This window comes from Eumetopias jubatus, unplaced genomic scaffold, assembly GCF_037043125.1.
Source record: "Eumetopias jubatus isolate StellerSeaLion01/CBP00866 unplaced genomic scaffold, mEumJub1_p1.0 scaffold_16, whole genome shotgun sequence".
NCBI lineage: Eukaryota > Metazoa > Chordata > Mammalia > Carnivora > Otariidae > Eumetopias > Eumetopias jubatus.
The window spans coordinates 16635678-16772015 of record NW_028274822.1 but is presented as its reverse complement, the minus strand read 5'-3'; the positions used below and the strand labels follow the sequence as shown (position 1 = coordinate 16772015).

The 136338-nt window shown below is 46.0% G+C and overlaps 4 protein-coding genes, 1 non-coding gene and 1 pseudogene across 7 annotated transcripts; 2 read left to right on the top strand and 4 right to left on the bottom strand.

Moving 5' to 3' along the window:
• The first annotated feature begins 25433 nt into the window (after positions 1 to 25433).
• GRP (gastrin releasing peptide) lies at positions 25434 to 37271 on the top strand. 2 transcript variants are annotated; one of them, XM_028102854.1, is made up of 3 exons: positions 25434 to 25572; positions 30701 to 30900; positions 37076 to 37271. In XM_028102854.1, exons 1-3 carry the CDS (start codon positions 25434 to 25436, stop codon positions 37130 to 37132), a joined length of 396 nt encoding a protein of 131 aa, XP_027958655.1. In that variant the 3' UTR covers positions 37133 to 37271. The 2 variants fall into 2 exon arrangements, with proteins under 2 accessions (XP_027958655.1, XP_027958654.1); XM_028102853.1 differs by having other exon boundaries at positions 30701 to 30922; positions 37079 to 37271.
• An 11174-nt stretch (positions 37272 to 48445) lies between these two features.
• LOC114208845 (small ribosomal subunit protein uS13 pseudogene) lies at positions 48446 to 48959 on the bottom strand (annotated as a pseudogene).
• A 5482-nt stretch (positions 48960 to 54441) lies between these two features.
• Positions 54442 to 54633, top strand: LOC114208953 (U2 spliceosomal RNA). Its single transcript, XR_003609198.2, has one exon. It is a non-coding gene; the product is annotated as a U2 spliceosomal RNA (small nuclear RNA).
• Positions 54634 to 62082: 7449 nt separating this feature from the next.
• Positions 62083 to 66406, bottom strand: RAX (retina and anterior neural fold homeobox). Of its 2 annotated transcripts, none has more exons than XM_088019588.1 (3): positions 66112 to 66406; positions 65560 to 65810; positions 62083 to 62580 (listed from the first exon to the last, which is right to left on the bottom strand). In XM_088019588.1, the coding sequence occupies exons 1-3, from the start codon at positions 66404 to 66406 to the stop codon at positions 62083 to 62085; spliced, it is 1044 nt and encodes a 347-aa protein (XP_087875714.1). The 2 variants fall into 2 exon arrangements, with proteins under 2 accessions (XP_087875714.1, XP_027958673.1); XM_028102872.1 differs by having other exon boundaries at positions 66118 to 66406.
• Positions 66407 to 82625: 16219 nt separating this feature from the next.
• CPLX4 (complexin 4) lies at positions 82626 to 103859 on the bottom strand. Its single transcript, XM_028102864.1, has 3 exons — positions 103693 to 103859; positions 97265 to 97352; positions 82626 to 82853 (listed from the first exon to the last, which is right to left on the bottom strand). Exons 1-3 carry the CDS (start codon positions 103857 to 103859, stop codon positions 82626 to 82628), a joined length of 483 nt encoding a protein of 160 aa, XP_027958665.1.
• A 3143-nt stretch (positions 103860 to 107002) lies between these two features.
• On the bottom strand, positions 107003 to 134696 carry LMAN1 (lectin, mannose binding 1). Its single transcript, XM_028103013.2, has 13 exons — positions 134430 to 134696; positions 130751 to 130905; positions 130562 to 130669; positions 129363 to 129424; positions 127363 to 127462; positions 124377 to 124500; positions 122156 to 122214; positions 121603 to 121735; positions 119772 to 119965; positions 119583 to 119653; positions 115286 to 115439; positions 110857 to 110978; positions 107003 to 110291 (listed from the first exon to the last, which is right to left on the bottom strand). The coding sequence occupies exons 1-13, from the start codon at positions 134665 to 134667 to the stop codon at positions 110255 to 110257; spliced, it is 1557 nt and encodes a 518-aa protein (XP_027958814.1). The 5' UTR covers positions 134668 to 134696; the 3' UTR covers positions 107003 to 110254.
• Positions 134697 to 136338: the final 1642 nt, after the last annotated feature.

The window sequence follows — 136338 nt, the reverse complement described above, 5'->3', positions numbered from 1 at the left end:
CCTGGGGTTGGACTCACACAGTATGTGTAGCCTTTTCGGGTTGCTTTCTTTCACTTAATTATTTGCTTTTAAGTTTCTTCCATATCTTTTTTTTTAATTTTATTTTATTATGTTAATCACCATACATTACATCATTAGTTTTTGATGTAGTGTTCCGTGATTCATTGTTTGCGTCTTTTTATGTCTCGATGGCTCATTTATTTTTATCACAGAATAATATGATTTCACTGTATGGATGTGCTGCAGTATATTTATCCCTTCATCTACCAAAGAATATCTTGGTTGCCTCCAGGTTTGGCAATAAGCAAAGTCGTTATAAACATTCATATACAGCTTTGGTGTGGACATAAGTTTTCAGGTCTGGGTAAATACCAAGGAGCATACTGGATCTTACATAAGAGTATGTTTAGTTTTGTAAGAAACTACCGAACTGTCTTGCCAAGTAGCTGTACCACTTTGCATTCTCGCCAGTGATGTCTGAAAGTTCCCATTGTTCCACATCCTTGCCAGAATTTCGTATTTCAGTGTTCCAGATTTGGGCCATTCTAATGGATGTGTAGTCAGTATCTCATGTTGCTTTACTTTGCATTTCCCCAATGACATATGACATGAAACACCTTTCATATGCTTATTTCCCATCTGTATATCTCCTGTGGTAAGGAATCTGTTAAGGTCTTTGGTCCATTTTTAAATCAGGCTGTTTCTTCATTGTTGAATTTTGAGAGTTCTTTGTATCTTTTGGGTAATAGTCCTTTACCACATGTGCCTTTTGCAAATATTTTCTCCCAGTCTGTGGCTTGTCTTCTCTTGCTATTGTCTTTTGCTGAGCAGAAGTGTTTATTTTCATGAAGTCCAGCTTGTCAAGTATGTGTTTCATGGATGATGGCTTTGGTGTTATATCTAAAAAGACATTGCCATACCCAAAATCAGCTAGATATTTCTCCTTTTATCCTCTAGGTATCTGACAGTTTTGTATTTTACATTTAGGTCTATGACCCGTTTTGAGTTGATTTTTATAGAGGGTGTAAGGTCTGTGTCTAGATTCATTGTTTTGCATGTGGATGTGCAGTTATCCTAGCACCATTTGTTTTGAAAGACTGTCTTCGCTCCATTGTATTGCTTTTGCTCCTTTGTCAAAGATCAGTTGACTGTATTTATGTGGGTCTATTTCTGGGCTCTCTACTCTGTTCCATTGATCCATGTGTCCATTCTTTCACTGATACCACACTAATTACTCTAGCTTTATAGTTAAGTCTTGAAGTCAGACAATATCAGCCCTCCAACTTTGTTCTTCTCCTTCAGCACTGAGTGGCTCTTCTGGGTCTTTTTTGCCTCTGCATGTAAAGTTTAGAATCAGTTTGTCAATGTCCAGACTGCAGGATTTTTACTAGGTATTCATATTTGGAAAAAACACACAGTCCCCCACTGCTTTATTCCTTTGTACGTTTCATTCCTCAAACCCAACTATGAAGAAGAATTCCTGCCTTCTTTAAAATCTCAAGTTGATGTTTATCTACTTCCCTGATTCGTGCACTGGTATAGAAATAGCTGAGCCTCTTCTTCCCCTGAGATTCACTGGGAGCTTCCTTGGTTATTTTTCTGTTTTGCTGCAACATGTCTGATATCCTCCACAGATCTGTTTGTCTGCTGTGGCTGCGTATATATCTCCCTCCCTCTTGGTTATCGATTTCAAGAGCTCTTGATTAGATCAGTGGATTTAAAGGCAGATTGGGTCTGGCTTCTCACTAAGGAAAAAACGCATCATAACAGAATCAGGCTGCCGTTTAGAGCTCCTACCTGGTAGCTCTGGGAGCATTCGACGGGAGCTCAGCAGTGGATGAGAGACCCAAACGGAGCCTGGTGATTCACTCTCAGAGTTAACAAATCATCCTTAAGATGGGGTAATGTAATCCCTGTGAGTGCAAAGCTATGCTTCATGGTCCCACTTCATGCATTGTACCTAGGCCAGATGCCTTTTCAAGTCAACATGGGAACCAAAAATGGAAAATAGCAGTAAAAGATAATTTTTCACATTTTTATGCTTACAATGTTATATTTTCTACTTTCCAATTTTTTTTTTTTTGAGAGAGAGAAAGAAGGGGGAGGAGTAAAGGGAGAAGGGGAGACGTAAAGGGAGAGGGGGAGGGGTAAAGGGAGAGGGGGAGGGAGAATCTTAAATGGGTTCCATGCTTGGCGCAGAGCCCGATGCAGAGCTCGATCTCACCACCCTGAGATCATGACCTGAACTGAAAGCAAGAGTTGGACGTGTAACTGACTGAGCCACCCAGGTGCCCCTCTACTTTCCAATTTTTAATAGAAAGTGAATGAGCCACTGTGAAACATTTTAAAGCGGAGCAAAGACCCATAAAAGAGCTTCCTTACACGTATGTAGAAAGTTGGTGTTTTCCAAGCGTTTGCTTGTCGCTTGCCCTCTGGCCCTTTGGGAGTGAGGTTGGGTGCTACCTTAAAGGTCACCGTGAGTAGTCTTGGCTACTCAAGAACTAAGTGGAATAAATATTCCCATGGAAAATATTCTCCTCTGTGGTTTCGAATTTTATTTTCAAAGAATCTCTTGAATCGATTGCTTCATAGAAGCCCGGTCTGACCATATTCTTCCCATGAGAAAGGTCTCTCTCAGACATTTCTAGACTTCCTCCCAGACTGAGATCCTAGAGGTGGAAAATTTAGACAAGAGGGCCCTCTACGTCCAGAGAGTGAATACAAATGGGGTCATTGCAGATGCCTTGGTAGGTGAGGGAGAAACACGGGGGGTGCCGATTTCCTGGGCCTATGGAATCACATTTGCTTTGATTAAACAACAGGGGTTATTGGGTGCCTGGGTGGCTCAGTTGGTTAAGCGACTGCCTTCGGCTCAGGTCATGATCCTGGAGTCCTGGGATCGGGTCCCACATCGGGCTTCCTGCTCAGCAGGGAGTCTGCTTCTCCCTCTGACCCTCATGTTCTCTATATATATCTCATTCTCTCTCTCAAATAAATAAATAAAATCTTAAAAAAAAACAAACAGGGGTTGTTATGAGGTGCCCTGCACCTAGCTCCTGCCCACAACTTCTCCCTCAGTGGGTGCAGACCCACCCTCTCCACACACACCCCACGTGCGCTTCAAGTGGTTTTTGATGGATTGGCCAGTTTAAAGTTGTGGTCCAAATTGGTAAAATAAATAAACAAACAAACAAATAAATAAATAAATTTGTATCGTTCCAGCAACTCATAGGAACTTGCAAACTGAGAATCCCAATGGGGACTCTGACAGGTAAGATGTAAAATGGAGATTAAGGGGTTTAAGAGGAAATTTGAAAAACAAACAGTCTCAGATAAAAAGATAGGTACGAAACTGCCCAGTAGTGGGGCTCCAGACAGCACCTGTAATTCTTCCCAGCTCCAGACTGGACCTCGCCCAGGGACACAGCATGGAGAGAGCCGGACTGTCCGCCCGCCCCTCCTCCGGGATCTGATGGCTTTTCCCGTCAGAAGTGACTCTCACTTGCAACTTGCAGCCCAGCCTCATGCTGCTCGGTCCTGAGTCTTAGAGCCCCCATTGCTCTGTGGAGACCCCCCTCCGTCTTTTACCATTTCTTGCCAAATGAGAGGGGAGTTAGGGAGAGGAGGGAAGAGCCCAGTGGTAGGAAGGGAGCAGCTGGGGTAGGCCTAGGGCTTTTCTAACTTAAGTTTCTATATTTCATGTTCGAAGTTTCTCATCATCAGTGGTTTCCAGGCCTGGCCACCCATGAGAATCTCCTGGGCACTTGGAGCAATCCAAGTTTCAGGGCCCCACCCACACGTTTGAAAAGGGCTCTTTGCAGCTGGGGACCAGATGTGGCCTTCTGTGGCCCGTCCAGGCGACCGTCACAGGCGGCCAGGGTTGCTGTTCGTGGGCTTGCGAGCAGCTTTCTCACCTCTGTGCGGGACGAGTGTGTCCAGTAAGCGGGTCAGAAATTCCTCTTTCAGAGGATATTTCCAGGGCAAGAGAGCCATGCATCCCCAACCCCCTCAATTCGCCAGAATTTCTGGAACCTGATCTACCCACCTGGCCTTTACTTTGAGGCAAATGCCTCTCCCGGAGGGTGCTTCTTCACTCGCCTCCTCCTCAGGCCCTATAGCAAGTCCCTGTCTTCCCACAGCAGTACAGTATCTAAGGGGGGAGGGGTGTATGAAGAAGTTGGGGAGGGAAGGGAAGTCAGCACTTTGCTCCCCACCCATATAGGTGTCCCCAAGTCAGCGCTTTCAAACCTTGACTGTGCATAGGAATCGCCTGGGGGGTCTTGTCAGAATGTGGATTCTGACTCAGGAGGCCGGGGGTGGGGCCTGAGAGTCTGCATTCCCTATAAACTTCCAGGAGCTGCTGGGGGTGCCCATCAGGGGGCCCACTTGGGAGAGCAAGGCCGTAGGATGCCACTTCCCTCCACCCCTTCCTTGGAAATTTTTCGGGTTAAATTTGGACCCACTGTGTTGTGTGGCTTCATAGGTGAGGGTAGCGGGCTGGAGGGGGACCTGGGATCCTTACCTGGGTAGAGTAGGAGGTGACTGTCCTGATTTGACTCAGACAAGGTCGCAGGTTCGATGTAACACTGAGACAAGAGCCCTGGTGAGAAGGGGGGTCTTCTCCTCGCCAGCCAGCTGAGCAGGGAGACTTACCCACAGAGAACCAACCATGACCTCCAGGCAGCAAGGGAGGATAGTCCCTCTCCTGTCCGCGCCCTCTGTGACTGCCCGTGTAAGGCTCCCTCCCATCTGTGCTCACGTTCCTGCTTGTACTGTGATCACCTGCTGTCACCTGTCCTTCCCCCAAGTGCCTGTTCCTGTCCTGCTTCCTTAGTGCTCCAGGAGAGATCATAAGAAGCAACACACGTAAAAGTCTTGAGCTGAGAGTGGGTGCTCAATAAATACATCTGTTGAGTGAATGTGAGTAAAATAATTTGCTTGAATATTCCACTCCGTATCTCTGCAGCATCAGCATCAGGACACAGAGGCACCAGTGAACAGGAAATATTAAGTGGGGCCCCCTGTTGCGCACACGGTAGCTACCACTCAGGGGGCTTCTTTGATGTCATTTCTTCTCCAAACACTGGCTTTCTTAGCTGTGAGCTCTCAGTCTCCAAGGTAAGCCTGTCCCCGGCAGAGGAACGAGGTAGGGCCTCAGCCACCCTCTGAGGAAGGCTGAGCCTATTTGCATCTCTAATCACAAGGAAATAACTACTGACAGCCGCAACTAAAGGAGAAATATTAAGAATGACACTGAATTTCCTGTATTGGGAGAAAAAAATGGAACGTTAATAAAAAGTACTAGAGGCCAGAGCATAGCAGTAAGTTGCAGATTATGAAACCATATTTGAAGGCTGCTTGAAACTCAATTCCCTTGGAATTTGTAAAAGTGCGTTAGGCTTCAACTGGCTGTTTCAGAATTCTTTGATTATGATAGGTCAGCATATTATATATATATATGGTAGGGGGCTTGCACTGCAGTCAGATATGCTGTAGAATGTTAGTTCTCTCTGGTCTCCACTCAAAGCTGGCAGCCTAACTGGAGACTCTCTGGGTTGGTCAAAGCAGCACACTCACACGTGGTATATGTTGCTTCTGAAATCCCAAAAGGCCAAATATTGCACCTCCTTTTTCCTAGTAGATGGTGCAAGGTGCAGGGATTTATCTTTCACCTTAGGGGGAAAAGCTTGACGTGTCCCAGACCACTGAACCCCCAGAATCATCAATTAAGTGGTGGACGCCTGAATTATGTGAGATTTATTCTCAGCCTCTAAAGTGCACATGCCTTTAGTAAGGGCATCTAGAGTAACTTCCTATTTCTTACTCATCAGATTCAATCAGTATGTCCGTGTGGCACACCAGTGTGACATTGTGTGGACGGCCCAGCTCTGTCTGGACCATATTATGGCAGAGGGCAGGAGAACTGACAAAGGCCTGAGGCGAGAACATCAGGGTGTACCGTTGGCTCTGCCAGGAAGCAGCAAATTGCTTTTTGGTAGTTGGTCCTTGCACATTGAGATGGAGAAAAAGGCATTTTCTAGGTCAACAGATGTGTACCAAGTGTCAGGGCTCCTGTTGATTTGTTCAAGTAAAGGTACTACATCTGGGCTAGGGGCTATAATTGGAATCACCACCTGCTCAAACTTACAAGAGTCTGTAGACGTTCTCCAAGACATTCTCCAACTTCCACACAGGCCAAACAAATGAATTAAATGGTGATGAATATCACCACCCTCATATCTTTTAATCTTTTGGTGATGGCCTCGATCTCTACACTTCCCCTATCTTGGTAGGGAGGGGACATTTAATAGGCTTCCATTTAGCCCTTCCTACCCCAATGACCCTTACTCTACAGGTCAGAGAGAATTTGGAGAGTCTGAAGGGGCCAAGTACATCTGTTCCGAATATACATCTAGGAACTGGGAAGTAACCACTGGATGGTCTGTGGATCAATTAATCCCACTGTGGCTCAAACATGGGCTAAGACTCAATCATTCACTTGACCACTAGAAGCCCTCACCTTGATGTTCGAGAACAGTCCATTTAAGTCCCTAGGAATTAAAGTCAATTCAGAGCCAGTGCCTAGTAAGTCCCCAAAGGTCTAGATATTTCCATTTCCCCAATGCACCATTCTCTCTAGTAAATGGTTTCAGGGCCTTTTGGAGAAAGCTTTGAGGAAGATTTAGAACACGTACATCAGTTCTTTGTGTGTTTATAATATGTATTTTATGTACATTTTATACATATGTACTTCCTCAAGAAGACCCAGGTTCCCCGCAGTTAAGGACCTTGGGTCTGGTAGTTGATTTATATCTGGAGATTCAGTGAGTGGTTCTGACAGTGACACAGGTTTTGGGCTATCAGACCTAGAGTTTTCCTTGTCACGTTAAACCAGCAATACTCTAGTAAGCTATCTATTGTCTTCCTAGGGACACCAAGATCAATTCACCACCACTAAAGATCTTTGAAGCTCCAGGCATTCTTATTACTGGTATGTTCATGCTGCCCTTTTCAGGAGATATGCCCACTTTGACTTTGGTAGTTGAACACCCACTTTGACTTTGGTAGTTGAACGCAGCCATTTGTTTGCTGCTCCTCTAGGGTTCCCGTATCCCCCATTGAAATGGTGGAGCCCATCTCAGTGGTGTTTTCCAGTACTGTCATACCTATTCCACAAGGAGAGCAACCACACACTTTTCATGGGTTCAGGTTCTCCCCTCATTTATGTATTTCTCAGTGCTTCAGTTGAGAGGGTCTTCTGGCCCTTCTTGGGGAAAGTCGTTGGGGGAGAGTGTGGGAGGGGTGCAGATTTCACATGACAAACCCAGTCCCACATTCCTATTTAACCACACTGCAGCAGAACTAATCCCATCAAAAGCTGGGGTCCGTGTTTCCTCCCTTGAATCTGGCTGGGAACATGGAGCTACCCTGGCCAATGGAGCATAATGGAAATAAGTTATGAGACTTTAAGGCTAAGTAAAGAAGGAATATGATCTCTCCCCCACCTCCTTCTCTCTCTCATCACTTGCTCTGGGGAAGCCAGTTCCCGTGCCATAAGGATACTCATTTAGCCCTGTGAAGAGGTCCTATAAGGAGGAACTGAAGCTTTCTGCCAATAGCTAACAATGTTCTAATTCTGGGAAGGAGCCACCTGGGAAGTGGTTCCTCTAGCCTCATTCCAGCCTTCAGATGATCGCCGCCCCAGCCAACATCTGATTACAACGGTAAGAGAGCCCAAACCAGAACGGCCCTGTCAAGCCACTCTTGAATTCCCAACCCATGGAATTTATTTCAAGACAATAAATGATTATTGTCATTTTAAGCCACTATGTTTTAGGGCAATTTCTTACACAGAAATGGGTAACTAATACATATGCATTGCTGATGGATACATACATATGTAATAAAAACAGAGAATGACATGCATGGCTGTGGTTGCTATTTCAGGAGAGTTGTTACTTCTGGGGATAGAAAAAGGAGATGGGACTGGAGAGGAGTGCAAAGTAAGCTTCAGAAGTATCGGTGATATTTTAGTTTTTAAGAAAAGATCTAAAGCAAATATGGCACACGTTAAGATATGTTAAATCTGCCTGATGTATACATAAAGTATATTTTATATTATTCTGTACTTTTCTATATGCTTAAAAAATGTAAATTAAAATACTGAGGGTGAGGGGGTAAAATATACTTTTGCCTAGATCACGATTTGCCAAGGTTGATTGTACTCCAAATTCTTAATGGCAGAGTCTGGTTTTGGCCATTGGTTCTTTACTTGATCTGTCTGGTCTTGAGATTTTCATCAGAGACGCCAAGACTGCTATGCTTGCCATGGAGAATGTGGCAAGAAGAATGTCCCCAAATTACTCTGGCAAGCCTCTTCTAAGTAGAGCCGAGGGAGTTTATTTTCTAAAACTACATGTACACAGAGGTAGCTGTTCATAACCCTCTAAGGGATTGCTTTTATAGGTTTTGTCTCTGTGAGTGGGAACATATATGAGGGAATTAAAGGAACATAGCGTTATGGATCATAGAGTTTTAAGGTAGAAAGGGAACTCGCGTTCACCCTGTCTGCCGTGGCAGGGAGGTCTTTTACAATGTCCCTGACAGCTAGTGAATCAAGCCCTACTTCTATACCTAATGGTGACGGATATTCATTCCTTCCTGGAGCAGTGTGTTCTGTGGAACAGCACGGAAAGTGCTCAATTCCTATTGAACAGAAGCCCCCATGACTCTCATGCACTGCTTTTAGCTTCTAGAGCAACACATAGAAAGTTTACTCCCTTCCACATGACCACCCTTCGAGTGTTTGAAAACAACAATCTGGTCCCTCTTCAGACTTCCCGCCTCCTGGTAATGCATCCTCAATTCCTTCAGAAAGTGAGGAATCTAGCAATTCTTGAATATCTGTTTCTATGCCAAGTGGTTTATATCCAGGGTTTTATATCATCTTCAAACTCCCTGTGATTCTCCACATCACAGATAGGGAAACTGAGGCTCAGGGAACTGAAGTAACTTAGCCTACAATCACAAGGCTCATAAAGCTGCAGAGCTAGTCAGTCTGACTAAGCACACTTTTTGTGAGACGTGGGGTCCTCAGAGGACACTGCAGCCCTCCCTGCTTCTCCTGCTCTAACACACAGCTCCTGAGATGCGATGCTGAGAACCGGACATGACATAATGAGCCCATAGCCTCTTTGTAATATTTTGGCTTATTTGATCCTCTCTCCAACGCTGTGAATATGTGAGAAAGGCATCAGAACTCATGTCCTGCAGATCAGGATACAGGGTCAGCAAGATGGGTGGTGCAAAGAAATCAACCAACCCTTGAATAGGAGAATTGAGGTGCAAACCCAAATCTTCACATTCAATGTCAGTTCTTTCGGTTGTGCCCAGATGCCTCTCCATGATCCAGAATCCCATCAGCATTAAGAAGAGGTCCCACCCTGGGATGCCTGGGTGGCTCAGTCGGTTGGGCATCTGCCATCAGCTCAGGTTGTGATCCCGGGGTCCTGAGATCGAGCCCCGCATTGGACTCCTTGCTTAGTGGGGAGCCTGCTTCTCCCTCTGCCCCTCCTCCGCGTGTGCTCTTTCTCTCTGACAAATAAATAAAGCCTTTAAAAAAAAAAAAAGAACATGTTCCACCCTAATTAATCTGGACTTAAGTATCGTAATTGTTAATATATAGCCCCAAATGGCCTTAGCTTCTTTAGCAGCCACATGACACTATTCTGTAGTGTCCGAGATGGGTTCTGTTAGTGGGTGGCCCCCCAAATCTCTTTGTTTTACAGATACACCTGTGACGTCATAGTCTCTCTGCACAATTGAGTTTACATTGCTCCTTGTCAACCTTCCTCTTCCTTCCATCCCACCGAACCCAGTCCCAAGCTCTAGCCTTGGAGGGTGTTTTGAACTCCCACCGTGTCATCCATGTAGTAGCGACTCTTGTTAGCACCAGGTGACAAGCCCCTTGACAAGTACCTGTTTGCTCTCATCATGGAGTTCTTGACGCCAGTGGGGAAAACACAAGGCTAAGGGCAGAGCCTGAGGATGCGGGTTCCCAGCACAGTGCCCCAGGGAAAGATGATGGTGGAGGAGGGAAGTCAATGTGGGTTCAGATGCCTCCCCGCACCATGACTGGGACAGCATGAGCACCAGCCCCCTGGGGACATAGTCCCTCTATACAGTGGGCGGGCAGGGGAGGGGTAGAGAAATTGATGGGTTTGGGAGGAATGAGACACACATGGAGACCCTCCCCACATCCTCCTAACAGGAAACCATTCTAATTTATGACAGACCTGCTCGACACCCCAGTGAAGGTTATTCAATGCCATTGCCTTCCCCCACCTTTGCCTCATTGGTGGGATTCCAGTTTGGAAAAACCCCATCGCAGCTGCCTGCCTCTGGAGCTTCCCCTCAACTGCAGGAGACCCCCTCGCACCCACAGCTTGCCTCGCTCTAACCGCTTAGCACACCCTCCTTTTCCGGTACCGTTTCTCCCAAACAGATGGTGTTCATAGACAAGAAAGACATGAAAGTTATTGAGCTGCAAGGCTGGTAATCAACACCCCAAAACCCGCCCTCTATTGATGCCAGTGAGAGGAGGGGTTCTTCCAGACTCAGCCACTGAAGGAGCTGAGAGAGACCCCCCACCCCCACCACCACCGCATCCCCTGCCTGGCCTGGGCTGTGTCCAGGGACAGGCTGACAATCTATTGTGCGTCACTGACTAGGGGACATAAATGGATGTGTTCCCTGCGGCTTTTTCTTCTTCGGACTTCAGGGCTGTGTGTGTGCAGGTTTTATAGTCGTGCACAGAGACCTGCTTCTCCCCTACCTCCCCCGAGCTGTGGTCCATCCCACTGCTAGGAGGTATTTACTGAGCTCCCCTCGATCCCGGAACTCTCTGCATGTGGCTGTGGGGGCCCCAGAGAAATGCCGGGGCTCTTGGACTGACGAGCGGGTGATGCTGCCAGGGCGGCCTGCCCTTTGAGAAACGTCCTGGGAGAAGGTAGAAGTAAGATAGGAGGCAGAGGGGGGGTGGGGCGGGCAGTGAGTTTGTGTTTGAGTCGTGGGAACAACAGGAACGATCTGTAAATGTGGAATCACACGCCCATGCACGTGCAAGTGTACATTTGGCTGCCAGGAATCTGAGGTGCAATGGGGGGAGGCTTGGGGTCAAGATGAGGGAGGTGCCTGATTTCTGAACCAGCTTCTTGGGGAGCTGGGATGGAGGGGTGTGGCCATGAGGAGGGAGAGTGGGGGGCATGGAGGACCCCCTGGGTGCTGAAAGAGATCATGGAAAAGGCCACAGGTTCTCCCCATAATCCCAGGACAAGGGGTTCCTAGTCACAGACAGGCTTCCTAGTGGGTCAGGGGCCTATCTGTCGGTAAGAGGGCCGGGCAATGCATGGGATTTTGAAGCAGCCCCCAAAGCTCAGCCAGTAACAGTTTCAGAAACAAACCTCTCTATGGCCCCCTTTTCTTCCCCATGGAAGGTAATGTCTCTTTTGGTCAATGCCTAAAATGTCTGTAGCAAAGATAAATACTTTTTGTACTAGAATTTGGGGGTAAGGCCTAAAATGCAGCAGGTGCTACTGACAGAGACAACCCCACGTGGAGTTTAGAAGGACAGGCTGTGGATTCCACCGAGGCCTGGGATTCCTCCCAGCTCTGCCATTTGCTTCTTAGGCGATTTCTATCACTCTCTGGGCCTCATCTTCTTCGTCTGCAAACTGGGGTCTACAACTGACACTTTCCTTACAGTATTCTTGTAGGGATTAAAGGAGCCAATGCATTTTTTGTGCAGTCATATTTGTCAACCACCAACAAATAGCAACTGTTATGAGCCTACCCATGCAGTCGAGTGGAAAAGGTTCACTGATCAGCGCATAAGTGATAGGGTCTCTCTTTATATAAGGGGACAAGCAAAGAGAACTCAGAGGTTGCTGAGGGACTTAAAGAGGAAGAATGGGGAAATTAGCAAAGACCACCAAGCCAGGCAACTGAAGGCAGGGGGAGGCGCAGGTCCCCCACCCTGCCCAGAGGCACTTCGGGTTCCCTTGAGCACACTTAGTGAGGAATTACTATCCTGTTGTCAGTTCCTGAAGCAGGTGGCTTGGCGTCCGATCATTTCTGTGGATATTTTGCTTGGGTAGAGGAAACTCATTCCCAGGGCAAGTGCTAATTAAATAGGTTGAGACTTGGTCTCTGCCCTCAAGCCATACAGTCTGAGTGGGGAGATCAAGTACCTGGCAGGCTGAACTGGGAAGGGGTGGTGCACTCGCTGTGTATTGAAAGCAGCACCCCCCCCCCCCAGGGGGCTGGGACAGCCAGCAACCACCAGACGGAGTGGCATTTCCCACCGAGCCTTGAAGAGTAGGGTCAGTGTAACCAGAGCAAATGGAAAGGGCATCCCTGCTGGGCAGGACAGCAAAACTGACAAAGTGGGGAGACTTTCTCCCCAGGCGGTACTAGGGACAGTGGGTCCCAGCTGAACCTGGGTAAGGTTCTGACAAGGTGCAGCTCAACCAGAGTCAGGCTCTGGGGCTGAGGGAGACACATTGATCTCCTGAAAGGTGAGGAAAGGAATTGAGAGACCCGAAGGGCAGGATGATCAAGACACGGTTCCCCAGGCCTGCAATACCACCTCGGAAACCGCAAGGACAGACGAGACGAGCAGGACGTGCTTGGGGAGCAGGCAGGCTGTGGCAGGGGTCTTGTCGGGGAAAGTTGGCCCTGGAGCCAGGGAAGGTTACGTTGGAGAAAGGCCAAGTGGAGTGGGAGGTTTGTTGAGGGCTCTTTAATAACAAATCCTATTGCTAATAAAAAATATGATTTAATCAACTCCCCATAAAGATTACAAACTTCCAGGAAATCAGACAGTAAGTGTACCCATGGGGGGGGGGGGGAAGAAAAGACTTTGAGCTGGTGTGTTGTCTGACTCTGTTTTCTAGCTATTTCCCTCCCTTGCATCAAGCATGTGTAGACAACTGCATCCATTAGTGAATATTCAGTTCATATTAGCCCTGGCCTTTAAAAGTAATTGTAGCCTCGATGCTCTAAGTTGAATAATGACAAATAAGTGGCAGTTTTTATTTTTGGTTTTTGTCATTTCCATTCGAACTTCTTGAATGGCAGAGCAATGAAATTGCCAGCCTGAAACCCATTAATGTCTTCCTATCACCAGGGTCATTCCTGGATCATTTTGCCCGAGGCTGGAAACAACAGTAAAGCACCTTCCTTCTAACTTGCGGTTGGGCTGGGGGGGGATATGCTTTGGTATTCATACTCCTAAGTCAATTAAAATTGGTTTATCTGGCTTCTTTAGACTATAGGAAAGTTAAAAGGTCATGATTTTTCTTGGCTCCAATTAAAGAATTTCCCCATGACCAACTCTACTGTTAATTCAACCTGTTTTTTTAGGAGATTTAAAGCCTCCAACGAGAAATAAAAAGTCAGCCCCAAGGAGACTTAGAGTCTGAGCTGTGATTAAATTTACGCCTCGATTCAAAAATTACAGAAGGTAACCGGGAGCCCCTCCAGCCAAGCTGAAGCCAGGTTTATAACCCCCACTCCATTCATCAGGATTAACAGTTAATTTTAATTCAAACTCTGTGCAAGTGGGCTTCCAGAGAGCCTCCCCCAGCACCCTGGAGCCAGCACACTGATTTCCTGGCAGTCAGCTGTTTTACCCGAGAAGTTCCTAAATGGTGACAGGCCAAATATTTCAGGCAGAAATGACACAAGTGAAGGTCCCAGGCATATAGCACTATTTACAGGTGTCCTCTGGGAATTTAGAAGTAACCAGAAAATTCCAAATGTGCACATATTCAGATAGGGTAATTCCATTCTCAGGACGCTACCGTGCAGAAATATTCATACATGCGTATGAAGATTGTGCACCAGGATGTTTATCACAGGAAAGCCAGGCCCATTGAAAAGCACAGAATTCTCAGCCCAAATGACTCTGTCCAGCCCCCCACACTACGAGGCTTGACCAAACTCTAGCATGGTTTCTATCAGCCCAAAACCGTGTTCCTAGGATGACCCTCGCCTTCTGAAAATGCCTATCCAAGAAAGCTCAACACTGTCAGAAGAATTTACTGTTGTTCCATCTAACACCCCAACTATGGGTCCCAGATATCTCTTTTCTCTAAAGCAGTTACTTTAGAAAAATTGCAATTATAAATCCTTTCTCTGCCCCTTTGAGACAGAAATCTTCTACCACCCAGAAATGTTTCCTCAAGGATCTGGGAGCCACCTCTATGGAATGCAGACACCTAGGGTGATGGCTCCCTGGCTCCCAGTCTGGTGGAAAAGTAGGAGCCCCACTTTGGTGGGTGCCTTGTTCCAATTCGCAAACTATCTCCTGTCCTAAAGATTATGAGAAGCCTGTTTCTCCTCTGGATAAGCACTGAATAGCAAACACAGATGGCCTAATCACACTGACCCCCGCCCCCAACATGTCCTGTAGTAGTTTTCCTTAAGCACAACCCAGTGTTTAAAATTTCTCCACCCACTTGATGCGGGTAGCACTGCCCCCCAGCCCACCTCTGAGTTGTGACAGCCACAAAAGTCTCTAGGCGTTGCCAAATATCCTGGGGCAGGGGCCAGGGAAGGTGGGGATGCGGGTGGGGGGCAAAATTGGCCCAGGTCAGGAACCACTGGATTAGAAGGTAATGTAATGACTGGCTACTTAACAAGGTAAGAAGGGGTAATTAAACTCTAGTGCTTCTGTTTAGGAAGCGGGGGACACTTCAGGCTTTTGGGGGAGCCTCAAAGCCATTGCACATGCTGTGAAGAGAACAGGAATCTTGGGATCTGGTATGGTTCCAAACTCCAGAAGCAGAGGAATGTTCATCAACACGATGACTCAGGAAATGAATGTTCTCATGCTCTGCCCACCATTCCAGGTAAGAATTTAAGAAATTTAATAAGAAAATTGATCTGTCCGCACATGGTGAAAGAGAATCTAATGAGCAACAAGCCAGGCAGATTCAAAAGCCTCAAATTCTTCTCTCTAATACTGTCACAGCCATTTTTGAACATAATTATGGACTTGAAACCTCGCAGGAGAATTCAGTGGAAATCATTTAAATATTTATTTGATGTGAAACCTCTGACCCAGGCAATTCATAGAGCAATTAAAGGAGGAGGGCCTGGAAGATTTGACGGAACATAGTTTTGAGTTTTGCTGACAAATGGTCAGTACCAGTAATAATTAGTGGCATCTTAAATTAGATCTAAACATGAATAAGGATCAAGGATCCCATAGGCCTCAGTACAGGAAACTGTATTATCCAATATACAGTGCTCATTAACAACCCGGAGGGGAAAGTAAATCTGACTTTAGAGTTAGATTAAATTTGCAGATAATGCAAAATGCATGACAAATGGCAAATGCAGAAGATAAATTAAAGTCAAAATTACCAAAGGACTGGACATTTGAGAACCCTGGTCAGAGCTAAATAAGGTGGCATTGAATGAGAAAAGGGAAAGCATTTCACTGTTGGGTTTGATTACATTTGACGGTCTGAGTAAACAACAGGAACCGGGGAGAAGTAAGGGGTTGCTGGAGAAGCTGAAGAAAACTTGACCTTCCTCCAACATACCTTGGAAGGTTGGCTTAATAACTTAGCATATTGTGTTTTAAGGAGATTTATTTTGCAGCAGGGGAAGTGGGAAGTGGCAGACCCGCTGTCCCTGCAATCCTAGTTCAGGGGTACAGAGTTTTGCTAAAGGCAAACGGAACTCTGGTGGAGGGCAGACCCTCATCTGGCTACATGGTGATTCGGTGCTTTCAAGCCATCATCCTGTCTCCATCATCATCACCAGCACCACCAACAACACCTATTGAGCTCCTACAGTTAGCCCAGACTCTGTTAGAAGAACTTATTTAGCTTCAAAAAAAAAAGCTATGACAAAAGCTGGTGAACATCTATTGTTACTTGAACACATGCTTTAACACGCTTATACTGAAGAAAAGAGCACTCAACAGAATATATACCAGGAAGCTAAAGATTGGCATAGTGGAAAAGATTTCTCTTTTCCTGATAACAAGGAATAATATAAAAAGCGCTTTAAAATGTTTATAGAGGACACTTATTGTGATGAGCACTGAGAAATGTATGGAATTGTTGACTCATTATATTGTACACCTACAGCACTGCATGTTAATTCTACTTCAGTAAAGAAAAATAAAATACTTAAGTCATTTGTTTAGGGTTTTTTTTTTTTTTTTAATCCTCACAACAATCGTTACGAGTGAGGAAACTGAGATGCAGTTTAAATGTTTTGGCCAAGGTCACACAGTAAGTGGTGGGGGAGGGATTTGCAACCCGTATTCCTTGGGGAAAAAACTGCAGCCAGAAGAAATCAGTGAGAAAACCTAGAAGATTCCCAGCAAACTCGAGAAAAGATTTTGATTCTATTTGTAGGCAAAGTCTATTTGTTGGCGCTAGTCAAAGAAACACAACATTTGCCTTCCACGCGCTCCTACCTCCTTTTTCAGAATCTGCCTGTATTGCTGACCGATTTATTGGTCTGTAGGAAAAACCTGATTCATAGTAGCTTAAACAAATAGGGGTTTATTTGTCACATGTAACAAGAAAACAGAGGTGGACAGATGCTAGAGGGATGACTTCTCATATTGGCAATGTCAGGGCTGATGTCTCTGTGTATTTCTGAGCGTTTCTGTCATGGCTGCAAGATGGCTGCTAGAGCTGGGTGGAATGTCTATGTTCAAGGCAGGAAGTCCTGCCCCGAGGAGACTAGGGGTATAGGAAACAGGACAATATGATTGAGTTAAAGCAGCCATGGGAGGCCGAGCCCTGGAGGTAGCAAGAAAGAAAGGAGAAATGGCCGTTGGAAGTGACTTAGTGTATCTACAACATCCTTCTCTCTTCCCTTCAACCAAGCAGCTGGGTTCCTACAGTGCCTTGGTCTGAGTAGCCGACATACTCTAGCTAAAGTGTGAGTCACCAGGGAGCTAAGATGGGCCTGTTCACAACAGTTCACAGTAGTTCATTTTCAATAGGGTGTCTTCAAAGGAACTTAAATCACAAATTTGTAGAAAAGGATTCTGGAAAGCCATACCTTTGCAGGGGCAAACATTGATGGGGGAGTTTAAATGTTCACTGGGGTGAAGCTCAGGCAGGCATTTATTTCTGGGCAGTAAATAGAATCAGAGGCATTCCAAACATGGAGTTATAACTTGATGGATCACTCAAACAGGAAGGATTGGCTTTTGTATCAGGAGATGATTCTGGGCAGTTTTTTAGAGTGTTAAACACATAGTTACCATATGATCAAGCAACTCCACTCCCAGGTACTTACCCCAGAGAAATGAAGACATATGTTACACAAAGATATAAATGTTCATGGCAGCCTCATTTATTATAGCCAAAAACAAAGCACAAAGCAAAACAAAACAACGCCCTCATCCCCCAATTAGAAACAGACCAAATGTCTGTCAACTGGTGAATACGGAAACAAATTGAAACACAGTCATAAGATAGAAGACTATTTATCAAAAGAAAGGAACAAACATTCTGATACATGCAACAGTGTGTTTGACTCTCCAAAGCATTACTGTAAATGAAAGACACCCCAACACAAAAGACTACAGACTGTCGAATGTCATTTGTATGAAATTCCAGAAAAGACAAATGATCTGTAGTAACAGAAAGCGTATCAGTGATTTACTGAAGCTGGCGGGGGGTACGCTTGGGGGTGATGGGAAAGTTAGTGATTAGGGTGGTTGTACACAACAGTGTATCCTCAAAACAGGTGCCTTGTAATATGTCAATGATAAGTCAATAAAGTTGGTTTGTATTTTGAAAAATCCTATCCATGTCTCCATTTTCATGGTTTCTTTTTCTTTTTGTTTCCTTTGTTTCTAGCCAAGTTCCTTTGGAAATTTCCAACTTTGGTTGGACTCCAAGAAAAGCGGTATTTACCTGATGCCTACAAGAAATGCAGAGTGCCTTCGAGATTACTGTGGCATTCATGACAGTTGCCCAAATTTGACAACAGAGAGAGATAGTGTGATGGTTAATTTTATGTGTCAACTTGGCTGGGCCTCAATACCTAGATATTTGGTAAAACATTATTCTAGATGTTTCTGTGAAAGTACTTTTTAGATAAGATTAAGATTTAAATCAGTAGACTTGGGGGAAAACAGATTGCCCTCCATAATATGGATGGGTCTTACCCAACCAGTTGAAGGCCTTATAGAAAAAAACTGACTTATCCCCAAGCAAGAAGGAATTCTGTCTGCAGTCTGCATTTGGATTCTGCAACTCAGCCCTGTCTCCAGCCTGCTGGCCTAGCCCATCAGATTTTGGACTTGGAAGCCTCCGCTATTGCTTGAGTTAATTCTTAAAAATCTCTCGATAGGTAGATGGATAGATAGATTGATCGATCGATCAATCTGTATGTATTCATACATACACACATCCCGGTGGTTCGTCTCTTTGGAGAACCATGACTGATGCAGACAGGTAGAAATGAGATTGGGTAAAGCTCTAGGCCCTTAGTATACAAGTTGCTGCACCAGGGCCGGCAATGAAGAGCTGTGATTAACAGGGGGGGCCTGCCCCATAGCTCCAAGAAAGGGAAAAATAAAATCATGTACTTGCTAATAAGGGTGAGATGAGATATCGATACAAAGCAATTCTCGCTTTATCATAAATACTATGACTATGAGAGGGTCACATAGTTAAACCTCCTGACTTATGGAGCACTACTCTTTTCACTGCCTCTGGATACCTATGGAAGTGTCCCCTCCTTTGTCTTAGATGACAGCCAAAGTGACCCCACTTTGAACCTTAAGAGGATGAACACTAGTTTGAACTTGAATTAGAATTCCGATTTTGGTGGAAAGGATCGTCACATTATTATATCAGGTGCTACGATCGATCATTTTAAGCAGCTTCCACCTAATTCATTCGAGCTGACGTTATTCTCCTCATCACTGTGGCCAGGAGGTTTCAAGAAATGCCACGCATGCCGCAGGACACTACTCTACTGCGGGATCCACCCCGTCCCCAGCACTCCCAAGAGGCTGTGCTGGGAGGCTCCATGTGTGCACTTGACCCATCAGGCACCCTTGTTCCCATCATAATGTGATATATTGGTCTGAATACCTGGGTGCCACAGTGCTAGGCGCCAACCAGAAGGAGCATAAGAGAGATGAATAGGTGTACCTTGATTTGATAAACCAAAGCAGATTAAACTAATAGCATTTCAGAGACTTTCCTGAATAATATTTTCCTTAGGAATGCACTACTAAACTCATTGCAAATTTGCCTGGCTAGAGTTGAGAGGCCATGGCCCGGAGAAGCCCACTGGTGGAGGGGGTTGATGATTTGGAGATAACCATGCTTCACATTGGTGCGGTCGGCTTCTCACGAATGTGAAAGCACTTCTAGAAAGTGCTTTCACATTCGTGGCCTTTTTTATTGTTGTCCTTACAAATATCCCAGGAGAGAGGCAGGATGCGGAGCACAGCCTCTGTGGATAGGTCCTTAGAAGAAAGAGCCAGAGTTGCTCAGAACGAGAACTTTCCCACGCTGCACCATCACCCACTCTCCTCTGGCCCTCCTACAGCTCAGGGCTCAACTCTCTGCAGTCTGAGGGGTGGGGACAATACCTGAAGCCTCCTAGCCTTCCAGCCAGGGTTGACCCGAAACAGGCAGCAGCTCATACAGTGGCTTTCATTCCTTAGGAGGCCAAGTGAGACAAGCATGTATCTGTGGAAAGTTCTAGAAAATAGTGCCTCTTGCCCACCACATCCCTTGACCCATGCTCAGCTCCCTCTGGGGAGGATCCAAGCAAGGGATTCCTTTGTGGACACCCTCAGCACCACCTCTGTCTCTCACTTTCTTAAGCTTAGAGGGGACATAGTCACACTGGAGGGTGTCCAGATCAGTCAGGATTGGGAGAGGAGGAGCAATCATTACATTTGAGGAAGTGCTGATGGCACAGGGAAAATCTAATGTAGAGAAGAATTAGTGTCTTAGGAAAGATATAGGGTTTGTAAGCACTTGAGGGACTGGACAGGGCAGAATAAGACCACCTGATGGGGGATGCTAGAAATGCTCACTACGAGGAAGAGTTTTCCAATGTCAGCATTCTCTAAAGAGGAGAACAGATGAGTTCCCCCACACTGGGGTGTTCAAGTTGGAGCACAAGGAGCACCGGGTGGGAAAGTAGTTAAGGAGGAGGAGCAGTTAGGATGGACCAGAGCTTCTCAGGTGGGGTGATTAGCCCCGACCAAGAGGGTATTTGCAGTGTCTGCAGACATTTTGGTTGTCACACTGAGGGGGTGCTACTAACATCTAACAGGTAGAGGCCAGGGCTCCTGCTAAATATATCTTACAATGCCCAGGGCAGCCCCCACAACAAAGAGTTATCTGACCCCAAATTTGAACAGTGCTGAGGCTGAGAAGCCCTGGAGTAAATAAACTATAGGTCTGGAATCTCTCCAGTCACTCAGAAGACCATGGAAGTAATCAGTGAAGTGCCAGGAATATTCGGATTTTGAGGAGGATCCCACAGTAAGATGTTCAAGTAGACAGATCTCGGAAATACATTTTCAGTTTCAGACATTGTGGGCTATATTTTGGGACTCTGGCCCTTCCTGCTGTAGCCAAAACTATGAGCCTCTCCGGAAAGCAAATTGATACATTCCCACCACGTCTGCCCACTTCCACGAGCGAGTAGGAAGGCGATGTGCCAACACCTAGAGGCACGGTGGGATGGGGAGTGGGCAACAGCTGCAAACAAGCAAGCAGGGAGGTCTGCAGTGAGATTTCGCCCAAAGGCCTCTAAAAATTATCCCCAATACCCATTCTAAAATTATTTTTAGTATACTTTTTATGCCTTCTGGGAGATGAAATTTATCAAACCCCAGAAAAATCCTGGAGCTACACAGAAGTCCAGTTTTACCAGACTTACCACACTTTGAGCTTGGGAATCAGATGGATCTGAGGTGGACTCTTGGCTCTGCCCAAGAGTATTGGACAAGTCATTTATTTCTTCTGGGCCTCAGTGTCCACATTTATAAAATGGGATAAATAACATCCATGTCCTCGGACAGCTGGGAACATCACAAGAGTGAATGTACAGACGACAAGGCACGATGCCTGGTACATAATAGCTGCTCACTAAGTTAGCTCCTCAAGGGGAGCTAAATAGCCTGGGGCATTGGGTGGGCACGGAACCAGGAAATTATGCTATCTTGAAGCTCACGATGTAAGATAAGAATTAGCTTGCCCTGGGGCGCCCGGGTGGCTCAGTCGGTTGGGTGTCTGCCTTCGGCTCAGGTCATGATCCTGGGGTCCTAGGATCCAGCCCCACATTGGGCTCCCTGCTCAGCGGGGAGTCCGCTTCTCCCCCTCACCCCCCCTCACCACAGCCTGGGTGCACTCTCTCTCCCTCTCAAATAAATAAATAGAATCTTTAAAAAAAAATTAGCTTGCCCTAATTGTATTTCTCCATCATTAATTAAAATAAATAAGCCACTGCCAGTCGATAAATACAACATGACCTTATTTAATCCTCTTGACACCAACTCAATTTGTAGATGAAAAGATGAGGATGCGGATGCTAAGGGCCTGGCCTAGGGTCACATAGTTGCTCCTGCGTGGCAGAGGCCACATTAGAGCCCACACACAGGCCGCATACCACTGCCCTGTTCCCAGCCGTTTTCCTTCTCAGTCTTCTTTTGCTCTGTCCTTGGCCTGGAAATCTCGGGGCACCTCACTGCAGCAGGACCCGCCCTCGAAGCCTTCACAGACACCGATGTGTAAATGACCAGTTACAGCCAGCATAGCCCCTCAACCTTAAGCAGAGACTCCCTGCCTGGACAATGATGGGCAATGATAGAGATGGGCCCTGTTCCTATATTTCAAGAAGTTGCCTTAAAAAATGTACATTTACAGGCGCCTGGGTGGCTCAGTTGGTTGAGCGACTGCCTTCGGCTCAAGTCATGATCCTGGAGTCCTGGGATCGAGTCCCGCGTCGGGCTCCCTGCTGAGCAGGGAGTCTGCTTCTTCCTCTGACCCTCCCCCTTCTCATGTGCTCTCTCTCTCTCTCAAATAAATAAATAAAAATCTTTGAAAAAAATATACATTTACACTTGATGAAGCTGAAAAGAGATTAACTATAAAAGTCAATGTTCCACTGATTTAAGCTGGAATTACATTGATCCTCTGTGGTAATACTACTTATTTCAACATGATTAGAAATTCTGATGGACAGTTCCTTAGGTCTTTGATGAGTGGAAATGGGAAATCTAAGCAATATGGTCTGTTTTGCAATAAAAAGCCCATCAAAACCTGAGTTCTATGGGAGAAATTAATTTTAAAAATGTCCGTAGCAATGAAATGTCTGGGAGTCACTGAGCTAAAAGGAAAAGCACAAATCATGGAATATCAGGCACAAGGCAATGTGTACCTGAGGATCTGGGGAGAAGGGTCGTGGTGTATGAGACACCAGGTGCCCATCTGCTCATGCCTTCTTTTCAGGGAACACTGCCGTGGAGTGGACACTGCTCCTAACCCGTGTGTTCCTAACCCCTGACAAGTGTTAACTGGACATAGTAAGATGTTCTCGATGGAGGAAGCAGTTCATTGATTTACATTTTGGTACAAGCTCCTTCTCTTCTTGTAGAACAGCCCTTTGAGGAGAGGCACACTAGGGAATGGTAGAGGCACCAGATGGAATAAACCTGGGTTCCTGCATATCCATGTGGAACACAGCTACTTTCCAACTGGGACCATCCGCCCTGGACGGTAATGAGAAAGAGAAAAAGACCTGTCTTTTGAATGTGGCGTCGCAGTGTGAGATTTCTTTCTCATAGCAGTTTAGCTTTCCCCTAACAAAGTCAGTGGGGTTAATCATCTCTACCTGGCAGGGCTGTGGTGAAGATTTTAAAAGGCATAGAAGAGGGACGCCTGGGTGGCTCACTTGGTTAAGTGTCTGCCTTCAGCTCAGGTCATGATCGTGGGGTCCTGGGATCAATCCCTGCTCAGTGGGGAGTCTCCTTCTCCCTCTGCCTGCCCCTCCCCCTGCTTGTGCTCTCTCTCGCTCTCTCTCTGTCTGACAAGTAAATTTTAAAAATCTTTAAGAGTAAATAAAAAATAAAAGACATAGAAGAGGTTACCCAGCTAGGATCTGTTCGGGCTCATTTGTATTGAATGGCTGAATCAAACATGCTATGGTTTCTTTCTCTAGCTGGTAACAATCCATTGTCTTTCCTGGTTCGGGGGTTGGACTCAGGCTCCTATATCTGCAGGACGATGCATCCGTTCCATCCAGGGAGTCTCTTCTTTGTGCCTAGGACTGGGCTAGGCACTGTGGATGCAGCCTTGAGCAAGGGGTGCCAGAGCAAGTCACATGTCCAAGCCCAAGACTGGGTGCAGACAGCCTGTGTCCTGGGATGCTCCGAGGAAGACCAGGAGTGGATGGAGGGACCCAGGTATTTCCTGGCCTGCAAGAGCCCCAAGACACAGCGGTTTGCCTGAATTAGCAAAGAGTTGCATTTTCCGCACAATTGTTCCTACACTTCAATGTACTTACAGTGGTTTTTCCATGGTCTCAGAGGGGCAAAGCAGCATTTAAAGATCCTAAAATTATCTTGATTAAACAAAGGGAAGGAACATTTTCTGACAACTTAATCTGGAAAGATAAAGTCTGAATGCTCCTCCAAAGACCCAAGGTTGTAGAAGGCATTTAGACCTGACCATTTCTCAGGTTAGGTGTTCATGTATCAGACACATATTAAACACTACTGTGATCCAGGTTCTCTGCAGGAACACGGGGGGACAAGACCAACAGAAGTTCATAGCCAAGTGGGAGGTAGTAAATCTATGAATGATCACCTGACAGTGGAACGTCCGCTTACTGATGGGATGGATGCAGACAGAAGCTGGGAACCCAGGACAGATGGAGTCCAGGCCAAGTGTGGACTTTTCCTCCTGATTGTCATTTGGGTCATGCCTTCAGGACAGTAGTACTGCATTTCTGTGACTAATAACGTGATCTTGAAATTAGCTTTTTTTGGGTGCCTTATAGCCAGATACATGGATGGAAATGCTCTTCCAAGCCCAAGCACAGTCAGTCATGCAATGTGCCCATGTAATAATCTCAGAATGGCACAAATACAGTGAATCACCAGATATGCGCAAAAAAATGTAGGATTTCAACTTCTACAGTATCAACACCAGAGCTGACAAGGAACACCAGGGATCCACCAGGGACCCACCAGCAAGACAAGTCACCAGCACTGGTGAGGAATCACCGTGCAGGAGCACACAAACATGCCCCCGGTGCTGCCAGCCTAGACGTGGGCAACAGCATCCTCCAGCTTCGGTTTATTGCTGCTTTGCTATGGTGTTCATCCCCTTTGTATCCATGGCATCAGGAACCTCGGGAGTTGGGCCCTTGATCGTTCTTCACATCTGAGAACAGAAGGAGCAGAGGGAAGTTAAGCAACTCCAGAGAGTTGTGTGAGTTAATAGTTTAGGGACAGTCTGAGCTTTCTGGTAGAGGCAGCCTAGAGAAATCGGCATCAAAGCAGCTTCTTCATGGAAGCAATATGCTTATGAAAGGGGCCAGGTGTATAATAAAGTTATTGTTAGCTCTGTTCACATAACATATCCTTCCTGCTGCGACCTGCATCTCCTCATACAAGTGGGCAAGGGCATCTCTGAAATGCCCTTTCAGAGGTGGGATGTGGGTATTACTGGTGGTGGTGGTGAGAAGGGGCTCTGCAAGAGGGAGGCAAGGGTCTGGGCTCTGTGGACTGGGACCTCGAGGAGGGAATGTGGTTCACGGAGGGGGCAAAGGTGTGAGAATCCAAAGTCCCTCGCTATCCTGGTTCCAACCCCCTCCAGGAAAGCCCCGCCTGGAAGCGTCCTTCCTTTGTGCGCCCCCCTCGCCCCCCCGCCCCCCCCCGCCGCCGTTCCACCCCTGGAATCCGGCCGCGGGGTCTCGGCTCCCCCTTGCAGGATCCGAAGACAGCTCACCCAGCAGAACCCCGGGGTGAAATCGTGTTGGGGCGGAGGCGTCGAGGATGGGCAGAATTAATCCAACGTGGGCGGGCCGGGCGGACAGGATTACGGGGGCAGGTCAAGAGGGGCAGTGTGCGCAGCCTCCCCCCCCTTCGGCCGGAAGATGGATGATTTTCGGGGACTGCTATCCCAACGCCCCATCTCGCTGCAGGGAGACGTCAGAGCGCTCGGGGCCGCGGGAGAAGAGCCCCCCGCCTCCCCCCCCCCCGCCCGGGCTGCCGTATAAAGTCGGGGCCCCGTGGCGGCGGCGGCGGCGGCGGCGGCGCTCTCCGAGTCCGGGTCCTCGCGCCACCGCTCCGTGGGGAGAGCGCACCCCGCCGGCCTCACCGCGCGCTCCAAGGGCTTCCCGCCGGGACCATGCGCGGCCGCGAGCTCCCTCTCGTCCTGCTGGCGCTGGTCCTCTGGCAGGCGCCCCGGGGGCCGGCCGCCCCGGTGTCGGCGGGCTCAGGGACCGTGCTGGACAAGATGTACCCGCGCGGCAACCACTGGGCTGTGGGTGAGTGTCCCGCGCGCTCCAGTCCTCGGCGGGACCCCAGCCGTCTGCCGCGACCTTTCCACTCCGCTCGCACCGGGCTCCACGCCACACCCCGCCCCACCCCCCTTGCCCGTCCTGGGAAGCCGTCGGTCCCCGAGCAGCCTCGGGCTGCGCCGCTGGTCCTTTCCCGCTCCCCTCCCTCTTCCCGCGGGCGCCCGGGCCGGCTCCCCCGACAAGCCAACCTGCCCCCTCACCTACCCCACACCTCCTTTTATCCGCCTGTTGGTAGCCTTGTCTCGCACGGTTCTGTCCTTGAACGACGTGGGGAGCCGGGTCCCCGAGCGCGTCCCGGAGCCCCGGGATTCCGACCGCCGGGAGCCGGACGCGGGCTGCGCCCCGGGCGCCGCGCAAAGCCACAGGTGTGGGAGCCGGTCCTGGGGGTCCCGGGCTGCTCAGCGAGCGCGCCCGGCATGCCGCCCCCTTGTCTGTGGCTCTCCTGAGCTCCCTCGGTCCTTCCGCCACTGCGGCGATTTCCTCTCCGCCGCCTTCCCTCTCCCCGGCCCTCCCTCCTGCCCTCTCGCAGGCTCCGGGCGCCCGCTCCCCACGCCGATCCCGGCCTCTCCGTCCCCGAGCCCCCGCTGTCCTCCGGCTCTCTAGATCTGCGGCCTCCCCTAGCTCCTTCCCCCTTCCCTCTGTCCACACGTCCTGGCCTCCATGCCCCGGGCTGGGAGGCGCGCCGGCCGGGCCCCGGAACCCCAGCGGCGGTGGGGAGGGCGCCCTCCGGGGGGCGGGCAGCCGGGCGCGACCCCACGGCTTTCCGGCAACTGGCCGGAGGGTAGCGGCCCCGCCACCCCGCGCCCACCCAGCGTCGCTCCGGGGCTCTCCCCCGCGCCCGGCATAGCCTCTGTCTGGCCGATGCAAAGCTTCCAGCTTCCTCCGAAGCCTCCCCAGGTAGCCGGCTACCACGGCCCCAACTCTTCCCCAGAAGCTGGTCGATCCCACAGAGATTTAAGGGGTGGTGGTGCGGGTGGTGCTGGTGCGGGTGGTGTGCGTTCCACTATTTCCTTAGCCATGTACTCGTAGTCGGGGAGGATGTGTTGGAAAAAGATGCTAATCCCAACACCAGCCCAGTCACAGATGGTGTGAGGATCGGGACGCATTTATGGGAAGAGGTGAGGCTGACCGGTCACGTCCTCAGCTCCTCTGTGTTGCGTATCCTCTGTCAGAGAAATCCAGAACTCGGGGTTGCCACCAGGGTAGTCTTCATTGCCGAGTTCCTGAGGTCCCAGGGATGAAGGTATTTGCGATCTCTGAGGGGACACCCGGAACACATAGAGGAGAGGTTGGGATGGGTGAAGATGAAAAACCCCACCCTCAAAGAGAGAAGGGTATTTAGAAGGTATTCCAAAGCCGAACCTAGAATTCATGCTTTAAAAGGATTTCTGGGAATTTAGACCTAGTGGCCATTGTCCCGTCCGGCCACCAGCCAGTGGGCTGGAAAGGTAGAATGAAAGTCCCAGATTTCCAACCTCTTTTCGCTCATTCATATTTTTGGACTAAAAGGCTTATTATGAGGCAACCTGTACAGGCCAAAAGCAGGACAAGAGAGTCATCTGGGCCCCTGGAATCATGTTGTTTCTGAAGCAAGCCCACGCTGATTGCTATAGTTCCCCAGTGCGCCTGTCCCCCGGGTGCTTAGGAGGTCTGGCATTGAAACACCCTGCATGGGGGGCACTCGGGCATTCCTAATCCAAGAGCACGCTAACCAGTGGCACCCCCCCCCCAATTTTCTTATTTTCCTATGTGTTCTTGGAAGCACTCTTTTCCCTTTTCCTCTCTTGGCCAGCTTTGCAGAGTTGATGGAGAGAACAAGAGACAGAGGGAGGTGAAGTAGGAAATCACAGTTGGGTCTAAAATAACATGTGATTGAGAAAAAGTTTGCTTTGGAGAAATGTGCTCTCTGGGAATCTGAGCACTCATAAGCAGGAACAATGTTGTTAGATTTTAAATTTAGCTTTCCACTCTCCTAAGGAAATGCCTGTCCTCCTCAATCACTGAAGACGTGCAGTTTAGTTTTAATTATATCAAACTAAAGCTACATATTGCTGTCCATGAGGAAGCTGTCAGCACAAATTTGCAGGTTTGTTAAGGGAATTGCTTCTTGCAGCTGAGAGAAGCATGGTGCAGCAATGGAAAGCAAGTTAACAGATGGAAAACTTAAATTCTTATCTGGCTTGATGTTTCTGGAAATGTTTTGTTTGTGCAAAATATAGGTATGAGAATACAGGTCGTGCTAACTCTCCGCTCTGCTCCCATGAAATGCTCCCGGTCGTGGCTCTCACACTGACGTCACGAATGTCCTGGAAGGTTGAATTCTGAGACACCACTGTTCAGCGGCAGAATGGCTCTCTGTGGGAGTGTTGCCCCAGAAACTGTGAAATGTAGTTTAAGGATCACTCCAGAAAAACTAGCTCTCAGAAGTGCTCAACACTCTGTGTCTTAATGGAGATTTTCCTAAGTTGGGGTGATCTTCAAATTTTGAGTTAAGAAAATTCATTTATGTTTCAAGCCTGCTGTGGTAGTGGTATTTTTACGTGATTAAAAGGGACAAAAGCTTTTATTTATTTATTTATTTATTTATTTATTTATTTATTTTACTTCGGGGCAAGGTTTTATTTTTTTCAAGGGTCTGCCTTTTGTCTAGGCTGAGATCTCTATTACTATGATACGGAGACATAACAAGTGACGGGAGAAGTGGAAGTGGGCGGAGCATCCGTGTCGCCATGGAGACGATCATTTGGTTGGTAGTATAGCCCTCTCCAAAGTGAAATAGGACCCAGGCAGTGGGTTCCCTGGGATGTTAGAGACGGTGCACTTCCTTCCCTTAATGACCAGTCTCTGGATCTGGGGGTGGGAGTCTGAACACCACCCACCCACCAAATATGCAGATCTATACGCTGTCACGAGGAACTATATTAAATCAATCACAGAATGGTGGATTACTTTTATCTCCCCGTTTTACAAAAGTCCACCAAATTATTCAGGCATGATAAAAATGGAGTTCTTGTTTGTAAAAACAGCTCCATTGCCCCTCTGCTTCGTTGGCCATAGCACCTTCTTCATTTCTAGCATCCTAACTAGACGAGAGCAGAGAGGGGGGATAAGAGTGACCAAGGTCATTAATGGAGCATCAGGTTCTAATCCTGCTTTCCCATCATCATGATTCAATTTCCTCCATACAAATAAAGCCAAATGCTTCATTGCTTCCTGGGAAGCTGTGCCCCATAATCACTGTTATGACTAAAAGCCAGGTGATTTCATGGATATCCGGGTACCAACCCGACCAAGCAGATAATGGAGGAGCCAATCCTTCAAGATTCCAATCCTTCAGGTGGGACCGTGTCCTCAGTCAGGTCTTGAAATTGTGTGAGGTGTCATGTCATAAATGACAGGTGCTCACACTGCAATGCAGTAAGACCTCACTTTAAGGTGCCCCAATACTCACAGAATTAATTTTTCTGAGTCACATAATGAATCATGATACACTGATACATGATCCCTATTCCTTTTGATAACGTTAGAAAGCGCTTTGTAGACATTACCCTTATTTCCGGACCCCAGAGTGATTTCTACCTGCCTTATATTTTTAGGGAGTTCAAAGACACTTCCAAGCAGTATAATATAGTAGAGTCTTGTCTGTGAGCTGATTTTAATCCTAGAATCTTTGCTTATACGTGGGTTACCTTTGGCAAGTCGCATTTGCATCGAACCTATTGTGGAATAGATCAAATGAAATGTCCCGTAAAGACACGCCAACAATAAAGTCAGGGGGAGGGCTTCTCTGTTGGTGGATGGAGCTCTTGCCATTTTAAGTGGCTGAGGTCTGTTGAACCTTATTCCCATGAAGTTTGCCTTAAATACATCTAATGCCAGACAACATTGGAGCCACAGAGAGTTTTCCTTGTGAGCTTTAAATCAAAAGCATCATAGCTTTGGGGCGCCTGGGTGGCTCAGTCGGTTAAGCGTCTGCCTTCCGCTCAGGCCATTGTCCCAGGGTCCTGGGTTCAAGCCCCGCATCAGGCTCCTTGCTCTGCGGGAAGCCTGCTTCTCCTACCCGCCGCTCCCCCTGCTTATGCGCGCTCTCTCTCTGTGTCTCAAATAAATAAATCTTTTTTTTTTAAGCACCATAGTTTTACTAGTATTAGGATTTTAAAAGTACTATAAAATCCAATTGCAGGGAGATGGGAAAAAAAGCACTGAAGAAAGTAAGTAAGATAATGTGGGTATTCTTAGCAAGGGGCTAAGGTGTTAAGAATGCAGACCTTGAACTCCCTACCCACTTCTGACACCGTGGCTATCCCCACTTGCATACATGAATTTCTGCATTTTTAGTGGCCTGGCCTCCCACACAGCAACTTTTCTTCATTTATATGGCAAGTGCACATCGCTGGAGCCACGGGTAGGCTTTCACTGACCGTTTCAGACATCTAGGAGAAAATTCTGCATTTCTGTGACTGAGAATCGTTGCTCAGAACTTGTTTTCACCTTGTTTTTCATTACATACTCAACAAATGAATTTCTAGGTGACAATTCCTAGATTCAGTCTCAGCAAAAATTCTAAGAAAGTTTAAATGAAAAATTCCATTGGTACATGTGTATTAGAGCCCAGAGGAAACCAACGTCCTTTTTAATCACACGAAGAAAAGCACCAAGACTCTTTCTTTTCGGCAGCAATTTAGAAGCAACTCAGGAAGACGTTTAACCTCCATCATTCAGCTGGGAGTAGAATTGGTGGCAACATTGTAGATATGGAAGGTTCCTTAGGTTTCATCTAGTCCGACCTGTTCAGTGTAGAGTTGAGGAAATTGAGGACTGGGGATGCTCAACACTTGGCAGAGGTCACCTAGCTGGTTAGTGGAGGTGCTGGGACCAAACCCAGGGGTCCTGAGCTGTGGTTGTAGGTTGTGTTCAGCTGGTTGCACATTCTGAACAGGCAGTCATTTATGAACTAACGTCTGATACGAAAATGCTGTTTATTCTGCACTTCGGAGGAAGCAGGGCAAACTTAATTGGTGTCCTTTGCAATTTCTTGTTTTTTCCTTCCCCTGGGTTTATTGGTGGTAGTCTGTTTTTGGTTTTGTTTTCACAGGGCACTTAATGGGGAAAAAGAGCACAGGAGAGTCCCCATATGTTTATGAGGGAGCAAGCCTGATGCAGCAGCTGCAAGAGTACATGCGGTGGGAAGAAGCTGCAAGGAATTTGCTAAGTCTCCTAGAAGCAAAGGGGACCAGAAGCCATCAGTCACCTCCCCCATCTGCTTGGGATTACCAGGATGACAGCAACTTTAAAATCCTAGGTTCAAAACCTAAAGGTATAACGTACCAGGTGGGAGAGGGCGAGGGGGTGGGGTGGGGTGGGGGGTGGAGGTGTTTGGGGAGAGTTGGAAGGAGGTTAGGTTTGAGCAGAGAAGAATAAAATTGTTTACGGTGCAAGCCTTCAGAACCACTTAATTAAGCTGACACCAATACATGCTGAGAAATGAGTAGACACTTCCCGTAATTTTCTTTCGACATAATAGATGATTTTTCCTCTTAACAAATCGAAGGGGTATTGGTTCCAAACTCCAGTTTAGGAGTATAATCAGTAGTCATGCTGATTAGTGATTGTGCATTGATGGGATTTTTTTTAATCCAACAGGCCCTCCCAGAATATTTTGAAAGGGAGGCCAAAGATTATTTGAGTCAATCCCTATGTTTATTTGTTTTAATTTTTATTTAAATTTTAGTTAGTTAACACACAGTGCCATATTGCTTTCAGGAGTAGAACTCAGTAATTCATCACTTACATACAACACCAGCACTCACAACAAATGCCCTCCTTAATCCCCATCCCCCGTCTAGCCCCTCCCCCACCCATCTCCCTCCAGCAACCCTCAGTTTGTTCTCTATCATTAAGAGTCTCTTATGGTTTGTTTTCTCTCTTTTTTCCTCCCTTCCCATGTGTTTATCTGTTTTGTTTCTTAAATTCCACATATATGTGAAATCATATGGTATTTGTCTTTCTCTGACTGATTTATTTCACTTAGCATAATACACTCTAGCTCCATCCACGTTGTTGGAAATGGCAAAACTTCATTCTTTTTGATGGCTGAGTAATATCCCACTGTATATATACACCACATCTTCTTTATCCATTCATCAGCTGATGGACATTTGGGCTCTTTCCATAGTTGGCCATTGTTGATAATGTTGCTGTAAACATCGTGGTGCATGTGTCCCTTGAAATCTATATTTTTGTATCCTTTGAGTAAATACCTAGAACTGCAATTGCTGGATTGTAGGGTAGCTCTATTTCTAACTTTTTGAGGAATCTCCATACAGTTTTCTGGAGTGGTTGCACCAGTTCGCATTCCCACCAACAGGGCAAGAGGGTTCCCCTTTCTCCATATCCTTACAATACCTGTTGTTTCTTGTGTTGTTAATTTTAGCCATTCTGACAGGTGTGAAGTGATATCTCATCGTGGTTTTGATTTGTGTTTCCCTGATGATGAGTGATGTTGAGCATCTTTTCATGTGTCTGTCAGCCATCTGGATGTCTTCTTTGGAAAAGTATCTATTCATGTCTTCTGCCCATTTCTTAACTGGATTATTTGTTTTTGGTTGTTGAGTTTGATAAATTCTTTAGAGATTTTGGATACTAGCCCTTTATCAGATATGCCATTTGCAAATATCTTCTCCCATTCGTAGCCTGACTTTCAGTTGTGTTGATTGTTTCCTTCACTGTGCAGAAGCTTTTTATCTGGATGAAGTCCCAATAGTTCATTTAATGCTTTTGTTTCCCTTGCCTCCGGCAACATGCTCTACATTTGTTTTTGATAAGAATTAGTGGAAGGGATTGTTCACATATGCTTTTAGAAGAGAGGACTCTGAGGACACCTGGATGGCTCAGTTGGTTAAGTGTCTGCCTTCGGCTCAGGTCATGATCCCAGGGTCCTGGGAGCAGGCTTCCTGCTCAGCTGGGAGCCTGCTTGTCCTTCTCCCTCTGCTGCTCCCCCTGCTCGTGCTCGCTCTCTCTGTCAAATAAATAAATAAAATATTTTAAAAAAGAGAGAGATAGCACTCTGGTTTGCTACCTTTTATGCAAAAGAGCACTTCTTTATATTTCTTCTGAGATTACCTAGTTTGGGTCTCACACTAGTATTTTGAAACTTGGTGAACATATCTAATCAACCGATTTGTCCTGTATATGGTCTTGTAGAAGAGAGGGAGAAAGAATTATACCAAACTGGCACTGCTTAGATAAAAAGACAGTAAATGGGATGAAAGAGAGAATAAAATTTATAGGAGGAAAGCAAGGCCACTGAAAATGAAGTGATTCTCATTAACCTTTAAGAAGTTTCCATGAAATTTGTATAAAAAGCAAAAATAATAGTCACAACTCTAGTAATACTAAGGATAGCTACTTCTGTTGAGTGATTACCGTAATCCAAGTCCTGGGCAAAGCAGTTTGCCTCCACTCTGTTCATGCTCACAGCGGTCTTCGGAGGAAGATTCAAGAACATTGTATTCCTCTCTCTCACATAGCTTTTCACTGGTGAGAGCAAGGGCAGGAGCCCACGCGGGCTCCGTGGACATGTGAAGTGTCTGCTGGGCAACGGTGGGTCCTCATGGATCTTAAATATGAAGGATGCAGGATCCAGTAGTGGCCTTGCTTCTCACTGTTTCTGACAATAATACTGTGTTTCACTCGCAGAGCTTGAGGAACTGCCCCCTTCACTCCTTCATGGTGATTAACTCTTTGATTGATGGCCCCTTTGTAGAGGTTCAGGGCTGGCTTTCCCAAGCCTCAGCCGGCTTCTCTGGAGGGAGGCTCTATGTTTCACTGCGCTTTGGTCTATTGTGGATTCTCGATGCTAAACACAAACGGAAAGTTCATTTGTTGCATTAAGCACCTAGGGAGAAAATCTCTAGTAGCCTTTATTCAGAAAGAAAATCTGGATTAAACCCACCGATACAGAAATAAGTAGCAACTTTGTACAAAGCTCCGAGTGATTCTCTTGCCCCCACCTGTATTATTGGGGTCAGCTCCCTTCTTTGTGGGTGGGTTACAGGGCTCTGAGGGCTCCGGGAATTTGGGATGGACTTCTCAGCCCCTGGCTGAGGTCTTTTCTTTGTCAGGTGACTTGATGGACTTCCTAGGGGTAGATGTCCAAGAGCAGCACCTTCTTTGTCTGAGGAATAACGATGATCACCAGCACAAAACCCCCAAAACCAATTTTACAAACACTGAAATGGACTTACACTCCCAGCTCGTTTCCTTTTTGAGTGAAACCCCAATATCCACTTTGAGTTGCTTTATTCTCTCAACTCTGGCTCTGCATAACTTTGGAATGTTTTTGTTTTTTGTTTTTTTTAATTCAGCTCCTGCGGCGCCTGGGTGGCTCAGTTGGTTAAGCGGCTGACTCTTGATTTTGGCTCAGGTCATGATCTCAGGGTCCTGGGATCGAGCTCCCCATCGAGCTCCCCATCGGGCTCTGTGCTCAGTGGGGATTATGCTTGAGATTCTCGCTCCCTCTCTCAAATAAATAAATAAATAAATAACTTTTACTCTTTATTTATTTATTTGAAAGAGAGTGAGCGAGAGAGCAGGATTCTGGGATCATGACCCGAGCTGAAGGCAGACGCTTAACCGACTGAGCCACCCAGGTGCCCCTAAATCTTGTTAAAAAAAATAAAAATTCAGCTCCTTCCTTAAAAATCAAAGTTTTCCTGTCATATTCAGAAGAATATTCTGTAAGCTGCGAAGCCCATCATGAAATAGCTCCAAAAAGATCTCTGAGTGGTTTAGTGTGGGGTGGACTGAGTGGACCGTCACAGAGAGTGTTTCAAGGGGACAATATTTATCAGTATTCATGTGACACAGGAGAAACTAAGTCATCTTTTTATAATCAGGCCTCAATTTTCTACTATTTTTGTATGTTTTGTTTTTCTTCTTTTTGTAAGTTTAGGAGGCCCATCCCATTTCATTCCACCTTTTTTTTTAGACTTTATTTATTTGAGAGAGTTCGCATAAGGGGGGGAAGGGCAGAGCAAGACTGGGAAGGAGCCTCCCCGCTGAGCACAGAGCCTGTTGTGGGGCTCAATCCCACGACGACCCCGAGATCATGACTGGAGCCAAAACCAAGAGTTGGACGCCCAACTGACTGAGTCACCCAGGCGCCCTGCATTTTGTTCCACCTTAAGTTGAATAATGAACTATTATACACATTGGTACCATTCTTTTGGATATATTTCTCAGTGATATGAAAAAAATTCAACAGTTAGTGTAGTTGTTGCATAGACCAAAAGAGTTTATCACTCTTCCTGCTTTGGAAATTCCGTCTTAGTGAAAGAATGTTGATATGCAAATTGAAAACATCTTACAATTCTTACTCACAAGAGGGAGTACCAAGAGAATGGTTCTATTAGAAATCCATATATTGCTCAGCGTTAGAAAGAAGTTTAATAACTTAGCCGAGCATTGCCAGAAGTAGCAGAAGGAATTTTCAAAGGCTGAAGGACTTTTCTTAACATTAAAAACTATCCACATATGCTCTCCTCTCCCATTTTAGTAATAAAACATGAAGTTCTGTTGCCAAATCTTCCAGAGCTGTAGTCAGAAACTCTGAGCATCTTCCTATGTTTTGGTGGCAGAGATATTTACTTAATTCAGAAAAGACTTGTATAAATGTGCACTGAATCTAGACTACTATATCGTGGCAAACGAGCTCTGGAACATTATTAACAATTATGGCCAATCATTTTCAAGGTTAACCTTCATCTTTTAACTGTACCCTTATCACAAAAAATTAATGGAACTTTTACCCAATGGTCTCTATCAAGTCAGCCCCGTGGCCTAATCCGTAATTCTAGATGTGGCTGTGGATTGTCTTGAGTTTCAATGAAGGTTGAAGTGGGCCTTCGGGTTCCTTTTGTAATTTGGACCTAGACCATGGTTCTTTACAGCCTTTGTTTTTTACTTATTTGGTGGACAGGAAGAAAGGGGCCCAGGGAGTGCACTGGAGAGGCTGTTATGGAAAGGAAGTAAATGTATGAGTTTGCCCTCACTTTTAAGGGATGGCTCCCACTGTCCCATCAAATCAGCACAGAGAATAGAAAGGTTTTATTTCTTAATATGTGAAACGCTCCAAAGGAAGTTCCAAGTATAGGAAAAGCAGCAACATGTACTTGAGAATAACTAAAAATTCCCTGATTACCTTGACAGTTGCTATGAAGGAGCAGAGTGAGGTCACCCCCACCTCAAATATAGCCCTGCCCTCCTGCCTCTGGTCCTTGATCTTCCTAGGTTACCAACTCCTCTTGTCATGGTAGCTTCACCTCCATTCCCTTGAGCCAAACAGCTCAGATTCAATATTTTGAGCCAATGTGGGGGCTTCATGGATCCTCACCCACCTCCTCTGCCGGCCCCTTTTATAACCAGTGGCTCATATTGCAAGATGGATGGAAGCATCTTCAGGCAGGCTGGTGACCCTTAATAGTGCAGCCCTGGGCACATGGAGAAAAGCAAAACTAATTGGTCTGTGTGGGAATTGAACCCCGGACCCTGGCCTCGTTAGCACCTGGTCAAAATAGTTGAGCCACAGAGCAGGTAATAACTGGCCTGAGACTATCAGTAGTTCCTTTATTAGAAACAAATGGCAGGTCTGGCCGCTGGGGAACCTGAACGGCCTGAGAATCTTGGAAGGCGTAATAAGCTCGAGTCTGGTTGAAGGGCGTTTTCTCATCTCAGCATATAAAGGGTGCTGTATGGGAACAAAGACGTATTTTAACATTACAACTACTCATTCTTTCTTCAGTCTGAATTTGAACAGAAACCACAATGAGCAAACCACAATAAATTTAGAATTGGCAGAAATCCAAATTAGCTCCTGTTCCCAAGTTGCACAGCACCACCCCTTGCAGTCATGGCTTCGTAATGTGCCGTCATGTGTTTCATAAACTGGCTTTGATTTGTGCAATGAGGCATTGCCAAAGTAAGCAAAGTAAGAATTAAGATTCCATATTCGCTAATAGTCCTCCTACCCCGCTGACACTTTAGTAACAAATTCCTGGCGATGATACATTTAATTTCCAACTTTGGTCAAAATAGACCTGAATAGTCATATCAGGATACAAGGTAGGCTAATAGAACAGAAAGAGGCAAACATATAGTGGCTCCGGAAAGAGGAAGTCAGTTTCTCTCTCTCTCTCTCTCTCTCTCTCTCTCTCTCTATCTCTCTCTCTCGGGGACAGCTGTGGTTCTCCGGCATGGACATGCTCAGAATCTCCTGGAGGATTTCTGAAAGCCCAGATCGCTGGGCTCCACCCCCAGAGTTTCCAATTCACTAGGTCTGCGGTAGACCTAGGAATTTGGTTTTCTAACAAGCTCCCAAGTGATGCTGATGGTTTGTTGGGAATGTATTTGCCTCTAGCAGTAGACCTCAGAATCGCTAACTATGTTTGCTTCTGTCTTTTTAATATCTTTTAAGTTGGTGGACTCTCTGCTCCAGGTTCTCAACGAGAGGGAAGGAACCCCCAGCTGAACTAACCAGGACAACAGGCCTCTCTCAACGAAACAAAGCAAAACCCTTAAGAGACTATGTTCTACCGGCATCAATTCTACTGGATCATCAACAAGATTTCCTTCGTGCAAAACACTTAACTATTCTTGTATCTTTCAACCTTAACTAAATTCATGATTTTCAAGCAGCATCTTCTGTTTTGAATTTGTTTGCTGTGAATAACTGTCCATAAGGAGTCTTCCAATTAATGCTCTTTACATCTAAGCTATTTGTCAATTACATTCTAGTCCCCACCCTGTTACCATTCACAATAAAAAAACTTAAGCACATTGTCCAAAGGGCAGGTAGTTCTCTTATTTCAATTCCAAGTGAAAGGATGTGGCAGAGATTAACAAACAGCTTGATAATGAGCTTGTGTGCTCACTGGTGAAGGCAGACTGGCTTTTTAAGTCTCCCTCCTGAAGGCCACTTACTGAATCCTCATAGTGACTTACAACTTTCTAGAGGCTTCAACTAGAAGCTCATATTCCCTTATCCTTACCATTGCATGGGCCAGGCTGAAGGTAGAGGCTTAATCTTCACTTAATAATTCCCATTTCTTTAGCCCTTACCATAGGTATTTTGCTAATGTTATCAATAACAGTTTTATAAGCTGAGAATGAGTCTTCTCACTTAATAGATGAGGAAACAGCATTAGAGAGGTCAAGTGACTTGGCCAAGGTCATATAGTAGATGGAACTGGGATTCAGACATCCAACGTCATGAGATGTTCTGTAGCATTTAACGTTGTCCATATTACCTTGTTTTTAACCTCCCTTTCAGTATATTTAAGCCTAGCAAGTAGTGCTCTTTCTTCAAAATCTCATTGCCAATCTGGGAGGAAAGTGGCCCCCACAGGCAGATTTAGTCAGCTCCACAACAAAAGGAGAAACTGAATTCGAGAGATTCCCTTCCATTTCCAGAGAACGTGGCCTGGTGGTTGGTATCACTCACCGGTTCCAAATTTATCATGACATTCACACATGAACAGATTTTAAAGCTTCTTGCCATATGTTTAGATTTCCTTCATTTGGGGAAATCACATTTGAAACAGTAAAGAGATTTATCTTGCTCTTGTTTTGATTGTCAAAGAACCACGAAGATGTGATGTTTTCTTTCTAATTTCTTTTAAAACCGCGTCGACTCACAGCTTACACAGAGCCAGCCCTGGGGAGAGACACGAAATGTGTCGTCAGTGTCCTACCACCGTCTTCTTCCTGGGGCCCTCCTGGTATCTTTCCCAAGAACTTGATCCTGAGCTGTGTCAGCTGAAGTCATCCAGGCAGCTAAGGATCAAGGGGTAAGCCCTATCACCAGGGTTCGCCCTTCGGAAGGGACACTCGTGAAGATGAAAACAGTCTTCCCGACCCAGGGGAAACTTTCTCAAATGGTGTCACTTCAGGCAGGGAGAGAAAGGCAATACTCTTAGAACCACCCCGCTTAGACTGTCACTTCTTTGCTTATTGCTTATGTCATAAGAGTAGATGTGATCCTGTGTTTTCGCTGCAATTATTTTTCCTCTGTGTGTTCTGAGAGACAAGAACAGCTCCCTCAAGTCTCCTGAGCTTGTCAGGGCTCCTCTGTACCAAGGACAAGTCAGCATTAGAATCCGTTTATTGAAGAGATACACTGTTCCCTGCTTCTATAGAAGAGCTTTCTCGAATCCTCCTTTGCAAGTGCAGGCTTATCGCATATCAAAGTGTGTGCCGCTTGGGTAGGGCAATTTTTAGCTGCAAAGAACAGCATCCTCCTTGGCTGGTTTTAGTAGGAAAGGAAACTTTATGAGGAGATGGTAGGCAGGGAAGGCCAGAGAAACGGGCTCGAGGCACACTAGCACGTTCAGTGATCAAAGCCACGCCCCTGATCAGGTTGATGAGGTGGTGAGCGCAGGCCCTGCTATCCCTAAAGCATTCCGCAGAACTGCCAGAATGAACTTGGCACTCTCATCTCCTGCTTGTGCTACCACGTGTGCTTGCAGTGGTATGTCCCTCCTCCCCAAAGCTTCTTCAGCCTTGGCTTACTTCCAAATCAGAGTTTTGAATGTCTGTGTCTGATTGGTGGAACCTAGATCACATGTCTGCATCCAGCCTCAAGGGAAATTGGGAAACGTAGTTTTAAGGATTCTATTTTTGGGCCTACGGGACTTAAACTGTGGGACCTTATTTAAAAAAAAAAAGGAGGGCGTCTGGGTGGCTCAGTTGGTTAAGCGACTGCCTTCGGCTCAGGTCATGATCCTGGAGTCCTGGGATCAAGTCCTGCATCGGGCTCCCTGCTCAGCGGGGAGTCTGCTTCTCCCTCTGACCCTCTTCCCTCTCGTGCTCTCGATCTCTCATTCTCTCTCTCTCTCAAATAAATAAATAAAATCTTAAAAAAAAAAGGAGCTGGTGTTCAAATAATATGGTCAGAGACGGATAACATGTCCCCTACTCTTTTTTTCTCAAAAAAAAAAAAAAAAAAGAATTTCCTCTTTGATCTCTACCCATTCCTCTTCTAGAGGATACTCAACATCCAGCCAGGGATTCTGGGAAAGCAGGAGCCTGGTGGCTGTTTTCCACAGCACGCAGGCCAGATGTGTGTGCACAGAGCAAGAAGAGAGATTGCTTTTAAGAGGTGACAGTATTCAGAAGTCCTTGCAGCAAAGCAGGATAACCAGTAGGAAGAATCCAGAAGGGAAGAAAGCAATAATCTTCAAATTTGTTCTTTTAAAAACAGTCTCTCTCTCTCTTTTTTCTTTTTTTAAGTGCTACAGGGTGGATTGCTCAGGGTAATTTGGCAATCTGTGCTTATGATCAGAGGTTCAGTAACACACGAAGCAGGCATTTCAAGCAGAGCAGTACAATTTCTCTAGCCCCACAATGCCCACCTTTCAGTTCCTACTGGGGACATTTGATCATCACAAAGCATTTTAACCCAGCTCAGATGGGAAGGGAGTAATCCAAGTAAATTGTGGGATTTACATTATTCATTTCCTCAGCCACAGGCTGCTTCAATCAAACACCGTGAAATAGCTCTTCCAGGGAAACCCTCAATGATGAACTATTACCATTTCCAAAGCAGCAAGACCGTAGCCATCATGTGCACTGAAAGGCCTCCTAGCTTCGCCTCTTGGGGCTCTGTGTTTTCCAATTAATCACTTCCTTAATTAGACCCAGATGAAACACAGAAACATCTCTCTCTTTCCCCTCTGGTTTTCCTTCCGTTCTCCCCGGCCCACAGAAGTTATAGAACTTAACACCTGACTGACCACAGAGGTGGCTTTAACCATGGCTGGACTGAGAGTCTCCAAGGAGAGAATGAGAATGTTCTTGGTCCTTCCACTCGGCCGCTGTAATCATGCCCCGCTCGTGCCCCACTTCTTCACCAGAGAAGATTCTGGTGGCTCTCCCCTAGCTCTGTCTCCAGAGCCCCCCCCCCCCCGGGGGTGACCTCTCCTCTCTGGAGAAGGCTGGGCTCTCCTTCCTTGGAGGAACAGGTGCCACGCTTCCACACTTTGGCCGATGCCGTGATGTGAGGGCACAAAACACAGACTCCCTGCTCTTTGAAATCTTCCGCCTTTGTCTTTTGGTCAGAATGGGCTGCCACCTGCCCTTCCCCCACCCCCTAATAGCCGCATTTCTTTTACTATTAATAAGGAAAAGAAGGGGCTGGATGTTGGGTAGCCATGTCGGCTATTACAAGATTGAATCCCGGGAAGGCACCACGCTGGAAATAGTGGGTCTTGACACTGACATGACTGGAAGACTCCTAGACAACAGGTCACCGGGTTTAATACGAAGGTGCCCTGCCCTGTGTCTCTCCTGAACATTAAGTGCCAGAAAGCCATTGTTTCCAGACCGTATGCTTTCTCTGTGGCCCCACCCATCCTTCATCTTTGAAAACAAGGGACTGCAATAAACACCACGTTTTGTTGATTGGATGTCATCTTTATTGCTAAAAGTAAACACAAGATGTGATACTTTCCAAATACCCATTGGCATAGGAGAGCCCCCTTTGTGCTGTTGTCGCAGCTGTCTTTATATATGGATGCGTGTGTTTATGTGGATGTGTGGGAGTTATATTTGCACTCTTCCGCCCACATTCCTTCAGGAACAGAGGGACTTGGTAAACAAACTGGAAGAAAGGAACCTACAGCCTTGCTTTTGTCTGTTTGGTTTTTTTTTTTCAGCTTTACAGAGGTATAATTGACAAATAAAAATTGTGTATATTTAAGGTGTACACTATGATATTTTGATATACACATGCCTTGTGAAATGCTTACCACAATCAAGCTAGTTAATAAATCCATCACTTTGCACGTTACCTTTTCTTTCTTTTTTTTTTCATGCAAAGAGTTAAGATCTCCTCTTAGCAAATTTCAAGTATACAATAGAGTATTGTTAACTATAGTCACCATGCTTAGATCCCCAGAATTTGTTCATCCTGCATAACTGAAACTTGGTGCCCTTTGACCAATATTTCCCACCCCTGACAACCACCATTCTACTCTGCTTCTTTAGAGTTCAACTTTTTCTTCTTCTTCTTTTTTTAAAGACTTTATTTATTTATTTGATAGAGAGAGAGAGAGAGAGAGCACAAGCAGGGCGAGCAGCAGAGAGAGACAGGGAGAAGCAGGCTCGCCGCTGAGCAGGGAGCCCGATGTGGGGCTCGATCTTAGGGCCCTGGGATCATGACCTGAGCAGAAGGCAGATGCTTAACCAACTGAGCCACCCAGGCGCCCATAGAGTTCAACTTTTTTAGATTCTACTCATAAGTGACACCATGCGGTTTTTGTCTTTCTGTGTCTGGCTTATTTCACTTAGCACACAGACCTCCAGTTTCATCCATGTCATCACCAAGGACAGGGTTTCCTTCTTTCTAAGTCTGAGTCATATTGGGGCACCTGGGTGGCTCAGTCAGTTAAGCATCTACCTTCAGCTCAGGTCATGATCCCTGGGTCCTGGGATGGAGCCCCTTGAAAGGCTTCCTGCTCAGTGGGGATTCTGCTTCTCCCTCTCATGAGCGATCTCTCTCTCACCCTCTCTATCTCAAATAAATAAATAAAACCTTAAAAAAAGGCTGAGTAATATTCCATTTCCTCTGCACTCTGCATTTTCTTTCTCCATTCATCCACTGACAGACATTTAAGTTGTTTGCATAACTTGGCTATCGTGCGTAATGCCGCTACCGACATGGAAATGCAGATAATCTCTTAAGATACGGATTCTGAGGGCGCCTGGGTGGCTCAGTTGGTTAAGCGACTGCCTTCGGCTCAGGTCATGATCCTGGAGTCCCGGGATCGAGTCCCGCATCGGGCTCCCCGCTCAGCGGGGAGTCTGCTTCTCCCTCTGACCCTCCCCCCTCTCATGTGCTCTCTCTCTCTCATTCTTTCTGTCTCAAATAAATAAATAAAATCTTAAAAAAAAAAAAGATACGGATTCTGTTTCGTTTGGGTAGCCAGAAGTGGGATTGCTGGGGCACTCAGGAGTTCTACCTGTGGACCTGCTTTCCTTTGCCTTGTGGGCTGACTCATTAAGCTCATTAATGGATGATGAGTGAATGATTCCATCTGACTCTAGATGGAAAAGAGATTTACTGTAGATCTTTAGGAATGAACATTGTACCGGTTACGATACTTTGGCTGTTAGTAACAGAAAACCCTTAATTCAAATTTGCATAAAAGATAAAAAGATTTCTTTTCTCACAGGAAGGTGGGATTCAAGGTTGTTTAGTTCAATTTAATTTAGTGATTCAAATATATCCCAAGAATGTGGGTTTTTCCATCTTGCCTCTCTGCCACTAGCAGTTCAGATTTGTCCTTCAGATGCTTTCCCTCATGGTCACAGGATGGTTGCTGGTGTTCTGGGTGTCATATCCAGACATGACGACATTCAAAGGAAGAAGCGAGGCCATCTCTTTTTAGGCTTCACCTTATGAATAGAGATAAATCCTTCCCCAGAGGTCTCTAATCCCTCACCTCAGTGACCAGCTGGGTCACATGCTTGCCCTAACTCTGCCGCTAGTGAAGGGAATCTGACCACTGAGTAGGATTTACCAATGAGTCATGTGGTGGAAGTGGCAGGAACCTAAACAAAATCAAGACTCTCTCAGTGAGGAAGGACGATGGAAGTGATTTGGGATGGACTTCCAACAGCGTCTGCAACAAGCATGAGCTTCATTTCTCGTGACCTCACCCAACCCTGGTTTGATCAGTATACCAATTTCAAAACTTAGCCACAGCCAGTAAGTACAAACTTGCTGGGTTTTAATCCTTTCTCAGATGCTCACGTAAAGTCCTTCCAGTAGTTTTAAGACCATGAGTCCCGAAGAGCAAGCAATAGTCCGTCTCTCTTACTCAGAGCTCGGATGTTGTGATCGCAGTTGACAGGCTGCTCCTGGCTTTTGTCTGGGCCTCCCTCTGCCTTAACTGCTTACTCTGCCTGCAAGACAAACGGCCATCACTGTAGCAACATAATTGCTCCTTTGACTCCACCACTGAAATAAAGAGAAATGAAAAAGGAAATCGGGAGCTTCAAATTGTGGTCCCTCCGCTGGGCAATCTCCCGTGATACCTCAGCTAGCAGCAGACTGAATGGGCAGGCTGGGGGTTGATCTTGAATTAAAAAAAAAAAAAAAATACCCAGACCAGATTGTGGAGAGGGCCCCTTTCTTCCCACTTGACTCCTGGGGTTGGATGGAGAAAAGGAAAATGAATAATGTAAAAAACAATTTATCTTAGTAGTAGTCAGGAACAGGCAGCCTGCTGGTCGGAGGCTACAATAGACATGCTGTTTGCCTGGACAGTGTCTAAAAAATTAGAATGTGTCACACATGCTTAAAAATCAAGGGATTTGGGGGCACCTGGGTGGCTCAGTCATTAAGCATCTGCCTTCGGCTCAAGTCATGATCCCAAGGTCCTGGGATCAAGCCCCACATCGGGCTCCCTGCTCCACGGGAAGCCTGCTTCTCCCTCTCCCACTCCCCCTGCTTGTGTTCCCTCTCTCGCTGACTCTTGCTGTCAAATAAAAAAAAAAAAAAAATCAAGGAATTTCACATATCAATCCAGGTTGTGAGCTCTTGCAAAATGCTGCTCTCTCTAAAGACAGTCAGTGCCTGGTGCTGCCCCTGTGGATGGGGCTCACCTTGTTCACTTTGCCACAGTCACCATCACACCCCGGTGCCCACACATTCCTGCTTATTTGTTTACATTACCTGCCTGAACACTCGAGGCATGAAGTTTATGCTCCTGGTTTAACTGTTAGGTATGTCAGGGGTAAGGGGACTAGTCTGTGCTTGTTCAACAATATTGTTTAAATTCCTGCCCGTGCTTCTGATTTCCTAGTTGCGCGGGCAACGTTTTGGAAAGGTGTTTACCGTATAATATTTGCTCTCCCGACTGATTCTGAAGATTCACTCCCTTCCCAGCTGGTGGCTGGAACAAGTTAGGACGCCGGATCACTGGGCAATGCCGTGCACTGTGAAATGCTACTGCTCAGACATCCTTGATAAAGAAAAGGAGCTGGAATCGATTCTCGTGAGAACCCAGCACCAGACCATTTCTTTCCAGAGATTCTTTTGCTGAGGCCCTTGTTGTGTCTGGAAACAAACCGAAGAGCAGGCCCTCCGTGGAATCTTGAGGAATAACTGCGGGCTGTGCAGCACACACCCCGCCTGACCTCTCCCTGCTCCACCAAATCTTGTGACCCTGCGTGCATTTGTGAGAGCAAGGGCACGGCTCACCTAGAACCAACCAATCATTCCGCAGAGATTTTAATGCAACCCATAGAATATTCTACTGTTCTCTGGATGATGAGATTGAGAGAGAGATTGAATTCGTACCAAGACTTCCAGAGATTCCCGATGACTGCAACAGGTGAAATGTGAAAAGAGGGAGAGAGGCGTGTGAAGCAAGAAACTTTCTGTCATATTTTGAAGATGTCAGTGAATGTCTATGTCCAATCTCCACCCGGGTGGGGCAGCAGGGTCTCCGGTCCTGGGATCGAGTTCCGCATCAGGGCTCCCTGCTCCACGGGGAGTCTGCTTCTCCCTCTGCCCCTCCCCTCTGCTCGTGCTCTGTCTCTTGCTTTCTCTCTCTCTCTCTCTCTCTCTCAAATAAATAAATAAATAAATAAATAAATAAATAAATAAATAAAATCTTAATAAAAAAGAAGAAGCCATTTATTAGTTTAAAGTTAAAGGACATGTGTTATAGGCATGCGAGCCCATTCAGGGACAGTAAGATGCCGGCGGTGGCCCTGACGCATCATTGGAGTGACCCCGAGCCTGCCTCATCTCTGGCACTGCTGGGTAAGCATGTGGTTTCCAGAGAGTAATCAAGGGAAGGAAATCCATGGCATTACGTGGTTGCTGAGGTGACTGATGGATTTAGTTTCTAGTAGACCTCAACTGGGATCCCTCAGTTGGTTTTATATTTCCTGCTGAACCCAGAAGGTTGACACTCAAAACAAGCCCTTTATTTATTAAGAAGTCCAAGTGTGAGGCAGAGTATTCCTCTGCTCGTGCCCTCTCAGTGGGTCTAAAATGAACCTCATCGTCCTGAATCTCCTTCTCGAAGGATGTTGAAATAGTTTTCCTATTGCCACATGGCCTGAATGGTCCCTCTACGTGTATCCTTGCTGCCTTCCAATACCCTGAGTGGGCTTTTCCAAGTTCATAAGAAATCACGGAACTCTGCTTCATAAAACATGGTCTCTATTCTCAGGCAGAAGGTCAGTTCTCTAGAGTAGTCTGTTGCCCTTCCTGGTCTTGCTACTGCGTCTCCCCACTTGGGTCTCACTGGACTTCTTTTAGTTCCATGGACTTACCAAGCTCTTTGGTGCTTCAGGGCCTTTGCACATTCTGCTGCCCCCTTTGTACCTTCATGTCTTGGCTTAGATGTCATTCCCTCAGAGAACTCATCCCTTTCATCACCACCCCTCCCAAATAGGTTAAACTCTTCCTTTTTTAACTGAAAAACTTGAGATAATTAGAGATTCACATTGTAGTTGTAAGAAATAATACAGAGAGGGGCGCCCTGGGTGGCTCAGTCAGTTGGGCATCTGCCTTCGGCTCAGGTCATAATCTCTGGGTCCTGGGATCGAGCCCTACGTTGGGCTTCCCGCTCAGTAAGGGAGTTTGCTTCTCTCTCTCTCTCTCCCTCTCTGCGCCTCCCCACCACTCATTCTCTCTCTCTCAAATAATACATATCTTTAAAAAAATAAATACAATCTTTAAAAAAGGAAATCATACAGAGAGATACTTTGTACACTTTGCCCAGTTTCTCTTAATGGTAATATATTGCAAAACTGTAGTATAATATTACAACCAGGATGTTGGCATTGAAATAATTCTCTGATTTTATTCAGATTTCCCAGTTACACTTGTGTGTGTATTTCGGGTTCTATACACTTTTATCACCCGAGTAGGTTTGCATATTCACCAACACGGTGGAGATACTGAGCAGTTTCAACATTGCATGGTCCTTCTTTTTTATTTATTTATTTATTTATTTATTTATTTATTTATTTATTTGAGAGAGAGAGACGAGAGGGTGAGGGTCAGAGGGAGAAGCAGACTCCCCGCTGAGCAGGGAGCCCGATGAGGGACTCGAACCCGGGACTCCAGAATCATGACCTGAGCCAAAAGTTGTCACTTAACCAACTGAGCCACCCAGGCGCCCCTGCATGGTCCCTCTTGTTACCTTTCTATAACTTGCTCTCTGCCCTGCCATCATTCCTCCTCCTGTCAAGCACTAATCTGTCCTCTATGTCTCAAATTTGTCATTTCAAAAGTATTAACATAAATGAAACCATAGAGAACACAACTCTTTTGGAATTAGCTTTCTTCCACAGCATGATTCCCCGGAAATGCATTCACACTGCATCTCTCAAAAGTCCGCTCTTTCTATTGCTAACTAGTATTCTGTGGCTTGTGGGCCACGGTCCTGTGTAGCCTCTTACCTGTGGGAGGGTATCTGGGCAGACTCCCAAGTTTGACCTGCTACGTACATTCCTGTGCAGATTTTTGTGTGAACATTAAGTTCCCAAATTAGAGCCTCTCAACTCACATGGCAGCCCTCAGTACCATATCCCATCCCTCAAGTACAACCCAGATTTTTGTGCCATTGGATCCCATTCAGGGCCAAATCATCTTGGGGTGGTTATTAGATACTACCCAGCCTTATGTCTCCATACCGCTCCATACTCACAGACGTAGAAACAGAGAAAACTATAGGAAGTCCCCAATGCTATTATCTTTATACCTTCATATATTGAAGGCCTCAGAATATGACCTTGTTTGGAAATAATGTTAATTATTAATGAGTAAACTCAAGATGAAATCTTACCAGAGTAGGGTTGGCCACTAATCCAATATGACTGTGTCCTTATAAAAAGGGAAATGTTACAGACACACACGTGCGTGCGCACACACACACACACACACACACACACACACACACATACGGAGAATGCCATCTGAAGATTGGGGTTATGCTCTCACAAGCCAAGGAGTTTACCAGCAGCTAGAAAAGAGGCCCGGCAGGGACCCTTCCCTAGAGCCTTGAGAGAGCATCTTATTTCAGACTTCCAGCCTCCAGAAATGTGAGAGAATAAATTTCTGTTGTCTGAGCCACCCGGTTTGTGGTGCTAGCAGCCCTAGCAAACTAATTCAGGTCCTCTCCTGGGGCCCAGGGGAGCGTTGTACAAGTGAAAAGTCCCTGGCAAATCTGCCTTTTGCTCATGAGGATAGCTAGTTTCATTTCGGAAAATCAAGAATTGTGCTTTAAAAAATCTTTTTGCACATCAGTATTTAAAATCTGTAATTTTTTTTTAAGATTTTATTTATGTACTTGACAGAGAGAGACACAGCAAGACAGGGAACACAAGCAGGGGGAGTGGGAGAGGGAGAAGCAGGCTTCCCGTGGAGCAGGGAGCCCGACGCGGGGCTTGATCCCAGGACGCCGAGATCATGACCCAAGCGGAAGGCAGATGCTTGATGACTGAGCCACCCAGGTGCCCCTGTATTAAATATACATAGACTTCTTTTATTTATTAGTTTTAAGTGATATTATTTGCATTCCAGCACTAGCAAATTTGCTCTAGTTCTGATCTCTTTCCTTTTTCTTTTTTTTTTCTCAGTTGCCTCAGTTCTATAATGTGAGTGCAGATAATCACACCACATCCCCCCATTTGTTTTGTTGTAGTTCCAGAGACTGCGTATAATCAGGGCTCATCCACGATTTTTTGGCTGTGGTTTCCTTAGTTATCTCTTGATTACCTGAAATCCATCCCCAAACAGTTATGTTTTTAAAGATTTTTTTTTTTAGGTGTATAAACTATTTTATTAACAGACAAGGCCTACAAATTTATTTCTTCTTGGACACACCCACGGTGCGGCCACGGCGCCCTGTGGTCTTGGTGTGCTGGCCTCGGACACGAAGTCCCCAGAAGTGGCGCAGCCCTCCGTGGGCCCTAATTTTCTTCAGTCTCTCCAGGTCTTCACGAAGTTTGTTGTCCAGACCATTGGCCAGGACCTAGCTGTACTTTCCATCCTTCACGTACTTTTGTCTGTTCAAAAACCAGTCTGGGATCTTATACTGGCGAGGATTCTGCATAATGGTGATCACACGTTCCTCCTCATCCTCAGTGAGCTCTCCGGCCCTTTTGGTGAGATCGATGTCTGCTTTCCTCAACACCACATGAGCATATCTTCGCCCCACACCCTTAATTGCAGTGATGGCAAAGGCTATTTTCCGCCGCCCATCGATATTGGTGTTGAGTACTCCCAAAATGTGCTCGAACTTCTCAGGGATCACTAGAGACATGGCGGCGGCCCCAGCGGCGGCGTGTAGGCCTCCTGTGGAAGAGATTAAAGATTTTATTTTTAAGTAATCGCTACACCCAGTGTGGCGCTCGAACTTACAACTCTGAGATCAAGAGTTGCAAACTCCACAACCTGAGCCAGCCAGGTGCCCCTCTAATAGTTATTTTAAAACGGGCTCTTAAGAACGAATAATATGGGGCGCCTGGGCGGCTCAGTTGTTGGGCGTCTGCCTTCGGCTCGGGCCACGATTCCAGGGTCCTGGGATCGAGCCCCGCATCGGGCTCCCCGCTCAGCGGGAAGCCTGCTTCTCCTTCTCCCACTCCCCCTGCTTGTGTTCCCTCTCTCACTGTGTCTCTCTGTCAAATAAATAAATAAAATCTTTAAAAAAACAAACAAACAAACAAAAAACCCTGGCTCTTAAAAAAAAAAAAGAACGAATAATATTCCTTGGATTCTTGCTTATTCACAACTATTTGTCTATAGCTTTTGTTGTTTTTTAAAGATTTATTTATTTATTTGAAAGAGAGAGAGACCATGAGCAGGGGAAGGGGCAGAGAGAGAAGCAGACTCCCTGCTGAGTGGGGACTTAGACAAGGGGCTCCATCTCACAACCCTGAGATCATGACCTGAGCTGAAATCGAGTCAAATGCTCAACCACCTGAGCCACCCAGGAGGCCCACTATAGCCTCTATTCTTGAAGGAAACTCCATCTGGACACAAAACCCTTTCCTAATGTCTAAAAGGTACTGAATTGGGTACCTGGGTGGCTCAGTCAGCTAAGCATCTGCCTTTGGCCCAGGTCATGATCCCAGGGTCCTGGGATCGAGTCCTACATCAGGCTCTCTGCTCAGCGGGGAGCCTGCTTCTCCCTCTCCCTCTGCCTGCCACTCCCCCTGCTTGTGCTCTCTCTCTCTCAAATAAATAAATAAAATCTTAAAAAAAAAGAATTGCCCTACTTTAAGGCTCATTTTATTAAAAATGCACATATTTCCTCATGGAAGTTTTAAGAAGCTAAGTCACTCCTGCTTTGAACGAATTACCTTAGAACCAATTCATTCCTAATGTGAAGTGCGGGCTGGGGTGGGGCATGAGAACGTGAAATCATAGCTTTCTTGGCCTCCTGGTTTCTCTTAGGGTGGCTTTAATGATGTAAGAAATCCCGTGGCTGGGTTGACCTAGCCTGGGTGGGAATCTGAGTGGAGAAGGAGGGTCTTTCCACCCAAGGGGAAGCATGAAGCCCATGGACTTGGGAGAAGTCAGACCGGAAAGCCATTACCTGGCTGAGGGAAGGCCCTTCTCATTGCAGGCCATGCTGGGAAGTCAGCATTCCAGCAGGAAAGCTTCTAGTGCGCAATCAGTGGGTGAAGTTCTCAAAAGGGCCATCAGATGGCACCCTCAGCCAAATTACTGAAGTGCGTGTTTTAGCTGGACAGAATTTTGCTGCTGGGAGACTAGTAGAGGCCCTGAGGTCTAGCCCTTTGGTTTCACAGCTCAGGAACTCCAGTCAGACGGAGACTACTCTGCCGGAAGCCATGTATCAGATCCGTAGCAGAACTGGGGTTCCTGTGACCTCCTGACAAGAAATCCAATCATCTCTCTATAATGGTAATCTGAAAGGAGTGCTCCTCACCTCAAAACAAAATATAGAAAAGACAGAGTAGGGCTGTTTGAATATTCACACAGTCCTGTGAGTTTGAGTACAAAGCCTCGCAGGCTAAAACCTTGAGCCTCAAGCAGATTTTTGTCAAATGGGCTTATTTGCTTTAAAAATAGTGGGCGCCTGGGTGGCTCAGTTGGTTAAGCAACTGCCTTCGGCTCAGGTCATGATCCTGGAGTCCCGCATCGGGCTCCCCGCTTGGTGAGGGGCCTGCCTCTCCCTCTAACCCTCCCCACTCTCATGTACTCTTACTCTCTCATTCTCACTCTCTCAAAAATAAATAAATAAATCTTTATAAAAAAATAAAATAAAAATAAAAATGGTGGGGGAGGATACTAGCCCTTTATCTGATAAGTCATTTGCAAATATCTTCTCTCATTCGGTAAGTTGCCTTTTAGTTTTGTTGACTGTTTCCTTTGCTGTGCAAAAGGTTTTGTTTTTTTTTTTTATCTCCATGAAGTCCCAGTAGTTCATTTTTAGTTTTGTTTGTACCCTAATGTTTATGGCAGCAATGTCCACAATAGCCAAAATATGGAGAGAGCCCAGATGTTTACTGACAGATGAATGGATAAAGATGTGTGTATACCCACACACACACACAAGAATATTATTCAGCCATCAAAAATAATGAAATCTTGCCATTTACAATGACGTGGATAGAGCTAGAGCATATTATGTTAAGCAATGGGGCACCTGGGTGGCTCAGTCGGTTGGACGTCTGCATTCGGCTCGGGTCATGGTGCTGAGTCCTGGGATCAAGCCCGTGGTCAGGCTCCCTGCTCAGCGGGGAGTCTGCTTCTCCCTCTGCCCGTCCCCCTGCTCATGCTCTCTCTCTCTCTCTCAAATAAATAAATAAATAAATAAAATCTTTAAAAAAATGATGCTAAGCAAAATAAGTCAGTCAGAGAAAGACAAACACCATATGATTTCACTCATATATGGAATTTAAGAAACAGAACAGATGAACATAGGGAAAGGGAGGGACAAATGAAATAAGATGAAAACAGAGAGGGAGGCAAAGCACAGGAGATGCTGAGCTCTAGGAAACAAACTGAGGGTTGCTGGAAGGGAGGTGGGTGCAGGGATGGGGGCATGGAGGGTTGGACATTAAGGAGGGCACGTGATGGAATGAGCACTGGGTGTTGTATGCAACCGATGAATCACTAAATTCTGCTCCCGAAACTAATGATACAGTATATGTCAACTAAACTGAATTTAAATAAAGAATTTTTAAAATAAAAATAAATAAATAAAAAATAAAAAGAGGTGGAGGAGGACAGAGGAGGGGAGTTCATAGATACGAGACAGACTGATCCTGGGGAAGTAAGGAGACTGCGGCCAGAGAAACCCAAGAGAGATCCCTGGAGGAGATGAGCTTTGAGATGGGTTAGATGCAAGGAGAGGAGAAAAGGCGACAGGCACAGGATGGTTAGTACGTATCCAGGTGAAAAAAAGCAGGAACAATCCTACATTGACCCAGCGCTGGCCCTATGCAAATGGAATGCGAATCCAGCTTCCCTGGGGCTTCAGGCCCCCCTCTTTCCATGCTTGCTCCTCACGGCCTTGGGGGGGTAGCCCCAGCTCTCTGAACTATCACTGGCAGAGAAAGTTCTCTCCAGCTAAGCTTCAACATCACACAGTGAATTTAAGCAATTGCTCTCTTTCCCAGGAGAGCTGGCATTTTAGGTCGGTTTGTCATTTTGGATGAAAGGGCATTGCCCACCCGGAGTAATAATATGGAGAAGGAATTGGAGGGGAGCAAAATGCTGTCCAGGTTGCTTGTTTAAAGTGGAGAGTCTCTATCACCGAGAAGGTCAGTGGGAAAGGAAATGGGTAGCGAGGCATGCAGGGTGAGCCTTGAAGGTCAGAAAGAAGAGCTGAGATCTGGAACTGGAAGCAGGTGGATGTATCACTGTGCCTAGGACAGTAGGCGCTGAATGTGTTAGCGGAATTGCTACATCTTTATTGACCCTGCAAAGGCTCACCTGGCAAGGGAGTGGCATAATGAAAATGGTATTTAGGAAAATTATTCCAGCACAAGTACCTGAAATGGATGAAAGGAGCAAAAGCTTGGGGGAAAGACTATTTTGTGTATTTTTTAAAACAACTTTTGGGATATACGATTCACCCACTTAAGGTGTGCCATTCAATAGTGTTTAGTATATTCAAAGATACATGCAATCATCCATAATCACGGCCCATCTTAGAACATTTTCTTCACCTCAAGAAGAAATCCCATATCCTTTATCTATCACCCTCTATGTCCCCACCCCCCTCTCCCCCAGCACTAAGCAACCATGAATCAATTTTCTGTCTCTATAGATTTCCCTATTCTGGACTTTCATAGGAATGTCCGTGTATATGGTATGTGGTCTATTGTGACTGGCTTCTTTCACTTAACATAATGTCTTCAAAGTCCCCCCATGCTGTAGCCAGTAGACATACTTCATGCCTTTTCCTGGCTGAATAATCCCATCATATGTATATGCCACACTCTGTCAGTTCATCTGTTGAGGGACAATTTGGGTTGTTTCCAGCTTTTGGCCATTATGAAGAATGCTGTTACAAACATTCACGTACAAGTTTCTGTGTGGACATCCATTTTCATTCCTCTTGCCCAGAATTGATGGGTCATATGAAATTGTATTTAATCATTTGAAGGACCACCAGATTGCTCTCCGAAGTGGCTGTACTAGTTTACATTTCCACCGTCATTGTACGAGGGTTCTCATTTCTCCACATTCTCATGAACACTTCTTCCAGCTGACTTTTTGATTCTAGCCGTCCTAATATGTATGCAGTGGTGTCTCACTGTGGTTTTGTCTTTCATTTCTCTGATGACTCCTTATATCAAATATTTTTCATGTGATTTTCTCTATTGTTTTTCTTTTCTCCATTTCATTGATTTCCACTCTGATTTCTTTGTTTTATTTTATTTTATTTTAAAGATTTCATTTATTTATTTGACAGAGAGAGACACAGTGAGAGAGGGAACACAAGCAGGGGGAGTGCGAGAGGGAGAAGCAGGCTTCCCGCCGAGCAGGGAGCCCGATGCGGGGCTCGATCCCAGGACCTCAGGATCATGACCTGAGCCGAAGGCAGACACTTGACGATTGAGTCACCCAGGCACCCCTGATTTCTTAAAAAAAAAAAAAAAATTTATTTTAGAGGTGTGGGGGTTGGGCAGAGGCAGAGGGAGAAAGCGAATCCGAAGCAGACTCCATGCTCAGCACCGGGCAGATGCAGGGCTCGATCTCATTACCCTGAGATCATGACCTGAGCCGAAAACAAGAATCGGATGCTTAACTGACTGAGCCACCCAGGCGCCCCTTCCACTCTGATTTCAACTATTTTCTTTCTTCTGCTCACTCTGGGTTTAGTCTAATCTTCTTTTCCTAGTATCTTAAGGTGGAAGGTGAGGTTGTAGATTTCAGATCTTTCTTCTTCGTTTAATGTAGGCACTTGCTGCTAAAAATCCTTCTAAGCACTGCGTCAGCTGTATCCCAGAAGTTTGGGTATGTTGCATTCTCCTTCATCTTAAAGCATTTTCTGTGGGGAAAGATATTCCAGAGTTTGGGTAAAGCCATAGGGGTGGAAAAGCTCAGGGCAAGTTCACTAAATGCTGGCGTTTCTCAAGGCTCCGACATGAGGCATCCTCCTCTCTCCGCTCCCTCCTCCGAGGCAACCTCCTCTATGCCGATGGTTTATATTATCTTCTGTACACTGATCTCAGAGCTTGGATCCTTTCCCTGAGCTCCAAACCAGTCCTTGGAATTGTCTACTCAATATCTTCCCTCAAACTCACTTGATCAAAACTGAACTTAAAAAAAAAAAAATTGTTTCTCAGTCTTTTGGCTTAAGATCAAGTGTAGTATCTGTTCCCATCCGTTTAATATCTGATATGTCCTGGATCCGAAGACAGTATATTAAGTGGATTTTTGGAGCAGGGAGGTGGAAGAGGAGTTTGCTCCGTCCACTGTACGCATCGACCTGGCATTGCAGTACTCCCAGGAACGGTGCTCCCCCAAAATCTCATTCAACCTCAGACCTGGCCACCTTGTCACTACACACACAAGGCCAAGCTTCCATTCTCCCTCAGTTACAGCAATAGCCTTCTATTTGGTCTTCTGGAACCCTGTCTTACCTCCTTCCAAGCTCTTCTCCATATGACGGGCAGGATAATCTGTTTGAAATGATCATGTCACCACCTGTAGCGACATTGGTTAATTTTTGCCTGTCTGGCACCAGAACACCCTTCCTGTGCTGGAGAATTCTCCTCCTTATGCGTCTTGGTTGGATGCTGAGCCTGGCTCCCGAATTGTTTGTAGCCACATACAGACTTATGTCTTCAAGTTGTCCTTCGGCTCCTGCCAGCCCAACCTAGTTTGGGAGCCTTAGACAAGCCTGGCTCTCTCTTCCTTGGCAGGTGTGGTGACCTCCCCTTCTCCTCACCTCTTCCTTGTTTTCTTCCATTTTCCCTTCAGGGCTCATGAGTGTCACTTCCTCAGGGTGACTTTGGTGACTTTGTGACTTCATAGGCTAAGGCAGGTTTCTTTGTTATAAGCTGTTACAGAATGTGGTGCTTTCCCTGGGAATCACATGCCCCTTGTGTTAGTTATTGCTCATCAATTACTAGGTGCTTCCATGGGGTCAGGCACTGAATATACCCAGAAGGGTCGGACAGCTGCCTGTAAGGATCCTACAGTTTCACTGGGGGCCACAGACAACACTACGGGATACGTGCTGGAATAGCCTCTGAGTGGACAACAACGAAGTGCTCTTGGGGGGGGGGGTTGGTGCAGGGGTGGGGGAGAGGCAAGGAACTGACCGCCTGCAGGAATGCAGGCCAGCTGTGCAGAGGGGCGGTGGCACCTGGGCCAGGTCCCGGAGGAGTTTGCTAGGAGCAGGACGGTGGGAAGTCCTTCTAGGCAGAAGGAATATTTATGCTCAAAGCCACAAAGTGAAAAAGCATATGGTGGACCAGCGAGAGGGCGAGTATGCTGGTGTCACTGGAACAGAGGGCAAGGAAAGAAAGAGGGAAAGAAGGAAAGAAGAAGAATGCCAGAGACAAGCCTGGAAAGCTGGGTCGGGTCTGGTTCAAAAGAGCCATACTCGCCAGGAGCTTGGCTTTGGTCCCATGGGCCATAAGGAAATATTTTAAGCAGAGGAACTGTTTGAGATACCTAATTCTGGCTATAGTGTGAAGGAGAGTTTGAGGACCGATTGACAAGCAGATCCATATGGAGGCCATATCTTTACAGCTCCTGAGAGAGAGAGAGAGAGAGAGAGAGAGAGAAAGGACTCAATACATGGTTGTAAATGAATCAATGAAGAAACCACCATGAAGCAGGAGCATATGTGTTAAGTGCCATATGAGAACGTCTGTATGCCGTGGGAAGCCGGGCAGCATGGGGGAGAGATAATAAAGCCCTGAACTAGAGAACTGGCAGAGAAAATCAAGGCTAGGTGAACTTAGGTGTTCTGAAGTAAGAGCAATGTGGCTAAGTAATGAACTGCATATAGGTGTTTAAAGGAATGACTGAATCAGGGCTAGGTTTGGCTGGCAGCCATCAAATAGACTTAAAACAGAGAACCCAGGTAGCAATCCGGAGCTGGTATAGTGCTCCTGTGTCAGGGGCTTATCACATACGGTCCCTTCTATCCTGTTACTCAACATTCTCAACACATGGCTTCATGACATGGTCCCAGATGGGTACTCCAGCACCAGCATCACACCCACCTCGTAGGCAGGGGGCAGCAGGGAAGAGACAAGAGCAGAGCAAGCTGGTGACTTGTAAGAACTTACTTCCTAGAAGTGTTTTCCCTTCCATGACATTAGTAGATATTTAATCATATCTAATTGAAAGGGAGGTTGGGAGGTGTCTTCATTCTGCCCCCCTAAGATTTGGAAGCTATATGGTGGAGAGAAGTAAGAGGTAGAAAGGAAGTGGAAAATAACTTGTCTGAGCGTCAAGAATGATTCTCATACCCATTGGGTGGCTCTGAATGAAGAAAGAGGGAGGAGTTTTAAGGAGGTTTACAGGAAGCCACAGAATAAAGATGAGTGAGTTTTCTTTTGAGCATATCTATTTTGGGTGGCCTGTGGAACACCAAGTGGAGAAAACCAGTAGGCATTTGAAAACGTATGTAGAAATGGGTCATTTCCTCTACTTAGACCATGCTCCTTGAGGGTGGAGATTCTTGTTTATCATTACATGTCCACTATGCCTTACAAATTCCCAGAATGGATAACGATTGTAGGAAAATTAAGAAGGTGAAAAAAACCCGCTAAGGGCTAACTTTTTAAAAGTACAAATGGAGAGACTATATAGAACCCAGCTATTGTTAGTTCTGGAAATAACTTCTGCAGGTGACTTTTGACAGGAAGGCACCCTCCTATACAATTCATTCAGAATCTACTGTGAACACACACCCATGTTAAGTACAGAGCAGAGGAAAGCTGCTTGGAAAATGGGGTGTTATAGTTCAGGCGTCTTTGGTGGGACAATGATGGAGGAGGGGAGATCTTGGCGATCCAGCTTTGGTGTGTGTGGGGGGTGGAATGGGGCTGTTGAAGGTCACCACCAGGCAATGTCACAACCCCGCCATCCCACAGGTCTTCCCACTTCCAGGCTGAGGCGCGCCGCTGCACCTGCTTTTAAGAAGCCGACCCAGAAGTTGGAGGGAACATGGCATCCTCCAAGCCTCTTCCAGGGCTGTGAGAGAGGTGGCCAAGGATCTAGACGATTTAATCCAGTTTTAGGAAAGGGGGTTTACAGTGAGCAGTGAAGGCACAGTTAAAGAATTAATCACTAATGAGTCATTAACTCTGCCCACTATTGTACAGTTAACAAGCTAAGGCCAGATTATGAAAGCCAGTTTCCAATTAAGGGGACGACATTGGCCACAAAATACACCATCCGCCTCTTGAAGGGTCCCGCGCACCCGTGGGGCGCTGCAGGGCCGCCCCTTTCCCAGGCGAGTTAGGACGCGGGCGGAGCCCCGAGGGCCGGTGCGGAGCTCGCGCTGGATGTGCAGAGAGGAGGCGCCAATTTTTTCATTAATTTTATCTCCCCCGGAAATCTTTTCCTGCTGGCCTCCTGGAGGCTTGAGTTCTATTCGTGTAGTAAGGTTCTGAGGGTGAAAAGGAGCACTTGGATGGAGACAGAGAAGGGCCCGCGGCGAGGCTGGGGGGCCGGGGAGAGGGTGGGAAGGTGGCAGGAGCGGAGAGGCATGACTTCAAATGTTAAAGTCCCTTGGGCAGCTGAGTCCGCACTCCTGACGTCCCCACCGTGCACCGCCTGCGGGGCTGCCGCGGCTCCGGGGGAGCGGAGTCCTGGGCTGCCCCGGCTTCCAGAATCCCTCAGCAGACTTTGGATTAACCGATGAATTTGGCTCAGAGAGGGGAGGATTAGGATTCCCTGTCTCCGTTCTTTGCATTCTGGATTAACTGGAGATGGGAGCGGGGGACGCGCAGGGATTGTCTCCCCTGCTTTGACATTTCCCATCTCCCAAACAGGGACTCTCCGTTTAAAATTACATAGGGGCCACCCTAGGCCAGTTGCAGACCTCTGGTCAAAGCCTGCCCCTCCCCAGGGGTCGCTCCCAGTCCTCCCGGTGTCACCCACACCAGTCCCGGTCACCCTCCCGGGCAGCAGAGGTGGGAGCTCAGACCCTCAAGGCGCAGAACTGGGTTTCGAGAGCGGGACAACCAATCCTGATGAACAGCCTGGACGGGCCTGGGGCCACAGCGTGGGGCCCCAGGACACGGAGCAAGGAGGGCCCCGCGGGGCCGCGGCCACCTCTGGACCCCGTGGCTCCTGAAAGGGGTGACCAGGAGACGCGGGGCCCTCAGTCCCCCGCGTCCCTGCGGGAGAGAAAAATCGCCACCATAAATTCAGAACCCTGGCGCGCGATGTGATCACGACACTCCCGTGGGCAAGAAGACACTCCTCCAAAATGGGGAAAACGCGAAAACGGAAACGCCCCCACGCGGGGGCCAAGACCGGGGTGGCATAGCTCCGCGCGTCCGCGATCTCTGGATTAGCCCTTGGTCTCGGCTGGGCCCAGGCCCCGAGCACCCCAGGTCCCCCAGGCCGCGCCTGACTCCGCCCTTCTCTCGGAGTGGTCCAATCCGAGGCGTCCTTTCCCGCCCCGCCCCCCCCCCCCCCCCGGCCCGGAACCGGCCCCTGAGCGGCTCCTAGCAGGGTACCCAGGAGCCCAAACCGAGCGATTCGGCTGCAGACTCACCTGCCTTCCGCCCGCGGCAGGTCAGAGAGTGTGCTGTCTTCTGGGGAGGGGGCTCCCAAGGCCTCCCTCTTAGACTGACTGAATCCAGTCAACCTGAAGCAGCGCCTGCCTAGAGACCTAGGTCGCTGTGCTTGGACAACAGTGTCTTCCCCAAACCCTGTAGAACCACTCCCAACAGGTTCTTGCTCCCCTTCAGTGGACGCTGTAAGCGTCGCCTGAGCCAAACCCGCCGTCTCATCATGGAAGACTCAAGAACCATTTTTCAAGTGATGCAGGCTTACTGGGGAGACCTCCCCCCACCTCGAGTCCCTGAAAGACACCCCAAATCATAGCCAGCACAATCTAGTTTCCAAAGCTGGCGCCTCTGCAAAGGGCTTTTCGCAGCCATGAGCTTGAGCAGCATCCCCAAGTGTTTCAGGGTCGTCTGGCGCTTTAAGGCTCTTTAGCGCAAGTCATTCTAACCTCCAGCCTGAGTTAAGTCCTGGCTTCTGGCCTCTCCAGCACCTCTACTCCTGGAGTTCTTAGAGCTGCTTTGTTAGGCAGCCCCTAGGAGTGGGGGAGGGGGGCTCCCGGGCTGTTGGAAGCTAGCACCCACCCCTCAGGATCTTAATTCTCAGTGTGGCCTAATGAGTTGTTCCTGGGAGTTGAAATAGGAGCACTTATTCAGCAAGTGTTTCTGGAACACTGCAGTATGCTTGTGAACTGACCAGAGCTTCTGGTTATTTCAGCTCCAATGCTTATAAGAGGTGTTATTTGAGGCAACGTCCCTGTGCCTCAGTTTCCTCATTTATAAAATGAGACTAACCGTGTCTTCCTGGCATGGTCCTTGTGAGGCTTAAATGAATCAGTAGATGTAAGCTGCTCGGAAGAGTGCTGGCACATAATAAGCTCTCAATGATCATTAGCTGTTAGTATTTTGATCATTTTCCAAGAATTTGTCCCTGAAATCCAGGTATGACTCACTCTGTTGGTGTCTAAAGAGATGGTTTAGAATATTCATTCTCAGACTAAGTAGTAAAAGAGGAGAAAGAAGTGATGGAAAGCTGCAGGTGACAAAGCATAGGAAGAAAAGTGACGCAAGGAGGAAAATGAATCGTCATGGAAATGATCTAAAGGAAGCAAAGAAGACGCTGGTGGTGAGATGGGCAAGGTCAGAGGTGCCCAGGACTTCGGGAAGGAGAGGGAAGGCTGAGCCGCCAGCGAACTCGAGAGGTCTCTGACTAAATCATTCCTAGTAAAAGGAGGGCATTAAAGGATGAAAGGGTGGCTGAAAGAGGGCAGTCCAAACTGAAAGAAATTTACTTACACATTCGTCCTGTTTACCTATTTTTTTTCCATGCCAACAGCTGGGATCACTTGGCCAATCCATCCATTTCCCAACGAACATCCTTGTGAGAGAAAGTACAGGTATTACTTCCTACCCCTTAGGGGAAATAACAGATCCAATAAATCCTTACTGACCAGTCTGCTCTATGCAAGGCACCACATGAGGGTCTTAGGGGTACACACCCCTGATTATGCTATAGCCTCTCAGGACCCTCAAGGCAAGGCCTGGGTCCTGTGATGACACTTCCTCTACCCCCAGCCTCAGGACAGTCATCCTTTGCCCAGGTCGGTTTCAGGAGCCCAAGAGTAGGGATAGCGCGGGATCACAGTATGTATTGCCTTGCTTGGTGCTTGGTCGTTCACACAAAGCCCTTACAGTTGATCTTATTGCATCTTTTCCACCTCCCCGGGACATAGGGTTCATTTAGACAAGGAAAGGGGGCTGGGCTAGCTCACTAACGTGCTAACGAACGACAAAACAGTAGGGGGTGGATGATGCTAAGGCTCCGGCCGCATCTTTTCCAGTGCACTCAAAGCAACGAGGCCAGAGGACCTGCGCGGCGGGAAAGCGGGTTATTCCGCAGTCCGCCCAGCTTCCAGGATCCACTGCGGATACCGCGGCTGCTCAGGCTGGGAGTTCCGGGCTCTCCTTCCCGGGGCGACTCCCCGAGGGCCGCGGGAGCTTCGGAAGCGGGCTGAGACCTCTGGATTCCCTCCCGCCCCAGGGCCGGCGCCAAAGAACAGCGGATACTGTCCACGACGCGCCCGCAAGGATGAGCGCCCCGGGGTCGCGGCGCAGAGCGCTCCAGAACACTGTCCCAGAGCACGGCAGCTAACCTGACGGGCACTGAACAGAACCGCGGGGTTGGGGGGTTGAGGAGCGAGTTGGGGAAGCGAGAGAGAGGCGAGGGGATCAGAAGAGGAAAAGTGGTTCTGCCCGAGTCTTCGGAGGACTAATGTCATCAGTCCTGGGTAGCAGGGGCTGGCACCGAGCCCATGACCCGGACAGTGATCCGAGAGGGCCCTTGGGCAGCGACGGGCGGCAAGCAGGGAGGCGGGGCCCTCAGGGGTTCCGGACACTCAGCTCTCCCCCTGGGGAAGGTGGTGTAGACATTTCCTATTGGGATCAGTCTTTCGAAGTAGCAGTCACAGCTTGGCTATTGGGGTATAGAGGGCCTGGGAACGCGCAGGCAGCTGAGCCTTGGGCTCCAAACGCCCCGAACACCACACACTCGCGCCTCCCGCAAGCGCCAGGAGAGGAGCGCTCGGGGGTGGGAGGACTCGCAGTCTCCGCAGCAGCAAAGCGCCCCCAGGAGGGTACGCAGGAGGGAGCCCCAGGTCCTGCGCGGTCCTCTGCTTTCCCTGACCCACCCCAGCCGTCACCGCAGCTCCTCCCGTACCGCCATCCGCCTTCCTCCCCGCCACCGCAGTCCTGGGCGCCCTTAACCGGAGTCAGACCAAAACAAGGCAATCTTTAATTCTCCTCCCCAATATTTCAAACTACGCATACAAACAGTCCCTCAAACTCTATTTCTCGGCCTCCCCTTCCTCCCAGTTGTCGTTTTCCGGGCTAGCCACGCCGCCCGGGAACAGCCGAGGCCAGGCGCTTTGGGTCCCCTGAACCCCGAGGGGCCGGGCCGCCTCTCCCCCTCCAGCAGCAGGGCCGGGGGTCCTGGGGGTGGAGGGATGGCCAGAGGTCAAAGGGCCTCGGCTGGCCGTAAGGTCCGTCCTCCCGTGCGAGCCAGGAGCAGACGCGCGTCCGGGACCCAAGCCTGGCTGCAGCATCAGGCGGCTTGGGAGGGTGGCCGTGTGGGGGAACCCGGGGGGGAAAGGGCGCGCGCCTGCGGGTCCGGGTCGGTTCCCAGGACTGTCGTCCGGCCCGATCTCGTCGCGGGTGCCCCTAGAGGGCCTGCCAAGGCTTCCCGATGGCCTGGATGTGCTCCTTGGCCTTCAGGCGCAGAGCCGCGATGCTGCTGTTGCGCGGGTCCGCCTCGTCCAGGGGGAACTTGTCCCCGAAGCCCGGCGCGCAGGGGTAGGCGGACGGCGGCGGCCCGAGGGGCTGCAGGCCCGGGCCCAGCGGCGGAGAGTTCAGGAAGGGCGGCGGCGGCGGCGGCGGCGTGTAGCTGGCGGGCAGGCTCTGCGCCGGCGGCCCGAAGCCCGGCAGGCTCTGCAGCGCCGTGGCGCCCCCGCCCGGCAGCGGCGACCCCAGCCACGACTCGAGCGGCAGGGCGCCTCCCGCCGGCCCGCCGCCGCCGCCCGGGCCCGCCCCGAGGGGCGCCAGGGCCGCGGAGGGCGGGGAGCGGCTGAAGGAGAGGAGGGGCGAGTCTTGCAGCTTCATGGACGACACTTCGAGCTTCTCCTGCCGCCGCCACTTGGCCCGTCGGTTCTGGAACCACACCTGCGGAGGGCAGCACAGCGGCCGTCGGGCTGCGGCGGAGGCTCGGGCCGCGCCCCCGCCCTGCTCCCGGGGCAGCCCGACCGGGACGACTCTCTCACCCCCAAAGAAAACTGGGGTTGGACTGTTTCGCACCACCTCCCCACCCCTACGCTCTCCTTTCTTTTCCACCCCGTTTTCTCCTTTTTGCCTCTTCCCTCCTCTCGTTTTTGGAAAGCAGATGTCACCAAATTTCGGGACCTGCTGGTTGTCAGCTCCTCCTGGCACCTCGGTTTAGCAGTTACTTCCTCTCTCTATGGTCCTGCTCTCAGTGACTGTGTTTGGGCTCAGACTCTCTGTGGTTTTTTTTTTTTTTTAATTTTAAAAAATATTTTACTTATTTATTTGGGAGAGAGAGAGCACAAGAAGCAGGAGCGGCGGGCAGGGGCAGAGGCAGAAGCAGGCTCCCCGCTGAGCAGGGAGCCCAACACGGGGCTCTATTCCAGGACCCCGGGATCATGACCTGAGCGGAAGGCAGGCGCCCCCAGTTTCTGTGCTTTGCCTACCTTTTGTCTCTATTATAAACATATATATAAACAAATACTCCAAGTACCCTAACTGGCAGCACTGGATGTTAAAATACAGCTATTTCCAGGAATTACTGGTTATGATAACTAGTAGAAAAAAGTGGGTTTATTTTATCCCAAGCTTATTTGAGTTGCTGCTTTAATAAGATCTTCATTCTTCTTTAATTGATATCCCTTTAGTATTTCTGATACTTCTTATAAATGGCTTTCAATGATTATAATCGTTTGTTTATCATATTGAAGTTTTTGGAGTCAATTTTGACATTACTCTAAGATAAGTTCAATGAATTCAGTTTTTCTTTCTTTCTTTTTCTTTCTTTTCCTTCCTTCCTTCCTTCCTTCCTTCCTTCCTTCCTCCCTCCCTCCCTTTCTTTCTTTCTTTCTTTCTTTCTTTCTTTCTTTCTTTCTTTCTTTCTTTCTTTTTTTTCTTTACATATAGAAAGTCTGCACCAAGAATGAAGTCTGGTCTCTTAATGATAAAATGTCCATTACTGATTTGGTAAAAGCCCAAGAAAAGGTGTAATTAGGGTTTCACTACCAAATTCCTACCCCTGGAAACAGAACAGAGAGAACTGGTCTAGTTTGGTAGAGAATCTGAAAGAAGTTTGGCCAAAGTGGTGGCTTCCTTTAATGGAAGGAAATAGGGGAGTAGCTGAGACCTTAGAAGGGTAATGTATGTAATGCTAGGATTTGGGGGGAGGGGGAGGAAGAAAAAGAAAAAAAAAAGTTCAGTACCCTTGTCCCCTTCCCACAAAAGATTCATCTCCATAGCTGGGGCCCTAATTACCCCAGAAACATTAGCTCTTCGCCGATAATAGAGAAAAGAGAAACATCAGCTTGGGGAGGGCTCCCATCTGCATGTCCCACTCTGGCCCCCCCCAGATATCGGCTACCGTCTTCCACCCAGTATTCAAAGTCAGAGAGCTGAAGACTGGGATAGCCGGCCCTTAGAGGGCTGTACCGCTGCCCTCCGCGCGGCTGGAGGCCCCCGCTAGACCTCCCCCTCTGTCTGATTACATCAGAGCCATGTGTTAAGAACCCGCCATATGCTGGGCACTGTGCTGGCCCTGTGGTCACAGAGAAGTCACAGACACTGCTCTCAAGAAGCTGACAGCTTAGAGGAGGGGCCCAAATCCCTGAACAAATAAAGAGGGAGGAAGGTAGGACAGAGGTGGCATCAAGTGCGAAGGCAGCCCTGAGCTGGCTGGGTCTGCGGCCTGTGGGGGCACTGGGGGCACTGGGGGCACTGGGAGGCTTTGTCTCTCCTCTTCTTTCCTCGTTCACTTGTGTCCCTTTCTTCCCCCTAGGGCAGCCTCTCTCTCTGAAAAGCAGGTGCTGAAATGTCCACACCTTCAATGACACCATTGCAGTTCCACTGCCCCAAATTAAGAGAAATTGAACTGTCCTTGCAAGTTAATCCTAAATTACATTAGGGAACTATTTTTTTTTTTAAACCATGGCATTTACTCGTTACTTTAAACGCCTAATCTAATAAGCAGAAGAGACAAAAGGCAAAAGCTTGTCCCCTTTCACCTTTAAGGTAAGGCTAAAAGCCCCCTAACATCTGAATATCTTCACTTCCTGGAAATCTAATTCATTAGGACACACACAAAAATCCCACCTTAGTTCCGCTGCCTTTCAGAGGTAGTGAAATTTGTTCCCAATGACTCCCTTTCAGGCCTCTGTAAACTCTCCTAATTTGGAAATCCTCCCAGATTTTTCACAGATGACTAGCAAATATTTAAGGCTTTCAAATATTTTAATGATCAGGGATTAAAGATAATTCAGCTTTAATTAAAGCAAAAACCCTTTTACAAAAAAAAAAAAAAAAAGAAAGAGAGAGAGAGAGAGAGAAAGAAAGAAAAGAAAAGAAAAGAAAAGGCCTCTCTGCAGCAGCGGGAAGTTTGGTTGGATGTGCACCAAAGAAGCAAAAGTCAGTTTCTTAAACAAATTCACCAAAACTTTCAACAACTGCAGGCGCCAGGGCCCTTGCAAGAAGACTGGGTTTGGGTTTCTCAACAGGGTGAGCGCGAGTGACGAGGGTGGCATTTGGGGCCCCAATCCTGGAGGCTGCCTACATCCCGTCTCTATTCACCGCCTCCCGCCCCTGTCCTGGCTGCGTCTAATGAGCTGTGTCTCTCTTCATCTTGCCAGCCCTGTCTTAGTGCTCTCTTTAGGTTCGAAGAGGGAGACCCCCAAAAGGGAGATGCTACCACAAACTGGAACAGACTGTCCAAGGGGCGGTGGTGGGTCCCCGACAAGGTCGGTGACGCGCCTCTGAGGCTCTGGGCGAGCCCCGTCGAGGAGGACCAATGGGAAGAGCGTCACAATACATGCGTGGCCGCCCGGGGGTTTGGTGAGCACTAGCTGCAGCTTGGGCCTGGGGCCCTCCCGGGGACCGATCTGGGCGCTTTACCTGGACCCGGACTTCGGGTAGGTTGACTTTGCCGGCCAGCTCCTCGCGGCTGTACACGTCGGGGTAGTGCGACTTCTCGAACGCGCGTTCCAGCTCGTGTAGCTGGTATGTGGTGAAGGTCGTGCGGTTCCGCCGGTGCTTCTTCTTGGGTTCCTCCTCCGACAGCTTCGCGTCACCGGTGGCCGGACCGACCGGCAGCCCTGGGCTAGGCCGTGCCTCCCCAGGCTCCTTGGGGCAATAGGGTCGAGGGGCTGGGACGAAGAGGCCCCAGACGGTCAGAGACACTCCGGGAGTTATCTCTGGGCCCACTCCACCTACACTTGGGCGCCGGCAGCGGGACGCGGGCTCCTCCCGGGCGCGGGACCAGGAGGTCGGGGTAAGGCTGTGAGGGGCCCCTAAGATCTCTCGGAACGCAAACTGGAGCCTCCTGCTATACACAGCCCGACTCCGCGCCCACATGCCTTAATAAAGGTTAAGGCAGGGGCTTATTCGTCTTGCGGAGCTCCTAAGTTTGGGCACCCCCTCAGGGCCCCGCAGCAGCCGGGGGTGCACACTCACCTTCGTACTCCGGAGCAGGCGCCGGGGCAGGCTGCGGGGAGGGCTCGCCGCCTCCCCCGGGCGCCTTGGGGCAGGCGGCCCGCGCGCCTGGCCTCCTATCCCGCTCCTTCGCGCCCCGGGCGCCGGGCTCCGCGGAGAAGGAACCAAGGATCGCGTCGTCCTTGGTAAATCCCAGAATAGCCTCGATGCTGTGCAGCCGCGAGGTGCTTCCTCCCGGGCTGCGGAGCAGGTGGCCGGCAAGCGAGAAGCTGCCGTCGGCCATGGCGGGGGCGCAGCCCGGCAGGTGCATGGGGAGCGCCAGGAGGCCGGAGGGCGCGGCCCGCGCTCTAGCAGCGCCGCCTGCCTTGGAGACCGAGAGAAGAGGCTCGAAGTCGGCGCTTCCCGGGTACCGCCGTCCCACCCGCGGGGTCCGGACCCAAGGTCAAGCTTGGCGGGTGACGCGGGCCCGGGCTGCGCGCGCCGGAGGCGGGCAGCGCTCGGCCCACGGCGGCCTGGGTCTCTGCAGGAGTCTGAAGTTCGGACTCGGGGTAGCTGGGGCTCCGGGGGCTAAAGGCTGCGAGCCCGTTCGCCCCGGCTCCTCCCCTCCTGCCCCGAACCCAGCCTCTTCCCTCGGCCCCTCCCCCGGCAGCGGGGCGGGTCTTTCCCTCAGGGTCCCAGTGCTGCCACTCCGGGCGGGGCCGGCACTCCGAACTTTCCACCTTCCACCTTTCGATCCGCTCCAAACGCTCCAAACACGTCTCGGGGGGAACCGGCGGTGGGATGTTTGACAGGCCTGGGGACCCCGCTCCGGGGCCCGTTTCACCCGTCTGGCCTCAATGGGGCCGACGGCCTTGGTCTCACCTTTCCCCAGTACCCCGTGGGTTTGCCTCCCTTCTTGGGCTTCCCCCCCCCCCGCCCCCACCATCACTCCCGCGACCCCAGAGTCGCCTCCGCCCTCGGGCTCACTTCCTCGGCAGGGCTGAGCGCCCGGGGCGACCTTTGGAAAGACAGAGCGGACGGGCGGCTGCCCGGGCTCTTCAGCGTAGGACGTCGGGCCACGCACGCTTCTTCCCAGTTTTGAAATTTCCCTTCTCTCTCCTTCTTTTTACCCCCAAGGGCACTCCTCTTTCGGCTCCGTAGTCCGAAGCCTTCGGGTGTATTTTATTTGTCTATATATGTTTAACCGCTCCTTCCTGTCTCCGGACTCGCGCGCCGGTAGGCTCGCTCACCCCAGCGCCAGCCCCAGGAGGCGGTGGGGCCATCTGTCCCTGCACACCCGGTGACCTCGAGTGCCCGACCGCCCAGCAGGAGGCTGGGAGGCCCCGAGACGGACCTGCTGCCGGCTCAGGCCCGGGGCGGGTGGGGTAGGGGGGACCCGCCTTCACTCTCGTAGACTGTCCCGCGGGACCCCTCTCCCCACCAACAGTCTCCAGACCCAGGAGGTGTCCCAGCCTCAGGCTGACGGGGCAAGGACCTTCGTCTGGGGTGAAGGCCTCGCACTTCTCTGGGTGGGGGGTTATAGGCGTAATCTGCTTGCATTTCCTTGCACTTTGGGAGCCCCACGAGGCTTCCTTGGCCCAGAATGAGAGTCGCAGGCCAGGTGGAATGATGGTTACTGTCGACAAGTGTTTTTTCACGTGTGCCGGTGCTGTGGTCCGCGCTGTGAAGGCTGACACTTCTCAACTTTGCGGCCCGACCCGAGGCCACCCCCGCCCCGTCCCCCTTCTCTAAACTATTAGCGGGAAACGTGAACCAAAATGCTTTCCTAAAGGTCTGAGGACCTAGAGATTCCTTTCATTTTCCCCACTTTTATTGCGATGTAATTGACATACAGCGCGGTGTGAGTTGAAGGTGTACGGTATAATGATTTGGTTTACCTGCCTAGTGAAATGATTACCAAGATAAGTTTAGTTAACACCTCATGATCTCATACAGATACAAAATAGAGATTCTTAAAATGTCCTCTGCAGTAGGAGCTCTGATCCCCCACACAGGGACGTCTCCCCCACCTCCACCCCCCACCCCCTCCATTAGTTTCTCTCTGCTTGCATTCAGACAAGGGTTTACTGCCTCCCTTCTGAGTGTCCCACACTAAGGTGGGCCATGCCAGCACCACAAAAGAAAAGAAAGGCCGGGTGCTGGCCTTGAGAAGTTTAACGGCCAGCCTGGGAGATAAGACAACGGAAGGAACAAGAGAAAAACACATATCTTCCAACCCTCACCTCTATTTTATTTTTTTAAAGTTTATTTATTTAAGTAATCTCTATACCTAACATGGGGCTAGAATTCAGGACCTTATGAGATCAAGAGCTGCATGCTCTTCTGACTGAGCCAGCCAGGCGCCCCCAATCCTTCAAACTGGTGTTAGAAGGGCACTCAAAAGGACATGTGACCACATTAAGGATCATGAAATGATTAATTCTCTATGATGGGCATATGCAAGTGGTCATTACACAAATTGCTCTATTTTTTAGTAGACCTATAAAAAGGTAAAATAGCAAGCAGGTGAGTTTGCAGTAGATAGATATTGAGCTACTGGTTCAAGTAAAAAGTTATGTTTTATTTTAAAGATTTATTGATTTTTATTTGAGAGAGAGAGAGAGAGAGTGGAGGAGGGTCAGAGGGAGAGAGAGAGTCTCAAGCAGACCCCTTGCTGAGCAAGGAGCTGGTTGCAGGCTCCATCCCAGGACCCTGAGATCATGACCTGAGCCGAAATCCAGAGTCAAATGCTTAACCGACTGAGCCACCCAGGTGCCCCAGAAGTGACGTTTTATTTTAAGAAAAAGCTACATTAATGATAATCAATATGCACCTTATAGCTTTCAGAATCCTTTCACACTCTTCCCATCAGAGGATGCTCACAACCCTGTGAGGTGAGCAGGACAAATGCCTTTGTTCCCATTTTATAGAAGAGGACACTGAGGCTGTTAAGGGGAGAGGCCAGGACTAGAACTCAGACCACGGGACTCCTTGTCCAGCGTTTTCTGCCTGTGGCTCATTTGTAATAAAGGTTGTAGAGTGGGATGTTTTTGAAAAGAATAAAAGCCCATCTTAGCCTGCCGTCCATCCTTAATCCTTCCCGGAGACTGGCCACCGCATCTAAGAGGCTGAGGTAATGGCAGCTTAGCTTCCCCGAGAAGTGAAGTCAGAGCCTGTAGACAGAGGCCTTTGGGGCACTGGTGTCCCAGACTAGTGAACAAATCCTAGGGAGGTTCCCATCTCAGTCCAGGCAAAGCCTGTCCCTGGGGCCCTCGGGCTTTCTAGGCTGCCGAAGGCAACTATCCCTGCAAAGGGTCTGGTGGCACCCCCACAATGTCCCAGATGCCAGTTACATAGACCTGCTGGCTGCCCGAGTGGCTGACTGGTGGTTGCTGTTTCCCCTATGACCAAGAATGCTTTTTATGTAAACTTCCCCAATATTAAATTGATCTTTATAATCACTGCTCAACAAAGATTGGCAGTGTTTTCTTAAGCTTCTGCCCACACGCTAAGGGGCTTAGAGCCTTGTTTTCCAAAGTTAATTCCCTCTGGGACTGGCCAGCTCTCCCTAATAGGTCCAGGTGAGGTTAGCTTTTATTTACTGTTTATTTCAGAGTCTTGAGAGAAAAGCAGAAAAGGCTTCAACAGCCACTGGCGAGGGACTCCGGGGGAAACAGGGCAAAGCAGGACAAGGGGAGGTTGGGGCTTCCTTTGTGCACGACATAAAGAGCTAGTCAATGGCATTGTGGGCACGGTGGAGGGTACTCCAAGCAATCAGCCGGGGGTCATTGTTAGGGGCTAATCTACATGTGTATTTCCCAAGAACTCGATTAGGGAAGATGAATGGACTCGGCCATGTCCCTAATTCTAGCATGAAGCTCGCTGCATTTTTCCAGCAGTTACGCCAGCTCATAATCAGCCCAACTTTAGCAAAAGTAAGGCGCCTGCCTTCTGAACTCCACCTCTGTTTAATTCATTAATTCATTAGGTGGATCAAAGAAAAATCCCTCCTCCCAGCCCCCACATGCGGGCTGAACCTAGACATAGCTAAAGCCCATTTAAACTTGGCATGGCTCAGAGAAACCTTTCCAGAAGGGAGGAGAGTGGGGGTGGTCGGGGCTTGGGAAGGTCTTTAGGGTGGGAGGTTCTGTGTGCTGTGGGAAGGACGATATGGAACAATAATTGAAGTGGGGTGGGGTGAGGGGGGAGGTTTTGAAGAGAAAGGAAATAGGGACAGGCTAGCACGAAGAAGATGAAATCTAAACGTAACCAGCAACTATGGGAAGTTGTAGCGTAAAGTGGCTCTTTTGTCTTGGATGGATGTGGGAGGTCCCATTTCTGGAAGCATTCTAGGTGGACTGCTTCCCCCAGAACACTCTTGCGGGAAATGGGCCTGTGTACGGTGATTTCCCTGTGCGCTGGGTGAGCAGGTGACGCGTTCACAAAGTGAGCTAATGGCGTTTGACTGTAGTGTCTAGTAATTTCACCTTGAAGCGGTGTTTGAGGTTTTGGCGAAAAATGTTTATTTAAGGGCTTATATGATACCACTTCACATGTGTAAAACCAACTCTATCATCTGGATGTAGATTCTTCCTTCAGTAGATGTATTTTTATCCTGGAATAACTCCTCTTGTCTCACACTCCTCCTATTAGCTCATACATGTTCTTTCAGGGAAATAGATAAATAAATTTATCGAATACTAATGCTATGCCAATGGGCACTCTTCTGAGAGTGAATTTACGTGGATTACCTAATCAGTCCTCACAATAACCCTGTGAGATAGTCGATATTATCTCCTCTTATAGATGAGGAATCTGAAACACAGATTAAATCGCTTGCCAAGGTTTCAGGGTTTGGGGTGGAATCTGGACCTAGGTGTTTTTTCAGTAATGTGCCCATCTAACCACTATGTGCACTGCCTCCCAATATGGCGGGTTTACATGATAGGCACTGTGAATCTTCCCGTGACTCTAAGAGAACTAGCAGATGAAATAAGAGCTTTTGGGAGTCAAAGGATATAGGAATACTATGGAAATCAAGAGTCCAAGGCTGGGGGCGCCTGGGTGGCTCAGTTTGTTGGGCGACTGCCTTCGGCTCAGGTCATGATCCTGGAGTCCCGGGATCGAGTCCCGCATCGGGGAGGGGGGGGGGGTCCCTGCTCAGCGGGGGGGTCCCTGCTCAGCGGGGGGGGGGTCCCTGCTCAGCGGGGGGGGGGGTCCCTGCTCAGCGGGGGGTCTCTGCTCAGCGGGGGGTCTGCTTCTCCCTCTGACCCTCTTCCCTCTCGTGCTCTCTGTCTCTCATTCTCTCTCTCTCTCTCAAATAAATAAATAAAATTAAAAAAAAAAAGAGTCCGAGGCTTAACTGACTGAGCCACCCAGTATATTTTTAAGCATCAGCCCTGTGTCATTTATTTTGTCTTCCCTTGATGCTATGAATTCTCTCCTGTACTATATTGTACATTGCATGTCACATCCTGGGCACAGTATACAAGATGCTGACCGTTGTAAAAAAAAAAAAAAAAAGAAAACAGTGCTTGTTTGTCTGTCACTACCAAATCTTCCGAACCAATAAAATATTTTCCTACTTGAAGCACAGCAGAAGGAAAATCAGGAAAACGTTCTTAGAAATGCTTATCAGAAAACCCATCTTTACAAGTAGACAACCAATAATGAATATTGTTGGCCACTTTCATCAGATTGGCACAAGTGATAAAACACTTCCTATACATCAGTGTACCACTCCATATGGCAATCTAAATATTTTCTAGTATTTTCAGACTGAGGTGGGGTAAATGTTGATAAAAGGATACTGCAGTGAATTATTATTTACCCCATCACATAATTGTGGCTAAAACACACCAACCAATGAAGGGATGGGCATCATATAGGCATTTCTGGCTGAATGGAGAGCCTCTCCGATGGGCAGATGGAAACAGACGTTTTCCCTAATCACAAGATGAAACCAAGGGCATTTGGGAGCTGCTGAGTTTCCCCGGTGGCATTACGCTGTTTGAAAGACTCCCTTTGGGTAAGAACAGAGACCACAGCTCTCCGCAGATCATCCATTAGTTGGCAAGAAGTCTGCCCTCCTTTGGCATCCCTGTTGTTTCCCAATTACAGTATTTTTAGGAACACCAACACTTAAAACTAGCCTCTGATTTAGTTTTCTGGTTCTCCCACTGCTAGCCCCCCCCCCCCCACCTTTCCTTCGGAGATCTGGGAATCTGGGAAACCGGGGTCCAGAGAGAGGAAGTGATTTGCCCACGATGAGACAGAATGGCTGTGGCAGGGCTCGGACTAGGGGCCAGTCTCTGGACTCCCTGACTCTTCCACAGGCCACCGTGGCTTTACCACTGCCATGCTGAGCTCTCAGGAGTCCTACACTTGGAAGTCCCATGCTTGTCATTGGAGTAAGTGTGCGCATGAGTCCTGGAGGAATACGTTTATTGAACAAACACAATGAAGTTACTCTTCGTACTGCTCCCCAATCATTTACCAATCCAGTTACCTTGGCCTTGGTCCTGAGCTTGCTTTTGCAGCTGATGCCAATCCAAGTAGACTCCACGTAAGAGGAAAAATTCCCTTGGCAATAGATTTGCAGAGCATTTGGGCAAACAACCCGTGTGCCGGAATCAGCCAGCAGTGGCTTGTGAGAGCCCATGGTTAGTATCACTTCCCAGCTCTGAGTTCACCGACGCCACATTAGTGGCTTGAAACAAGTCATAGTCACAGTTAGGCAAGCCCTGAAAATCAAAGCATTCTCCCTCTTCTCTTTCTCCACCCCACATTAGGGGTCTAAAAATACTCACTAGCATACCAATGTTCTTACTTCATTAAAGAGTGAAGAAATCAGAAAGTATTATTATTATTAAAGCTAAAATATAATCTATTGAGTAAGAGATGGCCACCGTTTTTGCCAATAAAATGGAGCATTTACATCATTATCTCAGAATATATAAATAAAAGAGGGAAACTTGGATTTCTGCCAAAGAAATGGGCCTTTTTTTTTTTTGAGTTGTTAGGAGCAAAGCTATATTAAGATAATTCCTCTTTACTTGTTTTCTAATTAAACTAATTGAATTCAGAGTGTCTAAGGGAAGCACAAGAGACATTTATCTCAAGGGGATGATGGTCTTGAAGCCCATCAATCCTCTTTGAAGTGCTAAGAAGGTAAATCCGAGGATGACCATTCTGCAGCAGCCTTGACCCACCCCCGCACTCAGAGTTTGGCCATCTCCAGCAGTCTCCTCCCCTCTTCTTTTTGAAAGGACAGTTATCAGGAGTCAATTCTCATTTCATTTTCACAGCACCCTGTGAGTCAAGACTTACCCCTCCCCCAAGACTTACCTGGCCTCACTGAACACTACTGGCCACTCTCCTGTCTGCTCCTACTTGCTCACGGAGCTACAGCCATATTGGTCTTTTCCTCTTCTTGAAATCCTCCAAGCCCCTTCCTGCCTCAGGACCCTTGCACTGACTACTCTCATTGCCCGAAATGCTCCTCACCCCCACGTTCACATAATCCTTCTTGTCATTTTATTTTTCTCATAGCACCTTCCATTCTCCAAAACTATCTTATGTATTGTTGGTGTAATTGTTACCTGTCTCCCCTCATTAGAATCTAAGCTGCGTGAGAATAGGGACTTTGTCTATTGGATCCCTAGCATCCAGAACATGAGCTACACATAGTGGTGGTTGATTTCATGACTAACAGCAAGGAACTGTATTTTACAAATGAGGAAACTAAGGTTAAGAAACTTGTCTAATTTCAGATAGCTATTAATTAGCACAAGTACATATATTTTCACATCCTTATCATCAGTCATCTGAAGTCCTTCTAAGTATTAGCTATTTCCCATGTGTTTGGAAAATGTCAAACTGCTTTGCTTTCCTTCCTACGTAGTTGACAGAAACCATTTGATCGCTTTCAAAAGTCAGTTCAGGCCACTCCAGTCTTGTTAGCATCAGCGCTGTCTGGGGTTTCCTCTCTGGTCTTTGATGTGAGTGTTCATCGAATGAGGAGCCGGGACCCATGCAATGCCCCAGCCACCATGCTCAGAGCCACCCCAGCCGGCTTCTCTCTCAGCGGAGTGCACCGTCTTAGGGAATGCCGTTCTTTTTCCAAAGCGGCTCCTGCAACTCTCCTGAGGACCATTAGCTGTAGCTTACTTTTATAATTTCATAGACATTTGTTTGTCAATTTTTATTGTACTTTCTCCTTTGACCCCTTAAGCCCTAAAAATGCTGATCTCATATATCCTGACCAATCTAATTAGCCCTTTTTAACCACCAGATGCTTTCAATAGGGTTTTCAAGATGCCCCCCCCCCCGAAGTGTCTTCATTCAGATGTCAGGGGCTTACGGCACTTACTGAGGGTGCGTGCACTGTAAGTCAAAGGAATAAGCTTTAAAGAAATGTAACTTGGAAATCTTTAATGTTTTCTGAAATGACTTGAGAAAACAAGCAAGCATCACTTTGTGCTTTATGCTATTTTTCTGTAGCTCTAGGAATTAGATGCCATCTAAGAATGATGTCTTTAGTTTATAGGTAGGGTTGACTAAACACAGAGTTTTCCCAGGAGAGCAGCACTTTAGAGGAAGGTGAAGAAGCTGAACTTGGATACATGTGCATTTGCTATACTTGCAATGCTACTTTTGGTTAGGTTTCAAATTTTTCCATAATAAAAAGGTTTTTTTAAAGAAAAAAAAGAAAATCCCAGATTTCTGAATCTGAATTTAATTGGTATGATACCAAATTTTACTGCATTCTCCAAGAATCATTTTTGTAGCTTGACAAACTATTTCTAATGTAGACAGAAATCTAAGGATGATCTAGAAATTCCACTTCTAGGTGGAATTGCATCCAATTTCATTGGGGGGGGGAGGAAAGTAGGAGCTATCAGGTAGTCAAAAAGTAGAATCAACCCAAGTGTCCATGAACAGAGGAATGGATAAACAAAATGTGGTCTATACATACAACGGAATATTATTCTGCCTTAAAAAGGAAAGAAACTCTGACACAGGGGCACCTGGGTGGCTCAGTCGGTTGGGCGTCTGCCTTCGGCTCAGGTCATGATCCTGGGGTCCTGGGGTCGAGTCCCGCATCGGGCTCCCTGCTCGGCAGGAGGCCTGCTTCTCCCTCTCCCACTCCCCCTGCTTGTGTTCCCTCTCTCACTGTCTCTCTCTCTCTCTGTCAAATAAATAAATAAAATCTTTAAAAAAAAAAAAAAGGAAAGAAAGAAACTCCGACACATGCTGCAACATGGGTGAAAACTGAGAACATTCTGCTGAGTGAAATAAGCCAGTCATGAAGGGAGAAGTACTGTGTGATCCACTCATATGAGGTCCCATAGAGTGGTCAAATGCATAGAGACTGAAAGTAGAAAGGTGGTTGCCAGGCTGGGGGGAAGGAGAGAATGGGGAGGTCCTGTTTAACGGGTTCAGAGTTTCAGTTGGGGAAAATGGAAAGGTTCTGGAGATGGAAGGTGGTGATCACTGTTCAACATGAATGGACTTCATGTCACCAGAACTGTACACTTAAAAATGGTGAAAGAGGGGGACGCCTGGGAGGCTCAGTCAGTTGAGCTTCCAACTCTTGGCTTTGGCTCAGGTCGTGATCTCAGGGGTTGTGGGATCAAGTCCCACATCGGGCTCAGCGCTCTGCAGGGAGTCTGCTTGAGGATTCTCTCCCTCTCCCTCTGCCCCTCCCTGCACTCACATGCGCACTCTCTCTCTCTCTCTCTCAAATAAACAAATATGGTAAAAAATGTTGAAAAGGGTAAATTTTATGTTATGTTATTTTATGGTCCTTCAGAATTCCTGTGGTTACACAGTGAGCATATTTATTTCATTTTAACTTTTATATTCTCATTTGCATTAAGAAATATGTAATTTTCATCAAAATGTTTAGTTTTTGTGGGAGTAGGATTTATGTATTATTCAATACTTTGAATTCTTAAGGGAAAGTCCTACACATGAATACATGAATATGAACCAAGTACCTGTCCGTTATTTGGACTACTGAGCAGAGAAGAAACTGAGAGCCTAAAACTCATGTGGGAAATAGGTGAAGGGGATCAGGTGGACACTTACCTTGACGAACACTGAGTAACATACGGAACTGTTGAATCACTATATTGTCCACCTGAGACTAATATAACACTGTATGTTAACTACACTGGAATTAGAATGTTAAAAATTACATTATTGGGGCGGCTGGGTGGCTCAGTCAGTTAAGCGTCTGACTCTTGGTTTCGGCTCAGGTCGTGATCTCGTTGTCTTGAGATCAAGCCCCGTGTCAGGCTCCGCACTGAGAGTGGAGTCTGCTTCAGATTCTCTCTCCTTCTCCCTCCTCTCTGCGCGCTCTCTCTCTCGAAAATAAATAAATAAAAATTTTTTGAAAAACTGCATTATTAAAAAATAAAATGCACGGAGAACTCCAAACTTCATTGCGTCCATCTGTTTCTGCCTTTCTTCCTATTGTACCTTTTTCACTAGCGCTGCTAACAATTAGAAGTTTGTTCATTCTGCCCCCGGTATTTATTCTTTTAATTTTTCAAGATTTTACTTATTTATTAGAGAGAGAGAGCGTTCAATAGAGAGAGCACAAGCAGGGGGAGCTGCAGGCAGAGGCAGAGGGAGAAGCAGGTTTTCCGCTGAGCAGGGAGCCCGATGGAGACTCAGCCAACCAGCTGAGCCACTCAGGTGCCCCTGCCCCCAATATTTAATGATAAAATATAAAACATGTATTAAGAACACTTAAAAATATATAATAAAGTTGAGAGGTTTATAAGCACCATGTATCCATGCGTTAGATTTTAAAATTAGTATTTTGTTATATTGTTCTAATATATATATTTATTCATCTATCTCTCTATCCATCCATCCCTTGTACTTTTTTGTACTTCAAGTCAGTAGCAGATTTCAGTACATTTCATCCCCAAGTACACCAACACATGCATATCATTAGCTAGAGTTCAATATTTTTTAAGGATTCTCCTTTACTTTTTCAGTACAATATATACATGATAAGATACATACATCTTAGTGTACCATATAATGAGTTTCACAAAAGCATATACCTTAATATGCTCTTTTATAGTAAATCCCTATCAAGACATGGTGCTCTACTGAGGCACCTGGGTGACCTCAGTCCCTAAGCTTCTGCCTTTGGCTCAGGTCATGATTCCAAGGTCCTGGGATCGAGCCCCACATCGGGCTCCCTGTTCATCAGGAGTCTGGTTCTCCCTTTCCCTCTGCCCCTCCCCTGGCTAGTGCTCTCTCTTACTCTCTCTCTCAAATAAATAAATAAATAAAAATTAAAAGAAAAGAAATTCTTGAACGGGTAAACCACTCTATGGTGAAAAATATCAGAACAGTATTTGCCTCGAGGGGAACGGTGGTGAGCACTGGCCAGGAAGGGGCATGCATGAATTTTCTGAGATGATAGTAATGCACCATGTCTTTTTTTTTTTTTTAAGATTTTTACTTATTTATTTCTATGAGAGAGAGAGAGTGAGAGAGAGGGGCTGTGAACATTCTTGGACACATCTTTTTGAGGACATGTGCTTTCAAATCCTAAGTGTGCATTGCTAGGTGAGAGGATAGTGTGGTTTAGTCCGTTACTTGCATATGAAAGTGCCAGAATGTTTTCCAAAACTGGTTGTACTATTTCACACTCCCTCCAGTAGTGCAGGAAAGCTCCAACTGCTCCACACCCTCCCTGACCCTTGTTGTCAGCTATTACAATGTTAAGCAAATCTAGTGGGTCTGTCGTAATGTGTCATTTTGTGATTGTTTTTAATGTTCATTTCCCTGACAATTACACTGAGCGCCTTTTCATAGGCTTGGCTGTCTCTGCATCTCCCTTCGTTAAGGGTCTGCTCACACTCTTCCCTTTCTTTTTGTACTTGTTTTTTAAAATTTTTATTATTGAGTTGTAAAGAGTTTTAAATATATACTTATGTAAATTACAGATACATTTATATCTAACAAAAGACTGGAATTTGGGATAAAAATAAGTATATATATATTTTTCTTTGTGGGTAAGATTTTGAGAATTCTTTCTCTTTTTTTTTTTTTAGATTTTACTTATTTATTTGACAGAGAGAAACAGGGGGAGAGGGAACATAAGCAGGGGGAGTGGGAGAGGGGGAAGCAGGCTTCCCATGGAGCAGGGAGCCCGATGCGGGACTCGATTCCAGGACCCTGGGATCATGACCTGAGCCGAAGGCAGATGCTTAACGACTGAGCCACCCAGGCGCCCCTAACTTTTGGGCTTTTAAAGAATATATTTGCTTGCTTTCTAGTTCATTGATTTGTGCTCCTATATTTATTGTTTCCTCCCTTCTCCTTAATTTGCTGTGTTATGTTTTTATGAAGAGTATTTTGGTTGGTTTGTTTAGCAGTCTGCAAACTTGGCTAGATATAAACTCCCAACTCTTTTCCCCCTCGGTGGGCAGCAACAGAATTCTTAGTTCAGTTGTTGACCTTAACTGGGCTGCTTGGCGTCTGCCTGATGCACGCACAGTTGGGGGATTAACCAGTATCTTGAATGGACTTTATACACAAAATTAGGGCCATCCGCCTATGGCTCTGTCCCTTCTGGAAATTGCTCTTTCACTTTATGGCTACTGGAGTCACCCCAAACTCTGCTGGTTCTTTGAGCCAATACAGCTGCAGGTTTTCTATCTGAGTTTTAGCTGGCTTAATTGCCTTGACTGGGGTCTGCCCTCAGATGAAACCGGTAAACAAAGGAAAACTCACCTGCGCTTCTTCCTTCTTCCAAGCGTAGGTTCAATTCCCCTCCAGTGTGGGCTTGCTTTTGGCTGCTCTCTGGTGCCTTCGGGCTGTTGTTTCTTTGCATTTGGTCAAGAGTTTAAAGTTGTTTTTAAAGTTGTTATCTGCAGGAGGGTTAATCCACTAGGAGAAAATCTGCCATTATCAGAAGCTGCAAACCCACAGTTTGTTCGTTTATAATCTCACTCCTCTCCCCGTCTCCGGCCGTTCTGTTTGTAGGAGGCGATTTGGCCAGATTTCTAGCGTCAGGAGTGAAACTGAAGTGCTTCTAAAACTCACAAACTGGATTACTTGGCCTCTGAATGACTGAGCTTGCTATGTCAATATTCTTTCAAAAGAAGAACTCTCATTTCCTTCAATTGTAGGAGCACCTAGCTAATTGAGGACTGAGTAATTCTGGGCAAAATTGGAAAGTCCATTTATTTTTTTAAAAGATTTTATTTATTTATTTGAGAGAGCGAGAGCAAACGAAAGGGGGGGCAGAGGGAGAAGGAGAAGCAGATTCCCTGCTGAGCGGGGAGCCTGACATGGGGCTCTATCCCAGGACCCTGAGATCATGACTTGAACCAAAGGCAGACGCTTAACCGACTGAGCCACCCAGGTGCCCCTATTTATGGGAGTTTACAATTTACAATTTTTGGATTCTCTGTTGTGGTGAAAGGAGACCTTTTTATGTCCATCACATGGCACAGACACCATCGACCTCTAGAAGGAAAAAGGCCTTTTGGACGTCCTAACACAGGCCCTCCCTGCCCCAACCCCAGACGGATGTGGTATGTGGCGTCATTTGGTGTGCTGTGGTGGGCTTTGCTATGGTGTACTATGGACCAGGGTTGTGTGGTGTCACGTGGCGTGATGTGTTGTGATATGAGAGGAATCTGATGACTATGGCAGTCTTCTAGTAGTTACACAGCCCCACTGGGATGCAGACCAAAGGGCATCAGAAAATGTTGATTGTCGGGCGCCTGGGTGGCTCAGTTGGTTGAGCGGCTGCCTTCGGCTCAGGTCATGATCCTGGAGTCCCGGGATCGAGTCCCACGTCGGGCTTCCTGCTCGGCAGGGAGTCTGCTTCTCCCTCTGACCCTCTTCCCTCTCATGCTTTCTATCTCTCATTCTCTCTCTCTCTCTGAAATAAATAAATAAAATCTTAAAAAAAAAAAGAAAATGTTGATTGTCAAGATGAAGTACCAATGTAGTGATTTCCTTATCTGCATTGGCTGCATCTCATAAGAAAGCAAGTCTTCTGTGCCATCCCGCAGCTAGTCTGTGGGCTAACGTGGCAACCACAGTATTTTATGTCGCAACAAAGTATATAATAAACCCAGGGCCACATGCATCACCCATCCATACCACTCATTCCGTCCGTTATGGGGCAGAGTCAGGCACTGAACTGAAAATAAATTTTATCCGTTATTTTGCAGCTTTAAAAATGTTGAATATTTTACATTTTCTGTTATAAAACCAATCACAACTCGCATGCCAGTTCTGATAAAAGACAAGCATGGTTTTAAAATGTGTCCATGGGGGCGCCTGGGTGGTTCAGTTGGTTAGGTGACTGCCTTTGGCTCAGGTCATGATCCTGGAGTCCTGGGATCGAGTCCCGCGTCGGGCTCCCTGCTCAGCAGGGAGTCTGCTTCTCCCTCTGACTCTCCCCCCTCTCATGTGCTCTCTCTCTCTCAAATAAATAAATAAAATCTTTAAAAAAATAAAATATGCCCATGGTATCTGGGGTTTGTGATGGCCTTGAATTTGTGTCCCCTCAAGGTTCATATGCTGAATTCTCACCTCCATGGTGATGTTGTTAGGTGGGGTCTTTGGGAGGTGATTAGGTGATGAGAGTGGAGCCCCCATGAATGGGATGAGTGCTCTTATTAAAGGGACCCCACAGAGCTCCCTTGCCCCTTCCATGGTGTAAGGATAAAATGAGAATTCTACAACCCAGAAGAGGGTCCTCACCCAGCTACACTGGCACCGTGATCTCAGGCTTCCAGTCTCCCAAACTATGAGAAATAAACATTTTTTATTTATAAGTCACCCAGGCTGTTGTATCTGATTATAGCAGCCAGGATGGACTATGACAGTGGACTTCAAGACCAATTAGCCGAGGGGCGCCTGGGTGGCTCAGTCGTTAAGCGTCTGCCTTCGGCTCAGGTCATGGTCCCAGGTACCTGGGATCGAGCCCTGCATCGGGCTCCCTGCTCTGCGGGAAGCCTGCTTCTCCCTCTCCCACTCCCCCTGCTTGTGTTCCCTCTCTTACTGTCTCTCTCTCTCTCCGTCAAATAAATAAATAAAATCTTGAAAAAAAAAAAAAGACTAATTAGCCACCAGCATTACTCCAATATTCTCCCAGGGACTTCCAAGAGAGGCTAAACTTTTCCAAGGATCATAGGTCCTGGACCTCTAATGATTTGTTTTATTTGCATATTTTCATAACATGAAACTTTATGTTTCATGCATTCTAGACGTTCTAGAACACATTCAGGAACTCTAAGTTAGAGAACAGGTTAGCCCCTAGCTTTTTGGTCTTAGTTCTCCTTTCCTCTGATAGAGCAGTTCTTGTCTTTGGGGGTGCCTGGGTGTCTCAGTTGGATAAGCATCCAACTCTTTGATTTCGGCTCAGGGCATGATCTCAGGGTTGTGAGACTGAGCCCCACGGTGGGTTCCACGCTCAGCAGAGAGTCTGCTTGAGATTCTCTCTCTCCTCCCTCTGCCCCTCCCACCTCCGCTCTGGTGAGCCCTGAGCATTATTTATTCAATGAGCAGATTCACTGAAAGGCTAGTATTTTGTTTTGGTTTGGTTGGCTTTAGTTAAACAGCTCTAGATGTTTCTGAGGTAAATATTCTAAGTCTTTTGAGCAGTTCTCTTTGAAAGAGAGCAAGTGTTAAGAGAAGGAAATCCAGTATCCCCTGGAAGACTGGGGCGCAGAATGACAGCATGATTTACTGGAAGCTAGTCTGCAGCAGAGGGATGGGGGGGCGGGGACAGGAGAGGAGAACAAAGGAGAGGCAGGGGAGGCGAGATGGGGAGAAGGGGACCAGAGAGAAGGGGGGGCGGGAGGACACACACACACACACACACACACACACACACACACAGTGAGATTGATTTAACTTCTCAATGCTCTTTATTTGTCCACCTGCAATGATGCCAAGGGCTGGTGAAGTCCATTCTCTGTCTTCATTTCTCATCATATCCCCGCCACTGCCCCTTGGCCTTGAACTGTCCAAGTGCCGAACTTGATGGGGCCTCGAGGATCAGCCGTGTCAAGGTGCCTGGGAGTGAGAGTCAGTGTGATCTTTGCTTGCCCTTGAGCTGCAGCCTGGGTTCCCAGTGGGCTCCCTGACCTCCCACATCTTTTTCCAAGGGACCTGGAGTCATGCTAACGGTTGGAGACGGTGAGACCTTGCTCTTTAAGAAAGGAAGTCAGAGAGGAAATGCCATTTGCTTTCGTTTCTTCCAGGTTGTCCTGAAGATCTTCAAGCAGGAACGTGTTCTCTATCACTCACAGATGAAATTTCACACTGAGCCACATTTGTAACTAAAAGGAAAGTATGTTTCCTACTGCAAGGTGCTGGCTAAGCGCTCTACCAGGAACAGTTAGAACATCAAGCTGTCGTCTACTTTGTGGAGAGCTTTCTCATCATGGATTTTCTGTGTTCATTATGTTTAAGTATACGCTGCTGGAAATGCTCCTCAGGAGAGTGGTCACCTCCATCTTGACCCCGTTCCCTCCTCCAGCCCGCCTGGCCCCTCACATCACAGAACATTTCTGCTCTGCCGTCTGCTTCATTTCCGTGAAGGTGGCCTGGGCTTTTTCTTTTATGGTATCCAAGTCCATGTTCTGGAGATTCTGTAAATGCCCAAGAATCGAATCCTTGTCTTCTTCCTCTTCTTGATCTTCATCTACCATTTTCCGGAGATCTTCGGGCAAGTCCACATCGTCTCCAGCCATCTGGATTTGGTTCTCGTCCATTTCACTCTGTGCAAAACACAAATGCAGAAGACATAAACCACTCGCAAACAACCAAACCACCAAACAGACAGCAAAATCCTCCGTCGGAGATGGATGACATGGATGGCGCGCTCGGCTGTCTCTCTGTGCAGAGCCTGGAGGTCCTGGTTGACATGCCTCTCTTTCACTGCACCTCGGGCCGATTAGAACTTTCTACAAAGGTGGTTCTCAAAGTGTGGTCCCTGGGCCCAGCAGCATTAGACATCTAGGAACATGGTAGAAAGACAAATCCTTGGGCCCCACCCCAGACCAACTGAATCAGAAACTCCTGGGCGGAGCTCAGCACTATGGGTTTTAAAAAAAAAAAGAATCCGTCCCCATCCTGCCTGCCAGCAAAGCTTGAGAATCACACTGTAGACTCCACCTCAGGGCAGATTTGCAAGCTTTGCCATCTACTGGCCCCAAGCTGTGACTCAGTGGCCCCCGCTGATCCCACCCTGGAGGGTGCGGTCTGGGCTCACAGGGGGACCAACCGTGCTCAGTCACCATGGCAACTTCTGCTTGACCTTTGCCCCTTCCCTCCCTTCTACTAGACGGGCCCCTTGCAGGGCACAGAATCGTGTCCAGTTCAACCTCGCATGCTCCGCACCTGGAAGCAAGTCCGCACTGGCGCTTGTTTATTACGTGACTCGTCGGGGGCATGGCTGCTACCCAGCATCCTTCTGCGCTCCTCCCACCACAGTGTGCCCCTTACATATTTCACTGTGTGATCCCAAGAGTGTTGCAGAGTTTCGTAGTGCATGCTGCCTGGTCTCAGACATTCCCTTATCCCTTTGGCCACGGGGCCAAGAGAGAAGAATCTAAAGAAGTTTCTCTGGGATGGGCGCCTGGGGTGGCTCAGTCCCTTAAGTGTCCGACTCTTGATTTTGGCTCAGGTCATGACCTGATGGTCTCAGGGTTGTGAAGATTGAGCCCCACACCCAGCTTAAGATCCTCTCTCTCCCTCTTCCTCTGTTCCTCCTTCCCTACTCCCTTTCTAAAAAAAGCTTTCTCTGGGAAAGGTAAGGGTAGTTTATATTCCCAGGTGGCTGCATCAGATGATTTCTGAGATCAGCTTCTAACAGGAGGCAAACAGCGCTCCAGGGGCCCAGAAGATTACAGAATGTCAGAAAAACATAGGGTCAGAAAGACCTCAGCAGGCTTTGGGGATCACCCACCTCGATGTGCTGCGACCAAAGTGTGTGAAAACTCACGTAGAGATAAAGTGATCACTTAGTCTTGATCAGACCTTCATTGATTTGATTTTAGAAAGATCTTGACACCTGCTGAGTGCCCAGGTGGAGTTAAAGTCAACACCTACAGGAAAATATTAATTCCCCTTGCCTGGGTGCTGAGTAGAAATGGCTATAGACAAACATGGGTTGTCTCTGGGTCCAAAGAGCGCGTCAGAGTAAGGCGGACACTATTCTCCATCTGTAAAGTGGATCTCCCGGGCCTTCTCCAGCTCTAGGGCCGCATGGCTCCCCGCATAGTTCCTTCTTTTGGTTGGTTCTCTGGGCAGAAGGACAGCAAGCCTGGCTGCAGGGACATGTAGTGGCAGGATTCCCATGCGGGGGGAGACGTACCCCTTTTGGGGGGTACGATCCTCACACACGCCATCCCGGAAGGCCCCTGGGAAGGGCCACTCTCCACCGCAGCCTCCCGAGGGAGAGAAGCCTCTCCCTGCACTTGGCCAGGCCTTGGCCCCTCAAAGCGCTTAATGGATTAATTAGTTCCTCGTCAAACTCTTGTGGGGATTAATTAGTTAGTTAATCCGCAGGGGCTCCCAGCCAACCCTCCACCTCTCTATTTTTTATTTACCTACCCTAGAGGTTGCCTTTCTTGCTGATCATCCTCTGGGCAATTTTGCAGGGAGGAGAGGAAAGGCAGGTTGTCAGCCTGGCAATTCTCAGTTCCTGTCGATGCAGGACATCTCCCCTCTCTTACGCACCCCGAAATAAATAATGATTTGAAAAGGCATTCCTGAGGGACGCCTGGGTGGCTCAGTCCGTTAAGCGTCTGCCTTCGGCTCCGGTCATGATCCCAGGGTCCTGGGATCAAGTCCCACATCGGGCTTCTTGCTCAGCAAGGAGCCTGCTTCTCCCTCTGCCGGCCTCTGTCTCTCTCTCTCTCTCCGATAAATAAAATCTTTAAAAAATATATATTTAAAAGAAAAAAAAGAAAAGGCATTCCTGGGAATTCTGGCCCTCCCTCCCCACCCCTCTGGTTGGAAAAAAGATCTCTGTGGATGTCACCGGAGTTAAAACCAGAAGGGGCAGCCTGGAGGGGCGCTGGACCAGCCAGCTGGAGCTCAGAGAGTTGGGCAGCTCACGAGGGCGATGCTCCCCTGCCTCCCCTTCACCCCGCGGGTCAGCGTGCTGCCTCTGGGGAAGCTTTGGAACGGGTTCCTCCTTCAAGGAGGAGTTTCAAGTTTACTTTCTCCTCATTCCACTTGCCTGGGGAAGGGAGAGCGGTGGGGTTCCACTTTGCCTTACAACTCACCGAGGGGCTCTTGATTGGCACTTTTACCAAAGTGTGTCTCAAAGTGGGGTCCCCCAGTGGGGTCCCCCAGGCCAGCAGCATCAGCGTCTCCTGGGGCCTTGTTGGAAATGCGCATCCTCAGACCTCACCCCGACCTGCTGACTCAGAAGCTGGGAGGGTAGGCCCAGCAATCTTGGACTTAGTGAGCCCTCCTGGTGATTCTGGTGCACACTACAGTTTAAGAACCCCGGCTCCCCTTTCCTTGAAGACAGGACTGTAGCTGACTCATCTGAGAGGCTCCGAACCCAGCAGAGTGTCTAGCATGCAGACACAGACAGTAAATGTTCATTGAATGATTCTATGAGCCTGTCATCAGAGACTACAACAGCCTTCACAATCCTTAAATGTGCAGGTCTGCTTTGCTGTAAAGAGCTCTATTGTCATAGCTACTGACTTACTTGCCACTGCCGTTGGGCCAGCGCCCTGGGAGGCCCAGTGTCGGTTTGAGAATCATTGCCTGAGTGCGAAGGTGGCCACCACCACCACTTACATGCTGTGTGACCTTGGACACCTTACACAACCTCTCTGAGCTTTATTTCCTTACCTAGAAATTGGGATTCTATTATTAGCCTTAGAGTTGTAAAGGATTAATTAGATGACACCTGCATTATTTGGAGTGCATTAAGCAGTCAACCCCCGGTGGCTGCTCAGAAGTAGAATAACCCTCAGTGGTGGGCTGGGGATTTGCGCTGGATAATCGTGACTCCTGCACATGGTGGTCAGCCTGATCAGAGACCTTGCTCTCTGTGTACCTTCACCTCTGGCCTAGAAACAGCCCCCGCTTTCACTCCAGAATCACGTTCCTGGCAGGCTGGGCCTGTTCATTTCCCTTTCGGCACTAGGTCCTCAATTCTGGGAGACATCTGCCAGGCCTCTCTTGCCATTTGTCATCCCACGTGCATGTTTGTGGGACCCAGAGGACGGCCCAGGTTCATGACCAGCCCCCCCCCCCCCCCCCCCCCCGCCGCCCCGTCTGTCCCTCCCTGGGAACCTTATGTATACAGACCTCCTGCCTGCCTCCTGAGGCTTAGCAGGACTCACTGAACTCCCAGGGGCACCGGCCCGGTGCAGAGGCCTAAGCAGTCTCAGAATACATTTAGGCAGGGAATTTGGGGCCCTGGGAAGCCTGAGTGTGGTCTAGAAGAGGGTCGTAGGCTCTGGGCAGGGCTGTCCCTTTGGCCCTGTAGACTTTTCACCCCCATGTGAAGGAATGAGGCCCAGGACAGAGGGGAGCCCTCTAAAGCATGGGGCCCAAGGCAAGTGGCTCCAGTTGTCCAGTCTAAAGGCAGTGTTCAGTGTCATCATTGGCTATGGCCAGAGTCCTACAGTCACCCTCCTTCTAGAAGGACAACACTACTGACCATCCATCAGCAGCACCATTGCTTCAGGTGAGAACCCTTTTCCCTGGGCTGCAACCTGTGCTGTGTGTACCTTACGACTAAGGGCAGGACAACCAGACAGGGCCAGTGAGCAGCTAGAGGATGAAATGAAGCCCTTCAGGACCAAACCTGGGCCCTAGCCTCATTAGCACTGGGTCCTAAGCATGTGAGCTGGCCCCAGACCCAGGACAGGTCAAGGGCGAGGGTCCTGTTTGTAAAAAGGGGTCTGGGCTTTTTGCAGCCTTCTGCGGCTGACTCAGGCCGTTCCCACCGCGGAGGCGGCGTGGGACAGTCAGAGACCCGGGTTCGAGTCCCAGCTTTGTCATTCACCCTCTGCATGCCCTTTGTTTGGCAAGTCACCTTACACTACCGATGCCCAGTGGGAGGATTCCCAAGCAGATGGAAGGAGACATGCTGTCAGATGGTCTTGTAAGCTTCTAAGCCCTGGACAAGCGTGGCTGCGGTTATTCATATTTTTGAGAAAAAACGGGCAGCTCGCGGTCACCATCCCTGCTGAAAGGGTCCCTGCGATTAAGACGACACAGACAGTGACACAGAGCGTGGGAAAGTATTGGCCCTTGAGAGAAAGATCCAGGACAGAGCAAGCCACGAAGAGGAATCAATGAAGTGTAGACGGTGGCCCGTGCGCAGCCTCGTCCCCTGGCTTCCCCAACCTCCCTGCCCGCGGGACCTTGTCTGCAATCCACACAGCGAACGTCTCGAGCACACTTTCTGCTGCCCACTGACAAGTCAGGTAGGGGAGACCAGGGTTTGGACACGGTCCACACATCAAGGACGGCAGTGTGCCTCAGCACCCCCCCCAGATTCCAGTGCGGTTACAGACAACCTGACTCAGCTCCAGGGAGGCAGGGAGGCTTAGCCCTGGGGAGGGGGTGTGAATGAAGGGAGGCGAGAATGAGTGAGGGAGGAGGTGAGCCCGCATACAGTTAGGGGCCCGGACAGCTGCCCTTTATTCCTAGAGGCTCAGTCTCAGAGGTCTTCTCGTTTCTAGAAATCTTATCAATTTGGGATATTGTTTAATGCAGTTAAGAGCTAATTATTTTTATGCCGGCTGACCAGAATCAGTTTTAATCTCTTGGTTTTTAACTAGATTTATAATCTTCATTGCCAATGCTGAATGCCCCATTATTTAAATAGCCCCGCACCCTGCTCTGGTTATTCCTTGTGACTGATTTCTGACCTTTCACTGAAGGGTAAGCATGACCCTGGATTCCCACGGTCTGAGCCCTAGATTTTGACAAACTGGCCTTTATCTTGTACCCACCTCGAGAGAGGTTGTAAAACGATCATATCTCAGACGGCTATTTTGTCAAAAAGCTCAGCATTCACCACTTGTTAGGGTCCGAGTCAATCAAACTTGGTGTGCTGCAAATACCAGCTTGCTGGATTCTAGGCAGATTTTATTTGGGTTTTGGTCTGTTTATTTAGTTTTGGTCTACATGATACCAAACAGCTAGATTACTGGATTTCTTTGACTCTGACACATTGATCTAACATCAGATGTTTCCCTATTTGAGAGGACAAACCACCTCTCACTGTCCTCGGTATGACTAGGGGGCTGCATTGGCTTCTAGGGAGGGTGACAGCCACCCCTGGTTCCTGTCCCGCAGGAACCTATGAGACGTGGAGGGGGAGAGGTAAAAGAACACAGCCAGTCAGGGCGCCTGGGTGGCTCAGTCGTTAAGCGTCTGCCTTCGGCTCAGGTCATGATCCCAGGGTCCTGGGATCGAGCCCCGCGTCGGGCTCCCTGCTCAGCGGGAAGCCTGCTTCTCCCTCTCCCACTCCCCCTGCTTGTGCTCTCTCTCTCGCTATGTCTCCATCTGTCAAATAAATAAAATCTTAAAAAAAAAAAAAAAAGCCAGTCTACACCCCCCCCCCCCCCCCACCGCAGGTAAAAGTGAGCATGGCCTGCTTTGCCAAAGTAAAGGGGAATTGAGGCCAGAGCAGGAGCGAGGCCGACTCCGATGGTCTGTGGCAGGGGCCCAGGCAATAGAATTTTTTAAAAGCTTTCCAAGTGATTCTAGAGCGGAGCAGTGCGGAAGCCCTTGTCTGGGGCTCGCTACCTGCAATATCTGCTACACCACACCGTTCTCCCCCCGTCAGCTACTTGGACAGAGGGTGCGGCTGTGACTTCTCCGGTTGAGAGTGTGCACACATACAGGACCCAGGAGGAGTGAGGGTCTCTAGATACCAGCTGTGTACATCTCCCACCTTCTTTTCCTTCGCAAAGGCATGGCAGAGGGGCTTGAGAAGCCCGTGGAGGTCGCTATCCAAGCCTCTCGTTTTCCAGAGGAGGAAGCCGAGGTCCTGAGCCTCGTGTAACTGTCATTCAGCTTGTTTGGGGGTGAGCAGCCCGCACCGCCGCTGGGGCTGGCAGGAAAATGCGGCCAGTGGGGTCCGATCGGCTTGGGGTCTTATCCGGCCTTGCCATTTACAGGCGGCGTGACCTTGGGAAGCCCCTTTCCTTCTCCCCGTCCCAGCCTGTGTCCTTATCTGTGTGAAGGAGAAATAATATCGACCCACCTTGCCTGGTGGTCGTGAGGACTCGGTGAGATTGCCCGCGTGGCTGAGGACCACGGCCCCGGCGTCGCGGCGTCCCGGGGCTCTCTCTCCCCTTCCCCAGCTCCCCTCAGGACATCCAGGGCATGGCTCTTTCAGGGGTGGGAGCAGAAGGAGCAAACTGAACTGGGACAGGATGGGGAGGAGAAGGAAGGGAAGGCCCTTGACGGGCCCCCGATGGCCTCCAGCTCTGCCACCAGAAACAGCTGCCCCAGAGCAGGAGGTTTCAGGGTCTGGGACCCTGCTGGGCGGCCCAAGAGCTCCGCATCTGAAGGAGGCCGGCAAAGAAACGTCCACAGAATCAGATCTTTTTTCAAGAGGCAAATTTTAAATTCTGTTCTAAGGGAGCTTTCAATGTGACACATTTAAAGGCAACCCCGCTGGTAGATTTTCTTCTATCTTCCTCTTTATTCAACATGAATGATGCCTCTAATACAGCAGACGAACACCAGGTGTAACTAAATCATATAGCTCGGCAGGGGGCACAACATCATTTTTCAATGACTAACCTAGATTGACAATTCCGGTAATAGGATTAGGGTTCATTGTGGAACTGTTTTCTCTTATTAATTTGGCTTGACTTACATATACATTTTGAATTGGCGAGGGAGCGGGGCACATTTGTTTTTAGAAAGAATCTTGTGGCTTGACTTAAAACGTATTACTTCCTCTATTTGAAGAAATACGACATTTTAGTTATACTATAAAGTCACCTTCGGGCTTTGCGTACACGGTTATAATGTCTAATGCAGACTTGGTCTCTCTCTGAAAATTTATTTTAACATAACTCTCCCAGCAGATAAATTCTTTCTGCTGTTTTTGATACTTTGCTCTTTGGGTGTTGTTGTTGTTTTGTTTTGTTTTGTTTTTTCTCTTCCCAGGAACATCCCACATTCAGCAACCATTTTGTGTGTGTGTGGACACACATGCGTGCACACTTTCTACATGTCAGGCCCTGTGCAAGTCACCGAAGACAGAGATGAACAACTTAGCCCCTTTGTTACAGAGCGCAGATCCAGCAGGCCAGAATATTCACGGTGGTCAGATAACAGGAGACATGCACGCTGGGATTGTGGGAGCATGAAGGGCGGTGGGAAGAAGAGGGCCACAGAAGGTTCTGCAAGAAGTGGCACTAGACCAAATTCTTCCGGGAAGAAAAGGGGCGACGGAGAGCGGAATGTGGGGAGCAGAGCAGGAGGAAGGTCCAGTCCAAGCAGGGAGTAGCAAGAGCTGAGACTGGAAAGATAGGAGCCGCATCATGGCTTTATTCTCGCAAGTTATGATGAGCCTTTTTGTTTGGTTTGGTTTGGTCTGGTTTTTAAACAGCGGACACACAGGATCAGATTTGCATTTTGGAAACCTCACTCTGCAATTCTTTTTTTTTTTTTTTAAGATTTTATTTATTTATTTGAGAGATAGAGAGCATGAGAGGGAGGAGGCTCAGAGGGAGAAGCGCACTCCCCGCCGAGCAGGGAGCCCGACGCGGGACTTGATCCCGGGACTCCGGGACCATGACCCGAGCCGAAGGCAGTCGCCGAACCGACCGAGCCACCCAGGCGCCCCTCACTCTGCAGTTCTGAGGGCAGCAAGGCTCAAGTGGAAAAGCCGCTGATGAGCTGTTGTGGTAAAATGAGCCCTGCACTTGGGGATGAGTTGAGGATTATGTGGGAGGTGACATGAGGGTGACTTGATGATTTACTGGGTGTGAGGCTGGAGGAGGAGGGAAGAGTCAAGGGTGACTCCCGGCTGCCAGCCTTGGCGGGGTGAGGACAGGCTGGGGTGGGGGTGGGCATCCCTGGAAATGGGGCCTACAGGAGGAGCAGGTTTGGGGGAAAACGAGCCAGTCTGTTCTGAAGAAGAGCTATGAGGTGCCCAAGAGGAGGCAGATGCAGCAGGAACCATAGGGAGATTACGGGGGCTGCGGGTGTAGGTCTGAGAGTCATCCACACGCGTGTGGCCCCTGAGAGTGACAGCACGATGCCCTCCCTCCCCTCTCCCCCAAGGGGAGAGTGTGCAGATTCAGTGGGAAAAAGAGCAGGCCTGCGATATCCCAAAATCTGGGGGCAGCACACAGGGGGACGGTAACCCGTGGAGGAGACACAGGAGGAACAGTTCCGGGCAAATGAGACCCAGAAGCCGAGGAGAGAGAGGGCTTCCGGAGGAGGTGAGGTCATGACAGTCATGGCGTTGAGCAGGACTACCCAGCATCTGAAGGAGGTAGGCGTCAGTGGGGCAGTAATGGGAGCCGGTCACTTTGGAAAGGTACCTAGAAAGGCATGTCTACTCCAAAAGTTCTATCTGCTTGTTCTCGTGGGGAGACATTTGACCTTCTTTATAAAGGAGAGACACGGAGAGGGAACGGGGAAGACACAGGGCAGGGACTGATCAGCGGAGCCAGACCCAATCCTAACATGAGCATCATGGATTCCCTTAGGTGCCTTGAGCCCTCCGGGTACCTGCGACCCCAAAGCCAGAGGAAATCCACACCGCGTGGACATGCACACAGTTTCCCAGATCCTTCGGATTATTGCATTTGATCGCCGCCCTTACTGGACTCCTTATGAGATTACTGCAATTAAAAGGGGTCATCCAAAGACACGGGTATAATAAATAGTGTTGTCATAAACAGTGAAGGATGAACCGGGGGAGGAGGCTTTTACTGTTCCCTAGAGGGCTGGGCCCAAATTGCTCCTTTCCCGAGTCCAAATTTCCTTCCCCCGGTCAGCAATCAGTGAAACTCTTTCACGGGGAACACCAGCCAAATAATTTCTTTAGAAAATACAGTTCTAATTCCAAAATGTGACATAGTTATCCTCATTAGACCTGACAGCTCCCGGGAAGACATTTTCCTCAAATCTGCTCTCCGTTGGGCCTCGGTAAGGGGAAGGGCCCAGAACCGCCTCCTGCTGGTTGTGTGGCTGCCGGTGACCCCGGGGAATTGTGAATGAGGCACCAGGGGGTCATCCCTCGTTAGCTGGAGGACACGGTGAATGTGTCCAACTCCCCGTGGACTGCTAAGACTATTAGTACGGCTGCTTACCCAATAGGCACTTGATAAGACAACAGAGGGCTTAGAAGTCTGCAAACCTTGAGGGGAGGGAAAGGTGGTTATGAGGCGCCCAAGGAAGGGCCTGGTGATGACCCTTTGCTTTCTGCCCAGCACTGCTTTCTTGTTAGACAGTTGTGTTCGTTCTCGAGTCTACCATCCTGGATGGAGACACGGTTGAGAGAGGGTGTAGGGGCAGTGGGGCATAAAAAGTACTGTGTGAAGAATCGGGAGGCTGAAGGACCCATTGGCACAGTAAGCTTTGTGAACTTGGGCAAGTCCCTTGATTTCAGTGGGTTTTATGATTATGCACTGATGTGCTTTTTTATGTCTATAGAAAATAAGTTTAATAAAAATAGAAAGACCATTCAGACAAGGGGAGCCAAAGTACCGGGGCAGCCCAGGAACCCACACCTGCCCCAGGAGGAGAGCTTGGACAGTTGGAAGGAGGGGCAGTGGGTATGCTCCTCAGATGACCCTGCCCATTCCGAGGTTAAGGCTAATTGTTAATGACAATATGATTTGTCCTACCAATGCCTTTTGATGACCTTTTTTAAAAGTTGCCATGCCTTACATATATCCTCAGGACTTATTTATCTTACACCTGGAAGTTTGTCCCCTCTGGCCCCCTTCACCCTTTTCACCCTCCCCACCCACCCCACCTCTGGCCACCACCAGTCTCTTCTCTGTGTCTGACTGCTTCTTCTTTGTTAAGATTCCACATACAAGTGAGATCATACAGTATTGTCTTTCTTTGTCTGACTTATTTCACTTAGGATGATACCCTCAAGGTCTATGTTGTTGCAAATGGCAAGATTTCCTTTTTTTGTATGGTTGAATGATACACACACACACACACACACACACGCACGCACACATACACCCCAGGATGGCCATTTTCAAAGGCAATAATCAAATAAGTAATCTTATAAAGAAGTGAAGTAATCAAGATGCCCAGCCCCACGAAGAGGATATATGTAACGATTTGGGAATCTGTTGCCCCATCTCCAGCCTCGCAGTTCCTCTGTCAGCACTGCCCCCCCAACTCTAGGGGTGTAGCACTGGCTGCTGGCCCCTCATTTCTTTCTCTGGGGTCTCTGGACTTACGGCCATGGCCTTGAGCTTCCCCAATCACAACGAGGCTCCGGGGCATGGCCTGACCTTCCAGGGCCTCCTTGCTCCTTAAACGGAGCATCGAGGAGATGAAGACCTACAAATTCAAGTCCCATTGTGGTTTTCGGAAGGCCTTCTAGGGATTCCACTGTGAGGAGTCCTTCTGCATAATCAAAGAAACCCCTAAGAGTTACATACAGGTCCGTGTAGCCAGCAGCACGGGTCCCTCCAGATAAGCTGGCTTGGTACAGTACGAGAATCAAAGCATGGCTTTCAAGGCCCAGGGAAAGACTGTCCCCATAGTGGTCATTTCCCCAAAGTCATCCCCTCTTGGGGCCGAATATTCCAATGCCTTCCCCTCGTCCTCGATTACTGGCGTTTCAAAATCTCCCTCCATCCTGCCCGCTGTGGAGACAGCTCACCCCGGTTTGCTTTCTAGCTCTCCGTCCTGGCACAGCATGGGAGGGTCCTGCTGCTCAGACGCTCCCCTCCCGGCCTGTCCCCACCCGGCCCTTGCGGGCGCGGCCACCTCCTGTTGGCAACAGCCGCTCCTAGGAGGGCCCTCCAGGCCCTTCCCGGCTCGCCAGCACGGCAGCTGCTTTACAATACAATGCACAATCTGGTCCTTAGCAGCAAACGAATAGACTTCCAAAAAAAAAAAAAAAAGATCACGTCCAGACATTTATTTCTGTTCCCAGCATCACCGTCCCTGCTGCAACCCCCAGGCCCCACGGAAGAACTGAGAACCGCGGCGCGCCCATTACTTCCCTGCGGCTGCCGTGCGCGTCTAGGGACAGCAGGGGGCGCGAGGGAGCCGATCCTGTCCCTGCCCCGCGGGCTGCACACAGAAGCCAGGGCAGGAGTGGGGGCTGCTCTTGGCCTGGGGAAATGCGTCTGTCCCCCGGTGCAACCTTCTGGGCCTGGGGGCTTTGAAGGCCCGCTGTACCCAGAGCCTAGACGAGGCAGGTGGGAGGGAGGAGGGCACCTGTAACAGCCCCGGGAGGCAGAGGGGGTGCCCAAGGGTGGGGCTGGACTTCACGGGCAAGGTGCTCCGGGGTGGCTGGGCCCTTAGCCACATCTGGTGAGAAGTGGACAAAGTGGAATGGGAGCCCGCTGGTCTTTTTTTTTTTTTTTTTATGATATACTTTCTATTAATAACCATTTTGTGGATCGTGTAGTTGGGTTAGAGTTTCCCCAATTTGTACGTGCTGTATGAAAAGCGGGTAATTGTATCTGTTAGTATTTTTACTATTCACACCACAGGCCAATCCTGGAAGCACCGTGTAGAATCAATCCATTTTTAACAAAATGCAGTCATAATATAAAAGGACGCCTGGGAGGCCTCTGCCCGAAAGCCAACTGCAGCGACGGATCAAGGGCAGAGCACTTGAGAAGTGATATTCTCATCTGTCTACTTGGCTTGTGTTTGGGAAGTTCGCAGCGGCTCGCATGGCTGGGGCGAAGCCGGCAGACCACCCCGGAGCGGGAGAAGCCACGTGCCTGCTGGGTTTCGGGGTAGGAGTCTGCACCACGTCACTGAAATCCCCAGCCGTACAGGTTGTCCCCAAAGTCTTCCTGCAGGTTGAAGCCACAAAGAGCTCAAAACGGCACTCAAACTTTTGGGACACCTCGAACACTGAGTAGAAATTGCAGAGACCTCGGGGCCAGAGGGAGCAGCGTTCAAATCCTTTTGTGAAGAAGTCCCTCTTTTTCGTGGTTGAGAAGCTTACGTTCCCATCCTGGTTCTACCAGTCAGTGGCTGTGGGTTTTTGCAAAGCTCCCTAACCCTTCAGGTTGCAGTTTCCTCGTGTCTAAAAAGAGGCAGTGGCATTAGGTCGTTAGATGAACTCAAAGTTCTTTTTCAGGGTTCAAGAAAAATGCAGGTGAGGTCTCACATGCATTAGGCATTTGAAGCAGCTATGCGGAAAGGGGCTGATGAGCACTGGGAAGTCATGCAATGAGAGATACTGGGCCCCACTGTTAACAATTGGTTGACTTTTTCACGTTCCCTCCACCGCACCCCCGGCTGGCTTTAGGGAGCCTTAGCCTATGCAGACATAGTCCCTGTCCCTCCCTTGGGCCTGATCATCTCCAGGGAGGATCTGAATGTGTACATTTTGTGGCTGTAATTCTTTCCTCTTTTTATAGCTTCTGTTGGAAAGGCTCTAGTCCCAAAGGATAGCTTGACTCTGAAATGTGGGTTCTTTTTCCTCTGAAGACCATCAAAACCCTGCTGCTGAGCCTTGAGGGGTTCACCCCTGAGGTTCTGGAAAGGAGCAAGACGTCGGGCCCTCATTACGAAGAAAATAATCAAAAGCTCATGTTCTCGACCTCGAGTTGTTGCCTTGTTGACACAGATCGGTGTGTTTACTCCAGGTCTTTGAGACCCCTGGCTATTTGCTATTATTATGAAGAAAGAAGACTTCCGGGCATAGACAGAACCACGGGAAAAATAAGAATTGTCATCTACTGAGCTCCACCAGTCAGGCACTGTACTAGGTTCTTTACATTATTGTACCTCAGACAAAGACTTGGTGACGCCGGTGTCACTGTCTCCGCTTTACAGATGAGGAAACTGAAGCTTAGATATATTAAAGAGCCATCTGAGGCTGCAGCAGAATTGAAACCCAGTTCTCCTAAAGACAGCTGGACCCAACCCAGGCAGCTTTGGGGAATCCACCAGACGATGGGAGCGGAAGGGACAGTGTTCCCAAGTGGCCAATGGGAAAAAGCATTAAACGAGAATAAGGGAGGCAAAAAGCAAAGCCCTTCTTTTCAAAATTCGTGGGTCGCAGTGAAAATGTTTAACCTTCGCTGTGAGTTTTCCTCTCCTCTCTGAGAGCAGAACCTGGTTCCTGGGGCGTCTTAGGGAGGGGAGTGTCTCCCACAAGTTGGAGCTCTTGAACTCTTTGGTGACTTCAGCACTGGCCTTGCAGGGACAGTGGGGCTGTCTCCCTTTGTTTAGTGCTGGTAGCTTCTGAAGTCCGTAGGGCACCCACAGGAGGAGAGCTTCTGAGCCCCACCGTCACACGTCAACACCTCCTTTTCCCCTCGGTAAGCCAGCTGCCTGACCAGAGCCTACAGGTGTTCGGTCTCTCCGCCAGCACCGAGATGAATCGACGGATGATGCCAGCGGATGGCCAACGCCACAACAGTGTCTCCATAAAGAAGGAGCCGATTGCTCTTTTGAAATACAGGCAGAGTATGGGGGGAGTTAAGACCCTGGGTTCTGCCCTTCCTGGCCTTTGGCAGGAGGGACTTACTTTCTCTCGCTTCTGCTTCCTCTACCATCAAGCGGAGGTGATGATAGAATACCCGAGAGGGCTGTTGGGAAGGTTTCAAGGAATTGCTATGTCCGAAGCTGTTCGAACAGTGCCTGGCATGTGATACTAAATGCCAGCTATGATTTCCTCCCTGTGTAGTTACACATAGAAGTTCTATGGGCTTTACAGAACTTTACATTAAACTGTCACTTATAGGTATTAACTCCATTTTGTTGAGAGAAAATGCAAGTTCATAGAGGTTAAATGACTTTGGAATCTAGTTTTTATGAACTAGTTCAATGTTCTTTTCACTACATCAAATGCCTCAATTAAGATTAAGACAATATACGTATGTGTACGTGTGTGCATGTGGGGTGTGTATTCGTAAGTGTGACCCTTTGCTGATAATCAAACATTCCCCATTTTCTATTATTTAAGAAATTAAATAGGATGTTTATTGTATTAAGAGCGTCTCACCTTTGGGAGTCTGTACTTTTCTCTGAGATGAACTCTGAGGCATGCCCTCTCTGCCTTTTTTTGTGTAAATGCAGCATCTCTTTCCATCCTAAAAGCAAAAGAATAGAATAAAGGATCAAAGGACTTAGAAAGCTGAGGGCATTCCAATCCCTGCACAGAGGAGCTGGACACTGGGCTAAAGCTTCCTATGTCCCCAAACACCTGCCTCTCTTTCTGTCGTTCTGTCATGACTCAAGGCAGACCCCTAAATCCCAGAGACGGCTTGGTTCTGGGAATCTCCTTAAGATGCAGCCCAGGGAGGGGCAGAGTGGCTATTCCTAGTATATAGTTGACCTCCCAGGGTTGCTCTAAATAGAACTTGGGGCCACAAACATCAGAATCCCCTGGGTGCTGGGTAAGAGCGCAGCTTCCTGGGTGCGATCTCAGACTGACTCATCAGAATCCCCTGGGTGCTGGGTAAGAGCGCAGCTTCCTGGGTGCGATCTCAGACTGACTCATCAGAATCCCTGGGGGCGGATGAGCGGAAGCTATGTTTTTCACAAGTTTCCTGAATGATTCTTAGTGAAGTGAGAACAGGGTCAGACCATCCACGGCTGGGGGGTCCTTTGGAGGCACATGGTATTTAGGGAGGTAGAGAAAGCTGTTTCCCTTCATTGTCACCCCCTCTGGGCCCCATTTTGGTACAGTGTTCCCTTCCGTTTGGAAGGAGGCATCCCCAAACGGGGGAGGGTAGATTCCCATAATGCTTTGGGGATGACCTAATTGGACTCAGGATTAGGCTGGGTGGAAATGGACTCCCTTGCTTACAGTGACCGAGGCAGGAGCAGGCAACCTTTGGGGGAGGTGCACTACGAGGGCTTCCATTTACACACATGGCCCTGCCCTCTGGCTATATTGGACCGGCCCCAGCTGGGTAAATGAAATCTTTTCTCTGGGAGTTTGGGACCAGGACCGAGACAGACAGACATTCACTGGGAAAGGTGGACCTGGAGGCCGTGGGCTGCCATGTTCCCCAGGCCACAGGGTCTGGGTGGCACGGCGAGGAGAGGTGACAGCTGAGAGGCAGGAAAACAAAGCAGCCATACTGGGGACAGGAGAGATGGCAAGAGCCCAGAAGGCGCTCACGGCTGGCTTGCCACATTATTCTGGTTCCTAGGTTAGGCCCCTGTGAGGCCTGGTGGGGTTTCTTTTCTTTTTTAATACTTAAATTATTTATTTATTTATTAAAGATTTTATGTATTTATTTGACAGAGAGAGAGAGACACAGCGAGAGCAGGAACACAAGCAGGGGGAGTGGGAGAGAGAAGCAGGCTTCCCGCGGAGCAGGGAGCCCGATGCGGGGCTCGATCCCAGGACCCTGGGATCATGATCTGAGCTTAAAGGCAGACGCGTAACGACTGAGCCACCCAGGCACCCCAAATTATTTATTTATGGAGAGAGACTGTGAGCCGGTGGGGGAGAGGGGCAGAGGGAGAGAGAGAGAGAATCTCAAGCAAATGGAGCCTGACACAGGGCTAGATCTCACGACCCTTGAGATCAGGACCTGAACCAAAATCAAGAGCCGGACCCTTAACCGACTGAGCCACTCCCAGGCGTCCAGCCTGGTGGGGTTTCTGCTGAGGGGTTTCGTGAAACATCGTTGCATGAAGCATTATTTGCATTAAAATAAATTCCGTTTTCATTTTTCAGGTGGCTAAATTGGTTTCTATTTCTTAACTTCACGGTTTGAAATCTTCTTCACCACCACACAGAAGCCTGCCTGAAGGAGGGGCTGATCTGAAGCGATCAGATTAAACTACTGTCCACGGGGCCCTGAGCACAGGCCCTCCCTGAGCACACTGCCCAGGCCCCCTCCCCCCGCAAGGCCAGGGCCAAAATAGGCACCAGATAACACTGGCCCATCTTCTGGATTTGGAGAGCGAAACAGAGTAAGTGACTTGCCTAAGAGATCAGTGACCCAGGGCTTAGGCAGAAGCAGATCTTTTCTCTCCAGTATTTTACTACGAAAATTTTTAAACATACAGAAATGTTATTAGAATTTTATAGTGAAACCCACATACTCACCGTCTAGATTCTACAATTAGCGTCTTACTACATGTTTTATCACATACTTTTCTCTCTATGCATTTATCCATCTTATCTTTTGAAGCATTTCAGAGTTGTAGACACCAGTACTCTTTCCCCCAAACACTTCAACACGAATGCCATTCGCTACAGAGACATACTTGTTTGCAGTTCTTTTTTTTTCTTTTGAAGTAAAATCTGTGTACAATTCAATGCACAGAGCTTCCATGTACTGTGCTGGTTAATTTTATGTGGTGACTTGACTGGGACGCAGGGTGCCCAGATTAAACATGATTTCTGGGTGTGTCTGGGAGGGTGTTTCCAAATGAGATTAGCCCTTGAATCAATGGGCTGAATAAAGCAGCTTGCCCTCCTGGTGTGGGTGGGCAGCATCCAATCCATTGAGGGCTTGACTAAAAAGAAAAGGCAGAGAGGAAGGGGGAATTCTCTCTTTGCCTGTCTGCTGGAGCTGAGATCTCAATCTTCTCCTGCCCTTAACTAGGACTTACACCAGCAGCCTTCTAGTTGAGAAAGACACCAGCAACTTTCCTGGGCCTCCAGCTTGCAGACAGCAGATAGTGGGACTTCTCAGCCTCCATAATCACGTGAGCCAATCCTTATAATCAATCTCCTGTACACATATATACACATACACATATGCATATGTCTGTTTCTCCTATTGGTTCCGTTTCTGTGTGTAACCCAAACTCCTATTAAGATATGAAAAACGTTACTATCACCTGAGAAATCTCTCATCTCCATGTCCAGTTAACACCTGCTTCCCAGTCACTGTCCTTTATCCACCAGAGATTGGTTGTGACTGTTCTAGAACTTTCTATAAATGGAACCATAACCTACACATTCTTTTGTATAAGTCTTCTTTTACTCAGCATGAAAAAACTTTTGAGATTTATCCAGGTGGTCTTATTTATCAGTGGTTTGTTCCTTTTTATTATTACTGAGTGTGTTGTCCTGTATGAATATGTCAGGCTCGTTTATTCATTCTCCTGTGGATGGACTTGGACTATTTCCCATTCAGGGCCACTGTCAATGAAGTTGCTATGAATACTTTTGTCCAAGTCTTTTTGTGGACATACATGTTCAGTTCTCTGCAGTAAATATCTAGGCATGGCACCACTGAGTTGCAGGGTAATTTGGTTGAGTGAGTTTAGTTTTATAAGAAACAGCCTGACTTTTTCCCAAGTGGCTGTACCATCTCATGTCTCATCAAATGGAAAAAAATTCTTAAGTTTTTCCACATTTTGGCCAACATTTGGTATTGTGTCTTTTTAATTTTAGCCATTCTGGTGTGTGTAGTGGTACTTTAGTGTGATTTTAACTTTCATTTCCAAGATGACTAATAATATCAGATGGGTTTTTTTCATGTACTAATTGGCCGGCCATTTGTGTATCTTTATGAAGTACTTGTTCAAAGCCTTTTTGCCATTTTTTCTTCTTTTTGCTTTCATTATTGAGTTGTAGACATTCTGTATATATTCTAGATCCCAGTCCTTTGTCAGGCATATTTTGCAAATATTTTCTTTCAGTCTGTGACCTGCCTATAAGTATTCTCTCTTTTTTTTTATTTGTCAGAGAGAGAGAGAGAGAGAGAGAGCATAAGCAGGGGGAATGGCAGGCAGAGGGAGAAGCAGGCTGCCCACTGAGCAGGGAGCCCAATGCGGGACTTGATCCCAGGATGATCTGAGCCGAAGGCAGACGCTTAACTGACTGAGCCACCCAGGTGCCCCTGTAAGTATTCTCTTAATAGTGTCTTTTGACGTACAAGAATTTCCAACTTTGATAAAGTCTACATTATTTTAAAATTTTACAGTCATTGCTTTCAGAGTCATGTTTAAGAAATCTTTGCCTACTTTCAAGTTGCAAAGATTTTTCTATATGCTTTATAATTGTAGCTTTTATGTTCAGTTCTGTGATGCATATCACCGTTCAAGTAACAGGGGCACCTGGGTGGCTCAGATGGTTGGGCGTCTGCCTTCGGCTCAGGTCAGGATCCCAGGGTCCTGGGATCGAGTCCCGCATCGGGCTCCCTGCTCAGCAGGGAGCCTGCTTCTCCCTCCGCCTCTCTCTCTCTCTCTGTGTCTCTCATGAACAAATAAATAAAATCTTTTAAAAAAAAGTTCAAGTAACAAATGGTATGATAGCAATTATTGTACCATAACTAAGGTAAAGGGACATTTTACTATTATTGAGAAAAATGGAGAGATCAACGGACTGTTGTGCATTCTAGGTGATGAAGCTATTGAAAACTCAGGCAACAAACTGGAAGTCATGCCTCTTGCCAGAAGCAGGCTGACCCCATTGCCCTGCTACTATTTCTTAAATCGGGTGACTACATAAATTGGTAACACACACACACACTGACACACACAGCCAAGTAGTTGGCAAATAACCCAATCCACTGATTGACCACACCATTTGGGCATTCTGGCCTTTGATCTATCCAGATATAAACTTAGGGAAAATTAGGACATTAGTTAATCAAACAGATGCTGTATCTGTGACCAGATGTATTGCTTGGGCCTCTTATATGATATTTTACACAATCAGATGTATTGCGTAAATTTCTGGTCAGTTTCTTTTTATTCACTCACTTGAGCTGAGAACATTTGGTGCTATCATTCTGCTTCTGTTTCTTCATTATGCTTGTTTTTTGTTTGTTTACAAGCCCTAGGAGAAACTAGCCTATATGCAGTTTTATTTTAGCACCAACATCATGTGTGCAGTTCTATGTATTTTTTAAACTGACTTTAATTGACTGCAGAGCCAAGTGTAATACATTCTAGGTAGTTTATAAGCTACAATTTCTTTCAGAGAAAATATAATAGACAAAGTTTCCATTAAATGTAAGCCTTTGTACTTTCTTAGTTTCCTCCAGGTCATTAACCTTTCACTTATAATCATCTTAGCAATAGGACTTAGGCCACTCTTATGTAATTGATCATTAGCAAAAGAGCCATGATGGCAAAAAAAAAAAAAAAAAATACTCTTATTAAATGAGAAATACTTCTTTTTTTAAAGTAGGCACCATGCCCAAAGTGGGGCCTGAACTCAAAACCCCGAGATCAAGAGTCGCATGCTCTACCAAATGAACCATCCAAGTGCCCCGAGAAATACTTTTAATTAATACTTAAAAAAAAGAATGAACACTTAACCTCAAGATTGAGGCTTCAATTCTTCACTGTTATGAAAAGACTCTTAGGGTGCCTGGGTGGCTCAGTTGGTTAAGTGTCTGCCTTTGCCTCAGGTCATGATCCCAGGGTCCTGGGATCGAGCCCCACATGGGGCTCCCTGCTCAGCGGGAAGCCTGCTTCTCCCTCTGACACTCCCCCTGCTTGGGTTCCTGTTCTCACCATCTCTCTGTCAAATAAATAAATAAAATCTTAAAAAAAAAGACTTATTCTACCTTAAAATCTAAAAAATTACATACAGATTATACTTAAAGATCAGTCTGCAGCAGTGAAAAATTGTGGGTGATATTCACATTCCATAATTCCCAACTAAAATGTTACTGATGTTTTGTTTTTATTTTACATAGTCAGGAGAATGTCCTTATGTAGCCAGGAGAATGTTCTTATTTCTTGGGGGTACATTGCTGAAGTATTTAGGGGTGAAGTACCATGTCTTTAACTTTACAACTTACCTTAAAAATGCCTCTATCTATCATCTATCTATCTATTTATCCATCCATCCATCCACCCAACTAATCATCTATAAGCAAATACAACATGTTAACTGTGACTTTATTCATAGGTTTACATGGGTGTTCATTATACTGTTCTACTTTTCCGTACTTTTAAAATTTCCATAATAAACAGCCCACAAATTTATTCACCGTTTTTGTGAAGCCGAGTCCTCTGACCTAACCCTCTTGTTGTGCTTTCTAGGGTTTTCGCACACGTAAGAGAAAAAAGATTGCATGGTGTGTGCTTTGAGGCCCTCTTCCAGGTGTAAAATCTGAATTCTTCAATTTGAAAGCTTTCTATGTGCTAGGAGGGTGAGTTTGGGGAAGACCGAAGAGTTGGGCTCACCATTGTTCATCTGAACATTTCAACCGAGGTTAACTGAAATGAACCTAGAGCAGAAAAAGTGTTAAGCCGCTTTCAGAACGACATACAGCTTCGTTCATTGTGTCTCCCCGTCATCCCTACAAGCAGGAGGACGTGGTACCTGCTGCGGCGAGGAGACGGTTCATGGAGCAGAACACACGTTCCTAAGGCCAGAAGCACACAGCACAAGAACACGCATCTAAACAGCAAAGCGAAAGAGGTCAGGAAGCTGAAGCAGGTACGGCCAGAATTCATTTCTTTTGGCTCTGAGAGGGAGAGGGAGCCGCGGGTACTCACTTCTCCTCAATCATTTGCTTCTGATATTCCTCATACTCCTCTCTAGTCATCCCTTGAGCTGCTGCCGGATCCGATGTTCCTCCTTCTTCTTTTTTTTCTTCAGACCCGCCACCGAATCCAAAATTCTTTACCTGGTTACTTATCATAGTTTTCATAAAGAAAGCCATGGTTTCTGCCCCCAGAAAAATAAAACCTAACTCAGACAAAACGTGAAGAAGAGAGAGAAAAAAAGACAAAATCTCCAAATATCCCCAACGACAGCAACGCGCTTAAGAGCAAAGGACTTTGCACGGCCTCATCTAATCAAGGGCATGATGATAGAGAAGAGTGGTTTGCGGGATGTAAGCTGGATTAAAGAGATGAACTCCTTAATATAGGGAGGCAGATGGTTCAGATTACTAAGGCATACAGTCAGACGCAACCGACTGCTTTCTGAATTAATACACTAAGCTAATTTCAGAGGCAAAAAATCCCTCACATTGTCTACTCCTCTCCCCACCCATTTCTAAATTTGAAATTATAAGCGCAGCAGGGCTTCATCAAGAGTCCTGTTTCAATTAATCAGAGCTGACTGACTACATGTCTGTAATGGAATGTCCAAATTCCAGCCCTTGAGCACAACATCCTGTTGAAAACGGAGTCCAGTGAAGCTCAAAACCCCAAATGCTTCATTAAGCAAAAATAATCCTTTGATCCATCATTTTATCTCATTTAACTCTTAAGGACTATGCAAGGATTTGCCTTTTGGCGTGCTGGAGTTGTGCACTTCTTCCGTGGCGCCCGTGGCCCATACATCAGTCCTCAACTGAGGTAAGTCTAAAGGGCGAGCCAGTGAGCCCTTCACTTAGATCTGGAAGATCACCTCAGCCCTCTCCTGCACTGACATGTTACATCTCTGCTTGGAAAATGAAGCACCAGACACTTTCAGTGCTCAAACCCACAAGGTAAGCACATGAGCTAAACCACCCACGTGGAACGGGGTCACATTTTCCCCCTTACACTGGGTCCACTTCCTGGGGGCTCTGTTCATGCTCACTGGTGTACTCTGATCAAACTTTTGACAATGTTTTCTAACACGCAGCACATTTTCAGTGGCCGTGGTTTTCTTCAGGTCAAGGGAGGAATTGAGTATGGCTAAGACTTTAATCTGTTAGCATCTTTCTAATTAAAGCACTCCAAGAGGGGGTGGGGCGGAGAAAGAGATGTAGGCTCTTTGTAACCTGGGCTTGTTAATTTGTCTGTAGGCGTGGGCCCCTCAGATCGTACAGAACTGGGTAATGGTTAATAATTCCCTTTTACTAACCTATTTAAAGATGTTGCTAAAATGATCTCAACGGGAAAGACTGCAAAGGGTCGGGATGAGATAGGAACTGAGCCGAGTACTCCGACCAGGAGCACGCATTCATACTGGCTGCACTTTCACTCCTAGAGGCACCGCCTAGAACTTGATGCATTCGTACCACTGTCTCTACACTGCCATTTCTAACCCACTAGGTCTCCTCTCCTCTTGCACTGAGGGGTGTTACAGAGCCCGTTAGCTGATGGGGTAGAACTACAGCCTGGGATTCAGTGTTGTGTTTGCTCAGGTCAGCCCGACTCTCCTTTAGAAAACACTGCAGTGTTTCATGAGATTAAAAACCACTTAAAAAAAAAAAAAGATTTTATTTATTTGTCAGAGAGAGAGAGAGAGAGCACAAACAGGGGCAGTGGCAGGCAGAGGGAGAGGGAGAAGCAGACTCCCTGCTGAACAGGGAGCCCGAAACGGGGCTCCATCCCAAGACCCTGGGCTCACGACCTGAGCCAAAGGCAGACCCTTACCTGACTAGAGTCGTCCTAAAAACCACTTTTATTTCCCAAAGAAAAAGATGATCTGCGTAACAGCGTTGTTCCGAAAGCGGAATCCCTAGTTACACTTTTCGGTATGGATGTGGGGGAGGGGGTAATCTAGCATCACAGAGACCCTTAGGTAGTAGCTACACGCGTGCGGCAGCTGGATATCCCCGATACTGCTGTTTCCTGAAATCAGATCTCTCATGGTCTCCCCAGTAGATAATTCCATTTAAAGTGGGATGTCTTTAAAATCTCTTTATTCCTCAATTTATTACAATGGCCTTCCACTTGGACATCCAATAAACTATTTGCTATGCGTAGAGTCTTTTATTCCTCCAGAAAAGGAAAATATCCCAAGATTTGTGACATGGGGCAACCAAGTGTAACCCCTCAAAGGCTTCTCATCATACCTGAATGAAGTCCCAAATCTTTACTATGGCAAGGCAGGCAAGGCATATCCGCAATGCTCCAAGTGAACTGCATAACCTCTGACCAGTGTCTAGGCTTTACCTACACATAGTCTAGTCCAGTCTCTACCACCTCTCGCTCTCCCAGCAGGCTCGCTGATCAGGCATTATGTCATTTCCTCTGATTTCTTTCAAACCCATCTAATTTATTTAAATCTTTTATTTTATTCCATCCAGTAGTTCTCTGTGTTATAGCAGAAGAGGGTCAATTACCATTTTCTGAAACCACTTTAAAAGACTCTTTTACGATGCTACCAAGCCTGTGAGAGAAATATTATAAGGAAACTGACAATCATGTTTAGTTGAGTGGCAGACCCAAGATTTAAACCCAGTTTTGTCGGACACCAAAGCCCCCTTCTTTCAATACTGCATGGGCTCTCAAAACTGGGATTACTTGGTTAAATAAATGGTGCTTGCCAAGAAGATAAAAGTACTTTTAAAAACTGCCATTAGTGGGCGCCTGGGCGGCTCAGTTGGTTAAGCGACTGCCTTCGGCTCAGGTCATGATCCTGGAGTCCCGGGATCGAGTCCCGCATCGGGCTCCCTGCTCAGCGGGGAGTCCGCTTCTCCCTCTGACCCTCTTCCCTCCCGTGCTATCTCTCATTCTCTCTCTTTCAAATAAATAAATAAAATCTTAAAAAAAAAAAAAAAAAACTGCCATTAGTGATGATGAAGAGTTCCAGCTTAACTACACTTTTACCAGCATCTGGTTTATTAAAGGTGAAAACGTCAAATACACTGCCTTAATTAGTTGGTGCTTACCATTACCAGCAAGGGTAAGCTGTGCACCGTCACTCCTGCTTCTCTTTTCCTGCTTCTGTGCGCTGATGGCGCACGTGGTAGGCCACCTAGGGCACAGCGTGCAGCAAGTGAGAAATGAGACGGTATCATAATCCAGGCCTACTTGGAAAATAAATGACTACTTATTACCCGAGATCAATGAAGGAAAAAGTAAATTTACTAAAATATTTCTTTATTTGTTAAGGTCAATGTCATTTCTTGAATTCCAGCTAGCATCAAATAACAATCAGAAAAAAACACTTGACAAAATGTTATCCAATTGAAATTAACAGTGGATAGAAAATCCTTTTAAACTTTAAAAGAAATATATTAAACAGGCAACGTACAGATCTAAAAAATTGCAAGTGGTGATTTTACATTAGATCTTATAAATAAAAAAATCCCCCATATAATCGTCTATTCACTATTTCCCTGCAATAAGCACATGGACAGGAAAAGATAATCACATCTTAATATTCACAACTGTTATTTAAGTTCTTTACAAAGATTGTATCTCTGCAATGCACAGGGTCAGGCAATCCCTTATTCAAGTAATCTGTTTTCCCTAAGTTATCAAAAAAGTACAACTGTCTGAGATAAAATGTCACAAAAATTGCAATCAGGAAAGCAAAATGCTTTAGCAGGCAGACTTTGAGGTGGGAGTTTTCATGGCTTGACCATGATCTGATGATTTTGTAAGTTTAAAAGCTATCAACCAAAGTACCAAGAGCTACAGGCAACAATCTGGGTTTAGTCTGTGGTTGTTAACAAACCAAGAGTTTTAGTAAGGAAAACATTCATTGTAAGAATAAATGAATCAGTGCACATTTGCTAATGTCATCGAAAATGAAAATGGTATATTATGCTCTCAGCTCAGCTTTAAACCAACAAAACAAAAGAGTTTTCTTTCCCCACTCCCTATCTTAGTGGTTCTCAGACACTAGTGTGCTCAGAATCACCTGAGGTGCTTGTTGAAAAGTGATATTCTGAAGCCCTGCCCCTGAATTTTGATTCAGGTGGTTTGGAATGGAGGCCTGGAATCTGTACGCTTCACAAGCACACCATGACCCACGGACCACACTTCGAGAAACACCGATGTCCCTTTAATACACAACAAAACATTGTTTATTGTTCGTGGCTTCTTAGTAAAGTTTCAAGCTGAATAAAGCATTCAAACAATTAGAACACAAACAGGTACATTAAAAAAAAGTATTAGCTGTTATGTCATTGGATTTCTTTTTAAAAGTGGTATCACAGGAACAATGACTTACACTAAAATTTTAAAATCAATTTTGTTTTAATCCAAGGCACCTGTAAAATACTTGCTGGTGTGAGAGAAGGTAACAAATTTAATTATACAAAATAGTACAGAAATTAAAGAATCCTGGCAGTGATTGATTTTTCCACAGAGTAAACATTTTTCTTCAGAAATGAGCTACTTAAAGTCAATGATTTTGAGGAAAATAAACCGATTTTCAAATAAAATGATGAACAGCCTGCGCGAACTGCTTTACTGAGTGATTTTCAAGTAAATTAAATTACTAAGTGAAAAAGAAAAAGATTCACACATTTTCATAATAGCTCTCTCCACTTGAATTAGTAACGGTCAGCACAATTCCTCTCGAACTGTCGCCTGAACAATGTCCACTGCACACATATGCCTGGTGTCCCTTTAGTCCGTTCAGGCACACAAGACCATGGAGTTTATAACACTGGATATTTTGCAGCCTTTTATCTCAAGAGGAGTTCCCAACTTTCACAGCCCACAACTTAAATATTCTTCTGAAGGTTTTTTTTTTTTTTTATTTTCCCCATAGATTAAGAGCAAATCCTGTGATGACGGCTCTGGAACATGAATTTCAAAATGTGAATACCACAAAGGAGAAACACCAGAGAATCATTTTCTCTGTTAAAGTGACTGAAGTAGAGTGCGTTGTTATTAGAATATTCTTACTCAGCATTCCAGGATAAATGCTAATATAATTATAAAGCAATGCTAGGACTGTTTGTGTACACAGTACGAAGGAGGTACTGCTATAATGCAGAGGTCCTCATGGTCTTTGTATAGATTTTAGGCAGTCAGCCCAATCTGTAGATGGCATTTGAGAACATATTTATGAAGATTTGGAAGAATGGAATGGTACTGTTTTATAAAACAGTATAACTTATTTTGGATTCTGTGACAAATGAAAGATAAGTACTTAGCTAAAAGAGGTAAAAGAGTGTTTTGAAGTCGGCAAACACAGGTCTACACCAGCTGTGAAAACACCGCCAAGTCTGCATCTCAAAGTGTCCTTTACAGACCGATTCTGTAACACCTAGGACAACTACGGACAAAGACCACCACGACCCCTTCCAGGCTGACATTTCAAGGTTAAGCTTCCTAACAAGTGCTTCACAATATCCTTAGTTCTGGCATAAAAAAAAAAAAAAAAAGAAGAAGAAGAAGAAGAAAGAAAGAAAGAAAAGAAAAGAAGAGAAAGAAAGAAAGGAAGGAAGGAAGGAAGGAAAAAAAAGAAATCAGAAGTATTGATTCTATTTTTCAAATTTTGTCTTCAAACGTCTTAACACTGCTTCTATTCCAGCCTCCTTGATTTAAACGACACCAGATTGTATGGAGTGATGTAAACCAAAATGCAGTGGTAGGTTTTTTGGTGAACTTAAAATCTCCTCAGGACATGCAATCTGAGCTGAATTTACATACTATACAAAATGGGAGAAATAAGTTCCTTAAATTACAAACATAAATCCAAAAATTATTTTCATACTATGGAACTGATACCGTTGGCATGGAGACGTTCACGAATATGAGCCGTCATGAACTGAGCACACCACCAGGCAGAACCATAAAAACCGTTATGAGAGGAACATTTTCAACTCAACGGTTTTTCAGGCAAAGAGCAGCTATTAATTTTCCCCCAAAATTTCCTTTAAAAGTGAAATGCATCATTGATAATCAGAGGGAAAGATACTTCAACATTCTGAAGCCTATTATCTAGATCCTAAAGCTCTCAGACAAAATATTCTTTGATTTCAAAGGGAATTGTATTGGATAAAAGGACTGCTGGGGCCTCTAGACAAGACTCTGGTGATGAAATGAACAGGACGGGGGCTCAGCGCGGGGGCAGCAGGGCGCGTGTACTGATGTTAAGTAAAGAAACGTTCAACACTGGGCCTAGGGGTAACGTGCACATCTTGGGGTTGCCCCTCATTTCTATTATTTACCGTCTTATTTATCAATATTCTGTTCAGTGGCTGTATTCTACTGGCCAGAAACTCACTGAAATTTAAATAGATTTATGTACTATGCACAAATTTACATGTGTTTGTCTTTGTTTTAAGGTTTATTCTTACTGCAAATCAATATTTAAAGTCATTTTATATAAAATTTAATAATTTAGACTATGAAGCAATTTAAATACTTAAATTCCCTCAAAAAGACATTTTGTACATACATACATGATGTAGACATATGAAAATGGTGGTCAAAAGAATTTTTTGGCAGCTGCTTCTTGCTGAGTCCTACGGAAAAAGAGAAAGAAAAAAATCTGAAAGTTCTATATATTTTACTTCATAAAGAAACAGGATTGCTTAGAATTGAAATATACATTGCCTTTCGAAGTATAAAATGCACTAAGATAAGCATACTTTCTATACTTTCGAAGTATAAGTATAAAATGCATTAAGGTAAGCATACTTTCTATACATGCACTCCCACCTGACTGAAATAGACTAGAAATAATACTTGCTTTGCGGTAAACCGAATTTTACAAGTGCTGAAAGTTGTTACACATACAGATTACTTTGAATATTTAAAATTAAACAAATACAGGGGCGCCTGGGTGGCTCAGTCGTTAAGTGTCTGCCTTCGGCTCAGGTGATGATCCCAGGGTCCTGGGATTGAGCCCCGCATCGGGCTCCCTGCTCTGCGGGAAGCCTGCTTCTCCCTCTCCCACTCCCCCTGCTTGTGTTCCCTCTCTCGCTGTGTCTCTCTGTCAAATAAATAAAATCCTAAAAATAAATAAATAAATAAATAAAATAAAACAAAACAAATACAGAAAAAGGTTGAGTCAAATTTTAGACTTACCTATACATGATATAACCAATGAATAACACCGTTTGTACCACTACAAATATAACGAAGTGCATCGTCGATAAACATGATGGAAATGGTGGCAGTTCTGGGCATTTTGGTCTTTCATTTGATGGCTATAAGGCAAAGAACTATTACAATTAGTCCAAGTGGTATTTTAGAAAAAGAAATAAATGTGAAACCTTTATTAAATTCATGGTTAACTACATAAACTCAAGATTTTCATTTATTTGTCCTGTAAATATCTTCCACCCCCTTAACTTTTACCACCCCCCCCCTTTTTTTTAAATAAAGTTTACTTATTTACTCTTTTGGTCATCTCTATGCCCAATGTGGGGCTCAAACTCACAACCCCAAGATCAAGATTCGCATGTTACGCTGACTGAACCAGCCAGACACCCCCACCACCGAACTTTCTGAAAGAGGAATTGACACTGGAAGGCCTCTACCTTCACAGTCCAGTCACTAACACACTGCCATCTGGCTCGAATCTTCAGCATGATGATGATGATTTTTTGTGTTCCTGATGGTCACAGACCACGAATTCCCTGAACACACTCAGTTTATACTTGCTGTACTACAGTGATTATTAATAATATCCCCTTTATTCTCAAAAGTGTTCTGGTTCAGGCAATTACATCGTCACCTCACCAATGAACTGCCTGACAAATATAATGGCTTTTTCTTAGCCCTCATCCTCCCCAACCTCCTAGCAGCCAATATTACCAATTAGTATTTTGAAAAATGTTTCTTTTCCTATTTCCATGGGTATTCTTTCTATTTTAAGGGGGTAATTAAATACCAGGGACAAAGATTTAATCAAGGTATCCAGACCAGACAGAACAGCTTCTTGGATTAGCTGTTCTCAGTATGTTTCCATCCGTGGGACACCGCCCTGCAGTACATACATACCTCCCACAGCACCAGCCTGGGCACCGTAACACAGGCCCAAACTGGGAGAGAATAACCGCAAACAGAACTCGGAATAAACCACAGTGCTTTGGATGACAGGTAATGGTCATTAAGAAAACTCTTAACTCATATTTGAAAAATACGAACATCCAAGACATAAAAATGTAGATTTAGCAGTATCCGAAAATATAAAGGAGACAAGATTACATGTTAAAGACCTAAGTTCTTCCCTTCTACCACTTACTAGTTAATGACCTCCGGAAAGTTATTTAACAACATATTAACTTTCTTTCCTAAAGGATAATAGATATTTTTAAAAAACTTTTGAAGATAAAAAGCTCCACATAACCTATAAGGTACTAGAACTTCTGGGAAGGTAGAATGGGTAATATGGACCAACCACCTAGCAGAAGACAACTAGCAGAGCTAGAAACAAATCCAATCCAAAACAAACAACACCTGTCTGAAGGCAAAGGCAGTGAACAAAATGGCAAGAAATGATGGGATCAGCATTTTGGGGGGGGGTTCGTGGGGGAAGGCCAAAGAAAGACAACTTCAAACCCATGGATCAGAGAAGAAATTGGAATGGAAATTAGAAAGGGCCCCAGGATGGTTCAGTCAGTTGAGCGTGGGACTCTTGGTTTTTGGCTCATGATCTCAGGGTTGTGGGATCGAGCCCCACGGCAGGCAAAACTCAGGCTGGCTGAAGATTTTCCAAATTTAATGACAACTATAAACTCACAGAACCAAGATATTAAACCCCAAGCAGATGAAAAAGGAAACAAAAGCAAAGCATATCATAAACTGTTGAAAATCAGTATCAGAGAGAAAATCTTAAAAGCAGAGAAAAAAGACACATTAGGTACAGAGAAACAAAAGATTGACTTCTCATAAGAAATGATAAACTATGATACAGTCACATAATGGGGTTCAAGCAGCTGTAAGAGGAATACGAAGTATCTGTATACCACTATGGCCACCCCGGTAAGTGAAAGAAAGCAGAGAGAAGATAAATATGTATAGTCTGCTACTATCTGTAAAAATATAGTTTCTGCTTATATTAAGAAAAGCAAGAAACAGTGGACAGAGAAACGATAGTCCCCCCAGATTGTTCCCTAATAAGGAAGAAATAAAAAGCACAAGTGTAAAATTTAGCCTTCTTTGAATCTATCTTACTCTGTAGATGTGAGAAACCATCTGAGGTTTAGTCTAGATACAAATTTACAGGAAATTTACATTGAGTATAATTATCCATACAGTTGGGTTCATAATTACCATCTTGTTACTTATTTCCCATTTCCTTAATCTGTCCCCAGTCTTTTAGAGCTATTCGATATAGTCCTGCAAGAATAGCCTTGAGCATGCTGGGTTTTTTGGTTTTTTTTTAGGATTTATTTATTTGAGAGAGAGAGCACACACAGGAGTCAGGAAAGGAACAGAGGCAGAGAATCCTCAAGCAGACTCCCCATTGAGCACGGAGCCTGATGCGGGGCTCCATCCCACAACCCCGAGATCGTGACCTGAGCTGAAATCAAGAGTCAAATGCTTGACCAGCTGAGCCACGCAGGTGCCTCTAGGTATCTGGGTTTTTTTTTGCCAGTGTATCTGTAAAAAATGCTAGGTTCAATAGGCAAATGAATGTGTATTTTTACTATACATTGTTAATTCTCCTTCCTAAGGGTTGTGCCATGTTCTACGCCCTCTAACAATGTGCTACTAGCCTTGGCAAGGGAGTATGTTGTCAGACTTTGGCTTTTCGTCAAACAGGTGTGGTATCACAGGAGAGTTTTATTTTCCATTTCTCTTGTTATTTAAGTAGCTTCAGCATCTTTTCATATATGGTACAAGCTTTTTCCCATGAACACTCCGTTCATTTCTCTAGCACATTTTTGATTGGGTTGTTCCACAGCAAATTTTTAGTGTTGGTCATTTCAAGGAGACTGGACTGGAAAGGGAAGAGGCAAATGCTACAAGCTTTTGTGAATTTTTTTCTTTTTAAAGATTTTATTTATTTATTTGACAGAGAGATAGTGAGAGCAGGAACACAAGCAGGGGGAGTGGGAGAGGGAGAAGCAGGCTTCCTGCCGAGCAGGGAGCCCGAAGTGGGACTCGATCCCAGGACCATGGGATCATTACCTGAGCCGAAGGCAGACTCTTAATGACTGAGCCACCCGGGTACCCCACATTTGTGAATTTTATAAGGGTTTGGAAGCCAGTAAGTAAGTTAAGGAAAAACTTAAAACTGAAAAACTTGTAAGTACCACAGGTCTGTCATCTAATATTGTCTCTTATGCATGTTTAACTTTGAAAACATGTTACCTATCTTTAATATTTATGGCCAATTTCTAAAAATGTAGATGGGGCTTATACTTTAAAAAAAAAAAAAAAAAAAAAGGCCTGATAAACTAAACCAAATTCAAAACCAAACAAAAAAAACTTTTTTTTTTTTTTAAAGATTTTATTTATTTATTCATGAGCGACAGAGGGGGAGAGAGAGAGAGAGAGAGAAGCAGAGGGAGAAGCAGGCTCCCAAGGAGCAGGGAGCCCAATGCGGGACTTGATCCCAGGACTCTGGGATCATGACCTGAGCTGAAGGCAGATGCCCAACCATCTGAGCCACCCAGGCGCCCATAAACAAAAACAACTTTTTAAAAAGTGAACCAAGTAAGAGAGGAAAAGTTGCTGGAAAAAGAAGAATCTTGCTTAAAGAAAGAGGCTACCAATCATCCAGTGTCAGACCTGCGCTTCCTCAGAGCCCAGAGAAGTGGGAGCTACCCAGCGTCTGTCTCAGGGTCAAGAGATGTTCACCTTTTTTTTTTTAATGAAAGATTTTTATTTATTTATTTAATTTATTTATTTGGCAGAGAGAGAGCAGGAGAGCACAAGCAGTGGGAACGGCAGAGGGAGAGGGAGAAACAGGCCCCCTTTCAAGCAGGGAGCCCGATGCGGGGCTCGATCCCAGGACGCGTAACCAACTGAGCCACCCAGACGCCCCTAGATGTTCACCTTTTTAAAACTGTTTAAAGATATCATTACTGATAATAAGAGCCATTTTTTTAAAAGAAAATTTACAGAAAGAATCTAGAAAAAAGTCTGAGACTGTGACAGCTCCAATGATAGGAATAGCAATGTATTTTTTAAAAATTCTATTCAACAGGGTATGGAGGGGCGCCTGGGTGGCTCGGTCGGTTAAGCATCTGCCTTCGGCTCAGGTCATGATCCCAGGGTCCTGGGATCGAGTCCCACGTCGGGCTCCCTGCTCACCAGGGAGTCTGCTTCTCCCTCTCCCTCTGCCCCTCCCCCCCAAATAAATAAAATCTTAAAAAAAATTATATTCAATAGGGTATGGAAACATGGAACATAAAGACATTTGGATCATATGGAATAATTCTACCTTGAGTATTAAAAATGAACATTAGGATTAAGTAAAAAGTTCTAATATTTTCAGAATATGTGTTCTTTCTTTTCTAAGGAAGACTGATGATGATAAAAGTAGAAGGCAAGAGCTTACCATGTTTCGCTGCACTAAGTTGTCTATGTCCCGCTTCACAATGTGAAGGTGCTCTTTGATGTCGTTGAAGTGCTGGGTTGACTCATAAACTCCACCTGCAGATCCAGGATGCTGTATGCCGCTGACCAGCCTGACAGTTTCACTCACGGAATTCCTGAAACAGAAAATCCCTTTAGATAAGGGAGTTGCCAGAAAAATGATTTTTTTCAGTCGCGCATTTCAAAAGGTTAGATATACTTCTAAGCCCATTATATTAGATTAAAAAAAATCAATATTTAGAAATACTGAATTGTATTCAGGATTGGAAATCAATTTATAAAACTACAGTTTATGGGGCATCTGGGTGGCTCAGTTGGTTAAGCGTCTGCCTCTGGCTCAGGTCACGATCCCGGGGTCCTGGGATCAAGTCCTACATCAGGCTCCCTATTAGTGGGGAGCCTGCTTCTCCCTCTGTCTCTGCCCTTACCCATGCTCCCTCTCTCTCAAATATAAATAAATAAATAAAAATAAATGGAGAGGGAACTTCAGAGCGAGAGTGCCCCTCTTCGCTCTCTCAGGAAATGATGGATTCAGGTTATGGCTGTGACCGCCACGAAAATTTGGAGGGGTTGAAGGGGGTACTTCATAATGAACAGTGCAGGCCGACAACATCCAGTTATTAATAACTGTTGCAACTGGGGGATGGAGTATGAGGGATGGCTTTTATGCTCAACTTCTTTGTATGTTTGAAAATGTTTAATGAAAATAAAAATTGGCAAGGCATTCTGGTATGCTAGAAATAGCACCTGAAAGTGAGGAGATAATGAAACTACTTCTGACTGTTTTTATATTGGGACCTTTTATCAGTCAGGACCTTTTTTTCTTTTTCGGTAAACTGAAGGGAATTGTACTACATGTTTTTGCTAAAAAAAATTCTATGATTCTCTAAGGAGATGAAAATCCACAGACACAAACCGCCTATTCCACAAAACATAAATATTTCCTTTCTCTTTACGGTTTTTTTTCTGAAGCCTAATCCAGAAGGAAAAAAACCTCTAGAGGATAAATTTAGAAATCTGAGTTCAGTTTTTACCTTAACTTATGGTATGCATGACATTCGTTCTCAATTAGTAAGTGGGAGTTTATGAGGATTGCTAACTACTCTAAGTAAGTGCTTTCATGGATAATACAGCCAGATGGCTAGGATTTACTAACTACCAATTGAATCTTAAGATGTTCTAGTACCACTATTACGTGTAATAAGCAAAGCACAAGAGTATCTGGAATATACTACCATTCACGTAAGAAAGGAGGGGATCTAAGAAAATACATGTGTGGAAAAAGTACAAGAAGAAGAAACCAGAAATGAATGGGATAGGTTAGCAATGGGGGGTGGGCGGGAAAAGGCTAGAAAGGGGGGAAATGGGAATGGGGTGGTGGTGCTGAAGAGGGAGTGACACTTCAGTGAACACATAAATTTCGACTCAGAACCTCTCAGAACCATCGTATTCATGTAACCTTCACATACCCCAAATATACATGATTAAGATCAACCAGGATGTAGGACGAATACAAATGCTAACAAAGAACGTAACTCTGTTGTGAATGCACAGCATAACGGTACTGAAGACAGTGGGGAGAGAACTGAACTAACTAGCTGTCTGGAAAATAGTGTCTGCATTACAAATTATAAGGTTAGATGCAAAAGGATCTTTACATAAATCTATTAGTAAATATGTTCCTCATGGGGATATTAGTTAACAATTTGAAACCACTTTATGGGTACATTATGTGCACACTAAAAAAAAGTAAGTACATTATAGATAATAAAAACCAGGCTTCTCCCTCCTGGAGAAAGAATTTTCAAAGAAGGAAAGAAGAAGGTGAAAATCAACTCTGTAATGTTCAGCCTAGTCTAGTCCAACCAGAATCCAAAATGTCTGGATAATCTCAGGGTCTTTTTAATACAAATGAGAGTGATGGGTACAAAAATAAAGATATGTGTGTATGCGTGGGTTAGTAAACATTCATCTATTCCCTAGCTCTGTCACTGAGAGGGCCTAGGAGCAGTGGAACCACAGGGGGAGTGAGCACACGTACTGCCCAGATCTTGGGTTTTTAAGTACCTTTTTTCAATAAAAGGAACCAGGGCTCACTGGAGAAGTGGTTGATTCCAGAGCCGGGGCAGAGAAAACACAAAATGAGCCTGAAACATGGTGTAGCACCAGAAAGTTAAAGAAATGGTTTAAAAAAAGATGACAGTTTGTTGAAAGAACACAGAAGCCAACCTGGAGGAGTTCTTAATTACCAGAGCAGAACAATTTGAGCAGTAAATAATGATAGTATGGGATTGTAACCCACAGAATACATATCCATGAGCCTGTATGACATAAATAATTGATTAAATAAATAAATGGGGCAGAAAAGAGCCGGTCCTTACAGAATTCCAATAAATACATGGGAAGGAATGATGAAAAGAGAAAAAAAAAAACCCCAGCATTTGGGAAATACCTCATTCTTGTTTCAGGCAAAATGTCAGTGGATGCTACAATTAGCAAGCAAAAGTTTAAACTGAAACAGGATATTTATATCTTTACATAGTCTCAAAGTACCTTTCCCAAAATATAATTAAGCATCAAGGGAAAGACAGTAACTTTAAAGTAGAGAAAGCAGGAAAAAGCCACCATAACCAAGTGATCCCAGCCAACAACAGAAATAAGACATACTGACATCATGAACATGATACAGTGTTGTATCCTTGTCAAAAATGCAGAACCTCCATCCAATCATGAGTAAACACCAGACAGACCTGAATCGAGAGACAGTGGACCAAATAACAGCTTAATGCAGAAACCGTCATGGTCATGAAAGACAAGAGAAGATGAACTATTTCATACTGCAGAAGTCTAAAGGGATAGAACTAAATGCAATGTGTGCTGCTGGATAGGATCATGGAACAGAAAGAAGGGCATGCGTGGAAAACGGGTGAAATTTGGATAAGATCATTAGTTAATAGTACTGTAACGCTGTTCATTTCTTGGCTCTAACAACTGTGCTATGGTTACGTAAGTTGTGAACATTAGGGGAAGATGGAAAGGAATATAATGGAAATTGTACTATTTTTGCAATGTCTGAAGTCTAAAATCAGATCAAAATAAAGATTTTTTAAAATAATGTCACATGACCCAGTCTATTTCTGAAAGAATTTTTTTTAAAAAGATTTTATTTATTTATTTGACAAAGAGAGCAAGAGAGCAAAAGCAGGGGGAGCAGCAGAGGGAGAAGCAGGCTCCCCGCGGAGCAGAGAGCCCGATGCAGGGCTCGATCCCAGGACCCTGGGATCATGACCTGAGCCGAAGGCAGCTGCTTCACTGACTGAGCCACCCAGGTGCCCCTATTTCTGAAATAATTTAACTATTCACTTAGGATCATAAATATTTTAATCATGAGCTCACAACTTAAAGATTTTTAAAAATGCGAGACAGTAAAAGTGAAAAGAAGAACCAATCTGCAGTTACAAGTGGGGCTGCCTTTCATCTCTAGGTGTGGATATTATCACCTTGTGTGTATTAACCGAATACTGTTTAATTTTCCAGTGCTAAAGAACTCACCTTGACATTTTTGTTTGTCAAGGGTTGTACTGGTTGGTGCAATGCTCTAAAAAGTTAGCTTATAAAATGTAACACTTTGGCTGTTTCTCTACTGTAGGCATTGAAAGCTGTTAATTATCTGTGTAAGTGAACACTTTTTAGAAACTTATCATTCAAAGTTCCAAGGACACGGTAGCTCTTCTCTGTTCCAACCCTGTCCAGTCTCTCTTAGACTACAAGATGGAATGGAAGAGAGGTAGTCATACATAGCATATTTCCTTGAAAATGGTTTCCTTCCATCAAAAAGAAGTTCCTGCATCAGGCATACGTGTATTACAGTTCTACAGTGCTATGCATGCTTACCCTTCTAGGATTCTTCACAGAATTGTTATATATTACACATATTCTTTTTATTTTAGAAATATGTGAATACTTCTGGCTGTCAAGTAGCTGTGACAAATGTATTTTTTTAAAGATGCTAAAGCATTTTTTTCTCCTCTGCCTTAGAACAATTCAAACATTTAGGCCTACTGGCAGTTTCTGAGTATCAAAGGTTCCTGTATATTCCACTCCCTGATTTATAAAATGAATCTGGAATGTGATTCTTACCCTCATGGGGAATTCTTACGATAATAATGTGCTTGCACAGAGGGAGAGAGAAGCCATGGATTTTGGATTTTGGATTTTGGATATCACCTAACACTTGGACGTGGCTTCTGTAGACTTACTTCATTTCATTTACTTGTCTCAGGATCTCGTGCTGAGTGTTGACAACAGTATCCAGCTCTTGTTGGGTGATCTGGAGGAAAACAGAAGAACCCAGTTCTGTAGGAACATATGGCGGAGCAGCCTTTCCGCCATCCATCCTCCTCCATCAGAGGCTGCCTAAGGCACACATGCTTGCTTGCAAAGCTTACCCGGCCCTGCTGCCCTGGGACTCCTGATCCTCTTTTAGCGATCTCCTCTGTCAAGGAAGAGACGTATCTCCTCTGTTCATCAAGAATCATATCTAACTGGCGGTTCAGCTGCTTGATTTCAAGATGGATACGATTCTGTCCTTCAAAGATTTGTCTCAGCTCGCGGTCTCCTACACTCTCAAATATTTCATCCGCTGAAATGGAAATTGCATATTAAAATGATCAAAATCACCAACACATGTAGTTTTTTTTTTTTTTAAGATTTTATTTATTTGAGAGAGAGAGAATGAGAGATAGAGAGCACGAGAGGGAAGAGGGTCAGAGGGAGAAGCAGACTCCCTGCTGAGCGGGGAGCCCGATGTGGGACTCGATCCCAGGACTCCAGGATCATGACCTGAGCCGAAGGCAGTCGCTTAACCAACTGAGCCACACAGGTGCCCCACCAACACATGTAGTTTTGGAAACATCGTAAGTGACTTGGAGGTATCAACATATACTAAAATTAGAACATCACCAATATGATCTACTCCAGTGGTATGACCTCCTCCACAGTGAACATGCAGATAATCAATTCAATCATGACAACATTACTATTTGTTTTTTGCCATGTCTGGTGGCTGAACACCTATTATAAATTAGTTCTGAATTTTTTTCACCTAAAAATAATTTCCTTTCAAATATACTATACGACTCTATTTATATGAAAAGGCAAAACTAATCTATGTTACCAGAAATCCGGAATAGTGGTTGCCTCTGAAGAGGGAGGCTGACTTTGAAAGAGGCATGAGGGAACATCTTGGGGTGATAAAAATATTCTATGTATTGACCTGAGTGATGATTAAGTGGGTATACAAATTTGTCAGAATTCATCAAACTATGCTTTTAAAATTTGTGCCTTTCACTTAGGTAATGAATTTAACAATGGAGTTGAGAACAGCTGATTTCCCTTTTAAAGCTGATTGTGCTGGAAATTATTTCATTCAAACACTTACTACAATAAGCTTCAGGATATACTCACAAATCATATGTGATATTTAAAACAAATTCAAGAAGAGAATTAAATTTATTTTTCATTTTTATCTTCTTTAAGTCTGATTTATATTATTGATCATTTAGAGAATCACAGGGAGTACAAAAGCTAGCTATGGGCCATATTAAATACAGCTTTGATCATCTGTGCTGGTGGGAACAATCCAGATAAAAGTTAGCAGATAATAGAAAGCCACTCTACTTGGACTTCTCGTGTTTTATTTTTGGCACACAGCACACTTAAGTTCAACATTGGCTTAGACTAATTATTTTACAATTTGCAAATTTTCAAGTCTAGAGTTCTGTCGAGCAGTAAGGGGAGGAGAGCTAGAGAATCATTTTATATTACTTTCACAAGAATTTTGATATTTTTCCAGTATTATCTCTATATTAATAAGGTAATGTGTGCCACTCAAAGGAAAGGCATAAACTTTAGATGATTTCATTCCACAAATATTTACTGAGTCTCAACTACTAGGTCAGCATTGGGTTCTTGATGTTTTTTAGGTGTCGGGGGGGGGGGCAGAGCAGTCAACAGGAAAACAGAATCCCTGTCCTCACAGAGCCTGCACTTCAGGGGATCACTGTTCAAGCACATCACCCAGTATCACCCACTGCATGCTTTCCTAAGCCACGCCCTTACTGGTAGAAACATCAACCTCCAACCCTTGTGATGGCAGAAGATTTGCTTATAGATTGCTTCTGGAAATGACTTGGATATGCCAGACAAGAGCTCAAGGATGGGATGAATGCATGTGCCACAACCCCTGTGCAGCTCTGAGCATAGCTTCCTCCAACTCACCAGGTTGCCCCTGAAGGTCAGGGTGGCCCTTCTGGAATTCCTCCTTTTTTTTATCCAATTCTTGTTGAAAGTGCTCAAATTCTTCCTGATACTTTTCTTTTTCTTTTTCTGAAATTTCTTTATCTGGGGTAGGCTTTTTTGGAATTTAGGAATAGATCATTAAAAAAAATTAAAAAGATAAGAAAATAATAAACCTCAATATACTTTTTTCCCCTTCATTTGAACTACTCAACCACTAGTTGAAAGGTTAACATAAAAATGTAATTTATTTAAATCAAAACCATTTTACTCTTGCTACTAATAATTACAACAAAACAGTAACACTAGCAACTACCATTTATTGAATTCACTGTCCTATTTAATGCTTATGACACCACAAGGTGGCCGGTACCAATGTCTCAGTTTTACCAGTGAAGAAATGGAGCGGTACAGAGGTTAAGTCACTTTTACAAGATCAAACAGCAATAACAGGCAGAAACAAGACCCAAATCTAAGTTGGGCTTCCCAAGTTTTCAGCAATAAACTTTGGAAAAAAAAAAAAATGTATACTTACCAGCTCTTTCCCAGGCTCAGTCAATTGGAAAGTCAGAAAAGAAAGGACATCATGGTCATCTACAAATTAAAAAAAAAAAAAAAAAAATCTGAACAAAGTTCCATAACAGATTTTTATGGTTGTGAAGTTACTTTAGAGAGATCTGTTGCTTTAAAAATAATCAATATGAAAAATAACAAAAATCAGCTCTCATCTGGTAAAGGCAATGGTGCTGTGAGCTTAGAGATAAAAATTCACCAGAAAGATTTACATCAGAGATAAACTAAAATTCATTTTCTTTTATCCTAAACCATAATATTTAACAGTGTTTAACATATAACAGATGTTTAATAAATAAGGGATCAGGGAATAAACAAACGAGGGGTCAAAACAAGCCCAGACTCCTAAATCTGACACCAAGATCTTCCCATATTTTCCCACAAATCTCCCTCACAGGCTGTGTCCCAACCAAATGAGACAAAATCCTGTCCTTCATGTGTTTCCGTTCCTGTCTCTCAATCTTTCTTACAGTACTTACCGCTACTTGCCTTACTTTCTTGTTACAAACTTGACATTGCTTTGTGCTGGCTTACTGGGACAGTCCTGATTTATCCATGTTGTCCTGGCATTACTAATAGCATCTTCTTTTATTCTCAAAACATTCCAATTTAGATAATATGACCACCCTATCTATATACATCATTCATATTTGTTTCCCTCACACAGCAGATATGAACAATTTTACTTTATTTAAAATCATATTTTAAAAATCAAATTAATTTCAGGCTGCTTAAGCTGAAAACGGACTTAGCAGATCAAACCTCATAATGCTGACCTAAAATACCAATCCTGGCTAGTCATGTCTGCACAGCAAGAGCAATTAATTCCAACTGGAAATCTCTATGCTTTCTTCCCGCTATTATGGAGATTGAGATATACAACCAGATGGAAGAGAAAATTGTAACACTCCAAGTGTGTAAGTTATGTAACTTTTCAGGAAAAGATGTACAGCGTGATAGAGCACTGGACCCAGGAGTCAGAAATCCAAACCAAGTCCTGCCTTGGTTTGGCCGCCATTACTGGCCATGTAATATTTATAATGTACTTTAATCCAAGATTTGGCAAGCTTAACTAAAAATAAGTAAAACAATCTATCCTCTCTCTCCCTCCCTGTGATGTTGTAAGGAACAATTATATATTTGAAAATAATAAAAAATTATACAAAACATACCATGTAAACACAAGATGATATATATTTTTTTAAACACAAGATGGTATTAACGTCGAACGAGAAGTTCATTTATCACCAAATGTGGGGCAAAAATGGTAAATGTATCTTGAAACTTTAGTCCCCAGGGGCGCCTGGGTGGCTCAGTCATTAAGCGTCTGCCTTCAGCTCAGGTCATGATCCCAGGGTCCTGGGATCGAGTCCCACGTCGGGCTCCCTGCTCGGCAGGAAGCCTGCTTCTCCCTCTCCCACTCCCCCTGCTTGTGTTCCCTCTCTCGCTATCTCTCTCTGTCAAATAAATAAATAAAATCTTAAAAAAAAAAAAAAAAACTTTAATCCCCAATAATATTTCCTCAGGCTACCAAATTCATTTAAATGTGCTGTGACAACTTTCAGGATCCTAAACCACTTGGCAATTAACCTATTATAGCCTTGACTTTAAATGTCGACCATCACATGATCCTGGAGTCCCGGAGAGTCCCGCATCGGGCTCCCTGCTCGGCAGTGAGTCTGCTTCTCCCTCAGACCCTCCCCCCTCTCATGCTCTCTCTCTCTATCTCATTCTCTCTCTCAAATAAATAAATAAAATCTTTAAAAAAAAAAATAAATGTCGACCATCAGTTGTATGCAGCCCCAGCCAACTCTATACCTACAGAATATCAGTAGAAAATGAGCAGATTCAAGATACCAAAAGACCAGCTCTGCAGACTATGTAAAGGTTACAGCTCATCCTAAAAGGTTAAAAGTAGGGCGCCTGGGTGGCTCAGATGGTTAAACTTCTGCCTTCGGCTCAGGTCATGGTCCCAGGGTCCTGGGATCGAGTCCCACATCGGGCTCCCTGCTCAGCGGGGAGCCTGCTTCTCCCTCTGCCTCTCTCTCTCTTATGAATAAATACATAAAATCTTTAAAAAAAAAAAAAGGTTAAAAGTAAGTAAGTCTGCATTTCTCCAAATAGACTATTCCCAATGAAACTCAATACACGAACTTTTAATATTAAAAGATAGCAAGATTTACCTGCAAGACCTCCAGTTGCAGCAGATATTCCAAAATGCCCTTGAGGAGGGATAACCATATTGTCCACTCTGGCACAAAATTCATAGTCATTTTTATCTGGTGTGAAGCCATTATTGATCATTACCTAAAAAAAGACATACTGCAGCTATAGCTTTTACAAGACATTATAAAATTAATTTCAAATAGTCAATTTATGACTAATTGATCTTTATACTTGGTCTACTAACCGTCAAAAAGCTATCAGTTTTCTCTCGCTATTATAAAGGGTAATCCCCTGTCCATGAAATTACCTCACTTATTTAGCATCATTATACAAGACATTTCACTTTAAAGTTTTTATCCTACAAAGTGTCAAAGGCTTAAAGAGAAATATCTGATAATGTTCCACGAAACTCTTTCTAAAATAGAAGACTCAGGGAACCACGATGACTTCCTTTGAATGGTTCATACAGAAGAGGGACCAGACTCGTTCCGAAACCCCAGTGTTAGAGCTCAAACGAATAGGCTGAATTTACAATTTTTACCACAGCTAGTTGAGAATTAAATATAATTATATGAAATAGATTGCTGTGCAAGGAGTAAGCTTCTCTTTATTCAGTTGGGGAGGGGGTGTGACTGGACAGTGGTAAGTTAGCAGAGAGACAACAGAAGGGACAGAAGTCATATTGACACAAAGGCAGAAAATGAAAAAACTAAAAGGACACCTAAGTTTCTTCTCTGCAGAATGTATTTTTGAAGTAATAACCCAAAATGTCTTAAAAAAAAAAAAAAATCTTGGCATCCCAAGGCAGCACAGGAACCCGGCAGACACACAGGTACCCTTCTCCTGATCCCAATTAAGCAGTGGCCCAGGCTTTCACTTCCAACAACCCAGCGTAAGGGTGGCTGAGCCAGAGGGGAAGCCAGGGGAGGGCTGTGGCGCCAGAGTGGGGCACTTCTATTATTACTTACAGATGCAACCATCACTTGTCAGTGACTGGTAGGATTTAGTCGCATAGGTAAAATGATAGAGTACACTGTCCGCATTTTTGGCAAGAGAGTGAGACATCTGTCAATATGAAGGGTCAATCTCTTTGTGACGTAGGACGGAAACATGTGAACTACTACCATTCTTTTAAAATTCTTTTTTTTTTTTTTAAGTAGGCTCCATGTCCAGAGTGGAGCCTGATGCGGGGCTTGAACTCACGACCCTGAGATCAAGACCTGAGCTGAGATCAAGAGTCAGACGCTTAACCGACTGAGCCACCTAGACGCCCCTACTACCAATTTTTTCAAACCACCTGCCATTTAGTTAGCTAACATTAATATTCTGTTCCCTCTGATCAGTAATGCTCCAATTTCAGTTTACATCATTTATGAATGGTTCTCCTCTACAGTGCTTTAAATCAGAATCAACAATCAGTAAGACATTTGTCTTTGAGAGATAAAACACAAAAAGTATTAAGTTAATCAAACCCTAATTCTAACACTAAAAATTTTCAACTATTCCAATACTTTTCCCTTGAACCTGAACAAACTGAAAATCCATTAGGAGTCTTTACTGCCTAGTACTAATTCTTTTATTTACTTAGGATTTTATTTATTTGACAGAGAGAGAGAGAGAGAGTGAAAGAACACACAAGCAGGCGGAGCGGCAGGCAGAGGGAGAGGGAGAAGCAGACTCCCTGCTGAGCAGGGAGCCCAATGAGGGGCTCGATCCCAGGACCCCAGGATCATGACCTGAGCCAAAGGCAGACGTTTAACTGACCGAGCCACCCAGGCATCCCAGGATATACCCACTTTAAGTACTACCCTGAACTCAATTTGTCTATATAACTAAACTCATTACCAACTCCCAACCTTCCCACTCCTCACTCAAACTCAAAAATGTGCTGCTTCTTAGCTTAGTTGTACAACTGGCCAGAAATCCAGGAACTATCTCTGACTCCCCCACTGCACACACCCTCCCACCCCCAAGCACAGTCTCTCCCTCCTAATCACCTCTCCTCCCTTCTTTCCTCTCCCCTGGCTCAGACCACAAGGGGAGTCTTGCAGGGAAGACGGCTCTCTCGGTTCAAATCACAGTTGTGTTACTTATGTGGTATGATACTAAGTTACTTAAAATATCCCATATCCCATTTCCCCGTGTGTAAGATGGGGGTGCCTGCCCCATAGGGCTATTGGAAAAAATAAGTGAGAAACTGCACTTAAAGTACAGAGCACCAGGCATGGCCCATTACGTGTAGTCTCCTTTCACAGATACCATTATAAGAACACTGCTGCCTAAGTCATCTACCCAAACTACAAATAGGATCATTTCACTTTCCTGCTTAAAACTTCCAACAGTTCCTTACAGGATAAACTACCCGAGGCCTGCGTGACTTGCCACCACTGACCTTTCAACCCCACTCCCCAGTCTGCTCTATCCTCCAGCCATTCCAAATCATGTGCCTTTCCCAAACCTTTCACCAGTCCCTGTGCCTGTTTTCTCTGCCTTGAATATGCATCCCACCCTGGAAATCTCCGCCTCCCCTTCCTGATGCAGCTCAGCTCTGAGAAACTGTTCCTGACCTTCCCCACGCCCACTTGCAGTTACAAGATTCCAACCCCTTGATTCCTTAATGGTATGTGTGCTGTGACACGTCTCCCACCTAGCACAGTAATGTTACACAAGTGTCTCCCCTCCACTAAACTACAAGCTCTTTGGAGAAAATGACCTTTCTCTTACTCAGATTCGTATCTGGATGGCTCGGATATGTGTGTAATGTGTGGCATCTAGCAAGTAGGATGGTCAAACATGTACTGACTGAATGCAAACCTACGGGAAAGGTTTTACAACACATGACCACTCAGGCCAAGCTCTGAAGCCACTTCCATTCTCTCTTCACAACGCTGAGTACATAAACCAATATCCAAATTTACATGCCTTTAATTTTTATCAGATTCAGAATGGTAAGTCCTACCAGAATACTGTTCATCTGAGTATCTCTAAGTGCATGTTACTTACCATCAGTGTTTTCTGGTAATACGTAATCTTTGCGCGGACAGGATAGGGTTTATTACGAAAGTCTCTCTGGCAACTTGCTAAAGCTTGATTAACACCATCGCTGTAGTACGAAGAAAGGGAAAACAAACAAAAAAGGTAAGAAAGCTTCTCAATATCTAAAAACTCACTATTTAAAATGATCACCATCCAGAAAGATAAAATAATATCAAGTTATGACAGTCTTGGGATATTTGGAAGTTACTTATTCAGAAGACACAAAGTTTTTTGTGTTTGTCTGTTTTTTAATTTTATTACGTTAGTCACCATACATTACATCATTAGTTTTTGATGTAGTGATCCACGATTCATTGTTTGCGTATAACACCCAGTGCTCCATGCAGTACATGCCCTCCTTAATAGCCATCACCGGGCTAACCCATCCCCCCGCCCCCCTCCCCTCTAAAACCCTCAATTTGTTTCTCAGAGTCCGTAGTCTCTCGTGGTTCGTCTCTCCCTCCGATTTCCCCCCCTTCATTTACCCTTCCTTCTCCTAATGTCCTCCATGCTATTTCTTATGTTCCACAAATAAGTGAAACCATATGATAATTAACTTTCTCTGCTTGACTTAGTTCACTTAGCATAATCTCCTCCAGTCCCATCCATGTTGATGTAAAAGATGGGTATTCATCCTTTCTGATGGCTGAGTAATATTCCATTGTATATATGGACCACATCTTCTTTATCCATTCGTCTGTTGAAAGGCATCTCGGCTCTTTCCACACTTTGGCTATTGCGGACATTGCTGCTATGAACATTGGGGCGCATATGGCCCCTCTTTTCACTACATCTGTGTCTTTGGGGTAAACACCCAGTAGTGCAGTTGCTGGGTCAAAGGGTAGCTCTATTTTTAATTTTTTGAGGCACCTCCACACTGTTTTCCAAAGTGGCTGCACCAACTTGCATTCCCACCAACAGTGTAAGAGGGTTCCCCTTTCTCCACAACCTCTCCAACATTTGTTGTTTCTTGCCTTGTCAATTTTTGCCATTCTAACTGGTGTAAGGTGGTACCTCAGTGTGGTTTTGATTTGAATTTCCCTGATGGTTAATGATGATGAACATTTTTTCATGTGTCTGTTAGCCATTTGTATGCAGAAGACACAAAGTTAATGCACAAGTTTTCTGTGATTCCTGTCAGAACTCGTGGATAACGTCAGAAGCCAAAGCTACCATGGGCCGACAGCAAAAGGAAAGTTCTACTCCTCTACCTGAGAGAAGGACAAAATAGTCCTTTACGTCAGGGCAGAATCGAAATACATATGGAGCTTTTAAAAATGTAGATGCCTAGATTCCACCCCAAGTCAACTGAAGCAGACTGACAAGGAGGTTGGCCTTGGCACCTCTGGTTTAAATAGCTCCCACAGGTGGTCATGACAAACTAGAAGGATCAAAAATCACGAAGGTAGGAAACAGTAAACGGAAGTGCAGATGAGTAATTTTTCTTACAGTTCACTGATCGGCTCAAAGGTAATTCCTCCCAAAACAAACATGAAAAATAAAAAATGTACATACCTAATTCATACACATCATAAATATACCACTTAGAAATTTTGTAGCCTATTGAGAATCTTTACATAAAGCAACATGAAGGATGAGTAAGGTGGTGTAAATTGCTCAGCCATTAGTTTGGTCAAGGGTTTCAACTTTATTTTTCAAAGATAAAGATGAAAGAAACATGATTAATGGCATCACCGAGAACCAGGAACATTTTATAAATCTTTCAAAATATTATCTAATTTTAGGTTCAATAAAACAACTCTTTTTTATGTTTGAAATCTGAGGTGGTCCATAGAATGAACTTTAAAACAGAACCAAATTAAAATAAGACCTTGTTACCAAGTTTCAAAATACATCAAGAAAATTAATAATCTTATTTCATCCGAAAAATATTCAAATTTGAAACAATACATTTTATAAGGTTTCCAAAAAGCTGCAATCAAATAATATAAAAAACACACACTTACTTTTGATGGTCATAATGGATTTGTCCATTGTTGCCTATAATTACTATAGCAGGATTATTTTTCTAAAAATAAAAAGAATGTATTTGTTTTAAAGTCCTTAGGTCAAAGAATTCTAGATCATTCTAGAAGTCCTATAAAGTCTCTTATATCTCTAAAATTCTAGGACTCAAAATTTTAAAATAATAGAAAAGATTTCCACTTATTTAGAAAAAATTAGTAAACTCATAATCATTCAAAAAGTCTCTTAACACCTCAGTAAAGATTGATGATGTGCCCTGTGTGAATAATCAACTACAACACATATTTGAGGATTCACTATGTGGGACCCAAGGGAGATTAGTAACAGAAGGACTAATATACCTCAGCATTCAAGGAGTTATTAAGTTTTCCTTTAAATTGCTAATAAAGACCTCTGACAATCAGCAGAGAAACTACCAGCTGAAACAAAGATCAATCTTAAGGCTGCAAACACAGCACAAGTTAATGTTACTAAATCCCAAGTACATTTTGTTCTGAATTGTTTTAGGCTCTCTTAACGACATCCTCAGAGATACTGGCGGATCAAATGGAGGGATTAACATATGAAAAGGTATATTAATATGTGAGCTAGTAGTAGTAATGCATAGGGTCTTTTCTTGAAAACAGACTATAATACTAAACACTGCCGGTTTCACTGCCTACCTCTAAATGACTCAGGCTTATGCATCAAAATTACTAAGCACATACAGAGCACCGGGGAGGGAGGTCACTGCAAAGTTCTAAAGAGTAAGAACTCCATTACAACCTCAAGTTGGTGTATGACAAATCAGGAGCAAAGAGCTTAAATTTCTAAAGTCTCAGTTATATAAAGACTAATCATCATACTTAGAATATATTTTGGGGATTTCTCAAACTACTAACCTGACAAAAGTGTTAAATAAGCAATATTTCTCATAGCCTAACTTTTGTTAGCAGATATGCTCAAGTAGGTAATAGTCCTGACAACAAATATACCTTTCTGGGCGCCTGGGTGGCTCAGCTGGTTAAGCGACTGCCTTCGGCTCACGTCATGATCCTGGAGTCCCGGGATCGAGTCCCACATCGGGCTCCCTGCTCAGTGGGGAGTCTGCTTCTCCCTCTGACCCTCTTCCCTCTCGTGCTCTCTCTCATTCTCTCTCACTCTCCCAAATAAATAAATAAAATCTTTAAAAAATATATACCTTTCCGTCATTGTCGAAAGAATCAAAAAATATTCCAACACCATTCCACATATCAGCTGATCCAAACACAGGACCCTCCAAGCCTTGATTTTCTGTATACCAAACTGCCTGTAAATATAACAAGGGACATTTAGAGGCTAGTGGTATATGCATAGATACACACTTTCTAAGTTAAAGAAGTTATCATACCAGGCCATCAGCTCCAATTCGACCTCTTCCAGTCACTCTAAATGTCACCTCAACTTCCCAGTTCTCAAAGGCTGCTTTTGTCTTTGTCCACACCGATCCTCTTTGGCTTTTTAAAGATGGTGCTATTCGAATTTGATCTGAACTTGGAATAGCATCTAGAACAAATATCAGGGAAGAACTTTAAGTTATAATTAGGTAAAACTCAAGGAACCATCACCAAACTGTTCCATATGCCTACAGAGATCTAATTTTAACTCGGTAACCTGTACAATAATTTTGTTCGGAAAAAATTACATGTTGACAGTTTTAACTTTAAAACTTTGGAGCTTTTGGGGCACCTGAATGGCTCAGTCAGTTAAGCGTCTGCCTTTGGCTCAGGTCATGATCCCAGAGACCCAGGATCAAGCCCCGGGTCGGGCTCCCTGCTCAGCGGGGAGCCTGCTTCTCCCTCTGCCCCTCATCCCGCTTGTGCTCTCTCTCTCTCTCTCTTGCTCTCTTCTCTCTCTCAAATAAAATCTTCAAAAAAAATAAAATAGTAAAAAAATAAATAAAATACTTAAAAATAATAAGAAAATAAAATTTTAGAGCTTTCTAACAACCTTCCCATCCCCATCTTTTGAATAGTGAAATACTTCTGGGGGGAAATAAAATTAATGCTGTAATACATTAAAAATTCAAGGGGCAGGAGGAAGGAAATTATGGCTTGAAGAGCAAATCAACTATTCGATTTGAGGTACTTGAAAACTATCCTTTTTCAAGTACCTCAAAAACTTGTATTTTTTTTAAAACTGTGAACTATTTTACCAGTTTATAAATGTTAGAAAGCTCAAACAGTGTGAAAAGAACATACCACTAGGAATCAAGAGACTTATTCCTAGTCTCAGTTCAGCTGTGTGACTTTGAACAAATAATTCTTACTGTCTTGGGTTCACCATATGTTCACCTGTAAAATGAAGGGGCTGGGCTCAGTCACTTCCATAAACACCCCAAAACTTATACGCAAAATTTTGTGCATATATATTCTTCTAAGGGAGAGGGTCAACTGAATTTCAAGTCAATAAACAGTTCTTTAGTTTCAGCAGATTCTCAAAGAGAATTGTGATCCCCAAAATGGTGGTTTGCATCTCCAAGCTAGGTTCAAATCCCAGCTCCACCACTTACTAGCTGTTTAATTATAGGCAAGTTATTCCATCTCTCTAATAACCTCATAGGCATATAATGCACAGAAGTACTTCAATAAGTGTTAGCTAGTCCTGTTATAGAACTAGATATTATTAAAGCACCTATCAGGCCTAAGTTTGAACAATTTTAACATATATATCCTCTCAGCTATTAACCAGTTCTTACATCCATTCTGGGAAATAATTGTATCATGTCTTTACAGCTAGGAAAAACTGACAAAAGACAAGTTGAGGTACTTTAGTAAGATCAGTCACTGTCGCCATCACTTTCAAGCACTTAAAGGTTGGGGCAAGCCTCATGGAAAGAGTGGTGGACACAGAATCAGAAGACCTGGATATGAGTTGTAGTCTCCTGACACTAGCTATGTAACCTTCTCCAAGAACCTTAACCTTTCTGAGCAGCAGTTTTTTCATCTCTAAGACAGGTAACACCTGCCTTGCCTACAAACGATCAAATCAGAAATGCAGGCGAAAGAGCTCTGAGAACTACAAAGGGTTACAAATTGCTGTGATCATTTTTGTGCCCTTATGAACCCAGGATGTGTACTAACAGTACAAAAGGACATTAGAGTTAAGAAAAGAAACACCATCGATCTGGTCTTCATTTGGGGATGAATGTAATAGGCCATGTTTAAACTAAATCTTAAATCTCTATTTAAAAAAATTGCTCTAAATAATGGATCTCAGGGTAAAATTAGACGGGAAAAAACGATCAATGGAGTTAAGAAAACAATGAGACTGTAAAAGTTAGTGATAATGAAAGCAAGGGGTATTCACAGCAGGGATGCCCAGAGTCAGTATGCAGAAAAGTCATGACTAAAACACTAGTCCCTTTATTTCAAATTCAGTCTAGTCATACAACTTTAATTCACCCAGGGACACGACCTGACATTTTTGCAGGAGACAAGTTTAGTTGGGTATAGGCTCTGTAGAGAAAGTCAAGATAGCTAACTTGAGTAGTTGATTAACATTCTTAATTGGCTGATGTGTGTGGTATAATAAATGTGAAAGACAGAAGAACAAGCAGGCAAGGGAGAGATGCAGAAGTGAAAAAGTGTGAGCAAATTCATTACCACTACCGAAAACTTCATCATCACTCCAAAACAAAAACCAAAAACCCTCAAAACTTGTGTTTGGTACACCTGCAGCATCTTTGTATATTAGGAACAATGTTACCTTGGTAACAAAAGCCCAGCAATATATCCTTGATGAGTGGGCACACAGCAAATGCCTGCTGAATAACAAAATAACTGCACTCTATTTCAAATACTTAATGACTTGGTCATTAAGGCAAATTGAAATTTTATACTTTCAAATTATACATTAATTTCAGTGAAATGGTCCTTCCTAAAAGTGTGTTTCCTACTCAGTAATTACTTTCTAGAAATGGAATATTTTGTTTCAAGCACTTGACATTCTAAAACGATGTATACAAACCTTATATAAGTGATTGTTTAATTACACAATGATGGAACTCAAAATGCCAGAACTTCACACCCCATAAAAAGGCATTTGCCACTTGTTTCAAAGGGTGCATCTGATGGTCACGGAACAGAGCTTACAGCATGCCAAGTGTTATGGCTGATTCCTTAGTCAGCAGTGACACATCATCACTAGAAAGTACAGATACATTTTCTTTCACATATGTAAATGTCTAGCAAGGCTCTCTTATCTACCAACAGTGACACAGAGTGAATAAAACATGGAGCACAGATTACTTTCAATTTTCAAAAAAACTAAATACAACTTTTAAGAGGCTGTACATGTAATGTTATTTTAACATATCAAGTGCAGAAACAATACCAAAAAATATATATATCCCTTCTACTAAATAAAGGGATGAGTGGGACTCTTGTTACATAATGTGTTGATAAAACTGAAAAGATCAAAGATCACACCAAGTCACTGAAAGAGGCAAATTCAAGGTGTAGCAGTTCCAAGAGCGTAACAATGTCCTCGGACATAACAAGACTTAAAAACAACTCTAAAATCAATATATGCCAGCCATCTCTGGAGTCGTCAGGGGGTACAAACTGGAGCATTAACCATTGCTTACACCGGAGAAAAGACAGCAGGGGAGGACGTAGGAACAGCGGGAAAGGAGGTAGGGAAGCTGCTTGAACAGGTCTCAGGTTGGGATGGCCGGGGGTGGGGCTGCGGGACGTTCGCGTAGAGACGTGGCGTTAGAGTGAAATGCGATGCTTAGAAGACAGTTTGAGTGCTTGCAAGTGTAGGAAAGTAACAAAACACCTCCAGACTCAACGGAAAGAACGGACGAAATTAAAGAAAGGAGGACAGGAGGCCGAGGGGTGGGCAGAATGGGGAGAAGAGTCGGGCGCAGGCGGAGAGAGCCCTGCGGACCAGAGCCGACCTGCAGGAGGGGCTGCTGAGAAGGGTCCACCGCGCTAGTGGTGTGCAGCAGGAACAAGGTAAAGGAGAGGAGAGGAGACGCAAGGCGGGGAGGGGACCCTGGCCCCCCGCCCTCTTTCCCGGCTTACTCCCCGCGTGGGCCCAGAAGGGCACTGTCCCGTCGCTCTGCACCAGGTGCGGTCCCTTGAAGCTGTATTTGTACTCGAAACGGCGGTGTGGCGACGCGGCTGCGGTGCCCCCGGCACCAGCGGCCGCAGGGTCGCCTCCCATGCCGTCGCTCCCGGCGAAGCGACTAAGCGACAGCAGCACGGCGCAGAAAAGAGGCTGAACTCTGGCCAGGGAACCCCATTGCCTGGATCCCGCCATCTTGGATTCTGGGAAGCGGAGGCCGGCGGGAGGAGGAGGGGCGCGGGAGCTGCGGACGGCCAACAGGGCGCTCGCTGATTGGCGGAGCCCGAGAGACCCCGAGGGCAAGGGTGAGCCCCGCCCCCAGACTCCGCTAGCCCGGCGGCGGACTCGGAGCAGCAGTGGGCGGGGCCCCGCGGGAGGGGGCGGGGCCTGGAGGCGGCGCTGTCCGCGAGCTCCTCCCGTCCTCTTTGGGGCGGGAAAAGGTCTCCAATATTCCCTTCCCACGTGACTGGGAGTGTTGGAGGAGCCGACCACATGCCTACCTGCAAGAAGCTTTCTCCTGCCTCATAACCTGCGTTAGAGGTGGAATTACGGAGGGGGCCTGGGTGGCTCAGTAGGTTAAGCAGCTGCCTTCAGCTCAGATCGTGATCCCGGGGTCCTGGCATCGAGCCCCATCCGGGGCTCCCTGCTCCTTGGGGAGCCTGTTTCTCTCTCTCTCTCTCTCTCTCTCTCTCTCTCTCTCTATCTGTGTCGGTCATGAATTAATTAAAAAAAAAAAAGGTGGAATTCCCGAGCCCTAACACCTGTGGACCCACCACATATGTCCTATCTGGCTATAATAAAGTGTTCCAGTATTTGTTGGAAGAAAGTAGTTTCTTTTGATGTGATACTGATTGTTCGGTAGCTGGTTTTCATTAGGCGACAAGTCTTTCCAGAAACAAGGGCATAGTTTGGTGGTATGATGGTCCCAGCCCACTGAGCTCCATCAACCTGTGTTAGCGCATTTCAAACAGAGGGCCATGAATATTAAGCTAGGGAGTTTGGATATTGCCCTTGAAAATAGGAAGTGTCTGTAATGGTCTTAAAGGAGAAAAAACGGGGCAAGTTCTTGTTGAGAGAGGACATCTAGGGGAGAGGTGACTAGTGTCTGGAGTGAGACCGGAGTAGGGCAATCGAGACTAAAGAGACAAGAGAACTTGACACAGTGAATGAATTAAAAACATTAAAAATAAAAAATAAAATTAAAAGATAAAACATAAGGGTTTACCTATTTCTCTCCTAATCCCCTTTCGTCACACCCTCCACCTTTTACTTCTGTTAAGACCATTTTGTTCAGGGTGGCAATATGTACAGCTGAAATACTCATTTCTCCAGCCTGCAGGACATTTAATGAGAGGTAGGCAGAAATGCCTCAGGAGAGAGTCAGGTACCAAATAAAAAGGTAAAACCTCACTAGGTGAAGGTTTTCCTTTTCCCTGTTTGTACTGCTTCCTGACTGAAATGTGTGTGCAATGCCTAGACAGCCACAGCCATCTTGTGACCACTAAAAATGATGGCCCAAGAAGCCAGAGGAGCCCCTATCTTTAATGATTTCCTTGAGCTCTCTGGCAGGCCAAGTCTGCCTATCTCCAGACTTCTGTTTTCTGAGATAAGACCCTCACTCATTTTTTTTTTTTAAAGATTTTATTTATTTATTTCAGAGAGAGAGAGAGAATGAGAGATAGAAAGCACGAGAGGGAAGAGGGTCAGAGGGAGAAGCAGACTCCCTGCTGAGCAGGAAGCCCGATGTGGGACTCGATCCCGGGACTCCAGGATCATGACCTGAGCTGAAGGCAGTTGCTTAACCAACTGAGCCACCCAGGTGCCCCAGACCCTCACTCATTTAAGCTATTGTTTCCAGGTTTTTTA

What these genes read in the sequence shown, in the direction of transcription:
- GRP (XM_028102853.1), top strand. Translation starts at nt 25,434, where the DNA reads ATGCGCGGCCGCGAGCTCCCTCTCGTCCTGCTGGCGCTGGTCCTCTGG. An exon ending in CGGCAACCACTGGGCTGTGG is followed by an intron (nt 25,573 to 30,700) that starts GTGAGTGTCCCG and finishes TTGTTTTCACAG; the next exon opens with GGCACTTAATGGGGAAAAAG. An exon ending in CCTAGGTTCAAAACCTAAAG is followed by an intron (nt 30,923 to 37,078) that starts GTATAACGTACC and finishes ATATCTTTTAAG; the next exon opens with TTGGTGGACTCTCTGCTCCA.
- LMAN1 (XM_028103013.2), bottom strand. Translation starts at nt 134,667, where the DNA reads ATGGCGGGATCCAGGCAATGGGGTTCCCTGGCCAGAGTTCAGCCTCTT. An exon ending in TCCCAGGGCAGCAGGGCCGG is followed by an intron (nt 119,654 to 119,771) that starts GTAAGCTTTGCA and finishes GTTTTCCTCCAG; the next exon opens with ATCACCCAACAAGAGCTGGA. An exon ending in AGACAAGTAAATGAAATGAA is followed by an intron (nt 115,440 to 119,582) that starts GTAAGTCTACAG and finishes TTTCTGTTTCAG; the next exon opens with GAATTCCGTGAGTGAAACTG.
- CPLX4 (XM_028102864.1), bottom strand. Translation starts at nt 103,859, where the DNA reads ATGGCTTTCTTTATGAAAACTATGATAAGTAACCAGGTAAAGAATTTT. An exon ending in AAGCAAATGATTGAGGAGAA is followed by an intron (nt 97,353 to 103,692) that starts GTGAGTACCCGC and finishes TTTTGCTTTTAG; the next exon opens with GATGGAAAGAGATGCTGCAT. An exon ending in AAAAGTACAGACTCCCAAAG is followed by an intron (nt 82,854 to 97,264) that starts GTGAGACGCTCT and finishes TGTTTTGCACAG; the next exon opens with AGTGAAATGGACGAGAACCA.
- RAX (XM_088019588.1), bottom strand. Translation starts at nt 66,406, where the DNA reads ATGCACCTGCCGGGCTGCGCCCCCGCCATGGCCGACGGCAGCTTCTCG. An exon ending in TCCGGAGTACGAAGGTGAGT is followed by an intron (nt 65,811 to 66,111) that starts GTGCACCCCCGG and finishes TCTTCGTCCCAG; the next exon opens with CCCCTCGACCCTATTGCCCC. An exon ending in TACCCGAAGTCCGGGTCCAG is followed by an intron (nt 62,581 to 65,559) that starts GTAAAGCGCCCA and finishes TGCCCTCCGCAG; the next exon opens with GTGTGGTTCCAGAACCGACG.